A 140,989-nucleotide genomic window follows, 5' to 3' on the forward strand; every position below is an offset into this window, starting at 1 on the left:
TTGTCTCCATTGTTTTAGTTTCATTTCTCCTCTAGCATACAAATAAGAAGGTGATTATGATGCTTTGAATTTGACACGAACGAAAAAAATGTCTGTTACACCAGCCAGACTTTTTATTTTACTTTTGTTTGCCTTCAATGGATCTACTGAAGCGAAATTGTCGTCGTCCACATTTGATGTCGTATTTTCTTTTTTTTCAAAATAAGAAAAAAAATCGCTTGGAGCAAACTTTCATCTGTAAATGATTGGTTCTGTCTCCACTTTGAAAGTGTGTTCAGACGCCTTTGGGTGAAAGTCTAAAAACGACACACAAAAACAAATGGCAAGACTTCACATGAGTCTGAAAGTGTACACTGTGTCTGTGCGGGCACGACAACAGCTCAGTCGTTGTTTTTGCTCGACTCGTGGTCGCTCTGATCGTCGGTGAAGCACACGTCCACCTCACTGTCATTGTCGCTCTTTTGCTCCGCGTCCTCAAACAGGCCGCCCGGCTTGTCCTCCAGCTTCTTGACCGTCTGTCCGGGGTGTCTGGACTTGACGTGCCGCTCCAGATCCCGTCTCCGCACCAGCACCTTTCCGCAGAAGTCGCACCTGTACGGCGTGTTTCCCTCTGCGTGGAGCCGGATGTGTTTGTTTAGATTACTGGGGTCTCCGAAGGGCCTGAAGCACACCTTGCACTTGAGCGGCTTGTAACCTGTGTGAGTCCTCATGTGGATTTTCAGGCCGTATTTCCGCGAGTACAGCTTGCCACAGTACAGACACAGGTGCCCCTTTTTGGGTTTACCGGACCCGCTGTTGCTGGTGCTTCCGGCGGGCATGGAGTCCAAACGCGTCCGGTTCTTCTCCGCAGCGATCTCAGACAGCTGTTGCGTGTGCATGGCGATCTCCCGGTCAATGTTTGTGATTGAGCCCAGGTCCTGGCTGAGCGAGGGCGCGCCAAAGTAGGACATGGACTCTGGGTATTTGAGGAGGTTGCTGAAGTGGAATTTCAAAGGGTAGTAGGGTGAGCTATACAAAAGCTCCCCGTTGTAGACAGTGAAGGGCATCAGCGGGATATTACAGTCTCCACTGTAAGTCTTAACACCGTCAAAGTGAGGGAGAGATAACCTTTCAAAATGGAGTCCAGGGGGCATTTGGGGGTAACGGGACGGAGACAGACCGGAGTGCATCCGGCTCTCTACGTGCTTAAAAGCCGAGGTTTCCTCCATGTGAGACAGCAGCGGGAAACCCCGGATAGCGTTTGTGCACGGTACCATCGGAGATGTGGAGTCCATGATCGCAGGTGGGCACTTCGGAGGGTGACTCCCTCCCCCGTTTAGGCCCTCGCCTAAGTGGCGGATCGGTTTCATGTTCCCGATGAGTTTGCTGAACCCGAGGCCGCTCTGCTTCCCACTGGATTCCTCCCTGGAAGCGTCCGTGCCCGGGACTTTGGTGACGCCGGTGGGTTTGAAGGCAGAGCGCACGCCCGGATGGAAGCCCATGTTGCACAGCACCGAGGATGTGGTGCCCAAACCGAAGAGGTGTCCCTGATTTCTGGCTGAGGGAACGCTCATGTCTAGAGCCCTGTCCTGCTCCTCTGAGCTGTTTTTCTTTAACAGTCCGGTTTTGTTTAGAAAAGGGGAGGAGGACACCGGCCGCCTGCCAGATTCTGAGATGGAGGAGGTACTGTGACCGCTCCTTGGTGAGGTAGAGGTGTTGGGGATGTCTCCAGATTTTGGTGACCTGTTGAAGGTCTCCGTGCCTCTGACCTGCTCGCTGCTCACAAACCCCCGCCCGTTGCTCAGAGCGCAGTGGAAGTGGACGTGGGCCTTAAGTGTGTTTGGGTATTTGAATATTCTCCAGCAGTACCAGCAGATGTAACGCTCCTCACCTGCAGAGACATGGTGAAATGAATAATGAGATTAACGTGTATCGTTAAATCACACGTCACAACGTCGAGATTTATTTTATTTCTTTGCGTAAAAGTCATTGCGTAAAACTCAACTAACAGGTTTAGTAACCTGTAGAAAAAAGATCTGTGAGCGCCTTCATAGAGCTTCATAGACCTCCCAACACACACACACACACACACAGTTCAAACACGAGCCAGTGAGATGAACAGACTTTCTTTTGAAATAAAATACAAAACTTTTCAGTATTTTCAGCGAATGATAACCGATAAACGGTCCATTTTAAAACATTGCATTATGGAACTGATGCCTCTATGGAAATGATTTTTTTCTCAGCCACTGCTGTGCATCACCGTGAAGTTACTGTCAGGTACAACAGACCAGATCCCGTCTATAATATCTGGTGCCAAATGGTAACAGACACAGGGAGCCATCTTAACGACCCCCAGACGAGCACTCTGAGGATAATATAGATGTAATGATTTTGTAATCCTCATACAGGCCATTGTTTCTGATCACCATCAAATGGGCAAACGCCCTGCCCAATCTGGCGCTCCGAAGCCAATGCATTGAGTGCGGCCTTTTCCCTCTCTGTGCTCTTTCCCGTGGAAGTGACAGCAGCTGTTGCTTGAAATCGCAAGTCCCCGGAAACAATGGCGCCGGCCCATCTGTTGACGCCTAATAATGGGAGAGAGCGTATGTCCAGGAGAGCGCGCGGTGTGTTGGGCCGGAGAATCAGGGCAATATACACCCCACATAAAAGTTAGCATTCATTAGGCCACAATACCTTAACGCACCCACCTAATTCACCGTGAAGCACTTGTTTTCTAATTATTTGCTTTTGAATACATGAATATTAATGACATGGTGACATTCGTTAACCTCCATCTCGCGAGTGAATCGTCAGCCTCTTCTTCTGCGCTCGTCGAGTCGATTTCTGCTTTTAATTGCTGTTTTGTTCTATGATTCAAGCACCGCAATTATTTTGTCGCAATGTTTTTGCCTCCGCTGATGTCGTATCAAGCTTTGCCGTTTTGTTTGCACAAATTAGTTAAGAGGCCCTTCCAGTTCGGATAAATATCTATAATCCAAAACATTGTCCATTGAGGGATTTGATTTCTTTTTTCACAAAATATCTGTTGATAATTCTGCCCTTTAATCGGATTAGTGTCTGCTGAGCTGCTGTTTTACCAAGATTAGATATTAATCCCCAAGCGCAAACCCTGAATTATTATGACTAATCCAAACAAATGGCTTAAAAGTAAAAAACACAGACTGATGACAAACGAGTAATCCCATTAGATAATATTTCAATTGATATTGAGGTTGAGCTTCCTGCATTAACTGAGCTCTATGTTTCTTTTTTGCCAATTTGACTCATTTCATCTTGATACTTTCCTTTTTTTTTTGTGAGCTGCTGCACAATGATCTGTCTCATCCGTACACAGCAGCTCGTTGAAGACGGCACTTTCAATCAATCTAATTCAAGTAAATTCCTTCGTCCTTTTGCTTGAAAAAATAAGCACATTTGATTTTATTAACGAAAATACTGTATTTTCCTCAGTGGATAAAATAATGACTTTAAAAAAAAGATGTGGCTGAGGTGGGAAAAACGACATTCGTTGGATTTCTATTTCTGGGCAAAAAAAGAACTTATTAGCAGTCGTTTGTGATGGGTCCTTCCACATGTCAGGCTTTCAGTGCGCTCTGTAAAGCTATTTGTTGCATCACATGGAAAGAAAATAATCTGAGTATATCATCAGAAGTGAGGAGAGAAAAGCAGTCCCCGATAAAAACAACAATAATAATAATAATTATTATTATGCTATCAATCGAAATCTAATGAAACTTCACATCATTTACCCCACCATTGTTTCTCCCACGTGCGTTAAAAGACAAACTCTCCCCCTTTTACTATGATTAGCAGTTTGATTTACCTTTCTCGTCGTGCGTGGGAGTGGCCGTGGTCGGGATGTCGTACCACTGGGCCAGAGCGTTGGAGTACCAGACGCTGAGCTCCTCTCCAGCGGGGATTTCTCTCAGCACGCGGTAGAAAATCTCCAATTGGAAAAAGGAGGGGGAAAAATACGTCAACGGAAATGTCCAAGTAAAAATGAAAGAATAATTTCATATCGACATCAAAGTGTGATGTAACTGGGGTGAAAATTCACCTGTCCGCCCGGTAAGTCCGACACAGCCTCTAAATTTTGCTCTTGGCTGTTCCTTGCAGCGCGGATGAATCCGATCCAGTCTGGCACGAGACAGCCGGACTCGTCCACGAACTCCCCACGTACCAAGCGGATCTGATCCAGAAAGGAAACGTGATCATGAGAGACCTGAGCACTAAAGGCCCGACGGACAAACGAACACACGCACACAGAGTGAGCCTAAATGAAAGACGCAACCAGCACAACTGGCTGACCGCCGAGCTCAAAGCAACTTTAGATTTAAGCCTCCTTTTATGCAGAGTATCATTTGAATATATTTATTCGTTTAATTATATTTTGTTTAACTATTATACCAATAACGCTCCCCACATGACTGCCTGTTTGAAGCGGAGGTGTTGCGGCCGCCGCATGACCGCAGCGCGCTTAACGCGTCCTTATCCGCTCTGCTGATAAAGATAATGGCACACGGGTCTAATTGAGTTGATATGGGAAACGAATTTGAGGAGTGTCAGAGCGTTTCTAAACTGTTCGAGGACATTAAAGCTCGAAGCGTGACATTTGACACAGAGATTGCACCTGATGATCCCCCCGCAGCCCGGGGCCACGCATTTAGACGCATCAATCACAACCGCTGACAGCTTCTGCAACAACAGGCTGCACATCCGCAAATTGTTCACTTTTTTCCTGTAAAAAGAAAATGTTTACTAGTTGAATTTGACTTTATAATGATTGTTAATCAAAATTTCTTGTATGAATGAATTAATTTTTGAACCTTTGCCACCCCGAGGTTCACACATTCACCACAACCTTGCAGTTAAACCGAAAAAAAGTGGCCAAATTACACGGATTCTGTTTGTTTTTATCACTTTTCCTGCTGTCAATATTTTTCCGTGGCCCCTGGGCCGAGGCCCAGATTTCACAAGCATCTTTCTGTGGCCGGATTACATTAACATTAAACGGCTCATCGGGATAACAGGGCCGCCGGGCAGGGAAATGTGAGGTGGCTGGGGCGCGCAGTCCCACGCAGCGGACTTGGGTTGCCCATTAGGCCGGTTAAGTAGAAGCACAGACTGACAAGTCGGCCACTAATAGAGCTCAATTATTTCTAACCTGACAGGCCAAACCAATTAATTACTCTGTACCCAATGACGTTTGACAGTTTAGTTTCCAAAAACTCAAATCGAACCTCTTTTTGTTGTTAGAAATCTTGCTTTTTTCATTTCTATTTACATATTAAAATGACATATTTTAACATGAAAAATACATTTTGATTTAGAAAACTTTATGAAATAAAGCGAAAAAAAATCCATGAAATGATGACATTCCTAATAAATGCATGCTATCTCGTTAATAATTAAGCAGGTTATTAACTTGAAACAAACCCTTAACTTCTCTAATAAAACAGTCTTTTACAGCCATAACTTAAAGAAAAAGTTTTTTCCACCCCCTCCTTCTTCAATATTTCAAGCTTACCTTTTTCTTAGGTCCAACTTCCTTACGGTCCGACACGTACTTCCCCAGTTTGAAGATGCCAGGTACCGGTCCTATCCTGAGTCCGGCCGGGATGCTGCAGTCCGCAAACACACTGACGGTGGTGGACGCCCGGGTGGCTTGCATGGCGTGGGGTGAGATCAGAACCATGAAGCCTGATGGAAACCGATGGTGAGTGATCGTACAGGGAAGGAGGAAGAGGAGGAGAAAGAAGATAGGAGAAGAGGATGAGGACAAGCCGATATCCGCCCTCAAAGTGACGCGGCGGTGTTATGCTCTCCGGCTTTTGTAGTGATGGAGAAGGGTAAGGGTAAGGTAGACCCCCCCCCCCCCCCCCCCCCCACACACACACACACACACACACACACACACACACCACCACCACCACACCCCCTTCCACACACACACACACCGACCTCTATCTGAGGATGCAAGTGTGTGAGTGTGTGGGGGGGGGCGCGCTCCTGAGTTCGGAGCAGCAGTGAGGTGTGTGTGTTTGTGTGTGTGTTGGTGAGTGTGAGAGAGTTGGGCTCTCCCAGCAGCTGTGCAGAGAGGGAAAACGGGCCGGCCTGGTCACATGGAGACTTTCCCTCACTCCGCCGCATAATGAATTGCTCGAAAACGGTCAAGAGACACAAAGGGCCAGGCGACCTTCCCATCCCCGAAATCCAATTTGTCAAGGCCAGAGAAAAGAGAGTGCGGAATCAAAGGTCCAGAGCAGCCATTAATCCTCAGCATGTGGCTTTGTCCTCTAGACAGTTCCGATATTTTAACTGACAAATCCACTGTATAATTTCTCCATAAATCCTCACCCCTCTCCATTCTTCCCTTTCAAGGCAGGTTTTTGAAAATCAGCGGCTACTTTAAATCTACTTGGCCGGCATTCTCAAGGCTCTGCGTACTTCAAAGGGCTTCGCTCTGCCTCCTCCTTTTTGTCCTTAGATTAACAAAAGGAGCAGGAAAGTTTAGAGGACTTGTTAACTTCTATTGACTCTCGGCGTGTGCCGGGTTGAGATCAGGCAGGTACTGAAAAGGGAGAACCACCAGCAGGAGGAGAGACACGACGCGAAAATAACATCTTCCCAAAGTGTGCGCACGCACGCACACACGCGCACACTTGTGGTTTTCTTGTCCCGTCTTGCAATACTTTAACAGTTTTATTCTGCAGTGTTATTGTAGAAAGACACTCAAACACCAGGCTGATGAGGCTGATCTGTAATTGTATAATTCGGCCTCAGCATGAATTAAAATCATCTAACTCATGATTGTGTTTTAAAATTCGTCCTTAAAAATGTCCACTTTTTTTTTCATAATAAACACTAATATGAGGCAGGTGACATGAGCTTATAATGAAATGTCAGTACAATGCGGCTGCTTTAAGTCTCTGGTCAAATTACGCAATGTTATTCATCCGCTCATTATTAGGGTTTCTGACTTTAATGGCTCGATTGACTGATTTAGTTGGTTGAATGATCGATTGGTTTTGCAATTAGCCTAAAAAATAGAGAGACACCCCCCCCCCCCCCCCCCCCCCCCCCCCACATACACACACACACATACACACACAATAATCAGCCTAAACAGCATGGCTGCTCTGCGAAAACGCATGTAACTTAAAAAGTTTGCTCATGAAGGCAGCTCCGCATGCTGGTGATCATCTTCTGACTGACGGTATGTCAACTTTTCCTTTACAGTGAAATTATTTAACCCCTGTTTAACCCATAAAATAGTGATATAAAGATTTCATGGAATAATACCACCAGTCATTGGCAGAAGTCGTTCCAATTGGCTTAAGAATAAAAAAAAAAAGATCTTGGATTTGTGCCAACAGGGCAACTGTTAAACCCTTCAGATAGCGTTCAGATACCAGATTCTACTGACAGCAGAGCCTCCAAAATCTACACATCTTAAAAGTGTGAATACATTAAATAAGTGTATGGCGCAGCAGTTTGTCTTGTGGTTACTGCCGTGATGAGTCTGAGCAGGAGCAGAAAGGACGAACAAGAACCTGTGGGCGATCAGTCCAGACCGTGACCATGTTGACCCCTGACCCTTCCACCGTGACCTCTCACTTATTTTCTCTGATTCTGAATGAGAAGCATGCATCGTAGCTTAAGTTGTAAACAACAATCTCCTGGAAAGGATGGCTTGGGTACATAAAAATAGGAGAGGATGGTTTTGTGGGTCAAGTGGTAGTTTTCTTAAAAATGGATCGTGAATAACTGAGCCTAAAGAAAAACCTAAAGCGAACAAACCCACCGTTTAAATCAGATAAATGCATTGATTCTTATAAGATGATTTGAAATTATCCAAATGAAAAAAAAACTGAAGACATCAACTGGAGGGCTATGCTACACATTAACGTCCCTCTGTGTCTCTTTTCTCCTCGCCGCGCTCTCTCAAACAGTCCAAACGACACGCGAACAATCTCATCAATAGAGCGCAATGTTTGCGCCCGGCTGCGCGAGGGGCTATTTATTAACGCCTCGCCATTCGCGACTGGTTCCCATCCCACACACCCCAGCGCGATACTTTCAAGTCCCCGCGATTCTTCACAGTGAAACGAATTATTCTTGGAGGGGGCGGGGGGTAGAAGAAAAAAAGAGAGGCGAGGACGTTTCCTTTCTGTTTGCGGAGAAGTTACTGTGCGCACTGAAGGCCCAAAGTCCAGTCAAAAGGCTCGGTTATCAGACTAAAGGTAGTGTTGGGAGCAAATGGGATGGAAAATTAAATGAATTTAAATGGCCTGACTGCGGCGAAATTGTTCATCCGCATCCCTTTTCTTTTTTTTAAGAGTGAGAAAAAAATACATTAATTACGTGGTTGGATCTTTATTCTGGAACAATATTGTGGAGTCAATCAACAGCATTCCGCCAGCGCGCTTTTCTTGAAATGAACTCCATCTCTTTAATGAACTTAAATAACGACCTGAGAAGAATCGGAGCTTGCAAGGAGGAAGACGTTTTTATGGGGAGTTCTACCGGCTCTTGCCAGCTTCCTTTTGGGGGATTTTAAATGTCTAAACGATGGGGCTCTCTGATTTAACTGGTTGGCCATTAATGAGCCATGAATATAGAGGAACAACCTGTCTGCGAAGCAATGCGGTAAATACAGGGAGCAATGCCCCACCAGGGATCCCCATTCATGGTCCTTGACATGGGCTATACTTCAGGGGTGCCAAAGGTTCACCGCCACCTCTCCTGGTTTGGTTTCAATGGCCTACCATTTAGGACCCCTCTGAGTTCAGAAGAAAACGCATTTTTTATGTCGACCCATAAACTTTCTTTTGGTCTATTCAGGGAAGCCAGATCATTGTCCCAGTTAGCAATGAGGCCTTTTTCGCACAGATTCCCACGTTGCAAAGAAAAATGAAATGGTGTTTGTCTGAATCCATTTATTCCCCCTCATGTAAGTCCACATCGAGCTCTCACATTTATCCGGTCACACTTCTTTTCAATCTATATAAAAAAAGGAGAAAACCTAAATCGTGGAGCTTTTTGTTGTCCGGTCTGAAGGAATCAAAGCTTATCCCCTTCAGACCTGTCTGCTCTTTAAAAGACGAAAGACAAAAGAAGGAGGAAGGGGGGGAGAGCTTCTTTTGCCCCCTTTGTCTTTTTCTTTTTTGCTTGTTTGTTTGTTTTCCCAGATGAAAAACCACAACCGTTCATATGTGAGGTGTTTCACTTTCTCAGAAACCTTGGGGAAAGAAGCAAGCTGCACCATGACCAGCTGCCTGGATGCGGGTGGGACATTAGCAGCGAGTTTGAATAGTAATTATGCTTGTATGGGACTCCCACCAGATGACATGATTGGGGTTTTAAGCCAGACTAATATTCAAAATCGCATTAGAGAGAAGCCGAATAAACGGCACTTGATTCAGCGCTGTTCATGCGTGATTTCATTCAGAATGCCTTCTCCCCTCTCCCCCCGAAATGTGGGCTGCACCGTTTTGGTATTCAAAGCCTCAACAAAGTTTTCTGCGCCGGGCTTTTTCAGGCCACATTTTTCCTCACTTAAACTCGCCTCCTCTCGCATGAGGAGACGCGGATAAAGGCGTGTGAAGTTGGCGTGAATTGATATGTTTCGGTGTACCTTATAAATTCATACCTTTTCTCACTCGAGCGCCTCAGAAAGAAAGTGTCACTCAGGTCGATTCTCTCTGCTGTCCGACGCATTTAGCAGGAGATCTATTTGAGTATTTGAGGAGTTAATTCCTAGGCAAATGTATGCAGACAGGGCTCCGAGTGAATGGAGCAGCGTGTCAGCCGACCCTAATTGGGATTTAGCCACCCAAAGCATGTGCACAAAGTGACAGAAAAATCGCAGGTTTCAAAGAAAGTCGCAACTTTTGCCCTTTTTGGTGGTTATTCTCTCGACTCAGACTAAAACGGCGTTTTTTTGTCTTTTTTTTTCTCACAGGATGAAGGTTACTGACCTAGTTAGAAACGTGGGCTGTTTCTGCAAACCTAAATTGTGAGCAATGGCAAAGAGCACGTTCTAAGACATGCAGCTTTGACTTCCCTGCGTGGTTGAATATGATGAGAATTTATTTTAGCCGATGCCGTGGGTATTCCTGTTGTAACAGCCAGCCCATGTGTGTTTCATTATCTCTCCTTTAATTAGCTTTTGTAAGATAATAAAGACAAAATCCGTCGCATTGCACTGATGACGGTCGTATGAAAAGGAACATGTTTTTTGTTGTTGTTGTTTTTTTAATCATTTGCGGTGCCTGTTTTCAAGTTGTGTCCCGTTTGAAAATCTGAAAATTTTTATTTTTAAGAGTACATTTTCCTGCATCGGTGTTTGTGTCAGTGAACGCAGCTTTATGTAGGAAGTAAAGAGGAAGTCGCTTTTCTCGGGCTAATTTTAAGACCACAGTGTCCTTTTCGACAGCGCCAGTTTTAATACGAAGCACCATGGAGAGCTCCGCGTTCCACACACACACACGCACACACATCCCTACACACACGCACAGACTCTTTTGTCCGTTAATTATATAGCTAATTACATAACAGAGAAGTGGAATTCGACACCCCTGAACTTAAACCTGAAAGTAGATTCTTATTTACTCATCCTTCGGGTCGGCTGTAGTGTAACAATCCGCTGCCCCCCAAATTTAATCTAAAACCACGATCATCCCGCGGCCCTTCATTATATCTGAGACTGACAGTTCTGGGTTCAAACTAATTGTGTACTCAGGGTTCGGCTGGGATTATGTTGTGGAAATAATGCCCGAAAGAATTATTGATTACTTTAAAATTAAGTCTAGGCATAACAATCTGACAATTTCACAATGTTTACATACTGATGTAAGACATGCGAGTTGGATTTGAATTTCTTGTTTTCCTATTTTTTCCTTAATTTTGCTTTTCTATTGTTACTTGATGTGACGCTTATTTGAATAGGATGATTTCATAGCAGTTTAAAGATTTTTGAAATAGTGGTTTAAAGCAGCGGGCATTAAAGTAGATAAACATGAATAAAAATAGGAAGGCTCAGAGTTCCAATTAAGTTCCATTTTTTTATATATATAAAAGTTATTGTGGAATAAAAAATCAGGTTTTCCCTTTTTTGTTCATGTGTCCATTTATAATAACAAAAGCACTGTAATCTTTTTTGTAATAGTACTAGTCCTGCTTCCAAGGCTTGGCGCGTTGCATTTTCCAACACTCTGCCCCGAGCAGGACACTAAGTGTGTTTGGCATCTGCAGACTAGATCCAATCCTTCCCAATCAGCAGCAGAAGAAAAAGGTGTAGATGTGGATGGAATGAGGACATGAAACGGCTGTAAGCCGTCACTTTGTTGCAGTACGGTATTTGACTGATTGATTCCTCTGCCCCTTAGGAAGTGCCAGGGCGAATGCTTTGACCCTCAGGTGTCTCTGGCTCTGTCTCTCTGTTTAGCTGTTTGCTCACCACTCCCTCTCTTTTTTCACTTGTTTTTAGGCCAAAGGAACATCTCTTTCAGCTTGACAAAAATATACTTTCATCACCATGAAAATAGGATTGAATAGCATTCTCTGTCATCAAACAAAACCCCACAGAAAGACATAAACTGAAAGAAAAGGTAGTTGAATGCTGATAGCTTTATTTGTGGCAAATAGAAAAAAGGGTATGGGGGGGGGGGGGGGGGGGGGGGGGCACACAAAAGTTTAAAGAGCATATTGAGTGTTTCTACTGAGTCATCCTTAAACCTTATGATTTGAAGGTTTCAGTCTGTAGCAAAGGGTCATATGTGGTCTTCTTGTCCAGACCAAAGGGCAAAGGTCAGTGCCCGTGATCCAGGGTTTGGTCAGTGCAAAGCTGAGAGGGGCGTGGAGGTTTAGGGGAAAGAGGAAGTCACACAGGAATTCATGTTGCTCATTCGGCGTCAGAGTCATCTGCAGCACCAGTGATGGTGTAGGTCTGTTCTTGGTGGTCCATTTCCAGCACATCATCCTCATTTTTAACTGTTCTGTAGAAAAAGAAATAGAGAGAGCTTAACTGACCAAGCAAAGTATGTTTGCCCTCATTCTAACTCTGTTACAGAGCAGGTAACACTGTCTGGCCCTTTAAGACTGAGGCACTCTCTAAAAATGGGCATGGGTACACTCATATGTTGTATCAGGTTGTAATGGGTTGAGTCAGTGCTTCTTAATCAAAGTCAGGTTTAGCTATACCTTCTAAGTTTGTGTAAGACAGTTAAAACAAGCTCTGTTTTAAAGCATGGAAAGATACCTTATGGTACCTTTACCTAATGAGCACTGTCCTTCTCTCCGTCAGCTCCACAGCCTGCTCTGTATAGGCTTCAAGGTTGCTGTCATATCCATCCGATCCATATCCAATCCTGGCACCACCCATACCACCCTTCCCTTCACCATTCTTCCCTGCTCCACCTGGGCCTGACAGAGTAACACCTGAATCATCTCCACCTGCACCCTGAGTTCCCGCACTGCCTCTGATTCCAACCCCCATTCCAGTAGGGCCCATTCCATGGACCTTACTTCCATCTCCAGCTAAACCTTCACCAACCCCATAACCCTTCCCTTCATCAACACCACCATTTCCTCTACTAAACCCATTGCCAGTGCTACCCATGCCACTTGATATACCTGTGGTGTCAGTACCTGTGCCCATTCCAACACCATTTACACCGCTGTAACCTATGCTTCCAGAGCTGATTCCCAAGTTTCCCACACCACCAGCACCAGTTCCTAAACTACCAGTACTCATACTCAAACCTCCAGGCCCAGAGCCTGAACCTCCAGGACCAGTACTTGAAGCTCCAGCAGCAGCCCCAACACCTCCAGCACCCACTTTTCCAACACCAGTACTAGGACCAACCCTTCCAGAACCCAAAGTACCTGCACCAACACCATTCATCACTCCAGCACTTACTCCCCCACTGGCATCACCAGTGCCCACACCCCCAGTTCTTGATCCAACACCTACACCCCCAGCACCCAATTCATGACTACCATTTATCCCCACCCTACCTACGCTACCACCAAGACCATTCCTGTCAGTGATACCTTCAGTACCTATTCTATCACCTAAGCCCCCAATGCCAGGACCTGCTCCCATGCCTCCTGTAACTGTGTCCCCACTAATTCCTACACCACCCCCCATGCCTCCAACACCTCCCCCATTAGCTCCCATCAGTCTGCTACCCATTCCACCCACACCGCCCATGCTTCCTCCACTGAGGCTCACCCCAGCACCAATGGCGCTCATGCTACAGCTGGTAAGAGACAAGGTTTGCATCATGCCAGAAAGCCGCAGATCTTCCCCCTCAATCAATTTTCTGTGGAGAGAAACAACAAATTTATTATTACATTACAGTTCATTCAAAAATATGGCAAAATTCTCGTTGTCGTTCATCTACCTGTAAGTTGTGATCTCAATCTCCAAAGCCATCTTGATGTTCAGAAGTTCCTGGTACTCACGCAGGTGCAGTGCAATTTTCTCCTTGGTGGATTTCAGCTCAAGCTGCAGGGACTCAATCCGAGCCTATTAGGTCATGAAACAGATGTGTTACTGTGGTAGTCTTCTATCTGCCTTTAGGAAACTGAAATGCATTCATGACTGACTTTGGTGTGAGCAGGTGTGCATCCTGAGACAACATGAGCTAACATTTACCTGCAGCTCTTCTAGTTCCTTCCTGTACTTTTCTTGCATCTCTCGAATCTGGGCTTCTAGAGCTTCATTTCTGGTCCTCAGGGAGTCCAAGTCACGTTCTTTACTTTGGATCTGGTGGTATTTTAGCACGATTATAAACACCCATAGTTAATAAAAAAAATGTATCATTTACATATCCCAATTTGGATACTCACATCCTTTTTGGCACCCGCTAGTTCCTCTCTAAAGCTTCGAACTTTATCAACATGCCGTGACGTCTTTTTGGTTATATCTTCAAACTTATTTTTATACCACGAATCCATTTCCTAAAGATTAAAGATATGAAATTGTTAAAGACATCAATCTGACAAACACAGAGGAGTTCACTGTTTACCTTCACTTTCTGCCAGTTTTATTATGTATTATTGTTTTTACCTGAAGATTTTTGGCCGCAATGTCATCATACTGATTTTGGATTTGTTTCAAAGAAGCACTCAGGTCAGGGAGAGTGAATGCACTCTGAGCTGAGACGTGAGCTGCATAGATTTGTTTCATGAGTTCGTCAATTTCCTACAAAAGGAGAGATATTCAGAAATCATCCAAATCAAATGTGAACACATAATTCCAACACTAACATGTCATCCACCTGCTGATGGATCCGTTTCAAGAACTCAATTTCAACTTCCAGCTGCTCCAGCTTCTTCTCCAAGACAATGCGTGAGGAGGTGGCTTTGTCGACATCCTGAAAAACACAAAAATGTTTAGTCCATTTAAGCCTGTCAAATTATTAATTTGGTTTTGATAATGATAATATAAGATGGCACTCACTGGACGGAAGGCTTCAATATCTAACTCAGCCTTCTTTCTCAGCTCCACTGCCTCTTGGTATTTTATTTTGATTGCCTCCAGTTGAGCAGCTGTGGACTCCTTAGCAGCCAGGGAAATGTCCTGAAAACCAGGAAACCAGAAGTAATATCCTTGTCTCTTAGATTTGAAGGTGAGCACAAAGATGTGTGGAAAATGTAAATCAGGCCCTTTTGCATTTCAGTTTCATTCCTCTGTGTGTGACCAAGTGTGTGTGTGTGCCTGAAAATGCATTATCAAATCATCTGTTCATAAAACATAGCTGATGACAGCTGTACTCCACAACACCTAAACACACTGAGGCACCTCTCCATTTGCCTGCCAGAGATGAGCCTGTTACCAGGTTAAAAAACCCTGAAAACACCAAGTTGACGTCTTGTATCCTAGCTTGGAAAGATCTTCCATGATTCAGTGAGGTGTAAAACATCATACCCTGCTGGGTGTCTGAAATGTAAAAAAAAAAAAGAAAAGAAAGAAAGAAAGAGGAGAGATGCAACTGGGGGAATTCTGCCTCACCCGCTGAACTCTCATCTGGTCAGCAATCTTTTTCAGCTCCTTCAGCTGTTCCTCATAAAGCAGACGCAGACCTGATGGCTTCTCAAATCGGTTCTGGTAGGCCTGAATCTCCGCTTCAAGTAGCTTGTTCTGCTGCTCAAGTGATCGAACCTGTCAGCACACAAAGATATTGCTTGAACAGAACACCACAATGTTCTTCCCTTGCATGAGTTCATAAAGACGAGAGTATGGCCTATAATACCGGAGAAGTTGTTTTTTAGCTCCTTGTGATGGTTTATTTTGCAGTGTCGACAATGTTTTACCTTGTCAATGTAAACAGCCAGTCTGTCATTGAGGACAACCATCTCCTGCCTTTCGTTTGTGCGGGTGCTGAGAAATTCCTGGTTCTCAGCTGCAGCTACATCCAGGTCTATGGCAGGTTCTCCATTAGGTCCAACACATACCATGGCTCCTGAATTCATACTGGGAAAATATTCCAATACACATCAACCCACTAACCAATGCGAGATGCACATCCAGTGAAAACGTTACTCTAAAACGACTTGAAATAGAACCTGTAGAGAAAGAACTTTCTCTCAAATAAGAAAATCCTAATTCAACTATGGTATTCTCACACACTTACCCAACTCCAGGCATGCGAGACCTGCGTGCAGCAGAGACGTTCCTTCGTCCCACTGTGTCCACGCACATGCTGCTGGCTCTACCGGAGTAGCCGACGGAGGCATTACGGGTCTCTCTCCTTGTAGGGGATGGGCTGGACACCCTGACCTGGTACGTTGAGCTGCTGCTGTCCTCAAAGTGACGGCGATAGGATGAAATCCTCTCCGGGCTGCGACTCATTTCAGCTGTGTCTGTGCGTTCTCTGGTTGTCTTAAGGGAAAATCTTAGGCTGGGCCTGTTTGTGCTTAACAACAATTTACTGCTTCCTCGCTGCGCTCTTTTGCACTACCTATTTATCAACCCAGTCTCAGGTTTTATACCCTGTATTGCCAGCTATGCTTCTGCTCTGTACAAGACCGCCCAGCACATGAGCCAACACCTGTGGAATCTTGAACCTCTTCACTAAAGCAGGCTGCTTAAATATCTATCAGCAGCTTGTGAGGAGCAGAGCTGGGCTGGGAAAGTGGCTGATAGCATCAGTGTCTCCTCAGAATACAGATTGTAATCATACATCAGTCTTGCTTTTACCAGGTGTTCCAGTGTATACACCATTTCAGTGTTTAGCACTGGACAAGCAGGCATTCAGGGAGGCAGGACACAGTCAGTCGCAGCTGCCAGTAGGTGCAGCTCTGATGTGATCTGCTCTGATGGGACGAGGGACTTTAATTGAATGCTGAGCAGAAGCTAGAGGGTGACCTGATAAGGCTGCGGCCGCAGTAGAGCCATAAATTAGTACTTATTAGTCTGGTCTGTTTTCAACATATTAAAACTGGACTGTGCAGAAAAAAGAAAATGGAATTAACTGCCTCAGAGGGGGGAGAAAAGGAGGTAGATGAAAAGGAAGGGGGATAATTGTCTGGAGTTTACGGATGACATGGCACAGTGATAAGAAGCCACATAATAGTGGTAAGGCTGTTACAGACAATTCTCCATTTACATCCAACAGTCACCAGGCCAGGGGTCAGAAAGCAGCATTTCACTGTAAATATTAAACCACAGCAATATTTACCCTTTTCTAAGAGCTGAACTCACGTTTCATAAATGTATGCAAAACCAGAGAATATCACCAAAAGATAAGATCAAATCTGTTCAAAAAGTCTCATGATACAAATTCGAGCATGAGTAAAATGTGAAATTCTGCTTGTAACATTCCTCTGTAGTTATTGTTCCCTGTAAATACCTGTCTTGATGGATTAAGTGAGCAGATATTCCTTTCCATTGACCTCACATCTTGCAGCAACATGGGACTTTTGGGAAGAGATGGAATCTTTCAATCATGTGGACAGTCATCTCTCTACTAAGCAGCTCTTTTTCATTTTGCAGCTAAATAATCTTGCACATCATTATGATACTTGCTATTCTGGTATAATTACAAGGGCTTGGTTTAACTGCTGAAAGCCCGGTCTCATACATTTCATTAACCTCTCTCCCATTGGCTACATTTTTTATTTAAATGTTTTCCATGTGTTTTCTTCGAGAAAGAGGCCGTAACATAAGCCTGTCATTTTACAGTTGTTTTTTTTTACTGTATACTTTCTTTATAAATTGATAAAAAGGAAATTATTAATTAGATTACAAAATACGCTTTAACATGCTTACAGGTCTGTGACAAATTTAACTTATACAGTCATTGTAATGTGTGGTGTTAATTGTAAAATATTCACTATTTTTTCATGCATTTTTTTCAAATATACATTTTTTAATCTAACAAATTAAATTGTTGCTGCAATTAGTGACGGTTTTCAGCATAAAAAGGTACTGGTTCTATTTGTATGGGTCAGGAATTAGAAAGATTACAGTAAGGTAATCGTGAAAAATACTTATTCTAAAGTTTTGTATAGCTTCATAATCGTATCATAAAGGTGTCCGAAAAAGAAATGACATTTGTGTCATTTTGAAATTTTCAATGTTACTTTGAAAGTAACTTTGAAAGTGGATTAATTAGTTAATCAATTAGTTGATAAAATGTTGTAAGATTAAATGTAAGGCTTGTTAAAAAGAAACACTGTATAAAAGTTAACATTAGATATGAGGTCATGGGTTAGATAACACAGAGCTTCCCCCTCACAGACATGAGCATCAATAATTTGTGTACTAAATCATCACAGATGTGACTTGGTGCACACTCATTAGTGTCATGTTCCTCGTTACGGTTGCTGCTGCGGAAGAAGGCATGTTGCACCATAAGTGAAGTTATGTGCTTGGCTTGCACTATGCCTTGAAGGCGGCATGTTTGCATGAGCTATATTGCTATTGCATTTTAAGATTTGGCGCACATGTGCAGCAATAAGAGCATATGTCGTCTCTGTCATTACCATATCGCTATCCAGAGCTCAAAATGTTGTTGTTGTTTTTTTTTCTATGAAGCTGAGGTATGTTCCTTCTCACTGGCTGTGAAATGAACAATAGATTGCTGTTCTTTAAGTCATCACACTTGTTGGCACATTCATCAATTTTGTAATTTGACATACTGTACATATTTAACTTTATGATCTATCATACTATTGTCTGGTAAAATTACATGTCAAAACTGATATTATACCTGACACGTACCTCAGTTGACAATAGGTCACGGCAAGTATAAACCTGATCATGTTTTTAAAAGTGAATTTCTTATTTGTTGTATCTCATCTTTTTGTCATTATTCATCAAATACGTAGCAATTTCATAGTTATGATATGTGCAAAAGCTCACATGTACAATAAAAAATACTTTTTATCAATTTGTATTAGGTTATGAGGCCATTGCTAAATTTTATTGGTGCTTGTGGAATGACAGAGAGAAGTCACAGTAATACTAACAGTGCGTCTGCTTTTGCAGTTGAATATACGTGAATGAAAGCCTTCCATTGCCTACTGGGAAAACAGTGTTTAACATGAGCAGAAATAGCATCATTACATCTGAGACAGATTATTTACTCATTTATCTGAAAGGTCACTTAGAGGTCAGTTTTCGCTCACTGTCAGTGACTCAGAACCAACAAGTTGCCTCTAAGTTTTGGGATAAACTGGGGTCATCGATAAGAATCTGAACCCAACAGGACTGACTGTCGTTTGATAAGTCTCTGGACTTTCAGCTCGAGCTGTAAAAACCCAAGTTAAAGAGGTAACGAGGTCCACGGTCCAGGTCAACATACTGTAGTGGAGGCATTCTTCTCTTGTTGAAAGCAAACGCATTCATTATCACAGATGATGAAGGAACCTGTTAATATTCCCTGGAGGCTCAGTGGCAAATTCATACTGAGACACAGTAGCTATTAGACATGGCCCTTCAACACAGTAGATCATCTTAGTTACAGCAGCTGTCACCTCAGTAAGCCTCTACATGGCTATTTATATCTGACATTGATCAAATGAATGTCCTCTCAGGTCATTTTTACTCGACCTTTCCAACAAATAGTAGAAAAAAAAAGAAATGGAAACATTTTTGTTAATGAAAACAATAACTTTATTCAATTATTATGGCAACAACTACGCTGACTGTTGAGCGACCTGATATTTACAAAACAGTAGCTGCTAAAGTGGGTCACATCATGCAGTGGGAAACTTGTGGACTCATAAGCATTCACATTAATGCGTTTACCTGCATAGACAGGCTTTTTACCCGAGATTAGGTAATGTAAAAAAAAAAAGGAAAAGATGTAACTATACAGAGTGATATACAGGTGATAAATTAAAGGAAACAGTGAGGAGATCTGATCCCTGCGTAATGATTTAGAGGCATTTGCCACGCATGGTTTTGGTTCACAGCTTTTTTTAAGCCAGTTTCTATGTTGTGGTGAAACACTTCTCACATGATGAGCGTGGTCTTTTACAACGACAATAGATGGATTTCCATTCAGTAGCAAAGTGAATTTGAAGCAAATGTTTGAAACGTTACTTCTCAGAAAATGAGCATCATTTCCATTCATTACCTGGTGTGAAGTGAAAAAACTAGACTAGTTAGTGTCATCGGCAGGTTGAGGTGTAGCCTATGTAGTGGAAGTTATCTCTAACCAACAGGGAAACTATGAGGGGGAAAAAAAGCACAAAAATCAGACCACCAAAAAAAAAAAGGAATTATTTTTCAGCTGCATATGTTATTTATGGTATAAACCACCTCAGGTAAGAGTCGAGCAGGTTTGTGAAAAATTTCACAAAAAATTAATTTTTCCATCAACCTTTAGAAAAGGTTGTAAAAAGGTGTCAAAAAGTATTTATGGATCAGACAAACGCCCCCATCAGCAGGGCACAAGGGCTCACTGAATGTTTGAGTGTGAAAATTAGGTGAACCGTACACTGTGGCCAACGTAACTCGATCTAAACCTGGTTGAACATACAACCACTGTGTAAAAAAAGGGAATTAGGTTTGGAAGGATGTTCCATCCCTTCTTCAGCACTGAAGCTGTTCGTACAGCATGCGATGGCCCAGCACCTTAGAAACAAGCTATGCTGTTTTCCCCTTTAATTTGTCCCATGTCTGTATATATAAAATATATCTTCTCTGTTCCAAAGTCCTTGGATCACTTCTGTTGTTCATGTTTCACCCAGTCTTGCCATCCACCAGAGTAATGCTGAGCGCTGAAATGAAGGGGAAAAAAGGAACGAAAATCAATTGAATGTTGCTTAAACAAAGGCACCTCTTTGAGATTAAAATATCTGTGTTCTAGAACTTCAAAATATCTTTACGTTTGATTTTACTGCCAAAGTATCAAAACATTTTAAATATAGCTTTCAAATGCTGAGAAGCTATATTCTTCCCTTTCCAGTTAAATATGGGTGATGATATGTCCTCTTTCCAAAGAGCAATATAATGAGGCATTATGCAACAAACCGGCAATGAGCTCAGGTTGGTAAAACTATAAATGCTGTCTCATGTGGAAGGACAAAGTAACCTTTATTCAGAATGAAAAATAATTAACTTCAACAAGACACAGGTTGAGAAAGAAACTCGTAAGACCGCAATTAATGCGAGATTAGTAAATGAGCGATTTGTAGACCTTGTGATGAGATCAGAATCGGGTCTCACTCTTTAAATCCCAGCGAGGTGGCTGTATCGAGTGCGGTCTTGCTCCTGACTCCCGCCAGACAAGTGAACACAATGTTATCTGTCTGCTGGGGCATATCACCACCGTACTTCTCTCTGAAGTCCTCCGGACTCAGCTGGAGGGCAGTGTTCACCTGTCCCACTGTACACAAAAAGCGATAGAGACAGGTCTAGTGTTAAAAATGTGCATTAGACAAACACCTCAATGGGTTTGGAGGTTTGAGGATCTGTTGTTAGCAGCACCAAGGTATTGTTGCAACGATCAGTCTTTAAGATCATCTAAAGAATGTTAACCATGAAGGAAGTTAGGAAGCATGTCCTCCAGCATACCATTCACAAAGGTGAATGTAATGAATATGACAATTATGAAATATTTGCAGTTTTAGAGAAACTGCTCCAGGCAACGAAAAACACACTTGCTAATCACCAACATCAAGTATACCGGTGTGACAGTATGTTGTTTAGAATTACCAACCCAACTAGTGTATATTGGGTTGACAGAACAGCACTCACAGGGCACGTTAATTGAGTCCGGGATGAAGCCGTACTCCCTGAGTTCCCAGGGCTCACGGACGTCTATAACTATGGCTTTCCGGTCAGCTAGGACCTGCTTCAGCTGCTCATAACTCACATCTGTGGAGGCTGGTTCTGAGCTGAACCTGCGGAGCTGCAACTCTGTACCTGCAAAAAAAAAATTTTTTTTTAATTTAAAAAACAGCCTATGACTTAATAACAACTAACAACATGGCAGCGAGTCACTTCACGTGACACTCACTTTTGCAACCTTGCTGAGTGTTGACAAAGCAGGACACATAGCTTCGTCCTCCCGGGTTATAAGCCCCGGCTGGAACGGAACTTTTCCATAAAAGTCGTGGGACAACACCAGCAAACCTCCAGCACTTTCTGAGCGCCATAAGTGCTTAGCTAAATTCTAGAAAATACGTTTTATACTCAGAACAATTACCAATTACGTAGTACTACACGACGTACTATGACTTCTCAATCACAAAGCTTAAAAAATCCGTCTGCGCGTGCGCATTAGTACGGGTCCTCTAAAGGACAAAAATAATCAAACTGTAAACGAATTAAGTACTATTTAAAATGTCAGTTATCATGACAGATACCAAGTTGATTCATGTAAATACGACGAAGCTCTAATTATGTTTTTTAAAAAATGATAATAATAAAATCAATAAAATACAAATGTGATGCTTTTCTAGGTCACGGGAAAGGCGGAAAAGTGCTTATGGACGTCTAACCATATGTACTAAACTTAGAATAAATTGGTTTTCACAGGTGTATGCGTTGCACATAAACATCAGGCTACCACTTACTTCCCTGCCCACTACATCACCAAATTTCTCATAGGGTATAATAACATAGGCAGTCGTTCTTCAATATGCTGTCAAAACCACACCATATATGTTGATCAATAAAACGAGTTTGACATGCAATAACGGCACACATCTTGACGCAGTTTTTTTATATTAAAAAGTTGGCCCAACTCTGGTGTTTAAAGTTTGTGTTTATAAAAAGGAAGAACACATTTATTATTTCACGTCTTTTATTTTTTCGATAAATTTTTTTTACACAGGAAAATCTTTTGGATGCCTATCATGCTGTGAGACTGTCGCTCAAATATTTTCAATTGCAAGTGAATGCAGCATTCGGCCAAGCTGAGCTGCCGTAGTGCGTTACATGTTGACTACTGGTGCTAGTCAAGGCTTCTCACAGCTTGCCTAAATTGTATTAAGTCGAAGGCAAATAAAAAAGACATTGAAATAACTTATTTATGGTCGTCGTTACCGTGTACGTCGAAATGTCGTAGTATCTCTCTGCTTTGTAGGATAACACTTGCCTGTTAATGTTTGTATATATTGTGAGAAGCTAATGTAGCTAGCCTGTTTGTTAGCCAGGAAGAGTTGGCATCTCACTGTTGGCTTTGAATCAGCTAACACAAACAGCACAGGAGCCAACTTAAAGAGGTGAGTTCACACTACATTTTTGAGCAATCTAAACAAGGAAAAGATCTGTTCATCATTGAAACTGCAATAATAAACGACACGAAATCTGTATTCTAAAGATAACCTCTACTGTTGTGACCGTTTAGGCCTCCTAGCAGTGTCCCTGCTTTGTGATGTACAGTTTTTCTATTGTGCAGTATCATCTTTTATCCAACTGGCTTTTCTCATTCACATAGTATTCACTCGTAAATGGTTTAGAAAAAAGTATTTTGACATGGGTTAAAAGGCTTTGAGCTCTAAGTACGCTAAGTAGCTCTGTGTGAAAATGGCTCAAATTAAGACTCCTCTAACAGGACAAAACTATTTAAAGCCGTTACGTCAATTCAATTGACCACATCTGGCACTTGGCCATTATTTGATCGGGTTTTTCAATAGCTCACGACTTGAATGAGAAGTATAGGGCCCCGCCTAAACAGCAAAAAGTAAACATTGTAGTTGTACAGTATGGTTTTTTGCACGGTATGTTGAGCCTAAAGTCAGAGCTTATAATGTCGACAACGTGGCCATCTTTTAACTTGACTAAATCACCATGGTGAACTTGTCAAGACTTTGCACAGAGTTTCTTTTTACATAGGCAGTAAAAGGTGGCAGTCTTTTTAAACGATTCCTTTCCTGATGATCTGCCAGATTACCAAATCCAATGAGCACATCATTTAAATTCCTGACATTGAAACTAGTGCTTGTTGCGAAAGTGCTTGTCATTTGATTGATGTTGAATAAACATCAGATTTTCAACCATAACAATGAATAGATGATTCAGCCATCATCCAAAAAGTCAGTGTGTTTGCAGCATGTTGATTATAGCACGTCCTTACAGTGGAGGTTGTGTAATGTTGGCATTTCAGTCATCAGATGGAACAACAATACAATGTGGATTAAATTACATCTTTTAAATGATGGATTTTTACGTTTAGCTAAAAAAACAAACAGAAAAAACTTTTGACTATCATTTAAAGCTTGAACGATGGTAATGATTGAAAAACGAACCTCCCCGTGTTGAGTATTACTTTAATTGTTGATGGATTTCACGGTCTCTACATGAGTTATCTTTGTTTGATGTATTATATTTCCAAAAATGTGTGGTTTTGCAAACTCATTGGCATTACTGACGTCATGATCCCATAACACTGGCTGCACAATGGTTTCCTGTTGTTTTTGTTTCTGTTTAATTGGAAGTTCTGTTACTATTTAGTTAGGCTTATTTTTTTTATTGTGAATGTAAATACTCTGTAAAATGTTTAGGAGACATTAAACTCATTGGCGCTCATCGAGACTCATTTGAAATCCATTCTCACATTTTGCAAAGATAGTTTGGAAAAAAAAAAAATTTGGTACTGTACAAACGCTTGTGAAGTACATTGTAGGTGAGTTTCATTGGTGAAACCATAATGGCATTCAGGGACTTGTCATGCAACCAGAGTTATGTTGATAACTGAGCTCGCCTGAAGAAAAACCTTTGCTTGTCCTCTGCTGCCCCTTTCAGAGCTCCAGATGCGGCTAAAAGACCCCTTTTCTTTGAAAGCCGCCGATATGACCAAGCGGACTAATAAACCGAGGAAACCTCGAGATGAGGAGTCATCAGATGAAGTCAGTGGTAAGTTTACACCGTACATGATACTCGACTAAGCAAGAAAAATTGTGCGAGTCTCAATAATGTTGAGTCCTGCACAATATTTTGGGTACAGAGCGGGATTAATACCTTATCTATGCTCAAAAAGGAAGCAACTGGAGGTGACTAATTTAATATAAATGGGTTGGCTCACACCATCCACCATCATCCAGAAATGAAAAGAAGTTGAACTATTTAAAAGTCCATTTACTGACCATGTATATTCCTCCAGTTTACCCAGATCTCATCTCAATTCTGAAAGGGCAGACAATGGGAAATAAGAAAGATAAAAGAATATAAAAAGCATAACCTATTTCATCTCAGAAGACCTACGCCCAAAGCTTTATTATTCCGACAGTTGAGCCAAAGTACAATATGTTGTCTTGCCTTTTTTTTCCTTTTTTCTTTTAACAGAGAACGTTATATCTCAGCTTCACAGAGTCTTAAAAGTTGTAGCTTGAAAAAGAATAAAGGTATTCAGCCGCTGCTCATTTATCAGAAGTATACCGTACGTGTGTATATTAAACTGTGTTATGCTCCTTCTATTATAACTTATTTTTTTAGATGTAGTTTCTGTATAATGGTGCAGAAATGAAAGTGTGTAAACACACATGTTACTGTATCTCTTTTTCTATATCTGTTTTTTTTTTATTTAACTTTATTGTTACAAAGTTGTGCCAAGAACTGTGATTTGTTGAAAGAAAAAATTTAGATTTAGATTTATCTGTGTACAGTTTTAGTTTTGCCAGGATTCTGGGATATAAAACGCAACTGCCGCCCTTAGCCTGCTCGTTTGATTTATCTTGCTGCATTTGTCTTGTAATCAATTAAAATTGTGACCCGAACAATCCCAATTATATCATGCGATATCTTAGGACTCACAGCCCTTATATTTATGGTGAGTGTGTTTTCAGTTAAAATGTTTTTCAATTTGATAAAAGTAATTGACCAAAATTTAGAAACCCAACGATTGGCAGTCACACAATCAGACACATGATTGGTCGGGAGATTTGATTGACTGGAGCCTCTACTGCAGCCTTAGAAAAAGTTGAACAATTCTCAACTTGCCACAGAAAGCTATGCTAGCAAAGCGAAGCAACGTACCCAGAATTCAGTTCAACAACGCAGGAAATCCCCCCTGAAATGCATACGTGTGAGTCTGGCCTCAGAAACGCAGCGCAGCCTTTGTTGTATTTTTCTGGCAGTTTCGCAAATGCTTGGAAGTGTTTTAATTTGTCCTGCTAGGTAGAAGCATTTGTCTCGCACTTTACCTTTGGGTGCATATTTGGTCTTTTAAAGTGATTTGTAATGATTGGTGCAATACACGTTGCCTTTTAATCAGGACTGACATGCCAGCATGTGAATAAAGCAGTGGACCTGAGCTCAGTGAAGAAGTCGGTCCTCTCAAGTGTGTGGTTGGTTTGCTCCGACTGCCTGAGGGAGAGGACGATGATCGACGGCGAGCCAGCGGCATCCAGCGACATCCTGGTGTGCCTCAAGTGTGGTTTTCAAGTAAGATTTTTTTCTGTTGTTAACTGGGGCTTATGTTACACACAGCATGGACTGGGGCTGATGACCACCTTCTAAATATATTAATTTGACTTTTTAAAATGAGTAACAGAGATACAGAATAATCAATTAGAAAGTCGTTCTGATTTTGTAATGTGTTTGTAAATAGTTATTCACTCCACATTTCATTATTTCTTATCAATACAATATATCTTAAGAGTCTGTGACATGAAAATAAGTCAACTAGATGTTATTTGGCTTTATTAAAGTGGTATAGTGCCACACACTTAAAGCATATATAGACACATGATCAGTGGGCCTGAATGGGTTTTTAATGTCTGCAAAAGAGCATTTTCAACTGAAGATGCTTAAATGAACTGTCTTACAGGGCTGTAACCAGTCAGGGATCCAACACGCTGTCAAGCATCAGCAGGCTTTCCATTCAGAGTCACACTGCATCACTATCAGCCTGAGCACGTGGAAGGCTTGGTGAGAAAGCCTGTGAAACTGTGAAACTCTCATTTAAAAAAAAAAAAAAAAAAAAAAAAAAAAAAAAAAAGGGGTCGTTGAGATTCTGTCAGAGTGTGAGCTCACATAAAAACAAGTACCAGGAGTTTTCTATGTATATCATTTTATGTCATTTTTGGCCATTTATTTCTAATACGTGGTTTTTCATATCATTATGTTCATTTTCCACTTCAGCCAAATAATTCTGTTTGTGCAGTCATTTTCAGCATTCGATTCTTTTTGTCTGCTTATTGCTTACAGTGAGTGAAAGCCTGCCTGATCTCTGACTGTCTCTCATTGTAACAGGTGTTTTGAGTGTAACGAGGAGCTCTCTACTCACTGCAACAAGAAGGCTCTGGCTCAGACCCTCGATTTTCTACAAAAGCACTCTGCCAAGGCAACATCAGGTGAGGTACAACTCAGTGGTGCACTGCTAATGTTGAGTTAGGTTGTGATTAGAGAGAGCATCCGTCCTTAGTGCAATTTCACCAATGCTAAAATCAGCTCAGTTCACCGTTCATCATCCCACGTCTTGCATGTGTGTTAATACTGTATAAATCCCTATAATAATTACATTGGTTGATTAAAATTAATATAATTAATTAATATACATATAGCATAAACTTGGGCTGAAGTTCACTTTTTGCCAGAAGCTAACAGCGCAATTTCTCCCCCTAGTGGTGGTGTTTACCTCTTGTTCAGGAGCGTTTCTCCTCACCTTCTGCAGGTCACAGAATAGGATTTAACAGTAAAAGAAAGCCCACATATTTCCTTTTTCTTACCATGGCAGTTGTGAATTTCTGAATTTTAGTTTGAAGTGAGTTTGATTGATCACAGCAGGTGATTATCATATTGATACAGAGGCAGCCAGGCTTTCCATTTTTCTTTTCACTTCACTCAGGCCACCTGAGCCCTCCTCGCCTAGTTAGTCAGCCATAGAAACCCCCCTTAATCCTCTCTGTACTTACACAAACATACATGCACATTCTGTTCTTGCCGTTGCCTCCCCTGCTGTGAGCTGGCATGCTGAGGGATCTCCTAACAGATTGTAGCTGATCAGGGTGGTGGGCATCATCTCTTTTAGTCTCACTGGCCGTCTCAGCATAGTCCTCTGCCCGGTGCCCAGTGGCCAGAGGCCAGTCGGCCAGGCCCAGTCAAGCTGGTCCCTCATCTCTGCCATGGCTGCAAAGTTGCAGGACGGTCTCTGCTGCAATCCCCCACCCTCACCCCTACCTTGCACATCGCATGACTGCACAATTAGAGGAATTAAGCGCTTGAGTGACGCTTCCCGCCTGGGTTCCCTAAAGAACGAGAGCAGCTGCGTGGGGTCCAGCCGCTGCTCTATAGCTCTTTGTCTCTCCATCGTTATCTGTTTCTGTCCCTCGCATCTTCTGTTGAGTTGCTGTATGTCTCACCACCTCTGGGCCTGTGTGCTGCACTTGTGGGAGCCAGGGTCCTCAACAAGTCAGAGCAACTGGATCCTAACAGCTGGAGTGCTCTGACTCTCAGTGGACATACACATGCAGAGAAAGGCATGATGCAGAATGTTAAAAATAACTTTTAAATCAAGCATATAGCCCATTTCCTCCATTCACTCCAGTCTGTGCTATACAAATGGCTTTTACAAATAGTTTTAGGCTCCAGCCCCTGTGCGGTTTGCAGTACTCCGCTCCACTCAAACGCACAAGTATTTAGAAATTATGTTGACAGTTGAAACATAACGACATGACGAGTAGTTGGCATGAGTTCTCTGCTTCTGTGTCTGTGGAGGAGCTGTGTAGCGTGGTGTCAGGCAGTGATCCACTGTTGATGGGGACTGATCTTCTATGACTGCCTCCAGTTGTTTTTTTTACATCTTTTCCTCTTTAAATTACCTGCCACCTTTCCTGCACTCAGTTGTTCCACACCGGTCGGCCAAATGGATATAGAGGCAGTCTACCATTGTTGCAGCAGAGGAGATGGTTGTTGCCTGTTGAGGAGCTTGTGAAATTGCATTTCAGTGCGAAGGCCAGTTTTTTTTTCACAAAGCTGCTGTTGTGCTGTGTTTTTCCTGTAGACCTTAAGCACAAAGGAGCAAGGACTTATTTATTTATCTTTCCTGAATCTATAATAATTTTATACAACAACAGCTCAGGGAAGAAAGAAAGTCGATTAGCTGTGCTCTCTCACCATCAAGGCCTTCAGCTCAAGTGCCGGAGTCCCAGTAAAAAGCGAACTGACCTCAAGGAGCCAGGCTCCGGCTTGTAACACAGCTGGAGAGTCTTTGTGGAGCAAATTAAAATGTTGATGCTGAAAAGACACCAAGCCTTCTTTCTCATTGAAATCTGACAATTCTTTCTTGTTTTATATCTGTTATTGTTATCTCTATAACTGTGTTGTTTTGATATGCGCGTTATCATAATATTTATGTAACTCAAATTCTCTTTTTTCTACATCATTTGTAAAATAAGAAAATATTATCTAATGTCATACTATAGCTGTATTTGTAATTTCGACCACCAGCGTTCAGGTGTAATTAATTATGAACAGCGGAAAAAAAAACCAAGTTTATCAACGATCATTATCCACTTCTGAGAACCGTTAATTCATCACGTGTTTGCAGGATGATTGTTGACATTCTGTTTGTAGCCTGGCTGTGTGTCTGATGAGGCATAGGCTCAGTTTCCTGAAAGGGGAGCTTCCATTTACTTGTTATTCTATTGAACGCTGAAGGCAAAGGATTAATGCATATGTATCTACCTGCTTCCCCCGGCCCTGGCTCTTAGTTTTGGAAACAACAGTCTTTAGTAACTGTCAGTTTTGCTTCCCCAAGTCAGTAGCCAGATACTAGTCCCCTGGCGGGCTTTCATGGAAGTAATCAAGAGGGATTCTGTCTTTAATACCACCACCGCACATAAAAGTAGGGCAAATAGTGGGTAGCAAAATCTGTTTGCTTATGTGTGTGTGTGTCTGTAAGTAACATGTCAGTGCGTTCTCTTGGCCTCAGATGGCAAGCAAACAAGCTTTTTATGCCCTGCAGTCACAACAAATTAATAAGACATTTGGTGTTGCCTGTCCTTCCTCTTGACTGCCTGCTCTGCATGAAGTGAGCTGGCCTTGGCCCTCCACATTGCTGCACTGTAAGTTAACATGGATGCATGGATGAAGCCCTCTGGCCATACAATTTGACAGCCTCTCAAGCCAACTGTGAACCACATTAAAAAAAAATCTTCTGCAGAGCCTTGTTGTCGTCTCTGTTATTTAAGATTAATTCTCCACATCAGGTGGCTGTTAGACTGAAAATGCCTTTGTGGCCAGTCGGGTGCACGAAGCAGCAGATGTTGGTGTAAAATAAACTTGAATTTGATTTGTTTGTTGAATTATGTCATGAGATAGAATCTTCTCATACTAAGTCTGGTGTTGGTCTCGCTTCGGCTTAATGAAAAGTCAAAACAAAGCGGTGCGGGGATGACAGAGCAGCCCTTTTTTTGAGAAACCCCACCTTAGTACTATTCCCTGTAAAAGTATTCCAGGACCTTGTTTTTCTGTGCGTCTCTTGTGTGAAAAAGAGCAGGGAGTGCAGGAGGGGTGTTGGTGTAGATGCGTGCATGTGGACTGAGCTCGAGCACCTCGGTGTGTTCCTCTGCCCTGGGGAGAGGCTCCACAGTGTCACTGCTGCCCATACTCGGTGGCTGAACAAGGAGGGCCAGGTGGTGGTGCCGAGTGCAACACAGTCAAGCGTGGACACAGCGCATGCTGACTTTTGCCTTTGCTAACTGCTGCAGGGAGAGGAAAAATCTGCTTTTCCATATGCTTGTGCTCGTTGCAACCCTCCCCTACACCCCTGCTCCCCCACACTACCCTCCTCTGCCCCCCGCCTCCCTCCAGTCTCAACCAGATGGCTCCCTGAACATTGTTTACCTTGGGTGACGGCCCCAGATGCAGAGTGTGTCCATCGGCATTCCCATTCCGCCAGTTTAGTTTCCTCATTCCGCTGCACTCTCTTAGCTCAAGTGCTAGTCGCAGCTTTTAAACTCAAGTTGCATCAAGTCTGTGGATGTTGTGTTCCCGCTCCCAAACACCCCAACAAGTTTGCATTCTCATTTACGCTCTCTCAGTTCCTCTTTTGCTCACTCTTCCACACTTTCGTAGATATGACTCTTCACACCTTTCTGGTTTCACACAAAATCCCCAAATACTCTGTTTGTTTTTCCTAAATGGGGCTGCACCATTTACCCCTCTCCGCTTATTTTCCATCCATTGAGTGTATTGACATATGGGAGCTCCCTTATGGCTGCATATCAGAGATGAAAATGAGCCTCCAGATGTTGCCTGCACAGAGGGCCAGATGCATTGAGCACCACTGGGTGTGGAGCGCCTCAACAACATGCCGTCCCGAAAAGCTGAACCTCACCCCTGTCGCCTTGATCCCTGACCATTCCTATCCATGAAAGCAATGCAAAGTTGTAGCAGTTTGTTGGTGCGGTGAGCAAGGTAATGGGATGCCCGCTGCTCTGGGTGTATGTGATGGCACATGGGTTGTGGGGTTTTTTTCTTCTAAAATCTGTTAAAAAGAAATTTTGCCCTTTTTGACTCTTTTTAGTGCAAGATGATTTAATGTAAAATGTAAATTGTCAGGTCACGAGTGAAATGTCCAAGGTTCACGTTCCAGCTGCTGTGACCAGGGTACTTGTGTTAATGTCCTTGGCTTTGAGGGAAAAAAAGCAGTGGGCTCACCAATCACTGTAGGCTGAAAAGCTTTTTCAGTGAGCGTGCACAAGAATTGGTTCTATAAATTGAATGTGTGCGAAGGCAAGGCCATTTGTGTGCAGAGGAGACGAACTGATTTTTTTTTTTTTTTTTCGTTGTTTGGGCATAAGCAGGTCAGGCTGGTGACCTCGCTGCCAGCCTGCTCTCTCAACTGGCTTGTATGAGTAAAGTTTTCATGGACCAAAATCCTTTTGTGTTTCCCAGCATTTCTTTGATTCTCCTACAGCCCGTAGCTCTTAAACAAGGCAAGAATTTGACTTTTTGTACTGCCTTTTTTTTTTAATCAGCTTTTTTCTATGGTGTAGAGCACTCATCAAATTCCTAATAGAATATGCTTTTTTTTTTTTTTTGATTAACATGAAAATTCTTTGACAGAACTTTCTGGGTTTTTTTTTTTTTTCAATGTCACGGTAAAGTATCCAGTGTTGTGGCCCTCCATATCTGTGTAGCCATAACTGTGGCCCTGACAGATTGACTGCTGATGAAAAGATTTCACTTCCTGATGTAAACATGGAAGCTGTTTAAAGTACAATGAAAATGTCAAATGTCAACAACAGTTCACTCTTTTTACTCTGAACTATTGATCCCTGATCATAACAGAAGAACTTTTTTCCTATAGCAGCAGGTTTAATGGCTGAACTTTGCAGAAAAGCAAAGTACGCTGGCGGCTGGGATTCAGGCTACATAGGTGGTTCGCTAATCTTAGGACTGACCATCCTCCACTTCAACCACTGACAAAAAAAACCTGCCTCGTGAGAAATTGCCCTTACATCGGCAGCTGCCTAAAAAAGTTAAAAATCCATCGTGGCAGAGGACATCTTTTCCATGCTTGATCTGCTCCAATATAACAAGTCAAGTTCAGCTCGAGCATACGTTACCACGGCAAAAAGGCAAATATAGTTTTATTCCCATGTCTCTTCATGATGAATTCCATTTTGCATCCAGTGTAGAAATGCTATCTGAAATGTTTATGAAGCACTTTAGACATCAATGCCAGTTTGTTTTTGATTGGCAAAAACGTGATCGACGTGTGCCAGAGAGCGTTGGAGGAAATTGAAAAGTCTCCCTGCTAACAATACAAAATTAAATGAATTTAGAATATTTTTTCAGTCGATATCATTCAAATTGTACTATTTGGCTATTTATTCAAGCCACCCATGTGTCTGTAAAAGAGTATTTAGCTCATGCTAAAGCGGTTGGTGTGTTCTTATGTCAGTCACTTTTCAGTTTTATTCCAAATGTGATAAAACCAACATTGTTTTTCCACTCACTCATACAGCACATCATGAGTGAGATCACTCCCACATGTTGTGCACTTAATATTATTGTTGAGCCATTGTGGTGTTAACTTTCTTGTTAACTGCTGGCAGGCCATCAGCTCCCACAGCTACAGCACCTACTCTAGTCTCTGCCCCACAGTGTGCCACTGTTCGACATGACCATCTGTGTCTTAGTGTCTGTTGAAGGTTAGTTTTCATTGGTGATCGGGAGGAACAGCTGGCTCTGAAGAGCCATCTCTCCCACCCCAGCCCCCACTCCGCCCTCACTAACCAGCAGAAACTTCAACAGCTGTCATCTGCTTTCCCAAATGACCCAGCTCTCCTTCCAGCTGCCATCCCTGCACTCTTCTCCCAGCCCCAGTCTCCTTTCAAGGCTAAATCCTTTTAAAAAAAAAAAAAACAAACAATTTTTTTTGTTGTCTCTCTCTATCACAATTAAAAGGAGCAGAATTTTTTCCAGCTGCAAAGCTGACTTCCACTCTCGACCTCAGACCAGCCACCATCCCAGCTGCTGCTTCAAACTGGACTTCAGTCTTGTTGTAAAATTTCAAATCAGAAATGGAACCTTTCAGAACCATCTATGCATCACAACACTATAAAGTGACTGTAATTTATAGGCCTGTAATCTTTCTTTGGAAATGCATATCTACTCATTTGTTTTTGTGTGTTCTAGCAGCATCTCCCAAGACCATAAAGCTGCGAGAGGAACCATCAGATTACGCTGGCCCTCCCAGAGGAAAAAGTCCAGGCATCCATAGCACTTTGGTTCCCGTCAAGGGAATAACTAACCTAGGAAATACATGCTTTTTCAATGCTGTTATGCAGGTTGGTATTGATATTTCCTCTAAAATGCCTAAGAATGTCAGTATTTGATACCTAAAAAGTTTGATCTAACTCTTGACTAAGAGATGCGATTGTGTAATGTTCAGTAAACTAAGAATTTAAAGAACAGGGCCCCAACATACTGCTAACCAGCGTTTTTTAGTGTGCATTACGAGATGTGGTGTGCTTCTGTTATGGGGATCATTAGTTATGAAAAAGGGGTTGTATTGTTAAAAGCTTAGAAATACAATGTCATAAATCTAAAGGCATGATTGCACGGACAAATGGATTTCTCACCATAAACAACCTGCTCGCAAGTTATGGCTTTTTACTCCTGATTTAGCATAATGAATCACAGGGATTTCTGTGCTGACGGGACAAATATGTATATCCTTCGAATGTATAAACTCTCATCAAGTGCCTCCTCTTATGTATCTGGCCTCTTGTAAACCAGAATGCTGTCCTACAATGAGTGAGTGCAAACAGGTCGTGTGTGCCGTATATTCAGTGCAGCAGGACATGTTGTGGTGGCTTGGACACATTCACCTGCATAAATACGAGTGGCCCTCAGTTGGTGCAGAGCCTGTTGACAACACAGCGCTGCCATAAAGCCTCCTCAGTCTTTCTGTGGTCATGTCATGGTGACTGCAAACTGACATACCTCCTCAACAATGAAGCTGTTTTTTTCTGCCATTTTGTTAATCACCCTCAGGGTCTTCCTCGTTGATTGAAATTCGAGTGAGCGCGCTTTACATGCTTTTCCCTGCCTCTCCCTGTCCGTTTGTATTGTCTCCTTGAAAATTGCAATCTTTTGGGTGAAAACACATAATTGTCAGAGGATGAACTATGTCTGCATTCACAATGCCGGCTCCATTGTGTGTTTTCCATAGCAACAGTCTTTATCGCTGGGATGTGACAAAACAAACACCTCTTGAAAGGGAAGGGAAAGATGCTTCTCTAACATGCTGCTTCAGGCCAACTCTCCTCTATTTTTGAAACTCGTAGATCATTCGTTGTTTTGAAAGCCTCTCAGAATGATGAGCTTGCCACAAGTTCCTAAATCCTGCTAAAATGGGCGTACGCAGGAATTTAAATTGACCGTTTTAAACGGCCACAAGCAGAGCACCCATTTATTTTTCTATCTTTAAAAGATCACATCTTTTTTTTTTTTTTTTTTACTGATGAATTTAAAGATCTCTGTGTGTGATCACTATTTAACTGATCAACATGTAGATTGGTTAAACAGAATAGTCGTATGTTGCCCGTACAGAACCTGTCCCAGACACACATGCTCATTGACCTCGTCCATGAAGTGAAGGAGAAAGGTTACAAGCTGAAGATCAGTCCATCCGTCGAGGCAAATCTGGTAGGCTGTCCTCTGCAGTTTATCTCTATTATCAGAATGTCTTTCATTTTTTTAGATAATCCTTCTTTTTCTGTTTTTTAATATATTGTATTTTATGTTAGAAATTGAGGAATGATCACATGTTATATCAGATTAGAGTGACAGTATGTTTTATTCCAGTCTTCTGAACAAATAACAAGCGGACACATTAGCTCTGATTGTTTTTCTATATCTCTTTGACGCACTATACAAGCTATGCCTGGGTTCTGCTTCTTTGTGTCGTTAATCCCACAGAATCACATCTGTAACTTCACTTCTGCACAGCGCTCACTTAGATTTTTTTTTTATCAATTTCCATTCCAGAGTCCTCTTACAGTTGTGCTGCCTGGTCCAGAGCCTCTGACTGCGGCCATGTTCCTCTTCCTGCAGAGCATGAAAGAACCAGGGAAAGGCCCTATCAATCCAAAAATCCTCTTCAACCAGCTCTGCCAAAAGTAAGGTCTGGCCCTGCGTGCCAGCAGCTACTTCTTCTTTGACCCCATCACTCGGTTCGCTCTTCTCAGTGCCCACGTGTGTGAGAACTAGATGAGAAATGAAGAGTGAAACAAAGTGAAGTGTGCTGTTGTAGTTGGATCCAATGAGAAGTAACAAAGTGACGCTGATGAACTTTAAATATTTTTGCTTCCATTATTAATTCTATAGTTGCCATTTGACTAAGGAAGTTTGAGCAGCCAATTATTTTACCCATTTGTGTAATTACTAGTATAAAATCCCCCATGATGACAGACGAGCTTCAGAGCTCAAGTTTCAGGGCTCTGGCAGATATTTGGTCTCAGGGTCAGTGAAGTCATCAGACTCAGCTGTAATTGTTAGTATTGCAGTTCTCTGTCAGCACCCCAGCAGTTTACAACTCAAGAGGCCCAGCTTTCACCTGCTTTCATCCTTTTCCTGCAGCGGTGAACACAATTAACCAGCCAGACCCAGGTAAAACCTGGCCGTAGCCAAGTGCCTTTCATACACTCCAAGCCCAACATACACAAAACCATCTGAAGTCACTGTACCTTATCAAATATCCAGCAGCAGCAGCCAGCTTTTTTTGCAGGGCTTCTGCTACTTGCCACACTGCTGTGCCACCTGTGTCGTATGTGATCCAGATCAAGGTCGAGCAGAATGTGTGGCTGGCAGACACACAGCTTTTTTTGTCAAGTGAGGATTTTTCTTGTTATTGTTCCCTTTTATGAACCGGATGAGTACTCAGTTGGCTGACATCTTGTTTTGGCATGGTATTCTGTTGTTTGGGTCCTCCCTGGTTGTGTGCACGAGGCGAATCTTGCCCTGTTTAGTAGTGCAGGTGGGTGACCAGGGCATTTAATGTTGCATGGCTGGACGCATCTCTGGTGCGGCTTTGACAGTTATTCTGGTACCTCGCTGCCATCAGCCAGGCCTCTATGTGTGTTTTTGTGTTTCTGAGTGTGTGTATGTAGACTGCCACCTCACCTGGCACCACCTCAGCCTGCAGCACACATGCAGGCAATTGTTCATTCAAACGTCAAGCATTGCCCACACCTTCATGCACTCATACACGTCTGATTTAAAACAGGGTCAATCTATTCCACTTACATGCTTTTGAATAGAGAGATAGGATTTCAAGCCCCAGCAACCATTAATCATATTCCACACTTATATTTAAAGGAGCAGTGTGTAATAATTATGGTGATTTCTTAACAGAAACAGAATGTAATACATATAACTATGTTGTTAGTGCAATATAGTCACACTATGAAGCGAGTCCCTCTATTACGTTTTTATTACTTTAGATTTCACCTTTTTATTTACATATATCACATATATGATATATGTCATTCAAATGGTTATTGGTCATGGTCATGATCATGGTCATGGTCATTTAAAGTATCCTGGCTTGGTCACACTTCTGCAGCGCACCACCTCGTCACAGGGGTTCCCCAAGGTTAAGTACTGGGACCTCTTCTTTTTGCGATATACACCACCTCACTGGGACAGATCATCCAATCACATGGCTTCTCATACCAGTGTTATGCTGATGATACCCAGCTCTATCTGTCATTCCCACCTGACGACCACACGGTCTTAGCACGAATGTCAGAATGTCATTCTCTGACGTATCAACATGGATGAAAGCCCATCACCTCCAACTTAACCTCCCAAAAACTGAACTGCTGGTCTTCCCAGCCAAACCATCCATACACCACAGCATCTGCATCCAAACTGAATTCCAATCTCTTGCTCCATCAAAGGTAGCTAGAAACTTGGGTGTCATGATTGATGACCAACTAACCTTCAAAGATCACGTCTCTTGCTCGTTCATGCCACTTTGCATTGCTAAACATAAGAAAAATCAGACCATACCTAACCCAACATGCCACCCAGCTCCTGGTGCAGGCCATGGTCATCTCCCGCCTTGAATACTGCAAGGCTCTCCTAACTGGTCTCCCAGCCTGTACTATGAAACCTCTGCAGATGGTCCAGAACGCGGCGGCGCGTCTGGTCCTTGATCAGCCTAAAAGAACACACGTCAGCCCTCTGTTCATTGAACTCCACAGCCTACCCTTAGGCTGCATCAAATTCAAGTCACTGATGTTAGTCTACAAAGTGTTTAATGGAACAGCTCACATCTACTTGAATGTGCTTGCAAAGGCTTATGTCACAACTCGGTCCCTCCGTTCGTCCCAGGATTGTCGTCTAGCAGTGCCTACACCACGCATAAGACAATACAAACTCTTTTCATGTGTCGTTCCACGATGGTGGAATGACCTACCGAGCGCTACCAGAACAGGGGCGTCCCTGTCTATCTTCAAGAAGCTCTTGAAAACCCAGCTCTTCAGAGAGCATCTCCTATCCTAGCACTTACCTTGTCCTTCCCTAGCCGTCTCTGCACTTTATCTTCCTGTACTTTCCTCTATGCCTGCACTCTGTCACCTCTGACAGTCTGACTAGTGGGTTCCTTCTATGTAGTTTATTGTTATCTTTTCATATTGCTTGTTATAGCTTCATTTATGTTTATGTTTATGTATTTAGCAGACGCTTTTATCCAAAGCGACTTACAAATGAAGATTTAACAAGCTATAAAGCACTTTGTAGGCTAACATCAGTGACTTGAATTTGATGCGGGCGGCTAAGGGTAGCCAGTGGAGTTCAATGAACAGAGGGGTGACGTGTGCTCTTTTAGGCTGATTGAAGACCAGACGCGCCGCCTCGTTCTGGATCATCTGCAGAGGTTTCACAGCACAGGCTGGGAGACCAGTTAGGAGAGCGTTGCAGTAGTCAAGGCGGAAGATGACCATGGCCTGCACCAGGAGCTGGGTGGCATGTTGGGTCAGGTATGGTCTGATCTTTCTTATGTTTAGTAATGCAAAGTGGCATGAACGAGCAACCGAGGTAACATGATCTTTGAAGGTTAGTTGGTCATCAATCATGACACCCAAGTTTCTAGCAACCTTTGATGGAGCAAGAGATAGGGATTCGGTTTGGATGCAGATGCTGTGTTGTATGGATGGTTTGGCTGGAAAGACAAGCAGTTCAGTTTTTGGGAGGTTAAGTTGGAGATGATGGGCTTTCATCCATGCTGATATGTCAGAGAGACAGTCTGAGATTCGTGCTGAGACCTTGTGGTCATCAGGTGGGAATGACAGATAGAGCTGGGTATCATCAGCATAACATTGGTATGAGAAGCCATGTGATCGGATGATCTGTCCCAGTGAGTTGGTGTATATGGCAAAGAGAAGAGGTCCCAGAACTGAGCCTTGGGGGACCCCTGTGGCAAGGTGGTGCGCTGCAGAAGTGTGACCAAGCCAGGATACTTTGAAGGACCGACCAGTGAGGTACGATTCAAACCAGGAGTGTGCTCTCCCTGTGATGCCCATGCTTGAGAGCATGGACAAAAGAATATTGTGGTTGACAGTGTCAAATGCAGCCGATAAGTCTTAGCTGTCACTCTGGCTTCTTTTAAGGCTTCTGTCACAGCTAACAGAGCCGTCTCGGTGAAGTGTCCACTTTTAAACCCAGATTGGTTTGGGTCAAGGAGGTTGTTATGAGAGAGGTAATCGTTGACCTGCTTAAAGACCGCCCTTTCAATGATTTTAGACAGAAACGGGAGGAGAGAGACCGGCCGATAATTCTCCACATGAGTTGGAGGGAGGGAAGGTTTCTTGAGCAGCGGTGTAACCTGAGCTTGTTTGAAAGTGGTAGGAAATGTGCCCGATGTCAGTGAAGCATTAATCACATGCGTGACTGCTGCAGTTACAGTAGGAGCAATGGATTGGAGAAGATTAGTAGGAACGGGGTCCAGCGGGCATGTAGTAGGATGGCTACATGTGAGAAGTTTAGACACACTGCTCTGAGTCAGAGGGGTAAATGAGGAAAATGATGCAGTAGGACTTCTGCATGCAGATTTTGTGGTAACAGGTTTGGTAAACTGTTTGCTTATAGCTGCCACTTTGTCAGTAAAAAATGAGGCGAAGGTGTCTGCTGTTAGACTGGTAGCAGGTGGCGGAGGCGGAGGATTAAGTAGAGTTTTGAAGGTGGAAAAAAGTTTCCGGGTGTCAGTAGTACTATGAATCTTGTTGATGTAGAAAGACTTTTTTGCATCAGTGACACTGGATGCGAATCATGACAGTAGTAAGTCGCTTTGGATAAAAGCGTCTGCTAAATGCATAAACATAAACGTATACAGGTCCGCTCTACACAAACCTTACCCGGAAGGACACCACTTCGCCATAATGATTACAGTGGCCTAGAAGGGACAAAGGGTGACGCGAGCACTGATTAAACGTTTGTTATGCACCAAAACTACTAAGTAGCTTTGTTAGCTGGACAGAAATTACTCTGTGTTATGTTACAGCTGATTTCAATCAAAATGTAACGTGATACTAAGAGGCTTTGAAGATAATGTCAGCGAGATACAATGTGTTGCCTGCTAATGCTATCCCTCTATCAGCCTAAATACAAACAGCCTTTAGCCTTACATAGCTCATATTAGCTTTTATTACTAGAATACCAGTTATCTTTTCACAGAATATCTGACCATATGTAACATCTATTTATAATTATTTTCTCTAAAAGTAACCTCAGAACTTGAGAAGGTGGTTTCACTCGATGGAGAAGACATTGTGACACATTTGAGTGATGGATGTGTTGGGTAGTGTGCGCTGCATGCAGCGTCAGGCCACTAGTTTGTCCGAAGCTGGAGTGTTGCGTTCAATGCACAATCGGAAATGACAGAATCTGAGGAACAGCAGATAATTACACAATGCTCCTTTAACATTAAATGTACTCAGGGCCTGAAGTTAGAGTTTTGTATATAAATACAGAAAAGGCAAAATTTCAGGTAAATTGGGATTCATTCACAAATTATTTTTAGTCTTTAAATAGTGAAAAATTAAACATATCAATTTTATTCTTGCCAGATGGTTTCAGATCAGAAGATTCCAGTGATCACAGTTTTCTTTGCATGTCAAATATTAAATGAAACCGTTTCTTGTGTCTTGTCAAAAAAAGGTTGGTGGATATTGAATTCAATGCCAGCCAAAACATATTTAGTTAGTATAGCAGTGTGGTCACTGCTGTGTTGCAGCTGCTTTTCACAACACTCTCCAACTCTTTGGGAGCTAATTCTCTATTCTCGGATAGAAAGGGTGTATGGACCTCGACTTTTAAGAATTTTGCATTTATTTTAACAATATGCCAAATCATTTCGAGGTGTGCCAGGTCCGGACTGACCAGAGCCCATTTTGTCAGAATAAATGTGCAGAGGCGGATGCTCCTTGAAGCAGCCAGCCCGGGTTCGAGTCCCGGCCTGTGGCCCTTTGCTGCTTGGCCCCTCTGTCTGACCCCTGTTCCTATCAAGCTACTTGCAATTCAGATACAAGAACCAGTAAAAATCCTTAAAAAGATTTTTTTTTTAAATGTAGTTCCAGAATGTGTTTGAGCATTGTGTTGTTAGATAAGCAAGCCTTCCCTGAAAAAGCCAAAATATCCCCAATATCCAAATATCATCACGTATCAGGTTTTGAACTTTTGAACAGATCATCCTTTTCCTGCTCACCCTCTTTAGCAAAAATCCTTGCATTTCTGTTTGCATGTCTATGATTTAGAAAAGATGATTTGGAGCTTTTGATGCCCCTGACTGACACTTTGTCTCAGTTTGGGAGTTCTGGCCCGGAGAGGGCAGCAGTCTCTCTCATTCTTCATATGTTTTGTTGTTGCATGTTACAATTCTAAGTTACATTTGTGGATGTAGAATGAACTGTGCTCACTAACAGTTGCTTTCTGTAGGGATGCAGAGATGGATCAGCCTAACATTAGTATCTGCTCAGCTTATTGACTGCAATCAGTCCAGCCGCAAATAATGTATCATTAACTGATGGCAGTGACTGAAACTGTAGAGATTTATTTGCCTTTAAACTTTGTGGGGCACAAAGAACAAATGTTGGACCATGTAAGCATTGAAAAATCATTGAGTTGGTCGTGATTTAATAAGCTAAAAAGTCTCTAAAAACTTTTTTTACAGAAGTGGGTTTTTTTTTCTGTGAAAGGTTATGTTGAAGGTTTTGTGATGAACTTGTATTGATTGACATGATGGCGCCACAATATTGTGCATTTCCATTCTGCCAAGATTGCTGCCTTTCAGTGTTGGCTTTTGCCTTTGTCGCTCACACAAAGAAATATCTCTGGATCTTCTGAAAAAATTCCATGATATGTTCCATAGGGGATAAAATCTCACTGACTCCTCGCCATCTTATCCAATATTTAGCATGATGCTTCACCCAATGTTTCGTTCAAGAATTCCCCAACTTGCTTCAGTCTTCCTGTGGCAACGTGTGGGAAAAATGCTGCAGACATCAAATCAGGTTAGCACTCTTTTTGGTTGCATTTTGCCAAAAAATGTTGAGGGTTTTTTTCTTACTGTGAGAGCTCACTTTATTATCAGGTACTGATTTGCATGGAAGTTGTGGGACGAGCCTTCCCTCTAACATCCACAAAGTGCACGTAGTTCTAGTAGCGTTCATGTTTTTCCATTAAGACTCTTACACAAAGCACCTCGTCTACCTTCTGTCAGGTCTTGCGATTTGAAATCAAAAGGCTAAGGTCAAGAACGGCTCCCATTTACTGGGGCATATTTTTCTGTTGTAGTGACCTTTTTGACAGCAGCACCGTTTGAATGCTGCCTTCCTCACTTGCTGCTGCGAGCTCTTGTCACTCAAAGAGCGTTGGGTCTGCCCTTGACCTGAGAGACTGACATCTCTTTACCGATTCTCTCTGACTGTCTTTTCCAGAAGGTTTGGGTTGACGAGCAGGTTAATAAGGCTCTCTGGCTCCAATTGAGGACCGTTGGAGTGTTTATATGTAAAGCTGGAGCCCTGTGTGAGTGTGTGCATGTTTGTGCACGCGTTCACTTGCATTTGACCTCACCAGCTGAGTACCCTACAGTCAGCCTCCTCATCCTCCTGCCAGTGGAAGGGCTCTCGTGTGCTCGGACCAGTGCCAAGCTGTGTGTGTCGGATGGTCAGCACCACACTCTATATCTGGTGCCAGGCAGGGTCCCAGCTTGTAACCAGTATACTACAAAGCTAGTCAGCAGCTGAACTGCAGTTAGTGGCAAGACAGGGAAAAATAGCATTTAATAGTTAAAAATTCATGTATATATCTATGTCGCTCTGGGTACTTGGAATCTGAGGAAGTGTTATGAGTTAGCATTTACTCATTATTCTTACTGTATCACGGTGCACGCTATACATTTCCAGTACGTAAGCAGGAGAAAAAAGCCAAATACAGGTTTTCATCTGCACCTGTTTCTTACAAACACTGATTGAAGGCATTTGCAGGCAGCCACTGGACACGGCTTTGTATTTAAAACATGAAAACTACGAGGATCTCTTCTCTAACCATCTACTGTGCATAAATGTCCACAAACCTACATCTCTTAAGATTAGTTAAGAAACGAGCCTTGTGACAAGCTTTTCATCCCTAATAGAAATAGCAGAGGACAACAATGCATTTAATGTTTATGTGTTTATGTTTATGCATTTAGCAGACGCTTTATCCAAAGCGACTTACAGATAAGCAGATAGAGTAAGGGGGTCTTGCCTAAGGACCCCTACTGGAGACAGTACCTTTCATGCAGGGGATTTGAACCCAGATCTCCCATATGAAAGGTGGCAATCATACCACTACACTATCCAGCCATACACACACATACACATACACTCTTAAAAAGAAGCAGATAAGCAGACAAATATTGGCTTGTTCATATATTTCTAATTCTAAGTGCCAGTAAGAACTTTAACTCCTTAGAAAAGGATGGTGATTACTTCTCTATGTGCAGCCTCTGAGAATTGAAACCTGTTAAACACAAGTTTAATGGAAAAAGAACCTGACTGTGTTTTATAAAGTGGTTTGTTGCTTGTTACACTCTCAGTTTGGTCCAGATGATACTTTGTTGAAGGCCAATATCATTGTTAGCTCTCAGTTAGATTTAGCTGATGAATAGCACAAAACCTTTCAACAGTTTGAAGATATTGTAGACAGATATGTAGACAAATATTTTCGGATGCCTGTTGTCTGTTTCAAAATGCGGTCCTTGCAAAAAAGAAAGGATGTCTTCGTACAGCTTTCAAGTTTTATGCATCAGAGCATGGTAAAAATCTTCATCTGGTCCTAACAAAGTTTTAAAATGAGATAAATACGACCTCAGATAAACAGCATATGACATATTACACCATGGAATCATTTATTTAACAAAAAATAAACCAAAATGCAGGAGCAGAGTGTGGAAAACTAAGTACAAGGAGCCAGCTGCTGCTATTAAAATACACTTGATTAATTCATCATCAGCAAGTGTGAGCCCCACTATAAAAGCAGTTTGGCAGTTTGCTGGTCTGGGCCATTCAGTCGTATGTTAACACAATGCCAAGGAGGAAAGACACCAGCTTTTAGAGACGCATATATTGCTGCACATTAACCTGGGAAGGGTCACAAGGCCATTTCCAAACTATCTTGGTTTCACAGTGGGTCTACAGTGAGATTATTCACAAGTGGAAAACATTCAATGCATTTTCTAATCTTCCCCAAAGTGGACATTGCAGCAAGGTTAATCCTAAGATTGAGCAGTACAATGCTCAAGGAAGCTGCCAAAAACCCAAGAGCTTCATCTCAGACTCCTCAGGCCTCAGTTAGCAAGTTAAGTGTTCAAGTTCATGACAGGGCAATTAGGAAAGGACCGCACTAGTAAGGTTGTTTGGAAGGGTTGCCAGGAGCCTCATCTCTCTAAAAAGAACACGGAGGCATGGCTTAGGTTAGCAAAACTGCTTCTGAACAAACAAGAAGACTTCTGGAACAATGTCTTTTGGACAGACGATATCAATGTAAGTGTAAGTGAAATGATACACAGCACCATGTTTGGTGAAAACGCTGACTCCCAACCAATCAGTTCTCAGGGAAAATGAGAGAAAAAGACATCAGTGCATGTACAGTGATTGTCTCCACTTGTCAAAAACGGACTATGCTGTTTCACCCAGAAGATTCTTCACGTCAGCAGAAAAGAGTACTCAACCTAAAACAGAGACCAGTTACTCTAAAACCTGTTTCTGTTCACTTTTAAAGATGTGAGACTACCATTATTATTATTTTTTTTAATTGAAATCACTACTAAACTACATATAATTTACTTACCATTTTCATCCAAAGTAAGTGTGTAGCTCTCAAACTCACCACATTGCATCAAAATATGTCTGTATCTTCACATTCTCATCCACACCCACTTTATAAAATGCTTTAAAACTTAACTAATTACAATCACCCAACAATTTTTGCTTGAATGATGTGGCAGTGATATTGATCAGATTAATTCCCACGTTCCCACTGTTGGCATTATTTTTCCCTCCTTCCTGTTTGACTGCAGCAGCTGTGTTACTTTTCAACCTGTTAGAAATGTCATAGAAGCACAGCTCTACCACTGATCTCTATTGTTAGGGTTAGTTAATCCAGAGTATCGAATGGTACCATGGATATGCTTTAGACAGGTTTGTTTTAAACTTTAAACATTTTATAGTTCACTGAGTCACATGTATGTATATATATCTATATATATATATATATATATAGATATATATATATATATATAGATATATATACATACATATATGTGTGTATATATGATTTTTTGTTAGGCCTGACACTGACATCTCATGACAGTAAAGGATTATTGAATTATGTGAAGTGTGTGCGGGTGCTCATACATGTATGTTTTGGTTTTTTTCTTGGGGGGGGGGGCTTGCGTGGCCTTGTGTCTGGTACTAACTCATCCGGCTATTAATTGTGTTAGCACCGCAGCTGTTTGCATCGGCCAGATTGAGAGCAGCGCTACAGGGCCCTTCTGCTTCTCTCCACTGGGATGAGCTTCCAGACCTCCTCCTTTCCACTGATTCCAACCATCGTTCCCATTTTCTCTTTAGCTGCCTTTATTTTCTTCTTTTCACTCATTTATTCATTCTCTGATGTGCCTATATTTGTCCCTCTTTTTTTAAAATCTGTTTTTCGTAATTCGACAGGCTACTTAGTGGACCAAGGCTTTCTTTTCTCCCAGCCCTCTCCCTATGTGCCTGCACAAAAGACAGAGATCATGTTGATATGTAAGGGTGTGAGGATGACTCTGGGCTCCTCCAGACATACTGGTTATAATCTGTGTTGCAGGCAGGTGGTCAGCTATTTCTCCCCCAGCCATAGGAAAACATGTCAGAGCATCTCAAACTGAGGTAGTTTTAAGTGAATTATTCCCATAAGGAGATTTATAAATGATATTACTGTCACTACCCACTGTGAGCAGGTTGTGCGTATACTTGGATTATGAAAACACCATATTTATTGCTACATTGTGTCTGAGAATCAGTGACCATCGTATTCCGAACATATTTGACTCCAGTATGACAGGAAATCGTACTACACAGACCTGAAGGATTAACAAAGATCCTCCTCAGCAGTTAGAGAAGGTAACCCACCGCCACAGTCCCGCTGCCCTACAAACATTTTTAACGTCTGTGTGATGACTTCTTGAACCAGTATATGTAAATCTGACCAACCAGTCCTTTAGTTATGTAGCTGGCTTGACCCAACAGGTTGCGATGGCTTAAGCCTTGGCTACCCATCTGCCCCTGGCATCTGTCCACACATCTGCTTTACCGGGGATGGCCAGAAGAAGGACAGCCTCCTCTCTAACCGCTCTGGCATTAATGACCATGGTGGAGACTCACCTTGCATTACTCAACATAAAGTCCAAGTTTACATATATGTTGGGACACATGGACGATCAGTGTCTCTGCTCATGTTTTCTCTCGTGGCTCTATGATGTCAAATATGTAAGCTTGTTCTACATTGCTGTTACAATAGATCTGTTTCTGAAAGTCTGTTATTTAACGCATATTGGCAGAATAACCTTGCACCTACCAAATGACACATACCCCACAAACATCCATTTTGACTTAATTTGTTTGTTTGTTTGTTTTTGTGGCAAAATGTGTACTATTGTTGCATGATTGTTTGTTCACTTGGCACCAGTAGAGCTGGATGACTTCATACTGTACACCTTTATGTAATCTTAAACCGATTATATTTGCTAAAGTATTTAATCTTCCTTTGTTTAGTCTATAACATGTAATTGTTCGCTCCACTGGTTTTCTTCACCTGTGACTGTAACAGAGATGTCTCGGCAGTAAAAGGGGTGGAAGAACTAGAGATGTCGCCAGCTAGGAGTTTAGTAATAATGCAATGGAAAGTCGGGAAAAGGCCTTGACAGAGGAAAGTTGTAGATTTCTCTTTTGTTCACATTTCTCTCTTAATTTTTGCTGTTTTTTGTGTGGTGGGATTCTTCTAGACTTGTTTAGTTGTCTTGTTTTTGTCTGCGAACAATGGCGTATTTTTCTTTATGCTACAGATTCCATTCATGTTATTTGTCTGTTCTCCTATCCTTCGCTTTCTCTTCACAAGTTTTTGTTCGTCTTAACTCTAAGTTTTTGTTCTCTTGCAGAGCTCCACGCTTCAAAGGCTACCAACAGCAAGACAGTCAAGAGCTTCTGCACTACTTACTGGACTCCATACGAGTAGAGGAAACTAAAGTAAGTCTGCACACATCATATACAGTCCATGCTTTTTTAGGATTTCATTATTGTTCGATTCCTTTTCTTTCTACTAGTTCAGAGCACATTTATCGGAGGATCTTTAGTAGTGTTTGTGGTAACTTCAGCTCAAATTTTAAGCATTTAGCATTTTAACTACACCCGGGCGGGAGAGTCCTTTCAAAATACATGCAACATAATGCAACACTGACCACCTAGTGGGTGCATAGCATAAGCTTAACTTAATAATGTTCACATCACAACACTTCTCCCCCTTTAAATTCCAACATTTCCCAAAATGTAAATTAACTAGGAGAAACCAACAGTGGTGTTTTTAGCTGACGTACACCCAAAACTTAAACCACTGTCACTGAGGCACAAACACCTGTAAAACATGACAGCTTTAACATTCAGTCCCACTTGACCTGTTTAATCAAACATTCAGTCTGTCTGGAGGTTTGCGAGTGCGCTGTGACCTTCGCACTAACCCCGGTGACCCAGCACTCACTGCTGGTGTTTTTGGTGGCTCTGGTATAGGGCAACTGAGAGGGGTCTGGGTGTCAGTGTGACAGTGTTCATCCCCTCTGGAAGACCCAGAAACCTCTGCCTGTCTCTCTGTCTCCTGTGGACCCACCTCCGCAGTTGTTGGTCTCACCACTGGAAATTCAGTGGCACTGTCTGTCTTCAAACCTGTATCATGCCGCAGGCATACATGATCCTGATGTCTGTGGAACGTACTTCCATCAGTCAGCTGGACAACATAGGAGAGTGGCCACCTACGCTTGAGAATAATCCCAGGTAGCCACTTCTGGTTGCTATTGCTGCTGAAGTTCCTCATATAGACACAGTCATCTGGTTTCAAGTGTCTCTCACGTGCATGTTGATCATGACTTTCTTTCTGTTTTTCCTGCTTTTCCTCCACTTTTGCCGTCATGTCTGGACGCAGCAGGCCCAGTCTCGATTTAGGCCTATGCCCCATCAGCATCTCTGCTGGAGTGCGTCCGGTTGTAGTTTGTGGCGTGAGGCAGTATTTAAACAGGAAACGTGAAAGTGCTGAGCGAATCTCCTGTCATCCGCTTCAGGCCCTGCGTCACTGTCTGAACAGCCCGCTCTGCTAACCCATTTGAGGCTGGGTGGAAAGGAGCTGTCCGTATGTGCTGAATGCCATTCTGCTGCATGAACTCACTGAACAGCTCGCTGGTGAATGTCAGGCCATTATCAGAGACCAGTTTGTCAGGCAAACCGTGGACTGCAAACACTTGCCTGAGTTTATCAATGGTTGTGGGAGCTGTGATGTGATTTAGAATGTGCATCCACCATTATAAGAAACATTTGCCCCATAAAAGGACCAGCAAAGTCCACATGCAGCCTAGACCAGGGGCGGTCTGGCCACTACCATCGGTGCAAGGGAGAAGGTTGAGGCATGTTCTGATTGGTTTGACACTGTGTGCACAATTTCACCTTGTTCTCCAGATCTTGATCCAGTCTCGGCCACCAGACATAGGATCTTGCAAGGCTTTTCATCCGAGATGCACCTGGATGAGTCTCATGCAATTCTTCCATAATCTGTTTTCGGCCTGGGGGAGGCACGATGATCCTCGCTCCCCAGAAGATGCAGCCATCCTGCAGACTCAGTTCTGTTTTGCGTTTAGCATAAGGCCTCAACTCCTCTCCTTCTACCACACTGGGCCAGCCCTGTAAAAGAAAAGTTTTGACTTGGGACATATGTAACAGTAGATGTTTCAGGTAATGGTGGCTGACTCAGTGCATCGGCGTTTCCATTATCCTTACCCGCTCTGTACACTATAGTGTACTGGTAGGCTGACAGTGTGAGTGCCCAGCGCTGTATCCTGGCTGACGCTAGCGGCGGGATGCACTTGGTTTCACTGAACAGGCTCATGAGTGGTTTATGGTCCGTATAGATTTTAAATGCACGACCATAGAGGTACTGATGAAAGCGCTTAACAGCAAAAACGATGGCTAGGCCCTCCTTATCCAGCTGTGAATATCCCTTCTCTGCTGCTGTCAGCGTACGTGAAACAAAACCGACTGGCTTCTCTAACCCATCTTCCAATATCATGTGAAAGGACTGCCCCAACGCCATATGGTGAAGCGTCACATGAAAGAGTTATCTCCTTATCTGGGTCATAGTGGACTAGGAGCGTCGCTGAATGGAGGAGCTTTTTTACTTCCTTAAAAGCTCCCTCCTGCTCCTCACACCACTGCCACTTAGTGTCGTTGTGAAGCAGCTTGTACAGTGGGGCCACAACCTTTGAGAGGTCGGGCAGGAATTTGCCATAATAATTCACCATGCCCAAAAATGATCTAAGTTCAGTGACACGCTTGGGGCCTCCTTAATAGCTCTCACTTTATCTTCCACTGGACTGAGCCCCTCAGCTGTGATCTTGTGTCCCAGGTAGGTCACACTTGGTGCTAGGAACACACATTTGTTGCACTTTAATCGCAGCCCTGCATCTGAGAACCTCTTCAGCACCTTTTCCAAGTTAGCCAGATGCTCTGCCTCCGTGGCTCCTGTGATCAAAATATCGTTCAGGTAGACTGCTACATGTGGAATCCCCTGCAACAGAGTGTCCATTGTTCTCTGGAAAATGGTGGGACTGGATGCCACTCCAAACACCAGGCGATTATACTTGAATAATCCCTTGTGTGTATTGACTGTAACATACTCTTTTGAATCCTCATCAAGCAGCAGCTGTTGGTACGCCTGGCTCATGTCAAGCTTTGTGAATAGCTTCCCTCCTGCCAGGATTGCAAACAGGTCATCTATGCGTGGCAACGGATACTCCTCCAGCTTGGAGACCTGATTCACTGTGAGCTTATAGTCTCCGCATATGCGTGCAGTTTTGTCCTCTTTCAACACTGGAACAATAGGCGCCGCCCACCTTGAAAACTGGACTGGCTCGATGATACCCAGCTTCTGCAAACGCTCTAGCTCTTCCTCAACTTTGCCCTTCATTGCATAGGGCACTGTTCTGGGCTTGAAAAACCGAGGCGTGGCGTCAGGGTCGACATGGAGCTTTACTGTCATGTCCTTCAGTGTGCCCAGTTCATCCTTGAACACCTCACTGTACTGCTTCAGAATATCCTCTGTTGTGTGCACATACTTTATGTCATGCCAGTTGAGTCAGATTTTCCGAAGCCAATCACGGCCCAAAAGACTGGGCCCTCTGCCTTTAGCTACCACCAACCTGGCTTTTGCCTTTTTACCCTCTGCTGAAATGTCCACAAAGATCACCCCTAAGTGAGGAATGGGCTGCCCTGTGTAGGTCCTGAGTCTGAGCTTGGATTGTCTGAGAGAAGGCTGGTTAGACCCCCATGTTCTCCTGTATGTCTCCTCACTGATGACGGATGCAGTAGCTCCTCCATTTCCTTTCTGAATGTCTTTGGCATTATTAGCAGCCATCTCCATACGGTGGGAAATCTCTAGGGCTTTCTTGAAAGTCAGTGGTGGGGTTTCTCCCAGCAAGCGGCGCTGTATAGCATCATTATTTATGCCGCACACCAGTCTGTCACGGAGCATATCATCTAACACTGTCCCGAAATCACAATGCTCTGACAGCTGCCGTAACTCGGCTACGAAGTTGGCTACAGACTGACCTTGCTTCCTGAAATGGCTGTGAAACTTGAATCGTTGGACTATCACAGAAGGTTTTGGATTATGGTGGTTCGCCACGAGACTGACCAGTTCATCATATGGAATATCTCCTGGTTTCCGCGGTGTGGCCAAGTTCCTTATCAGCTTAAGTCTTAAGTCTTTGCTCCACACGCTCTCAGGAGAATAGAGCGCTTTTTAGCCTCCGTAATATCATTAGCAGAGAAAAAGTGTCCCAACCTTTCCTCATACTCCGTCCAGTCCTCGTTTCAGTTCCGTATGTAGCCATTCGAGCGTGAGGCTCCCGGTCCCCACGCAGTCATCTGCAGCCGCCGAAACTGTGCCTGCCGTCGCTGCACTCCGTCGCTGCACTGCACCCCTGCAACGGATCGTGTCTCCCCTCCAGTGTTGTCTCGTGCTCGGTTCACTCGTACCAGCCGCCTAACCAGCTAACTAGCAGTCCTTAGCCTAGCTCAGCTAAAAACACGACAAAACGGAGACGACACGTCCAAAAAAAAAAGTTTATCCTCGTCGCCAAAAATATGTGGTAACTTCAGCTCAAAGAACCACTCGACAACATCTTGGCCGTAGTTCAACTTTATATAAAGACGGCAAAATATACATTCCATATATCTGGTCTGTAGGCCTTTTTCTGTCGGTCAGAGGTCAAGCATTTTAATTACACCCGGGTGGGAGAGTCCTTTCAAAATACATGCAACATAATGCAACACTGACCCCCTAGTGGGTGCATAGCATAAGATTAACTTAATAATGTTCACATCACAACAGTGTTCTTTTCAGGTTTTTGTGTTATATTCTTGAATACGGTCAAACAGCAATGATGGTACACTGAGATATTTCTCATCACTGCTAATACTTGAACTGTATTGCTGTTCGATTAATTATTTTGTTGATTGTAGTAGTAAGAGCGGAATTATGAAGCACATGCATGTAGAATGCAGTGTTGCCTTGGAAAGCCATTCATGTGAGAACATGATGACGGCTTTTTTTGTCACTGGCATTTATTATTAGCCTTATCAACCATTCACTTATACATTGCTGAAATTCTTCTTTGGACATTGGCAACTTTTTCAGTCCAGTCCTTGTACCTGACTATTTTCAGAGAAATTTGTTGTTTGCTTGTTAAACCACATAATACTGACCTGTCAATCATCCAAGGACAAAAAAGGCACCTAGCTCAAGGTACGAACCAGTGTTTCGTCTGCAGGTAAGACAGCTTGGCAAAGAACCAGTTTTAAATGCCATATGTGGCACCTTGTTTTGGTCGGATCTATGGAAATGCTAAAAACACAGCACAGTCTGATCCTAGGAGCTTGAATAAGGGCAACTGGACTTCTTCTTGGATCTTGAAGATGTTTCACCTCTCATCTGAAAGGCTTCTTCAGTGTTAAACTACAGGGTGGGGAGTATCAGCTTATAAGCTGAGATGGGTCATTCACACTAAGTGTATCAGTGATGGAAAAGAGGCTAAGCACCAGTAACTGGTCAACCACGTTGTTGCTTGGTGTAGGAACAACCTTGAATATGAACAAGACAAAGGAAATGATTGTGGATGTTAGGAGCGCCAGTAATAAGCCAAACACTATTTCTATTCTTGGACAAAAGGTGAAGGTATCGGAGTGCTACACCTGGATAACAGACTGAACTGGAAACACAACACTGAGGCTATCTACACGAAAGGACAGAGCAGGCTACATCTCAAGGAAGCTTAAGTCCAAGGACCCAAGATATTGCAACAAGTGCGATCAGCTTTGCATTCATGTGTCAGAGTCAGTGAAACTGATAAGGGAGGCTGACTCTGTGCTAGTGACTGCTCTGGGGTCCCCGGAACTAATGATAAAAAGAAGAACATCGCAAAATCTCAATATAATGGAAAATGCTGCACATTGTCAACTTAACATGGTGATCAAATAACAAAGTCTGTTCAGTCAGAGGCTTCTTCAGCTTCCATGCAACAAAGAATGGTGTTCAGGACAGGAGGTCGTTCTTTTACAATGACATCACTTTTTACAATGACTAATAATTGTTGTTGTTTTTTCTTTTCTTTTTGGGGGTTATAAAAGTATTATTCTGATAGAGGACAAAAGTGTCAGGCTTAAAATGAAACTTTAAGATGAAATTCTCAGAAATTCATCAAGAAGCCATCCTTAGGGGAAGAAAAGAGGCCGAAGTATGCCATATGACACGAGAAGTGGACTGAAAATCAGTGGCAACAGGTCTCATGGAGGGATGAATCCTCCCCAGATCCCGGACCCCAGCATCTTTGAAGCAGTGTGGGATCATCTTGACAGAGAACGGAACAAAAGGCAGCCAACACCCGAAGAAGAGCTTTGGGATGTTCTTCAAGGAGTCTGGAGAGCTATTCCTGAAATCTACTTTAATAAATGGCAGAAAGCTTGTCTAAGAGGGTTCAGGCTGTGTTGAAGAAAAAAGGAGCTCATGTTGACTTTCAAGCCTGGTAGAAATATACAAACTCTTTCTTTGCCTTATGTACTGTATCTCCCTTTAGGTTTGCTCATATCAATAACTCACTGCACTTAGTTCTTGTTTTCCTTTCAATATATAGAAAAAATGAGAGGGGACTCCAAATGTTTTGCGGTAGTCTTTGAAGTTACTAATAAATCAGTAGTTATAAAGTTCTAAATACTTTGATAGTTGCTTTCGTTAAGTAAGATTTTCAGTAATGTATTTGTGGGTTGCTGTTTGCCCTTATGTAACCCAACAAAATCTTTCTTATTGGTTCCCCAGTTTTCACGGCATACGCACACACACACACACACACACACAAAGCCCTCCACAGGGTAATTAGGAGACCCTGCTGCAGCTCTTTGGAGGGCCCACCAGTGACTGTATGAACCAAGGAGGAGAAGTTAGCGGGTGTGTTTAGTGGTCAGCCTCAGGCCCAGGAGGGGCCACAGGCTGGGCTCCCCTGCTTCTATTCAAACTTGTGAACACGAACAGTTGTGCCACTTAGGGACTTGCAAGTGGCACGACCGACATTATTGTGTGGTCTTGGGAAACCCACAGCTGCTGAATGAGCTCCAGGGTCGTTCCATTGTGCTCGAGGGTCGCGCACAGACCTCTTCTACACACACACACACACACAGACATACAATCAGTCTCCCAATCCAATCAAGGAGGTAAAGAGGGAGGGGGCATGGCCTCCTCCATCCATTCACTCAGAAACTCATTTTTACAGCAGCGATACAGTGGGTTTTAACCTTACAATGTTGAAAATATTTTTTTATCAACCCGTATGGGTTTGATACCTAACATATAAATTAGAGAAGGTCATCGAAGTATTTTTTTTTTTTTTGTCAAAACAAGAAAAACATTAAGCACAAATCACTTTCTAAACCAACAGTAATTAATTCACTTCTGGAATAAATCAGTTTATCGCCAAGATGTTTATCAAGTGAAACATTACTTCAAAACAGATCACATATTAGCAACTTTCATGCGTGTGTGTCATTGAGAGACTGGTTTTTTTTTTTTTTTTTGTGTGTGTGTGTCACTAACCTTTTAGAGGCCCTAAGTGTTTGTGTTGATTAGCCATTAGTATCAGAGCTCTGAATATGCTAATTTGAGCCCAGTCAGTTATCACCAATTAGCTGAGACGGTAGGTATTTCTCTCTCAGGGCATGGACTGGCCTTCTTTGACTTGTCTTCATTTTAGTTTCTATGCCTCAGCACTTGCACTTGCACCGGCAGCCCTCCTCACGCCCCTAACACCCCCTCCCTGCAGCCCATTCTGTGTGGGACAGTGCACGCTGTTATGGTTGGGAGAGAAAGGGAGCATGGGGGTTACTGGTAATTAATTAGTAGGCGAGCCACAGCCTGGTTTGACTTTACTGCCTGAGTGGGATGCAGACTGGCCAGGATGGGATTAACAGGGCTTTTTGACCTAAATAGCCAGTCCAGTGCGTGGGTCCCGGGACAGGGGGGGCTGAACAGTCTCAACGCAGACACAGACCACGGCCAATTATCTATTGATTGGTACTTTACTGTGGCTGTTCCTCTTCACAGCTCTGTCACCAACACACTCACTGACCACGTCATCTTCAATAAGACAGCCTCGTGCAATACGTGTACACACACACACACACACACAGAAATGTGCACAGTTCATTAAGAGATTTACATGTTAACAATTTTAGACAAGGACAATAATTATTTTTTGCACTAACGATGCTTATAATGGGCATACCTGTCAAACCCGGCTGCAGGCTAGATTGTGATATATCACTAATGGGTGTCATTACGTAAAGTCAAGAAAAAACTGGGACGCATACAGGAGAAGCCATGCAGTTTAATTTGTTTTAGTCTTATAAATAATGGGAATTCGTTGATGTCACTGTGTTTTGTGTCTTTTGTTTGCAGAGGGTGAAAGGGGCTATTTTAAAGGCTTTCAACAATCCCACAGAGAAAACAGCAGATGAGGAGACCAAACGCCAAGTTAAAGGTTCATCTGAACACAGCATATGACAGATGTCTAAGATCAATACTCCCACCTTGTGGCAGTCAGTGGAACTACAGCTATTGAATGCGCAGAGGAAGGCTAAATATAGAGGAAGAAAACTGTGCACTTTAATAGATGAACCTTGTAGCTGCACTTAAGAAATTAATTTTTATTATCAGGGAACTCATTTATTTACTAATTATTGAGTCTATCCTAATATAACTGACTACATTTGGTCAGTGACATTGGTTGTCTGCATTTCTTGGAAAAGCATTTGTGAGCGGTGTAGCTTTGAAACATTTCAGCTGAGCTTATTGATAATGTTATGAGCATGTTATGAGTTCAATGTCGTTGAATTGAAAACTATGTCTCTTTTTATCCATTGCTTTTCTTCTCATCAGCGTACGGAAAAGAAGGTGTGAAGATGAACTTTGTCGACCGCATCTTTGTCGGCGAGCTTACCAACACAATCATGTGCGAAGAGTGTGAGCACGTAAGTGATTGTGGGTGAACTAAACAGAGGGATGAGAGTACGTGAAAGTGAACCAATCAAGTGTATTTCAGTGTGCTGTGCTGTGTTCTCTGTAAATACAGCGCGTCACAGTCGACACTTCCTTCAACCAGCTAATTCAGGCAGAAGCTGCTTTTGAATAAACATGTCAAGATAACCTTTCCCATCTCCATTGTTGTGTTTTATTACTTTAAATGAATGCTAGAGGAGGTTCAGTACAGCGCCATACAATTTCCAGCAGTACTGGCATTCCTCTTTGCCCTCTTAATTTTTTTTTCATTGACATGAAGTGAAGACAACTAAGATTAAGTCACCGCTTCCGACACACTAGGAACATTTCCCACTGCAATAGCTGCAACCAAATCACGTTCATGTGTTAAGGAAAAAACAAACAAAAACCTTTCAAGGACCAGCTCAAACACCAACTGCCGGCATTTACACGAAGAGCTCAGGATGGTTAAGAAAGCAAATGCCACTGCAAAGTAAAATAATTCCCTTCAGGAATTCACCAGGTGTGGAGCTGCAGAGGCCAACGCTGACAAACAGCAGCCTCTCTTTTCAGACGTGTTTAAAAGATCTGCAGCAGAATTTGATTTAACTTGGTTGTGAATATGTTTTGACATCATCTCTCTTTCAGATCTCGACAGTAAAGGAAGCCTTCATAGACATCTCATTACCCATCATAGAGGAGCGGGTGAGATGCTTTGAAAGTCTCATCACTGTGAATGATGTATAAGATGTTGATAACTTAGTGACTAAAAAAGTACCAGCGAGTTTTAAACGTTTGTGTTGTACCTTTTTTTTTTCACGTCTAATGGTTTTCGGGAGATAAAGTCAGTCATTATTTGGCTAAAGGTTTTCTAAATCCAAACGTTTTGTCTTTGGTCCTGCTCTCAGATGTCAAAACCGTCTAACCCCGGCCGGCTGGGGAAGGGCAGCCGGGAGCAGGACACCCATGCGGCCCACACTGAACAAGTCCTTTCTGTCTCGCACTCTGCCAACAAAAACACCAGGAAGCTTAGCGGACAGGTGAGCCGTATACATGAACTGCTCTGGCACTGGACTCACTGGGCGTCCTGATTGATAAGAACATAGTTGTCTGACTCTTATTATTCACTCCTCTCACAAATCAGTTATTTTTATTGAGCAGAATTTTCTATTATGAGCAATATTTTTTTCCCTCTTTGTCTGAAAAGAGGGTCACACTTTGTGAAGAGAAGTTTACAAAATACTTGGACCAAATGTTGAATAAAGACTTGCTACTTATTGACTATAAACTGAAGTTCTCTGCTGCCAAATTAAATGCCTTTATTTGCATGATTTAAGATGAAACTTACTGCTAACAGATCAATGAACGTGTCAACTCAGTTCAGTTACAACCCAAAACCAGGAAAGGCCTGCAACACCTTCCATAAACAAAGTAAATCCTTTATCACTTACTACACTGTTTCTGTCACTTTATCACTGTCACTTTGGCATTAAAGCTGCCAAGTGCAGAAAAATGGGAGGTGTTATTTTTGTCCCATTTGTCCAGTAAACAAGTCTTAAGGTGTGGAACAGCACGGAGTTGCTGTTTTTGTCCCACCTCAGAGCCTGGCTTTTGGGCTTGTTGCTGTCTTAATGCTCCTTTTTTATCTTCGACCTGGAGCACACAGTGCCCATTTCTTCCAAACTAGTTCTGGTACACTGATTGGTCCCAGACGCCCTCAGACGAGGTTGACATTAGACTTCTGTTTTGCACAGTTAATTTTAAGTGGCATGTTGTTCTGTATTGTAGTGTTCCATCTGCTTTTGATGAATGATCACTTATGCAGTGTAGAGGAAGAAAGATACAAATACAAATCCCTTCCAGTCCTTCTCTGAGGAACATTGCTTTAAAAACATATTGGTGATTTTTTTTTCTCACACATTTGTTGACAAACTGGAGATCCTCTGCCCATCTGCTATTGATGCTGCTTTTGTCACAAATCACGATTAAATGTTGATGTCGCTTGTTTGAAATAACATTTGCTTTTACCTCCCTGTATCAAATGGCTCCCATAACAACTTTTTTAAATGTTTTGCAAGCTTGAAATTCAAAAATTGATGTTTATTAATAAATCGAAATATGTTGAGAAAAAACTTGAACTATCTTGTTGTTCATGAAAGAGAAGTTCAAATAAATGTAGGTAGGAGTCACTGTTTTTCCTTTCTGTCCCAACCTCTTCTGGCATGGGGTTGAACATCTAAACTCTTTTATAAGGAGTTATACAAGTCATAGCTTATTTCATGTGCAGGATATTTTTACTGCAGTGCGGTGAACAGCATCTTCAATCCAGTTTCAGATTTCAGCTGTTTTTACAAAAGTCAGCTTGCAAAAGTCCAAAATGCTGATTTTAAATCGTTGCGATCGTCACAGAACCTTTATTTTCAAGTTTAGTCATTACTGAGATTAGTCATATGTTAAGGTTAGTCTTAACGGACAGAAACTTGTAAAACTGAAAGGACCTGTTTTAATTTCGTCTCCCATAGAAACAGCTGAGCAGGAGGTCTTCCAGCTCTGTTGAGGAGAAGGGAGCAGGCTGTGGAGCAGAGCGACCAGAGGAGGAAGGGGTAGGAGGAGGATCCGCTCGGGGTGTCTCAGTCTGTAAGATGGCGGCTGCTGGCAGCCTGTCAGACGGCAGTGAAAGAGACTCCTGTGCTCAGGACAGCAGTAATGACGCTGACAGCGAGGCCTCCGAGAGCGAGTGGGCCCCACGCACCTCCAGCCACAGCCACGGACACATGTCCACGCCGTCGTCCGCCTCCACCCTCACTCCATCCCCTACGCCCGTTTCTTCCTCTTCTCCCTCGTCGTCATCCTCCACCAGGCAGTGTGGCGCTGTGGAGCAGCTCGTTACTGCAGTTTCTAAAGTCAGCCTCACCGCCGGAGACGCCCCTGCGTCCGCTCACTGTTCCCCAGAGGAGCAGGCAGACGCTCACACCAGAGATAACCTCCATCACCAACACCGCCAGGGGGCCTTCCAGGCTCTGTCCTACAGCTACACCCCCAGCTCCAAAGAGTGCTCCATCCAGTCCTGCCTCCACCAGTTCACCTCCGTGGAGCTGCTGATGGGCAACAACAAGCTGCTCTGTGAGAACTGCACCGAACGCAGGCAGAAGCAGCTGCGCAAGAGCAGCTCCGCAGGTAAAAACAGAGTTACCCCCAAGGTCTGTGCAGCGTCTTGTCTCCTTGGAATGGATTGATATGTTGCACTTTTATTACAAGATTCCTAATTATTCACAATTATGGTTCATCTTATTAACAGATTTGCCACGTGAATGTGTGCTCAGAATGTTCCAAACACCCGACATGGCTGCACAGAGTTTGGCTGCATACACAGCTGCCCTCTCACTCCCTGAGGCCCACTGAGAGACATGTTTCTGCATTTGGGCCGTACAATACTCTAATAAGCAGTTGTTGATGATTCTGTGTCTTTGTAAAGGACTCAAACCATCATTTTTTTACCCGTAAATGTGGGACTTTTTTTTTTTTTGTCAAGGTGAACCAAATTTATCGTGAAGTTGACATTTCACTGTCTTGTGTTGTTTGTGTAGATAAGAAGGTGGAAAAGATTTACACCAGTGCTAGGAAGCAGATGCTCATATCCTTGCTGCCTTCTGTCATCACGTTGCATCTGAAACGCTTCCACCAGGTAGGCAGGCGCACGCTTCCTGATTGAGCAACCTCCATTTCATAAAATATTCAGCAGTGGTTTTATTTCAATATGTTTCCTAATTAGTTCCAGTATGTGGTGGTGCTTGAATGCTGTTTGTACTCTGGTTCTGTGTTTTATTTGACTTTTGGGGGGGTTTGTGTGTGTGTGCATGCATTAAGGCAGGAATGAACCTACGGAAGGTGAATCGCCATGTTGACTTTCCTCTGATCCTTGATCTGGCTCCATTCTGCTCTGCATCCTGCAAGGTATCACACTGACCCTTCTGCTGCTGCCAAATCACAAAATAAATCAAAAAGTCAGCCTAAAATGAAGAAGTACTTGATTTACCTCACATTTAGTGAATCCATTCTGTGTCAGAGTTTGCTTTTTTTTTTAGTTTTCTGTAAAAAGGCCTTCTCCACGTGCACTGAGACGTGGCAAATGTCCTTGGTTGGTTCTAGTCTTTTCCACCAGTCTCCTTGTCTTTAGTCGCATTTGCCTTCATTCTTATCTTTTTTCCCCTTGTTTTTCTCAGAACCTGGCAGCCGGTGAGCGTGTCCTGTACAGCCTTTATGGGATTGTCGAACACAGTGGCTCGATGCGCGGGGGCCACTATACCGCTTATGTTAAAGTGCGTGCGCCCCAGAGGAAGTCAGAGCAGCACCACAAGAACCTGTCAGGTCAGGGGTCAGCTCTTTTAAGATGGTTTCTTTTGTGTGTGTGTCTGCGTTTGTGTGAGGTTCATGAAAGAGGTGAACGTTTGTGCAGCAAAGACTCTAACCTTGAAGACTTAATGAATAGAGGTCTTTGTATTTTATAGAGCCATGTTGGGTTTTTTTTCCTCTTTTTTTTTTTTTCTTCTTCTCCTTTTTGCAAGGAGACTGTCCAGATTCACAGAATAATGCTGAAAGGATGCAAAAAAAAATCAAGAAAGCAGTTGTCCTTGATGCTAACAAGCTAATGTATGACTTGACACCTCACAGTTGGGCTCCATGGTTAGTTTTGACACAGGTCTATGCACGTTGTAATGACTGCTGACAGGAGGGTTCAGTCGTCATATTTACTATTAAAGTTTGTCTTGCTTTACTTGAAAATGATTAACTAAATGTTAAGTCTGAATTAGTATAAAAGGGATTATTTCAATTGGTTTGATTTGAATTTTCTCAATTTTGCCATTTATTTATCAACCGTTGATGAATATTAGCAAGACTTTTCAGGTAAAAAAAGAAAATATACGGTCTTTCATTATGGATAAAATGATGTGGTCCAGGTTTTAAAATGAGATAAATACTCTTCACACAATCTCATTATTCATTTAACAAAAATTAAGTCAAAATGCCGAAGCAGTGTGTGGAAAACTCTGTACAATCCATGATTCAGCTGCTTGGAAACTTCTTTGGCAGCAATATCTTGTAATGATTGTCTGTTGATTGTTGTGGAGGAGTTTTGGTCCTCTCTTCTATACAACATCGCTTCAGTAAATTTAAATATCTGGGCATTCATTTACACACATCTTTCTCTAGCCACCCCCACACACACACATTTCAACTGCTTTGAGGTGTGGAGTTTCACTGGATCAGTGCTACGCCTTCACTTTTTTCTTTTTCAGACATTCTGTTGTAGATTTGCTGCTGTGTTTTGGATCATTGTCTTATTGCATGATCCAGTTTGGGCCAAGCTTCAGCTGTCAGACAGATGCGCTCAAATTTGACTCTTTGAGTTCATGGTTGACTTATTAAGCTAATGTTGCATAGCACTAGAAAAAAAAGAATATTTCCTTAGTCCAACCTAAACCGGACTTTTAAAATGTATGTAAACCTCTTCAAAATTGTACAAAGATGGTGTGTCAGCGGTTCGAATCACTCCTGCATGTGTATGCTCAGATATATTCAAATGGACCTCTCTGCTCATGCTCCAAAAGTCCATCTTTAAGTAAAATAATGTTTTTACACCAAATGACGATGCTTTAATGTAAGCATCGTCATTTATATCAATACAGTCAAACTCCCCATGAAGCTGCTCTCATTCACATATTTTTCTGTTCTAATGTGAGATGGCTAACCAGCTTTAGAAATAGTGATTAAAAATCAGCCCATTAAGCCTACATTTCAGCTCTGAGTCTCTTAAAGCGTTTCCAGGCTGTCACTCTGCTCTAATAAAATAAAAATGTATAACGGCTCTCATCTGTCAAAATCACTGTTAAAGTAACTGAAGGACTAAGTCTATGCAGTGAATGCACGTTGGTACAAGGACAGTGGGCCTGTTAAATCGCCAACTGGAGCTGGAACTGTAGCTCAACTCAACTGTGCATGAAACCGTGGTGACTGGCTGCCAAACAAGCCCAAATCATCACCCCACCACCGCCGTGCTGCTGTGAGGCGTTTGTGCTGATACGCTGTTTGGTTTTTCTCAAACAGATGTCTCCTCATTGGTCTCGTCCGTTCAAAGGAAGACCTAAAAGACCTGCTTTTACGAGTCTTGTTCATTAGTTTAGAAACCACTTTGCAAACCTTGAGCCTTGTTACACGTGGATATTTTTATATCCGCAAATGTTTCTTTGTTTTTGAGCCTGTCGTCCACATGCAAATGCAGTTTTGGGCACTGAGACCTAACTTTTTAGAGAAATGCTTCCAGAGTAAAGAAATGGACTGGGAAACTGGGGTTCTTGGCTTGAAACTTCCGATCGTACATGGTAACTCCTTGGTCTGATTGAGGTCTGAAGGTTGTTTAAATGACATTGTAACATGCCAGCTGGATACTGCCGGCGCTAACCGCTGCTAGCCACTTTTCACATGTTTGCACATAAATGTACTTTATATGCTACGTTGAAGAACCGAGGCATCCGAATGCAACATAATCCAACACAGAACCAGCCATCGATGTCGCCAGTTTATAACCAAACCCAACTGGACCTCCAGATGGTTCAACAGATTTCGGGAGGTGTACTTCGCCCTGATCTTTTTAGAGAGGAGAATCTGGCAGCTCTTCCAAACAAGTCACACTTGTTGACTTTTTTTTCCTCTAATTGTCCGTCCTGAACATTCACATTAAACTGGTCACTGAGGCCCGTGGATGATATTGACGCTGTGTTTATGTTTCTAGGTGCAAGAGAAGCCAGCAGCAGCTCCCACGGCCAGTGGGTGTACATCAGTGATACCACTGTTCAGACGGTACCAGAGTCAAGGGTACTCGGCTCTCAGGCATACCTGCTCTTCTACGAAGAAATGCTGTAATGTGACCAGTAAAAGTGTTTTTTTCCTACATGTCTGTTTTCTTCTTCTTGGTTTTGGTAAAGACCCTCCAGCTTGTCTCACTGTATCTGTGAGTAGGTGCAGGCAAGAAAAAGGGAAATACTTCACTGCTTACTTGCCTAATATAAGTTGGCACCTCCAAATATTGTGAATGTGTAAGGACAAAAAAAAAAAGGATATTTTTTATTTTGGTTTATTGTCCAGGTTTTCATTCATGTTTCCTAAAACTGCTGACTGTGAATGCAGGTCAGGAGAAAAGTGTGTTATTGAATCTTAGCTGTTCAATATTTGTAATTGATCTTCGTCGCGATCACATGCCTGAGATTTAAACTGCATGACAGAGTTTGCTACAATAATTAACTAGAAAGGAGCGGCGTTATCGCATGCTGAGCCACTATCAGCACTGATTTGATGAAGTCAGTTGTTTCTGTGCGGGAGTGTGTGTGGGCATGTGCGAGAGAATAATAGACAGGTGAATGTAGCTCAAAGGTGCTACGTTTATCAGTTCGACCTATCACAGTCATGATCGTCATGTTTTCTTTCTGATCGCCTCCGGTTCGACAGCTGGCGAGAAATGCCGCGTTTCCATGTTTGTTTGTTTTTTCAAACGTTTAAGGTTGGTCCGGCAAACCGCTAATATTTCCATCGTGCTGCCCCCCTCTGCTGTGTTTTAATGGCATCCGTTTGCTGGTGTCCATTGGCCAGATAGTACTCGAATACATTTTCATGACAGTGACGGCCCTCGTATCACCGCTTAGCTGCGCTGTATTAAATCAGACCTTGTAGTTCGGCTGCATTGTGCGGCTTCGTGAAGATCGGCCTCTTACAGAAAAACTGAAATAGTGAGAGAGAACTTAATGCAGATGTTTGTCCCTTAAAAGCTAAAATATCTGTGTGAAGATAGAGAATTACTTTTTGTATCTGTACATTGGAGAATCCTACTAATATCACCAATGGCTACATTTATATTGAACAATAACTCTTGATTTATATGAACGTGAATGCAATCAGGAGCAGCTACCACAGCAAACAGTGGTTTACATCAAAGTACTGACTGAAACTGCTGCACATGGCACCTTTTAAGAGCAGCACAGCAGTGATTTTACTCCCCTCTTCTTTTTTCTTCTTTTTTTTTATTTACATCAGAATGTATAAATGTAAGACTTTTACTCAAACGCATTTGCCAAAGACAAGTTTTGCAACTGCGAGTCCGAGCAGAGTTCCCTCTATGCAGAGTTCCTGTTACAGGCTCTCTCTCGGTCATCAGAATGCTTGTTGGCTGTTGCCGCACAAACAGACTTAGATGATGTTTATCAAATCAACAAAGCACCGCGTCTGCCTTCTTTGTAAGCGCACAGAGAAATCCATGAAGATGTTCCACAAAGAGTAAACACCACAACATATCTTTTATTTCCCAAAGCTTACGGTTAGATTGAGAGAGAAAAGGAAAATATTTAATATATGAAAGAATAAGCTTAAAGGCTTTGAGTCTGATAAGAAGAACATATTTGCTAAAATGTGCATGGGCTAATGTACCAATGAATGTATTGTCTGTTTCAGAAAGATTCATTTCAAGTGAGCTGTTGGTCTTTTTCTATGGAAAAATTTTGCATCAGTCTCTTGATTTTTGATTTTTGATTTTTTTCTCCTCACCCATTATGCATTTGCCAAACAGTGGAAGGAGGTGGATTCAACTTCTTTTCATTTTCTTCTTTTTATTTTATTCTATTTTAATCAAGGATGAATTCAGTGCCTCTGCGGCAGGTTTAGGAACCCTGTTTATGTTGAGAAGACAACATGGTGAGTGTGATGTAAAGAGGCTTATGTGAGCTTTATTTATGTACAGTATTACAGACTGTAAGCAAATCCAATATGGAGTAACTGTATATACTAGACACAATACAATCTTCAGGTGCTTCGGGCGTGAAAGACTTGTGTTAGCAGGAATTGAAAGTGAAATTCTGTTATGCACTAACAATCATTTGGAATTGGTATGAAACATGGTGTATCAAAATAAATCAGATTTCTGAACTCTAAAGGACTGGTTTGTTTTTGTCTTTTGCCTCTCGTGCAGCAGTGTTCATCAAAGAGGGATCACAATAGATTTTATGTTTCCCATCTTTGGAATTGATGTCACTCCGTTTTTACTCCAAGCGAGACGGCGTCGACCATCTCTCTCTCGGCCGTCACTGTGGATCCGGCGGTGCCATATTCAAGCCATCTTCGCCTGTTATCAGCCCTGACGGGTGCAAAGCAGCACTGCTTCAGAACATGTCGCAGGCTGGTGAAGAGGAGGTGGGTGTGGAATCAGGAAAAGGGCAACGTCGAAAAGCATCGCCTCGCACGTCCTCTCGCTCCCATACGCTGTGACATCCCCGTCATGCAGCTGCAATGTTTGAACCGGTTGTCAAGCAGCCACCAACAAAAAGAGCAAATCCTTCCTGAAATGTATTTCTCTATTTTTAAAGGGGGCACGAGGGCTTTTGGCTTGAGGACATGCTGCTGAGGCGTCTGATGTGATTTAATCTCACTTAATGAAAGGCACCCTTCCCCCTCTGTGAGACACTTGTAAGAAACTAATAAGGTGCTATGTGACTGCTCCTTTACCAGCAGTGGAGGTTAAATTTTCCTCTTCACCATGCAAGCTGCTGTCACTGTCAGCCTCACCTCGCGCCACACACACTCGACACGTTTTCTCATGCAAACATCGACACGCTCAGACTGCACATGCCTCAGGCTGTGCTCCTCTGAGCGCACACAAATCAACACTACACTTCCACACCAACACAGCACATGACAGCGCGGAACGACACCTGCACAGAAGCTTGTATTAAAACAGGGTATTTGCACAAATGTATTTCAGAGATGTTTTTAAAGAATGGTGGCACTCCACTGCATGTCAGCCACTTTAAGTATAGATGCATTTCTATGTTCATAAAAAGCAACTTAGAATAGAAAAATACTTTATTCATCCCCTAGTGGGGGAAATTCAGAAATGTTGCATGCATCAGTTTGTCATTTCTTACTCGAAAGGGTTTGTCCTCTAGTGCCCCAGTGGTTTCAAATTAACATTGTCTGGAATAATTTATGGTGTAATCTAATCATTTGCAATTCAAATCGCTAAAGAAACTAAAAACCTAACCCTTCAACCTCTGACTGAGCACGCTCAAAATGAAGAGTCCAATCAGTCAGCAATTGAAAATTTGCCAGAAAAAGTTGAGGTAAAACTAAAGAGATACTTCCAAAATCAAGCTTTGAAAACAAAAAAAGATGTCCACTGCCACTTCTATGACGGATCAGACAGCGGCAGGGACTTTACATAACATCCACCCTCATGGGTCCACACAAGAGAAGAAAAGAACTTCTTTAATCCTTATATTCTCTTCACGGTGCAGTTTGTGTAACACTACTGCCGTTCTGCACTGAGGAGGATTACTACTGAAAAAATAGATAGTGTTGATAGCTATACCAACTATTAAGTTCTTACCATAGGTCATGTATCCCCAACTAAACTGTCTGCTCTTTATCTTACATCAGAGAAAATACCCGACCATTCAACACAAAACTGATGTAATTACTGTGGAGTGATGCGATTTATACTCATTTGCTTTAAGCGATACTGCACAGAAATTATCTCTGTTGTTACTCACTAACACTTGGACAAAGCCCAAGTTAACACCTGAAATTTTCATATTTATCTGACCAGCTGTCAGTAATGCACAAGAATGTGATCATTTTTTACTGGTTGATCTCTAGTTTCATGGGCAAATAATGAAATAATGTAGCATGCAGTGGGATAAACCTGGGACCATCTGGCAAAAAAAATTCTAATTTAACTTGTTTTAATGTTTCGATACATAGTTCTGGTGGGTGTCCCGGTCCTCCTTTTAATCTAATCCTGAAAGCTTGTAGGAAACATAAAACTACCAAAGGCATTTTAATGTAACTTTTTATGAAATCATAATGAAGAAAAACAAAAAAAAAAAAGTTGTGGGGAATTGTGTTTCAGAAAAAAAGAAAAGAGTTTCATTTTGTGTCATCTTCAGACAGAAAGCCGCAGCAGACGTTTTTCTGCAACCAGCTGAGGGAGCAGCTGAATCCATTCATCTCAGTGCCTGGAACTGCTAAATAAGTGGAGGAAGGAAATCAGCGCTTGAACTCATCACAACCAATGTACCATTTACCTACAGTATGAATGGACCTGATGTGACTGTGACTCAGAGTTCCTACCGACAGCAGATTCTGGTTCTGGATTGAGCTTTGGTTGCCGGCTGATGGTGGTGTCGGCAGGAGGATCAGAAGAGGGAATCAGAGGAGCAGAGTCAGATTCCTGGTTGAGCAGCGGCTCATCTTCCTCATACAGGTCAATGTTGGCAGGAGAATCATCAGAGGAGGTGAGAGGAGTAGGAAAAGGAGTAAGATCAGCAGACTCTGTTTCTCCCTCTAGTTTGGTGTGCTCCTCCTTCACACATTGAAGGCAGATATTGGCTTCTGCACCACCTGCTGGGTCAGTTCTAATGTTCATGTTTGCAGACTCTTTTGTCTGTGTCTGAAATAGCTCACAGATTTCTTCTGCTGCAACATCAGCGACAGTGTTCAGCATCTCCGCGGCACAGCAGCTGATCAGCTTCGCCCGGTCGTCTTCAGGGTAAAGCTCTCTCACCTTTTCCTGGACAGACAGGATCATGTTACATCTGGTGGAGCGGGTGAAGGTGACCTGAGGGAGCATGGTGGACAGAGCAGCCGAGACCCGGTCCTCTACAGCTTTAGTGACACTAACAGCCATTTTGCTGAGCTGCTTGGAGGGCATGCTGAAAAAAGCGCAGGAAGTAGGCGACCAGAAGCCGTGCAGGACTCTCGGAACCACTTCCATCACTACATCCCGTGGGCCGAGCAGTTTGGGGCTGGGGGCCTCCCGCTGCTTCTCTCTCAAGCTCTTGGCAAACTTCTCAGCCTGACTGATGATCTTCGTGTGTCTGAAGATCGCAGTAATTCACAGCTTATTTTGAATTATTCACGACACCACACACACCTCAACACACCCTTCAGCTGGTGAGAACAGTGAATCAGACATAACTCACTGAAGATGAGGAAGCACGGATTCTGGTGAGTTGAGCAGTCTTCTGGCCTCAAACTCAATATCCCTCATTTTCATGCTGGTGTTCACCTCCCACACCTGAAACAAAGGCCACATGTGATTACCAGCCTGGACATATCAACGAGGGAAACTCCCGTCTTCTGTTGTAGTTGCTCAGGACTGAGGTCTTACCAGCTTGAGAAGGGGTCTGGCATCAGTGTTGTCAAAGTCATCCAGCTGAAACTCCCAGATTCTTCAAACAGGCAGAGAACACAAGCTTCATCATTACTGCTCCCCTCTTCCTCATTACACACAAAGTTAAGTAGTGCCAGTCTGTGTGTGTGTGTGTCAGTAACTCACTTCACTCTCAGTGAGTGTTTGCACTGCTCCACCAGCATCTCAGTCATGTCATCAGCAGTCATCTCAGAGAAAAGCTGCTTTTCTTCCTGAAGCCTCAAAAGTTCAGTCAGCAGCACAATCTGACCAACAAACCAGAGACCACATCTTCATGAGATATGAACTCCTGTTGTCTTTTCCAGTGACCATGAAACTACAGTGGCTCTTACCTGAGACTTATAAGAGCCGGTGTGCCAGCAGGTCTGCATAGTCTGCTCATATATGGGCGTGTTAAACAACACCTGTGAAGTAAATATGAGAATGTTACTTATGAGTTTGTTATTTAAAGTTTGAGGGGTGCAGATGTTCAGTCTTACTCCAGTGATAAAAACCTCTAACATACCCTTATGGCTCTGTAGGTCCCATCAATGAACTCCATGGTTATTTAGTTGCTGTAGATTTCAATACATAAGAGGTTTAACTGTCAAAGCAACACTGTAAGTCATAGACTCAAGAGTACTCAAACACAGTTGGTCCTCAAGACACAAAAGAACAGAGTGTGTTCAGATTGAAGAGTGAGAGAGGTCTACAGAGAGAATCTCCTTGTGAGCTCACAACTGTCAATGTTCTAGAACTCTCAATGTCACCTTCTGTAATTGCTCAAAGAACAAAAAAAATCTGTGAATGCTCTCCCGCTGATTTCAATGTATGTTCATAACACAAAACATGGTTATAACATTATATTTAGTTGATAGTGAAGACTTTTTTTTTGTTCAGTCTAACATGTATGGACAGGCAGATTTCAGATTTGAAATCCATTCCACATTGCATATAAACACAAAGAATACACATCAACTCTGCAGTCCAGCTCCAATATAATACGCTAATTTTACTGGAGCAAGGAATATATTTTAGCATTTAAACATGTTTTTGTAGACTAGTGGAAATCAGTAAGAGTTGTAGGGTTACTAAACACCACGCACGTCACCTTCGGCTATAACTATGTCAATGAAAAGCAGTAGTCTCTTTGCTATGCCTGACCTTCACTGGGAAGGATAATAACACATCCAAATTCTTAGTAAATAGTGGCATCGCCAAACTGGCAAAATGGCCAGCTGTATCCCAAAGAGTCCCGGATTAACTTTTTGTTTTTGTCAATATTACATGGGATGAAATGTTTTTAAATTAAGTTAAAATTGAATGAAAAAATACTTTATTTATGCCCAAAGGAAATCATGTAGTTGCAGTAATTTATAACATTTGTGTCATTAAAGTAATCATGATAAGCTTTCATTATAAATATTGATTGCTGCTGGCATGAAGGACCTCGTGCATCTTTCCTTTTTGCATCGGAGTGGAAGAAGCCTCAAACTGATCACACTCTGGTGTTTCAACACGATGTTATGAAGAGGATGGTCAGTGTTGTTCTTTACATCAACCAGCGTGAGCAGCATTCTTCTTTTAATGATCAGCTCCAGGGTCTCCAGAGCAGTTCCCAGCACAGAGCTGACCTTCTTTACCAGTTTCTTAGGTTTCTTTGAGTCTCTGGCTCTGCAGCTGCTGCCCCAACAGATCGCTGCAAAGCAGATTGCATTCATCACCACAGACTTAAAGAAGATATTCAACATTTTGGTGCAGACACTGAAGAACCATAGCTTTCTGAAGAAGTAAAGTCTGTTATGTCCCTTCTTGTAGACAGCAAATGCAACAATCTGCTGCACAAGTTGGTTGATTGGTGTTGCATTTCCAGTCCAGTCCGTTATCCAGGTAGACTCCCTGGTGTTCCTCAACCACCTCCACCGCTTCACCTAGGATGGTGACATTATTTAGCTTACTCCTGGTCCTGCTAAAATCTACAATCATCTCTTTTTTATTGTTGTTTGTGTTTAAGATGAGGTGATTGCTCTCACACCATGCTACAAAGTGATTGACCAGTCCCCTGCACTCGGCCTCTTGTCCATCACTGATACACCCGACAACTGCGGAGTCATCAGAGTATTTCTGTAGGTGACAGGACTCTGAGTTGTACTGGAAGTCTGAGATGTACAGAGTGTGAAAAAATGCTGAGAGTACAGTCCACTGTGGTGCTCCTGTGCTGCTGACCACCTCACACACACAAGTCTTCAGTCTCACACACTGTGGCCTGTTTGTCAAGTAGTCAATAATCCAGGTGGTTGTGGGGGCATCAAGCTGTATTTTCTGCAGCCTTTTACATAACAGTGCAGGCTGTATTGTGTCAGAAGCAGTGGAGAAATCAAAGAACAGGATCCTCACCATGCTGCCTGCTTTTTCCAGATGAGAGTGGGCTCACTGAAGCAGGTAGATGATGGCATCTTCAACACCAACCCCAGGATGATAAGCACACTGTAGTGGGTCCTGAGAGGTTTTCACTTGTTTATTAAGGTGAGCCAATAACAGTCTTTCCAGGACTTTAACTACCGTATATGTTATATAGGGCAACTGTTCTGTAGTCACTGAGGGCAGATGAATGCACCTGTATTTTTTTTCCAACTCATGATTTGCAACAAAAAGCACATTATAAATTAAAATAGTAAGAGTAAAAAAAAAGTCAATGCTTGCTTGAGCACACTTTAAACAATGTTGGTCTAAATGAAAGATCAAATCAAAGCAGAAAGAGAAGAAATTTGTACACTTTTTAATAATGTGCATTTGATTATTTTTAATGCCTAGCCTCTCAGTAATTGCATTATGAGGGTTTCTTTGGAAAACTAATGCAGAAAGAGTATCATGAAAATACAGGCCCCAAAGTAGAAACTCAAGGCAGCAAAATGGAAAACAATGCCATGACTGACTTTGAAAACTGAGAATACTCTCCAGAAGCACTTGTGATGTCCAGTTAGAATAACTAGCTTTGGACCCATATTCATTTGAAAAAGAAAGCACACCCTCTTTCAGTTCTAAGGTTAAATGTATCATGGCAAAGCAAAAATCATCTAGTCCTTACTAAGTCTTAAAATATGGTAAATGCAATGTCTGTTGAACAACAAAACAGTTTTTAAACCTTGTATTTTATTGTTGAACAAAAATTAAGCCAAAATTCAGAAGCCCTATGATTCAACAGCTTGTAGAACCAGCACTGACTTCATGGAATTATTTGCCGTCTGATGTTATAAGCTTCTTCATTCATTCTGTGATAGATTTGCTGGTGCTCTTGAGATTATTGTCCAGTAGTGTGAGCAAGTTTCTGCCTTGGGGTAGATGGTTTAACAAGTGCTGCACAGAGGAGTCTGTGGCTGACACAATTACTGCAAGGTGCTCAGATCATGTTGCTGCACAATTCTAAATCATTAACCCTCCGTTTGACAGTTGGTATGAGGTGTTTAGGCAGATATGTGATACGTGTTTGGTTTTCGTAGTATTGAAAGGGGTCTTGCTTTTTTTCCACACAGAAGATACTCTATTGTTTTTATATAGCAGTTAGTCCATTGAATCAATGGCATGACTAATTTTAACACTCCTAAATTGCTCAGTGTCTTTTTGTTCAGTCTCACCAGTCTCATCAGCATTTGCCTCCGCAGGTGCTGCCTTTATTGGGCAGAAGATATTGAAAATATTTCTGTATTTCTATTTCATGACCTTGCAACTAGGTCTATTTTCCTTCAAGGGCAGCGTTTCTAAATGTGAACGTTCATAAAAACTGAATGGCGATATTCCCAACAGCCTGTGAAGGCAGCAGAGCTTCACTTCACACTTCCTTCGAGCAGCTCTCCATTGCAGCCATTTTGATTTGGAACCGCAGCGCCGGAGAAAAACTGACTGGAAAAGGTGAGAGTTGTGTGACTTGAATCGCAGCGTAGGTTCTCATTTCAGCCACACTTTTCAATTTGTGGGCTTTTTAAACGCAAATGCACATTTGTGCGGTCACATAGATTACCTTACTACTACCTACAAGCCTTTAAGGTGTAGCTTACCTAGCTTAGCTTACGTTAGCTTGAGCGAGCTTTATTAGCTCGCAAACTCATGACTCGAAGCAGTCTCAAAGGATGGTATTTCAACGACCCGGGATTTATTTCAGTGCCATACTTAAATATGGCGTGACACCCAGTATTAGATAGCGTATTTAGTCACCATTACCAATTGAAGTTGTTTCCATTTAGCTGGAGTCGCTAACATTCACCGCATTGGTGAGTCGGCTGTAACGTTAGCGCTTTTATCAAAACTGAAGCTGGCCATCACTCTAGTGTAATTCTATAGCGCACAGTCTGCAGCACCTAATGTAAAGTCATCTAAAAATAAACATTGCCTATCCGGATTTTACAGGTGTTATTAAGAAGAGGGGTGATGTGGGACCAGGGTGGACAGCCTTGGCCGCAGTGGCCTCTCAGCCAGCAGCAGTGGATGCAGTCTTTTCAACACCAGCATGATCCAGGTCAGTGAGTGATGACACACACGCCGTCAAAGCGTTTACGTTCAAAAGAACGAGGTTTTCACTGCTCAAGCAGGACTGACTGGAAACACTTAAAATGTGCATTTAAAATATGTGCGTGTCTTGATTTGTGTAGGTCAAGTGGACTGGGCAGCTCTTGCACAGGCATGGATAGCCCAAAAGGAGTCGACGGGAGCACAACAGCACAATGTTCAGCCCAATGGCCAAGACATCCCAGGCCTTGAACCTGTCGGACAGAGTAACCATGGAGCGTTCCAGGGTGACCCAGCATTTGGCAGAATGTGGCAGCCAGGTACACAGTAGCTGCATTTGGATTGCAGGAACTTTCTTAAGAGGCTTTTGGTGTCTCCTTCTCCATTTCTAAGAAGAACCAAGGTCTAAAAGTATTATCAGAGGGACGGACAGTCACCAGAGCAAAGCCACAAGTTAGGAAAAAAAACACTCTGCATCTCAATGGTTAAATTCTAAATAACAAATTAAGACGCATACCTCAGTCCATCTCTGTAGGGAAAGAGAGATTGCTGATTTATTTATTTTTTTTCGACTAAAGTTGAAGCACATTTCATTGGTCGACGGTGGACAAATGTTCCTCTGTTGTACATTAGATTGCAGTTAAAAGATAAACGACAATGGTCTAGGCAATTTGTTCAATTCCTGAAAAAGAAAGTCTGAAGTACTGAGTATTCCTGGTCAAAATTAGTCTAGTTTTCCCCATTCTTTACTCTATTCATTTCCCTCTTATTCTTAGTTTTTGGCACAAGAAATTATATTGAAATAATTCTCTACTGATCTATTTATTAAATACAAGAGAACGGTGCAGTATTTCTTCCAAGAAACATCTTAAGCTTAAGGATAATTAAGCTGATATGCAGCAAAAAAACAAAAAAAAACAAACCTTAAACGGATAAGGTGGCAGATGACATATGGGCACGCAGCAGGCAGAGTATAAATTACATTTGGGTTCAAATTGTTGCCTTTATCAAGTTGCACTTTAAGTTCTTGTGCCGCAGTAAATAAAAGCTCCTCGCTGACTTTACATTTAGAGGCCCTGAGTAACAGCGCATAGGTCAGGTTTCAGTGCTGCATCACAGAGTCTCTGGTTTACAAATTCCAAATTAATGGACCTTGTTTTTCACACTTATAAAAAAAAAAAAATCCCACCTTTTTGGCCCTGTGTGGTTTCTCATGACCTTTCAGACCTGTGTGGTTTTGACCCTATTTGCCACATTTTGAGTATTTGTTTTTCAGACAAACTCCATGTCAGGCAATCTTGAGAAATAAAAATGTCTTTTGTGGCTGCTTCAGAGGTGTTTATGTTCCGCTGGTGTTTGTGGTTCTTAACAGAGTGGGGAATGCACGGTCAGCCCCCTCCTCCTCCACCACCCCCAGACCAGGCCTGGATCCCTCCAGGGTCAGGACCAATGGATGTGGTGAACCCCAGCGAGGACAGCAACAGCCAGGACAGTGTGGAGTTCAACTCTGAAGCCCACCACGGGGTTTACCCCCAGAACAGCCATGGGTATGGGGCACAGCCCGACAGCTACGCCATGGCCCCCATGGCCATGAACCAGTTTGACTATCAGGTATGCAGATGCTACAGTAGAAAATGTTGAAGCTTTTTGGTTTTAGTGTGACAGCCAAGTAACAGAAGAAGAAGCAGTCCACAGACACTGTGCCGGATCCCTGCATCTAGGTGTATCAGTCATTTTCTTTCTTGTGGCTGTGCAGAGGAAAGTTTTGGCTTGTTGAGGGCTCAGCATGGTTTGGCTTTTTATTTTTCTTTCTTTTACTTAAGCAGCTATTTTATTATTTAGATTTTAGTTTTTTTAACCCAGACTATCTAATCCAGTCAGAAGTGAGCGATACACATCTGCTAACATGTTTGAGACAGCAATCCACAATTAGTTTCCAGGAAAGGAGAGCCCTCTGTGGTTGTAACCACCTTTAATTTTCACTTTGTGCTGTCTCCTCACAGCATGGAGCTGCTTCGTCCTTCGCCCCCACTCCCTCGGGCTTTCACTCTCCGTACTGGCAGGGTCCTCCTCAGAACCGGCGAGATGCCCGACCTCCTGCGTTTAGAGACCGGCCCAGATCCCCCATACAGCTCCCTGTCAAACCGGAGGCCCCGGCAACCTTAGGTGAGTCAAGATATCTGCTGAAAAGACATTGGATTCATAAAAGACGTTGAAGACTTTTGTCTGGAACATTTTCTTTTTGGTTTTATTTAATTTCTACCTATTTAATGATATGTCCAAAAATGTCCATTTTTGGAACTCTGAAAAGTTTTAATCAGTGAATTCAGTCATGCATTTTCTGTGGTTTATTTGAGTCTATAAATTCAAATCTTTCCATCTTTAGGAGTTACTGATTGATGTAGAAGTAAATTTAATGCTCTCCCTGCTGGTTTTCTATTATAAATTAGAGGCTCACAGATTACTGGACTTCTTTGGATTGATCCAGATTTTTAAGTTTGAAAAATTCTGACATTGAATTATTGGTAGATATTCTGGAATGGAGTGATTTGAGGCCTGTCAACATCATTTCAGTACTATAGAAATCAGTCATTCTTGGTTGCAGTATTAGCACTTTAGGTGTGAAAACCATGTCATAGAGGACTTTATATTGTTATATTTTACATTAATTTTGCACATTAGAAGTTGTATCTTACAAGTTTGAAATGATTTATTAGTAGTGCTTGTTTTGGACTTATTTTTATACCCTGTTCAGTTTTTGTGTTGCTCCTTGAGGTTTTATATTTCTTGCTGTCGCTGTGCAGCTAAAGTTTCAAACGTAAATTCCATTGACCCCAGAAAAGTGTTAAAGTGCCTGCGTCTGCTTACAATATACACACGGCGTTCCCATCATACCACAAACACAGGCTCCTCATTGTTGGTCCCTCCTTGTCTTACCTGAGCTCGCCCTGCAGTCCTTCTGTCTGCATTAGGAACTTAAGTTGCTTCTCTGTTTTTAAAAAACATTTTATGGACCCCCTCAGCCTTTGAACACGAAAACTTATTGTGCCAGAGTGATAACTAAAACAGCTAAATGATGAATAAACTCTCACAAATACAGTCACGTGAATCATTTTTACCCCATACAAACCAGCTCACAGGTTTTTAACCTGGGACTGCGTGGGATTAGCAGGGGTTGAGAAAGACTCTAATAGAAAGGTGCACAGTTGTGTGCTATATCGCTCCAGTGGTATTTGTTAAAGAATCAGTTTTGGGAACTTGTTTTGTTGCTGTGCTCTCTCTGTCATCAGGAAGATGAAATGGATAAATAAACAGCTGGAGTTGTTGTAAATATGACTTTAAAAGCTCATAAATGACATGCATCTTACAGAATTTGATCCATAGATCCTTTATTGAACATCATTTCAGACGCTGTAAAGAGACGCACCCTACCAGCATGGATCCGAGAGGGTCTTGAAAAGATGGACCGGGAGAAGCAGAAGAAGCTGGAGCGAGAGCGGATGGAAAAGGAGCGCGCCGAAATGACAAAAGACGACGGCAAAGAGCACGAGCCCTACGAGGAAGGGGAGGGGCCGCGTGTGCCCCGCAAGAGTAAATTTGTAAGCAGCTCATCTGTGGACTTTGATACAGAATGTTTTTTTTTTCATTTGTGTCCGTAGCAGTGATATTCTCTACGGATGCGCTGTCTGCTGTTCTGTTGATTGAAACGTTGCATCCTCCTTTGTTTGGATCAGGACAGCGACGACGAGGGAAATGATGAGAATGAGGAAGAAGAAAAGATCACCGTTAAAAGAGAATTTTCTGTCCAGACCCCATCACCTCCTGCAGAGGATAGTGAACCTGAAATAACGGAGGAGTTAAAGGAAGAGCTGCTGGTCAGTTCGAGCACACTGTCCACATCCAGAGAGTGACCGTTTCTCAGCTCAGGCAACTGAAATGCTCAGATGTGCGTGTTCTGTTTTTCCTTTTCAGATGGGCATCACAAAAACTCTTCTGACAGAGATCCTTCTCGCGGTCACGAATGAAGAGATTCTGCACGTGGCCCGAGAGACTCACAGGAAAGCCACACGAGGTCTGCTCTTGTTTTTCCAGTTCATGCATCTTCTACTGTTAAAGTCTGGAGAGAATCTGTTATGTACACCATAGCCTATTTGAAGTACTCACTTATGCCCTGTAAAGAAGGGCGATTGAGCAGCAAATGTGGGAGAGTTTCTGATATGCACGTTCAACCATTCTCTGCTAATGCATCAGAGAGAGAGAGCAGAGGAATATTTTTCACAAACAGTATTTGGAAACTTGCTCATCATGGTATTGAAGGACCTGCTGAATGGCTGCTTTACTGACTAAAGTTTCAGCACTGACTGGCCAGCACTCACCGATAGATACTAGTGACTTCCTCCATTGAAGTGACTGCATTAGTACAGATTGGTTCTTTCCCTCCTTTCCGACTGTTTGACTTGGATTGTGTGACAGAATTTGTTTGTTAACCCTCTCTCTTTTCTCCATTTTTGTTTTCATTTATTTATTTATTTTTTTCTCTTGTTACCAAAGGCAGCTCTTGTGAATAGTGCTTTATCTGTGACACCCCCCACCCCCCCACCCCCTCCTCTCTAGCAACTCTCTTGCCTTTGAGACAATGGCAGTATGTGTTTTAACATGTTGTTCCTGTTGTTGATGTGAATCAAAGCTCCTGCAAAACAGCTGGCACAGTCAAGTGCACTGGCTTCTCTGACTGGTCTCAGTGAGTATCCCTTTTTCTGTCACTGGGGGGGGGATATTGTTAATTCGTAGTGCGGTATTAGCAGGAACAAGGGGAAAAACTTGCACAAGACATTACACTTAATGCATTACCTAAGTTATTACATAAGTTAAGGCAAATATGATTTGCTTTTTAGTTTAGCACAAGCATGCTTTTTATTCCAAAGTTTTTACATCGGTACATCTGTTTAAGACCTATATGTATACTCTTTGCTTGAAGAGGTTTATGAGCCATAAATACAGTTATATAGGAGTAAGTGCCTTTCATTGGGACCTTGAGTTGGGATTGAATGGTTTCATAATTGGAACCTGATTGTGAGAAAGGATCTCGCTCCTTTCCAACTCTCAACAACCCGGGGGCTCTGTTGTGGCAGGCGGGCTTGGTGACTATGGGTCAGATGAAAGCGACGACGAGGATGGCCGCAGCGCCCGAGGATCTGAATCCTCTGACACAGATGAGGAAGAGTTGCGCCACCGCATCCGGGAAAAGCAGGACGCCTTCCGCCGCAAAGAGCGCGAAGTGCAGCAGCTGCAAGAGAAAATAGCACAAGAGGCTCTGTTAGCACGCGGTAAGACTATTAACCCACCACATCAGTTTGAAACATAACTTTGCTTAAGTTAAAGCTGCTTACAACTCCATCTTATAACATAATTTAAGGTGAAAGTCAGTATGAGTATGAAAAATGTTTAGTGTCTTTGTTGTCTTAACAGCACCTGCTTATTTTCAATTCTTGTCTTTGTGTTTTTACAGAGGAGATGGCGAAGGAGAGATTGAGCAGAGAAAGGGGGGAATATGATGAGGGTCAGTTAGAAAATCCACACAAACAGGAACTAAAAGAAAGGGAGCCAGAGCCCCTGGTAGACAGACGGAGGTCCCGCAGCGAGAGGGAGGGCAGTGAGGGCAAGCAGTCAGGCAGAGGGAAGGAGCGGTCAGGGCGGGGCAGCAGCGAGTCCCCAGCCAACGGTCACAGCAGCAGCTCCCGCTCCTCCTCCAGCCGCAGCAGCTCCCGCTCATCTTCCTCGTCGTCCTCCTCCTCACAGTCTTCTCGTAGTTCTTCTCGGTCGTCCTCCCCGCGGAGGAAGAGGAGGCGTAGCCGCTCTTCTTCCCACAAGGCCCGTCGGCGCAGTCGCAGCCACAGCACCCACAGGCATCGTAGTGAACGTAGTGAGAAGGGCAGGGACAGGAGGAGGAGCAGCACAGAGCGATCGGGCCGCAACAAGAAAGACCGCAGTGATTCCAGGGAGCGCAGGAGTTGCAGGAGTAGATCCCGATCCAGAGAGCGAGATAGAGGCAGGGCCAGAGCCCGAGACAGCCGCAGTCACAGCAGAGACAGAGGGAGGGACAAGGAGAGGAAACGGAGCCGGGAGCGCAGGGACAGCAGTCACAGTCGTAGCAGCAAACACAAACAGAAGGCTTCCAGCAAAGACAGAGACAGAAGGAGAGAAAGGAGTCGAAGCCACGACAAAGACAAGAAAAAGAAGGATAAGGATAGAGAAAAAGAGGCGGATAAAAAGAAAGAAAAGCCTAAGGCCAAAGAGAAGGAAAAGGGAAGCTCTCTAGCTACAGAAGAGAATGGCAAATCAAAGAAAAGGAAAGAGAGTGACTTTTGCACAGACTCCCAGAGTGACAAGCGGTCTCGACAGGATAGCAAGGCCAGCAGGAAGGGCTCCAGCAAAGCTAGCAAGAGGCGCTCAGACTCTGACTCTAGTAGATCCCCCACACCTGAAGTTAGCAAGGAAAAGAAATCTAAGAAATCCAAACGTAGTCGCTCACGGTCTACGGAAAAATCTCACAAGTCTGGTAAGAAGGCAAGCCGCAAACACAAGTCTAAGTCGCGATCAAGGTAGTATTCGTTTTTTTTCTCTTTTTACTTGCTGTATGTTCAGTGTATGTCTCATTGTTATTTCTATTTTCAGTAACAAAAAATGTTGAGTGAATGTCATGAAACTGTGCTCAGTTGTGCAATGTATGACGGAATAAAGGGTTTTACTCCCTTCTGATGGTTTTATCTGTCAAATGAATCATGAATGAGTTTCTGACAGTGTAGAAGGTGCCATTGCTGCCTCAGTATAGCTCAGGCTTCTGTTTCTTAGCACATTGCTAAAATGTTAAACTGCTTCATATACAAAGTAGGACAGTAGGAGATGATGTCTAAGTGATTCTGAGGAACTTATCTGTGGCTTTGCACTGTGTTCTGCAGGGTAGATTTGCTTCTGTAGAATCACAGCACAGTATTTTCTTTATGCTGGCAGTGTTGAGGAGGGGAGGGAAGGAGGGGGTGTGTTGATTTGTTTGAATTTTGTAGACTGTGCTTAGTAGTATAAGTGCATTATTAATGTTGTACCCACGCCTCTCTTTCAGGTCAGCATCTCCCTCCCGTCGTAGCAGACGCTGAGAAGCACAGTTAACATCCGGATCTGTGCACTGTACCATTTTAAATTCCATGAGTTGAGCAGGCTTGTCTCATTATAGAGGCAGTTGTGTAGGTGAACACCCCCTCGTACGTTTTACATTGTAAATATGTTCTTATTTGAAGGTGTGATTGCAGAATGAGACATTTTAAATGGTAGGAGCTTTCATTATGCAAAGTATAATCACACTAAAAAAAAAAAAAAAAAAGAAGCTGAGGTTGTATCATTTTAAAACTTGACAGGATTAACTTTTTTTTTTTCCTCCCACACATGTATGTATGTAAGATGTATAATAAAACTGTTTGTTCCTTGTTTTTGCCTCGCTGTCTGTTTGATCTTAGATTAACTCCATAATAATTCACATAAGACTGAGACCTCTCCCTTTTGCTCTGTGGGTTCATGAGGAAGCCCAGAATCCATAAAACATCTGCAGGGTTGTTTCAGGAAGATGACATTTTTAGCCTGGATTGCCTTCTTTATCTGTCCCATGGGCAACCGACTCCCTTTTCCCTCCTCATTCAACACTACCAGCTGAGAGCACCACATTAGTTTTGTTTTTGGAAAGGATACGATCCTGTTCCCATAGAAATGTGGCTCTTCACATCAGATCTTTACACATCCAAAAATGTGCTTAATAACAGAAAACTTAGCAGATCAGTAATGTTATTCCAAATCTCAGTTGATTTCTTTCTTTGGGTGTTTGTATGACGACATCCATGACAGAACCCCTGAGGGGGGGGTATGGATGCTTGACTGTCGTGAAGTTGAGGTTTGACAGATCCGCTGTTACACGTCATGGGATACGAGTTTTGGACATTGGTTCTATTTGTGGTGGCTTTTTGAAAAGAGCGTGACAAAGCAAGATTTGGGGAGATGCCTTATAGGGTTGAAAGCTTGCACTGCATCTGCTGTTAAAGCACACGTTTTGCTGCCTCAGTTGGAAGCTGCAGCAAAAAGGCAAACGAAATGAACAGAACAGGTTTCCAGCCTTCAACTCATCCATCTATTTGTCAGGTGGACCAGCAAAGGAGTGCTCTTAAAAAAAAAAAGACAATCAACTGAACTGATATCAATGGGTGGTCAAGACAAACCGGATGCTCTAAAAAATATTAAACAGAAGGAACCGAAGAAATCACAAGATTGTGGAAGAAGTGGACAATTCTGACGAATGGAGATCTGCAAGTCTAAGAAAATCCAGAAGATGGCAGCAAAGCTACAAACACTGGTGCGCATAAAACTCACAGCCTAGGAAGAAGAAGAGCATAGAACGAAAGAAGAAGACGAAGCTGTACAGCACTTATGACATGTACTCAAACAAGTGGGGACGCTTCATGTTTGGACTGTACAACCTCAAACCGACCTCTGTGTGCAGCGCGGTCCGCAGGGCCGCGGGCCGCAGCGGCTTCAGCCGGACTGCGGTGTGCGAGCAGCGGACACTGTGGCTGCAGGGGGCCGCCCGGGTGGAGACGGAGCGGCGTCACAGCGGGTAGTTAGCAGAACCAGTCTCTGACCCCGCGTTGGGCGGCATTTCTATCCGAAATGGTCTTTTACTGTGTGGGGAAGTAAAGCGAGGGTTTGAAATGTCAAAGTAGCCAAATCGTCAAAACGCTACAACCAGCTGACAGAAGTTGGTTGTTTAAAAAGGGCCTCAAAAAATAGGTGGGGGTCGTCAGTGAAGCACTTCAGGTACATTGTTACCAAAAATCAAATCAAAACGATCAGGTGTAATTTTGGCAACTGTAGATTTCAGGAGCTGCATTAGAACCAAATCTGAATATTATGACCTCGATTACAGCTGAATGTTTCACTTAACAGCGTTCCTTTGGGCTAATATATCAGGAACTGAATGTAAAGCAATGGACTGTAAGTTAGATATCTGCCTAAAAGTCTTCCTAAGTGCTGTAAGCAGTAGTAATTCTTCCTTTCTGCTCTGTTATGTTTGTTTTAAGGAGCTTTTTTGCTCAATTCCCCATCCAAAAGGATTATTTTTATGAATAAACCCTTTTACTTAATCGGGATCTGAGATTCTCCAGTCTTAGCCACTACAAGAAGCAGTTGAGACCAGTAAATAGACACAACAAAATGGACACGCGCACAAAGAGGATCGAATTTACACATCATATGAAACCAACAAGAAGGACATCAAAACTAAAAAAACAAAGAAAGATTAACAGGAAAGACCTGCAATATCTGGGAGTTTCTCCCACATACAGTATGTGGTCCTTTAAAAACCAAAAGCAGCTTCTCCAGGTTTCGTTTTAACTCGGGGACCCAATGCAAACCTGTTCCTAACCACCGGAGATGCCTCCAACCACGTACAGCTTTATAAACCAAAGGCGGTAAAATCAACTCTTTGGTGGACAGGAAGCCAGTGCAGTGACTTTATCCAGAGCATGTAGGCATACGTGTAAATGACTTCACCGTAGTCCAGCACAGACTTAAAGGTGGCAGCAACAAGCCTTTCTCTCACCTCAAAAGACAGAAACGGACTGTTTCTGTACAAATGTTGTGCAACAGACTTTACATTTTACATGTGTAAATGTGCAGCTTCATCATCTGTAAATTGTCCTCTCATGGCTGACTGTTTACACTCTAATATCTTGTGTTTCCATGCAGCTCTCGGTCAGTCTCCCAAACCACAGTGGACCCTGCCGAAGTGAGGAGGTTCCAGTCACTGGCCACCAAGTGGTGGGATGAACAGGGAGAGTTTGCTGCTCTTCATGCCTTGAATGACCTGAGGGTGCCGTTCGTACGGTGTGTGTTTGCATAGCATGTGAAGCTCAGCGATCACCTTTGGCTCACTCTCAGTGTTTTGAACTGATTTGCAGCCCACAGATAGACATCTGTCCTTGTGGTATTTACAATAAAGTCTGCATCATTGCATTGAAGGAACTAAAATCGAAGGTGACATGGTTGCTCCAAACATCAGCATATTTCCAGTCCCAAGAGTACATATGTGCACGCTCTGGGGGGCTGGCTGAGGCTGTTTTGATGGATTAGATCTGTTGTGGGGAAGCATGCCGATACTCTCCTTCCCCCTCCGTGGTCTTACTGGGGGTGGGGGTGGGGGGGTGGGGGGGGGGGGGTGCTGATGTGTGTGTAGGGTGACAGTGTGACACATCTGCCAGTGTACATCTGAGTGTAGCTGATGTGCCTGCTCAGGTTCTTCCTTCAGGGCACGTCACCATGAGAACGGCAGCACCACAGCCTCATTGCTGATGGACCTTTTCAGTTAAATTACTTTGGTGTTTTATTGCCTCTTATTATTTCAGTTTGCTTTCAGTCTGTTTAGACTGGTGTTTGAATTGAATGCAATTTAAATCAGACTTTTGATTTGGCCTGATACTTCTGTCCAAGATGAACATCAGTATTTCAAGCTTAAGTTAGCTTCACTTTTACAGTTTGCATATCTCAGACAACAACATGCTGTACTTCTAATTTTGCCCTCATGCTGTAGTGGTTCTAATTTTCTATTGGCCAAATGTGATTTCATATGAAAGTTTTTATTTTTTTTCCTACATTGATGTATCAAGTCCTAATTTTATCAGCTGCAATAGTGCTGTCAATACTGACACTGGATGATGACTGGGGTGATGGGTGGGCATTGCACACACACAGTGGTGAGATGCTTCGGTGACATTTAGGAGGTAGTTCCTGTACGTGGATGCCTGAGCGCTCTCGGACCCCAGCAGAGTTTAATGAGGATGATACATACACATGAATTGGCCTGTTTTTCATGTTTTGTGCCTGGGGCAGAAAGCTGTCAGACAGCCTGTGAGGAAAGGAGGGAAGGTATGGAGGAAGGAAGGAACGGAGGACAATCTGGGGTTGTTAGGTGGGTGACTTCAGTTGCTCAGGGTGATACAGAGGATGCTGCAAAAGTGGATATAAGCTTTAATAAGGTTAAGAATGTTATATACTGCTGCTGTGCTTTTTGTTTTACGTTGGAGAGCGTTTAAAAATTGAAAGAGCGCATTTTGAATTTGACATTTTTGTGGGCTTTTCTGCTTTTACAGGGACAATCTGTTGAATGTGCACAGAGCACGTCACCCCGGGAAACCGCTCGCAGAACTAAGAATCCTGGATGTGGGCTGTGGTGGAGGCCTGCTCACAGAGGTATGTGTGTGTGCTTAAGAGCACTGAATTAAATGTTTTATAATATCTGTGCCCTTTGAGCTTCACATTGGGACTCTGCTGTAAATGTGTGCGCTGGGTGCTTTAGTGTCAGCCTTTACACACAATAATAAAAACAACCCTTCTGTGTCATCATTCGTTTCTCTTCGTGATTTGACTGGTCTCAGTGTGGAGGATCAGGCAGTCGGTCTTTTACAGTTGTTTATCTGCTTGTTATTGTTGATAGCCGGGCAGCTTTTATGTGAACTGAGGACATACCAGCTGTGTTGTGTGATCTGGGAAGACAAAGTCAGGTCCTGTTTTTAGGTGCTCCATCACGCAGATTGTTGTACTGAGACACAAACATAAAAAATGCCCTGTTAGGATTGCAAATGTTTCTGTGTGTCTGGGTGTCTTGTCGCTGTAAATCCTCTCATAAGAACGGAGCAGCTGTAGGATGATGGATGTCAGCCCCTGGGAGAGAAAGAGCAGTTCCCCACAGCAGGCTTGTGTTTTGTCTTTGACCAGAAGGGGGCAGTGTAGCTCACAGCCAAACACTTTAATTAACTGGATAACTGGATATCTGGATATGACATAACAGTCAGTGACATTTTTTTCATTTTCTGATTCATATTTCTACTCAGACGCAGTCACCAATGAATATCTGATGACCCCCTTAGATCTATCTGGTGTCTTAGTTTATGAAACTGCACAGAAAGGTTAAACCATCTCCTGCTCCAGCTACTCTCCAGTTACACGGTGAGCTTATTTAAGGCATTAATAGTAGCTGTCTAATGTTAACCTAGACATTGCTTCAACATCTGTTCAACTACTACACAGCTGTTTGTATCGGACACAAGTTGTTTTAAATAAAAGGGTGTATCCAATTCTGTCGTCTGAAAAATGGCGAGTGACAGCTGTCCACAGCAGTGGAACGAGCTGATGTCAACTCTGTTTGTGGTAGAAAACAGTGGAAATATGGCATTTCTGTCAGTTTCCCCCAGCTGTTTTCAAACAAGTAAATAACTGATGTTACACATGTTAACGGTCCAATCATGATCACGATCATCTTGAATAACTGCGCTTACAGTTTTTAGGTTTTTATGCCTTTTCAAAATATGGAATTATCTTTAGGAGTCTGATCTAAAACAGGGTTTCACAGAGCATAGTAGCAAAGCACAGACGTGGTGTGGAAATGGGATGATTCAGTATGATCGGAGTTCTTGCTTCACCTGTGTGCTCAGAACAGAGGATTTACAAATTGAACCACAGTTTGTCACAAACACACAGCAACTGTTTGGTCTGTGAAGGTGGAAAGTGTAGCATGATGGAGGTCAGAGCCTGTCTGCACAAATTGATGGCTCATAGTTAGTTTCCTAGAATGTAATCGGTTATTTAAAAACAACAAACTGAATGCAGTCTGTTACATGTGTTACACAAACCTGAGATGCTCATATATAAGCCCCCCTTTTACCCCTGCTCATCTTTCCCCAGCCGCTGGGCCGCCTGGGAGCCAACGTCTTGGGTATAGATCCAGTAGAGGACAGCATTGGCACCGCCCATCTGCATTCATCACATGACCCGGACCTTGTTGACCGTGTGCTCTTCAGAGCGTGCACCCTGGAGCAGCTCTCAGGTGAAGGGGAGGGAGAGCAGGAGGAGCAGGGAGCGGCCCAGTTTGATGCTGTTGTGGCTTCTGAGGTTGTGGAACATCTAGCTGACCTGGAAACGTTCGCTCTCTGCTGCAGCAACGTGCTTAAGGTGTGTGTGTATGTGTGTGTGCCCACATGTTTTTCACTCCCTTGACTGTTTGCTCAGCTCAGATACTTCTGCATGAATACAGCATCTGTGTTAGAGTGTTCACCTGAGCACCTCTTAACACACACTTGGTGACTTTGTTGTCTTTGCATCTGCGGTGCGTCTCTGGGAGAAGGCTCGTGTAGTTTTCCAGTGCACTTGAGTGAAGTGCTGCGGCCAGAGGATCATAATCTCCTGGATCAGTGGGCCAAAGGAGTTGAGAGGAAAAAACAAGAGACATTTGGACTTTTTTCTTTCTGACCCAAATTCTCAAACGTGTGCTGCTTCAGGAAACATATGCAGGAATATTCAATGCACTTTCTTCTAATGTTAAAATTTTTACACTGTGATCTCTTCTTCACACTCCACTTCTGTTGAAACCGTTAATCTAACCTCAGGCTGGACCTTGAGGTTTGACACTCTTACTTCCTGTTCTTCCCAAATTCTGTCCATTAAAAGCTGCAAAACCATTCTATATATTATACCCTCCTCACTAAGAAAGCAGTATCCCTTACCTGCAGCAGTGTCGTAAAACATCTTTTCTGAAGCGTTATAATCCATTAAAGCCCACACCGTGGCTCTGTCTGTCTTGACTAAACCTTTCCATTTCTCTCTGTGTGCAGCCAGGCGGCTCACTCTTCATCACCACTATAAATAAAACCAACCTGTCATACGCGCTGGCTGTCGTTGTTGCCGAGAGGCTGCTGCGTATCGTCCCCAACGGGACACACGACTGGGAGAAGTTCATCAGCCCAGTGGAGCTGGAGCGCCTCCTTGAGTCCCGTAAGTCTCTCTGATTTCCACTTTAAAGAAGGATCGCACCAAGCATGCTTTGCTCTCCCTATAAGATGTTACTTGTCACGTGTGTTTGATGATGAAAAAAAATGGCACAAAGGCTTCTTTTTTTTTTTTTTGTTTCACTGGAAGCTATAATGATGATGATGATTATTCAATATTTTTCTGTACATTGAACTTCCAGCAGTTTCTTCCCAGTCTTCCAAAAGTCGAGACATTATGGCCTACAAAAAAAACAAAAGTTTATCTCTTGTGTTCTTTGTCAGACGGTTTCTCAGTGCAGTCTGTCCAAGGAATGCTGTACAACCCGATGTCTGGAGCCTGGAGCTGGACGAACAGTACTAGCATCAACTATGCCCTCCACGCGGTGAAACTGAGTGACGTGACCGAGGACAGCGACGCCCACTTGGAGGACCATGCTGCAGCCGCACACAGCTGAGCCACAAGAGAGGCACTTCAGAAAAACAAAATGATTCCCATGCCTGGATGGAGCTCCGACGTCGTCGGCCGGCTGCGCTGCAGCACATGAGACTGAGTTTGTTCAAGGGAAGAGGCAAACAGCCCTCAGATTGAGTGAGACAGTTGTTGTGCCACACTCACATTAAGATTTCTCTGTGCTTAGTTTAATAAATGTTGAGTGTTTAATAAATGCCACATGTCAGACTTTATTCAACTGTGTCACTCAGTAGTGCAGTGATGTAATCACACACCCTATAGACTGCTCTTCCGCTTGGTTTAGAGCTTGATATTTTGCAATCTGTATAATCTCTTTTATCATAGCATGCAGCAGTGGATAAACCTAATTTCTTTGGCCTCGGGAACCAGCAAACCTTGGTTTTATGATTTCCAGATTTAGAAGCTAAAGCCTGTGCGAGTTGTGACCACACAGAGAAGGGGGCAGTCACTTCCTCTGGGATTATAATGGTGGAAGTATTATATAATACAAATCTCTCCCAGTGGCAGAAAATAATCCAAGCTTTTCCAACGTTCTTTAAAGAGACCATTATTCCATCTCCGTTAATAATTACAATTAACTGTGTAAGATTAACGGCGATCCTCAGTGAGTTCTGTTGGTGTATGATTCAGAAACGTTTCTCACTGTCCTTTTTGTGACTTTTTCCACTCGGGTTCAGCTGTGACTGAAAACAAGAGCGGGTGCTGTGACGCGCGCTCCTTGGAAACGCGGGACTGCGCGGCTAATTTGTCTGTAGCCATGGCTCCGTCGGCGGCTTTGGCATACACCACTGACCGAGAGAATAAGCGTTGCTACATCATTAGTTCATCAAGTTCGTCTCTGACGGAGTCTCCGCCAGTGTCCCGAACACCGACAGCAGGTGGGAGACGGCAGCCAGGAGCTTACCGGCAACACAGCGGCTCCGACGGTGATGTAACTAAGCTACAGGATCCTCTTTCCTCGAAGTTGTCTTCATCCACTCCTCGGCATGCACGACAAACCGACCGACAACTCACCTGCTGCCGGATTTAGTCGTCAACATGACGGTCCTCTTGCACCTTCGAACTTGTTCCAGAGTAAGTAGATAGTTTTATCCACTTTTAGTCACTTAACTCCTAAATAAAACTCCAGTTAACGGCAGACTACATCCTGTCAGGTGACGCGTCGCTTGAAGACTTGAAGTTCTCCGCGTTGCTGTAAATCTTTTTGAAATGCTTCCGCCAACATGATAACTTGACGTAATCAGTTAGTTGTTATTAAATCTGTAAAAGTGGTCGAATAAACCAGCGGGGGGGGGGGTGTGTGGTATCTACTTACTCTGTTTCTTGACTGGTCTTTGCTACACGTATATGTTTAACCCTTAAGGAAGTAAATGTTAGTTAATGAAACAAAAATGTCAGTTAAGAGAAGAAAATATAGCACTTTGTAACTTTTTACAGAGCTTTTAGTAATTCATATCCCCTGTTTTCGGCTGACTACTTTGTGGTCAGGAATGAGTACGGTGTTGGGCGCTCTTCCACAACCATTCAATTCTATTCATCATACCAAAGTAGCCACTGAAGCTGGATGTTTTCACCCACTGGAATACACATGAAGGCAACCTCTGCAAAAAAGGTTTTGGTGGCAGATACAAACAACTGCTCTGTAGAAATAATTAGAAAAGTAGTTTTGAGTAGTCCGATTGTTGATCAAATGTTTAACAGAAACCGCTTTGTGCATGATTACACTCGTCTTAGGTAATTTTTTATCTAATAATACCAACTACTCTTTGGGTTTCCACTTCGAAAATGCATTTCCCAGTAGATATTCTGTGTTTTATACAGTAATTAACTTGATATTTTTGATTTGGTCACATGGAATGAGCAGTGGTGAGATACCACTGTCTGCTGCCTCTTGAATGAATCATCTTTTTGTGCAAGACATTTAAAACGGACAAAATATTGGAGAATGTAATTGCCAGATTGATGTTTGATGTAGTTTGAGCCCTAACAACAATAACTTGGAAGTCACTGTAAAATTTGATGGTCAGAGCCATGAAAGAAAGGCTCGTGTGTTTGTAAAGTGTGAGTACCCGACAGTTAGTGTCTCAGTAGTTAATTTACTTTGTTAGGAGTGTAATTTATTTTAGTTTTTTTTTACATAAAAGCTACTTAAAAGTACATATTAATAGTAAATAAGAACCATGAAATAGTTTGATAATGTGAAGTCACAAAGCAACGTTAGACTAAATTACAATTATTTTGAAAATTCAAACAGGAAGTTACGGTGTTGCGTTGGCAAGTTATTTGATTATGCTTTCTAGAACCTGCAAAGGAAGGCCAGCTGGGTGCTGAGCATCTTCCTGGTGAGGAGGAGGTGCAATGTTTACACTCTGCAGTTTTCTGGATAAGTAGCCATTAGCCTCAGCACCGCCATGCCGTAAGTTGCCCGCCGGGCGTTTCAATGAATCCGAACGGGGACCGCAGCAGGGAGGAAGCGGGGTGGTTGTAACCGAAGGTGGTAGGATGCACTGGGCTGCTGGCTTCGCCTCCTCGCGGCCGTGTGTGGTTGAACTTGGGCGGAATCACACCCTTCCGCTCGGCCTGTGCAGCCCCGAGCAGCAGCAGTCTTTGTATGGCTACATCATCGCCTTTCCTTTACAGGACTACGGGGGCATCATGTCGGCTCTGGGCTCGGACTCCTGGTGGAAAAAGACCCTGTACATCACCGGGGGGGCCCTGCTGGCTGCTGCAGCCTACCTACTGCACGAGCTGCTCGCCATCAGGTAGGAAAGCAGAGGCAATACGCCTTGACTGTTATTTATTTATTATGTATCCCTCAATGCCTAATTTCTAATCGCACCTGCTGACGGTGACTGATCGGACGTCATTTCAGTGGGCTCTGATAACGCCACAGACGGATCCTGGATTGTGGGGCTAGTTTCTCTGGAGATCTCGCGTTGATCGATGAGTTTTCAGTGCTTGTTTTCCTCCTTCCAAGGACACGACAGTCAGAGGAGGAAATAAATTAAAAAAAAAAAGAAGGAAAGCAATGAGTCACACGTTCGCTCTCGTGCCAGCCTCGTCGGCACCTGAGCGTGTGTGAACGAAGCGCTCCTGGGCGCTGGAGAGCCTGTTCGACCGTGTAATAAAATCTGTAGTGAATACATGCAAAAGCTGCTTAGAAAAACAAAACAAACAAAAAAAAGATTTGCAGCTGTATGCTCTATGTTATCAAAGAGGATGAATGAGATGCGATAAGTCCCCGCACATGGAAAAGTGAATTACACGCGTCTATTGTCAGAGTAAAAGAATGCCCGCCTGTCAGTGGAGGGATTATTTTTGAGGCCAGGCCTGTGCCGGGGAGTAAGTACATCCTGTTACAGTGGCCTCATATTTTCTGCTTTCACTGCCCCTCCCCTCTCCTCCTCCACTCTAAGCCGTGTAACCTTGCATTCGGTGCTCGAGCGCTGCTGCTGAATCACGTGCAGGCTGCTGAGGCTGGACCCGCAGCCTGCCGGCGTCATCTGCTCTTGCCATGTGATGCGTCGTTGGCCCTTACAGCGCAGCCGCCTTAAGTGGGCAGCTTCCACTGTTCCCCTCAGTGAGACACTTAATCTTCTGAGAGCATTTGAAATGGTCCTTCGGGGCGAGTCTGAATGGATGAGATGCAGAAGGGACATCACACATAATGACACCCCAACCCAACCAACCTAACCAACCTGCAAATTTCACTAAACTGTGGAATGGTTTCAGCACCATATGAGTATGGACAGCGACTCGTAAGAGCTAGACATTTTTCAGCACCACAAAACAGTGAAACAAAACTCTTGAGTGTGTAGACCAGGGGTCGGGAAGCTTTTTGACTAAGAGAGCCATGAAAGCAAAAAATTTGGAAATTTATTTCAATGAGAGCCATATAATATATTTTAGTAGCTCTTGGCACGCTTTCTTTCCGCTGCCTCCTGCCGGGTATTTTGATGCAAAGGTAGCATGGCGCGTGTCGAAGTGCCGTTTCATCGATGTAATTTTGTCATTGCAAATTAGACACACCGCAGAATTTGCTCTCTCCACAAAGGCGAATTCTTCAGTCCACTCGGCCTGAAATGTACGATATTCGTCATCTTTTTTTCTTTTCGCCATCTTCTTCGTGGAAGGGTTAGCTTTGAGCTAATGACCGAGCAGACTGATTCAAAAGGGGGCGTTTACCTGTTTTACGCCGCAACGGCCAACGTAGTCCAGTATCATCCAATTAAAATAATGGACAATTGCTCCTGCAGCCCTGAACAGGACATGAGCAGTGAAAAATCAATGGATGGATTAAAACAAGTGAGAATATTTAGTTTTATCTGCGAGCCAGATGCAATCATCAAAAGAGCCACACCTGGCTCGTGAGCCATAGGTTCCCGACCCCTGGTGTAGACTGTGATGTGGTAAAGAACAGAAGGGCATCTTTTAATGAGCATTAACGATGATATGAAACCAATCCTCTGTGTAAACAAAAACCTTTCATAGCTAATCTACTTCAGCATCTGTTCTGTCCAAATTGGATTTGGCATCCTACAAACACTACGACCATATGTGTACAGTGAGCATGACAATGATAAGAAGAAGAAGAATTGCAAGTGCACCTCATCTCCTTGAATTAATTCATATACAACCATGAACACTTAATCTTTGACTCAGACTGTGCTTGGAGTTTCATGAGCTGTTTCAAGTGTTGCCAGTACACCAAAATAAGGAAACATGTCACATTTGTTGAGCTATAATGACACAAGTTTCGTCCTTTGCAGATATGACAAACCGATGTAGACACTGTGCCAACTACGTCACCTCGTAGGCAGAGTTACAGCAAAAAAGGCCTCCTGATTTCAAGATTAAGTGGACAGAATTTCTGGGATAAAATAATGTCCAGTGATAAGTAGAGCAGCTGTTGCAAGGATACTGTACAGTTACATTAAGTCATTCAAACATAAAACGCATTGGCAAGTGATAAAAGACATGCTAAACAGACACCGAGAGAGAGAGCGTGTCCGGCTGGAAGATTATGTCTAACATCTGATGAGAAACGGATTTGACATAAGAAAGTGGCAGCCAGAAGTTTGGAGACATCTGCTAATTTGAAATGAATGGGGGGAAAATGTGTTCAAACTTCAGACTTCTGCTGTACAGTCATGTGGAAAAGAAAGGACAGAAAATACCGCTGTTCGTTAACTAAATGAATAAATATTCCCTGGTCCTGTGTGAAGAACTAAGTGAATGAACTAACCATCACACCTCCACCCCACCACTGTGCTTGACAGTTGATATGAGAAGCTGGTGGTCTGGGTGGAGTTTTCACTGAAAGTGGTGTTGTTAATTATGGTCAAACATCTCCACTTTGCAAACCTAAGCCGAGCTGCTGTGTTCTTTTCAGAAAGAGGAGGCTATCTCCTGGCAGCCCTTCCAAACAAGTCAAGTCAGTTAAGTCTTTTCATAATTGAACTTGCATGACCTTTAACATGCTAATTGAGACCCTTGTATATAAAAGGACATGCCCAGCATGAATATACGTGTGAATAAGAAACACATTAAAAAGTGTTTTGTAGGACCTAAAAATGGTGAGAGGACTCTATTAAGTGTGAACAATGTGACTGTGGAATAGCCTCTCTAACATTACCACTGATGTCTTTCCTCCTTGGCATTGTGTTCGACCCACCTACATGCTCCAGACCAGCAAACTGCCAAGACTTCAGCTTTTACAGAGGTGCTCACACATATGATGATCAGTTAAATCGAGTGCTTTTGATCAGCAGCACCTGGCTGCTACTTGTCTCCTTCACTCCCGTGTAAGCAGTAAGCACATGTTGTGTTCATGTTCTGCATGTTGCTTTGGTTTTTATTGAACAAATAACGACACAGTGTAATATTTCATGAGCTGTTGTTCATCTGAGGCTGTCTTTGCTTAGTTGTAAGATCTTGTATGGGTCAAAAAACCTTACAAATGAAAGGATGTACTTTATTTTTCACATGACTCTATATAAAAATGGTCTTCTTCCTTAAATTCGTATCACTGTTTAAGCAGGGTTTTTAACAGGCCCCATATACGTGTGAGAGAAATGTTCTAAGATGCCTGAATGGATGTGTGGTTTGACCAGGACCACAGGGGTGAAAATCACACACAATTCTCTGCCTTTTTATTCCCTTTTGTTATATTTTCTCCTTCTTAACTGAGTGCATACTAGTTTATCATTAGGCCCTTTACGACTGCGGGTGAAAAGTACCGTTAGGTCTTTATGTTTACTCGTGATGACTCATTTACTCGATAAATCCAAATCCACCAGAAGCTTTTTCTACTACTCCACTTATGCAGTGGAGCAATGTTAGCGGTAGTTTCTAGTCAGTAAAACCACATTTCTCGGGTTGTTCTTGAGACTTAAATCCAACAGAATTTTATCTGGTGAACGCAGAGCAAAGCGTCAGTGTATGATCCATGTGATTTAATGAAATCACACAACAGCCTTTTTATTTGCTGAACATGGCACACAGACAGTTTAGAGCTCAACTATTACTACAAAATGCAACTAATTTGTTCAGAGATGATAAAACAATCATGTTACTGCAATTTCTTTTCCTTTTCTTTTATAAGAGCTTGTTGGTGGGTAATTGTGTAAAAATACTAGAGCTCAGGGATGCAGGGACTTGCTGCTGTGTCACCTCACTATAATAAACTCCAAGTATGACCGGTTACTCACAAGAAGGTTTTGATAAACGCTGAATGGTATTTATCTCACAGTACCAACTGACCCAGAAAACCACCAGGAACACCAATCACTCCTGGCCAGACTGATTCACTGTCCAGCTTTTTCAGGAAAGATCATGGCTGCTGTCCTTTAAGGTGGCAAAACTCCACAAAAGCAGATATTGCTCAAACATTTGCCAGTTTATTTAAGCTTAGGCTGAAGTAATAGTTGGATTATTATTAAAAATGTGTTTTTCTCTGTTTGTGCTTCCTGTAGGAAGGAGCAGGAGCTGGACTCTAAAGATGCCATCATCCTCCATCAGTTCTCCAGACCAAAGAATGGCGTGCCCAGCCTCTCCCCCTTCTGCCTCAAAATAGAGACGTATCTGCGCATGGTGGATCTGCCTTACCAGGTGACTAGTTTGCTGTAGTTTTTGTGCAGAAGTCGTGTCTACTGGTGACGCTTGAGTTTCTTTGGTTGGTATTTTGTGTCATTAGACATTGATGTTCCGGTTTTCTGCCAGAAATATGAAACAGTTCTTCGTTAAAAACAGTAGATTTGAAAAATACATATTTTATGTTGGATAAACTCTGGAATTACGTCTGCTATCTAAGGCACAGTGTGCTTCGTTGCAGTTCATGGCTGTTAAAGTAATAAGATCACATCAAAGCAAAGCTCAGCTTTGCATCCTTCTATACTAGACACGCAGGATTCAATGATCATGCTTTGCGTTCCGCACAGATTTACAAATACTGTTTTTCACAAATGAGCACCAGAGAATTTGTGGATAATGTGTGGAGAATCGGGGAGGATGCAGTTTAAAGCGGGAGAGTCTCTGTTTGAGAGGAGGTCTCACTCTTCTAAAAAACTCCTCATTTGCACGATTAAGCAGAAAGTTCTGCAGGAATGTGAAAACGAGACAGGGAAATGTGAAAAGAAAACATGGAAATAAACAGGCTTTATTTTTGGGCCCTGGGACATAGATAATTCTATAGATTAAGTAAATTAGAAAAATCTAAATCAAATTAAAAGACTTCAGGTGATTAAAAAATAATTTGGAGGGATTGAGTAGATCGATGTGATGTAAAGGAAATAATACAGAAATAAGTAGCAAATCAACAAAGAAATAATCTAAATATATTCCAATGAAAATATAAATGAAATTGAGTGGCAAAGTAAATAAATAGCCACATTAATTACATCTTAAATTAGTTAAGTTTAAGATTAAAGCAGAAAAATGTGTCTGTTTTACATTCTATTCAATAATGTTTCCATTTGATTTTAGCAGCATTTATCATCATATAAACTTATTCATTTGGCCATTTATATACTTTTGTATTTATTTGGGATTATGGCAGCTTCAGTTCTCCTCACTGCTGCTTTACAGGAATCTTTATCTCATTTCAAAGATCCTCGAGTAGATTAAGGGCTACGCTTTGACTTGGCCATTCTAGAACATTTGAATATTTACCTTTTTAAAGGGGCTCTTTCTAAAAAAAAAAACATAAAAAATTCAACTACAGCTATCAACAGAATTGGGGAAAAAAAAAAAAAACAATACTGATGACGTGTTATAAGAAAACTCCCTTCATAATCTGTAGGTGAGATGTAGAAAGTTTTTCTGGAATACCGCTTTGTGCTACTAGATGGGACATGTGTCACCGCGATGTCTAGTCTGCGCTGGAGCCAACAGAAGCAGAGGAAACGGTAGCGGGCAAACAAACTGCAGGCTAACGAATGTCAGTGAAAACTTCCGGCAAACATTGCACTCGCCTCCCCTCCGCCTGCAAATAAATTGTTCAGCTGCAAATATGTGAAATGACAGAGAAAGAACCAAAACAAAAGTAAATATTGGTGTTGCTTTTCTTCAGTGGATAATGCTTTTGGGCGGTAAAGGACAGATATCTGAATTTACAACTTTTCCTCTGGACTGGAAAGTAGAACGCTTGTGTTTTTAACATCATGGAGGCAACTGTCCGCTGTATTTTTTCTTCCACGTTGCCATCTTGCTGCATAATAAACACACAATTCAGGATGGAGCCTCCTCTGTTTGGTGTGTGTACTTCTACCATCTGAATGTGACTTTTGCATTGAAGAGCACCATCAAACATTCATCTAACAGATGAACAGTCAAAATTGGTCTTCTAGTTATAAACATCTCTGTTGTGATGTTGGAAACTTCTTCTGGGTTACCTGGAGCTGTCATTGGAAGAGAGGCAGGGACAAGCACGGATAGGTCGCCAGTCCGTCACAGAGGTGCAGTTTGACGTTTAGGGTTTAAGTCAAGTACATGTACTGTTGTGTTTAGAGTAAGCCATTAATATCTTGCATGCCGTTGGTCGTCTTTCTTGTTACAAGTGCACCTTGTTACGATGTGTTTCTGCATTAGTTCAAAAGGGATAAACTCACCTCTGCCTCATAACCACCCAAGTTTCTCTCTTACACCTCAAAAGGTTGAGAAGGGGGTTCTTCAGTTGGCTGCAGTCTACAGCTTCACAGCTAGATGTCACTTAATCCTATACGCCAAGCCTGTTGAATTGGGTTTAAAGAACTTCTAAATGTGAAAATAAGAATGAAATGTTTCCATCTTTATGTTCACACACGTTCAAAATGTAAATATGTGCATACATACATAATATGTTTATGTTTATGCATTTAGCAGACGCTTTTATCCAAAGCGACTTACAAATGAAGATATAACAAGCTATATAAAAAGCTAACAATAAACTACATAGAAGGAACCCACTAGTCTGACTCTGTCAGAGGTGACAGAGTAGAGGTAGAGTGCAGGCATAGAAGGAAGTGCCTATCTTCAAGAGTTTCTTGAAGATAGACAGGGACGCCCCTTTTCTGGTTGCGCTCGGTAGGTCATTCCAACATCGTGGGACGACACATGAAAAGAGTTTGGATTGTCTTAGTGTAGGTGTAGGCACTGCTAGACGACAATCCTGCGACCAACGGAGGGACTGAGTTGTGACATAAGCCTTTGCAAGAGCATTCAAGTAGATGGGAGCCGTTCCATTAAGCACTTTGTAGACTAACATCAGTGACTTGAATTTGATGCGGGCGGCTAAGAGTAGCTAGTGGAGCTCAATGAACAGAGGGGTGACATGTGCTCTTTTAGGCTGATCGAAGACCAGACTCGCCGCTGCGTTCTGGACCATCTGCAGAGGTTTCATAGTACAGGCTGGGAGACCAGTAAGGAGAGCATTGCAGTAGTCAAGGCGGGAGATGACCATGGCCTGCACCAGGAGCTGGGTGGCATGTTGGGTTAGGTATGGTCTGATTTTTCTTATGTTTAGCAATGCAAAGCGGCGTGAACGAGCAACAGAGATAACGTGATCTTTGAAGGTTAGTTGGTCATCAATCATGACACCCAAGTTTCTAGCAACCTTTGATGGAGCAAGAGATCGGGATTCAGTTTGGATGCAGATGCTGTGGTGTATGGATGGTTTGGCTGGGAAGACAAGCAGTTCAGTTTTTGGGAGGTTAAGTTGGAGATGATGGGCTTTCATCCATGTTGATATGTCAGAGAGACAGTCTGAGATTCGTGCTGAGACCGTGTGGTCGTCAGGTGGGAATGACAGATAGAGCTGGGTATCATCAGCATAACATTGGTATGAGAAGCCATGTGTTACAATTCAGGTAAAACTATACAAATGTTCCCAGAATCTCTTACTGCTAAATGACCTGCAAGAGGCTTGAAAATAAACTAGTATTTCCCTTCCTCTTCATGTTGATTTTCTGGAATTCTTTTAGATAATCTACATACTCTGACTTTTAGTTGGTGGTATGACTTAAGACCCAGAACAACTGGACAACAACAGGGGGAAATTGTTAATTCAATATAGTGTGATCTCACATGAACCTCCCTCCCTCTGCAGAACTACTTTGATGGGAGGCTGTCACCACAGGGGAAGATGCCGTGGATCGAGTACAACCACGAGCAGGTGTCTGGGTCAGAGTTCATCGTGGACTTCCTGGAGGAGAAGCTGGGGGTCAACTTGAACAAGAACCTCACCCCTCAGGAAAGAGCCGTGTCACGAGCCGTCACCAAAATGGTTGAAGATCACCTCTACTGGTAAGTTTAAGTGGTAACACTTAAACTGTTCCACAACTTACAGCCGTGTCTGTGGAAGGCTTTTTTCAGAAATAGATTTGCAGGTGCTGCAAATGACTTGAAACAGTTGTTAAGCAACTTTTCAATGATTTTGAAGGGAGAATGAAGGGCTGTTCCATTATAACTAGATGTAGTTTATGAAAGATTCTATGTTTTTATTTATATTGTTTGACAAATTCTAATAACCAAACAATGTCAGAAGCCTGAAAAAAAGATCAACCTGAATTTAATTCAACACGGTATAGAAATGGCACACGGAGAACAAAATAATCCATTATATTTTGGTTCCGATCCAGATCACTTTTTTCATAACCGTATTATAGGTGCGCGGGTATCGTCATCGGCCTCGGTGGCGGATTTGCTCTCTGAGTGCCCTTCCAGCTTTATTTAAGCATTATATATAATGCCTTCCAGCATTAACTGGGCTGACTCTGGCCTCCCTAACCCTGCTGTGCTTTCCGCCATCCTTCGCAGTGGTGAGTCACTCCTGTGCCACTGGGGCAGACATGCACTGCTGCTGCTGCTAGGAAATAATTTTCACCACTCCTCACTAACAGAGAGAGTGTTTTCCATTACCTAAAAGCCCTATCCATCTTCCACCACCCATCCCCTCAGCATACACTGATCTAACCTTGGCTGATCCCGTGCCATGTGGCCTACTGTCCTCTGTTTAATTAGACTCACTCTGAAGGAAATTCTTGTCTTACTCCTAAATTGTTAAGAAGATGATAAAGAGCATGTGACATATCATAGTTTTATATGTGTATTATGTGAGATGCAAACAGGGAATTTCATAAGCAGCAGAGGTCACTGATGTAACTCCCATTCTCCCATCCTTGCTGCCACGATTAGACCCACATATAGACTTGTTTGCTGAATTATTTATGTCAGAGAAGGGCAGTGTGGCAGCTTGTTGCTGTGGAGAGACACAGGCAAGCAGCAGCACTAAGATCCAATTGTATCACAAACACAGAGTCATCCTGTTGAGCTGAGGTGTGAAGCTTTCTGTCGAAACAGTTTAAGTTTAGTGTTTTTGACAACGTTCAATAAAGAATATTCCTTTTCAAAGTATATGATATTAACAATAGTTTCTTCTCAAGCTACCCTTTTGAAAAATATTACATTGACTGTCAATCCAAGGAAAGATGATTTTGCAGCTCTGCTAGCATTTAAGCTGTTTTAGCTCATTTTTAGCTAAACGAGGCTAATAAGTGACGCTTCTTACCACAAACACTATCCTCATCCCAACGCTGTCAGCACAGTTCATCAGGAAACAGATAGACAAAGTTAGTTACTGGAAAGAAAAGTCAAATAATATGACTATTGGACACAAATAGAGCTTCAAATGAAAACTAATGCCAGATACTGGTGTGCTAGCTCACAGCTACCACATCATTTTGTATGCGCTTGTTTGTTCAACTGCTTCAAATTTAAAATTACAGAAGCTATTTTTCGCTTTATAAAATTCTTTATTAATTAGGTAAATTTCTAAAAAATGCATAAATAGTTATTTTAATGTTTACATGTTACATTTATCTGGGTATAAAAGCAGCCACTGCGGCATCTCTTGTTTGTTTGTGGACTACTGTTTTGAGGTCTTACGTTTGCCATTTGTTTTGAACTAGTTCGGTTCTTTGGAACCAGAGGCGACATACACACAATGGATCTGACTGAGAGTCCATGGAGCAGCACGTTACTCAAAGTGGTCACACTTTTGGAAATGTATCATTTTAAGTCTTCATACAAACTGAAAAGGTGATTTACATAGAAATTCAGACCGATAGAGTTGTTGCTATGGGGAAAAATAAATATGGGGGGTCTTTTTTGGTGTTATTTGTTTTGTTTTTCTGGGCTGCAAATGTGTTTGTTTGGACATTTTTACATATGGCAGTCTAGAGATGGACTGGCGTTTTAAGCCAGCTTAAAGAGGCCATATTTGTTACTGTAGTTTTTTTTTTTTTTAAACTACTTTTGCATTGGCTCAGTATTGAGCCCCCGAGATTGTTGCTGGAAACCACAACTACTGTTTGTTATTTTCATCATTGTAGCACTGATATTACAGAGCATGTCTGTTTTGCGTCATTGTGTGCCTTTTGAGATTGTTTTAGAGTCAAACATCACTTAGCTTTTCAGCTGTTGACTCGGGCCACTTTCACCTGAAAGAAGTGTGGCTATGTTAATGTCCAAAACATCCTACATTGATTCATTAAAATGTCACTGTCTGTTAGTTTTATCTTCACTACAGTACACATCTCACAGGGATGAATTTGGTACAGTGAATATGAATTTCACTCTTAGCTTCTGGCTCTGTGTTGGGACTCTGCTTTTTCTTCTTCTAACCTGGACACAAAGCACGGTCTGTCTTCTTGGGATATCAGTTAGTATAACAGGCAGTGTGTCGCCAGTGGACAGTAACCACTGTGTAATGTATGCCAGATGCTTTAATTCAGCTTCTGTCGAGTTACCATTAGTGTACAGTGAACAAAAGGACCGCAGGCTGAACACTGGGCCCTGTTAACAGTCCTACCGCAGCTCATAGGCTGCTGGGAGATGCATCTGGCTTTCAGGCTCTCAGATGAGCTGAGTTTGTTTCTGTGTGAGGGAGCATGAGAAACTGCAGTGGTGACAGGGTGTCACAGCTCAATCCTGTGTAACAGGAGGCTGTCTACACACAGAGAGCGTCAACATATGTCAGACATAAATCAATTTACTAAATATCATGTTATTTTGCTCATTACTGACAAGTCTTAAAAACAGTTGTTCTTTGTAGGTTTTATTTATGCAAACCTGTAATAGTCACAAACAAGGAGATGCAGATAATTAACAGCTGATTTGCAAAGGGGGATTGTGAGACTAAGATTTGCTCGTTTGCATGGAAGACCTGATGAACCACTTTGTTGAGACTAATTTCTACTTGACATGAAAATAGCTTATGGACCTACTTAGGTTTTCTTTTTATTTACCCCAAAGGAAGAGGGGTCCATAAGGAGGACTGTCCAAAGCAGCTTGAAGAGGATGTTTTTAATCCATTACTGTAGTGGAATTTTACCTTATCATCTTTTCTCCTCTCGCCTCATTCTTCATGAGAGTCGGGGACTAACTAACAGCATTTACTCGTGTGCAGAACAAGAAGAACTCAATTTGAGGTGCTGAATATGTGATGTGTCCTGGTCGTGAGTGGAGAGCAGTGCGAGTGATGGATGGGCGGTGGAATGGAAGCAGTGGTACACTTTTATTGATTACAATGAGGTTAATTGTCGGTAGACATAAAGCTTTGTTTGGTAATAGGAAGCAGTGGCTGAACCCCTAATAAAACAGATTGTTGACACAACTCTACATCAGTCATTACATATTGGACTGATGAAGAGTGGATTTTTTTGTCCGGTCACAGCAAAGCGCTTGATTATTTGTGTCTCATACCTTAGTGCTATGCAATGTAGACTTCACCCAAGAAAGATACTTAAAGGAATATTTCTGTCTTGTCTTTGATAACAACAAAAATTAAATTCACGATTCAAGGTCTGAATCCTTGGAAAACTGCTTTAAGCTGTTCGGTATATCATCTGCCTTCAGAAGACTGCCCGTCAGATCGTGTTGTGTTAAAAGCTTTGTGGCGAACTGAAAAGCAAATAGGAACTTTATGGGTTTTTTAAATAAACAAAATGTTTTATTGTTTTGTTTCTTATTTAGATTTAAATAACTTACACTAACATGTATGACTTACTTCAAAGTGAAATTTTGGATATTGCAGTCACTGGTTGTTGCCTTTTTTCAGTCCCACCAATGTAATGTCAACAAGTAGTTGTATACATGGTGTCTCCTCTCAGGACAATAGCCTACTGTCAGTGGGTGGACAACCTGGAGGAAACCCAGAAGCTGCTGGCGATGAGCGGGCCTCTGAGCGACACACTGAAGTGGCTGCTGAGCCACCTGAACGGCAGCATGGTGCGCAGGGAGATGTACGGCCATGGCATCGGACGCTTCTCCAAGGAGGAGGTCTACACACTGATGGAGAAGGACATGAGGACGCTGGCCACTCTGTTGGGTAGGTAGACAACAGCATATGTTCAGACCTTTTCCAAAATCAGAATTAGATATCAGTTACAGCCTAAAATATCAAGTAAGGTTCAGGAAGTATTAATGCTGATGTGAGAAAGAAAGGGAGAGATGTGTCTCTTATCTACTGTATGATGTCTGTTTCAGGTCAGTTTGTTCTCAGATTTATAAGCAGACCATCGGGATAACAGTACAATTCTTAGACCGGATAATATGGCCAAGTATTTATGATTAGTGCATCCTAACTTTCGTACAGTAGGAATGTGTTCCTAACAAACAGCAAACCAAAGATTATTTTGTGCATTTGATCGTAATTTATGCCAGTACAAAACATCATTGCCCTTCTGCTTAGCTTTTGAGGTACTGACATTAATGAAAATGCATTAAAGATCTGGATGACAGCCAAAGGGTGTTCAAATGGAAACAAACCATCAGGTGGAGTACAGAAAAGAGCTTTGTATTGATCTGTTGCTATCATTTTAATAAATGGCCACTTGTGGTAAAATGGAAAGTTATTCCCAGAGTAAAGTCATCAATACTCTCTCCAACCATATGGCTTATGTTTTTATTGTCTGCTACACACACGTGTTTTCAGGTTTTCATCTGAAATCTGTTGTTGTTGCTGCTGTTGCACCGTTGAAATTATGGTATTTTGTGCAGTAGCTCCACAGATTTAAAAAGATACAGACAATTTTATTTAGAAGTTATGTTAATTAATGTGGAAAGATGGACAATAACTTCCCACATACAACAGTACATACTGGAGTGACCTGAGTAAAAAACTAGCAACATCTCTCTCCTGAAAACTACATTTTCCTGCACTTGGCAAGAAAGCGAGTGAGCAAGCTAACATATGAGCTAAAATAGCTAGCCAAATGTAATTAACACATTGTTTACACAGGATAGTTAATGAATAAACAACAGATGGAATTACCTAAATAAATTGGACCAACAGGTGAGATGCACGTAATTAGCCCAAAATAATGGTTTAATTGATTGAAATGAAAAGCTAAGAGAAAGAGAGAAGTTACTAGATGATGATTAACGAAATGAGCTAAAAGTGGGTAGAAACAGAGTGAAAGTAATGCACAAGTAATGTGAATACTGCCAGCGTTGGAAAAACCACCCTCTTCCACTCCAAGAGGTTGTGGTCTTGTGAAATGAGCAAAATTCACTGAAATTCAAGAGGATGAGTGGAAGTATTGATAAAAGAGCAATCGAGTTCATCTAAAACAGCCATGGAAAGTCAATCTATAAAAGATTGGTAAGTTTATGGTTACTAACTTATAATGTCTGTTTTTTTTTTTCTATTTAGACACAAATTCTTTCTTTGACGTTGCTTTGAAATTTTCTCTGCGTGTGTTTGTCCTCTTGTCATGTAGGAGATAAAAAATACTTTATGGGCTCGAAGATGTCAACGTTAGATGCAACTGTGTTTGGGCACCTCGCTCAGGCTATGTGGACTCTACCAGGGACACGACCGGAGCAACTCATCAAAGGTCAGCACCTGTGCACGACTCGCACATAAGTGACTAACTATAAAATGTTCCAGGGATAAACACTAAACATTGCATCATTATGCTGTTGGTATGATGTGAGCTGTAAGGTACTTGTAGTATATAGTCACACCCTATATGTGTCTCTCTATATATACACCCTGAGCTTACAGTAGCCCCCATGTGTGTTTATTTTTAAAAAAAATTCACATTTGCAGCTGAGCTTTCCTTTAAAGTAAACTTTATTGACGTTAAGTATTGTCTGAAAATATGAAAACACTAATTCTGATGGAAACAAATGCAAGTCAGCTTAAAGTTCAGTTTTACAGACTCTTAAAAAGCCACCTTAGGCTTTGATCATAGCGCTATAATCACAGCATCCTAAAGGTGGCTCGATCAGTTTAAATGCATCCACAGAGCCATTTGTTGGCTAAATGGTTTGAACCCTTTGGTCGAGCTCATCCCAAACCAGTTCTTTGGGTTTGGGGTCAGTTCTGAAAGTAGGTTTTTCCATAGCCTATAGATGTGCTTGGGATCATTGTCTTGCTGCAGGACAAAGTTGAGACCTATCAAACAAGTTTTTCAAGATATAGCACGACTTTGCAGCAGTGAGTTATATTCATGTTGGTCCAAGACCACCAAATCTGCTTCCTGCGAAGCTTGCTCAAATGATTACTGATGCCCACTGGGGTTTTCACACGCATGAAGAATCCTGCTCTCATCTATCTAGTTACCATTTTATTTTTCCCCACTAGATGGCAGTGATGTTCTACAGCATTGCTTTGATAGCTCCATCCACAGTTAAAAGGGGGAACACTTAAGTCTTTTATCTTCTCAGAGAGTAATAGCAAAGTCAAAGGAGAGGATTCTTCGTTTCAATGCATATTTTCTTATAGAACAGTATCAGACTCGCTTTGCTGTTAAGCACATGTGATACTTCCTGCTTCCTGTTTTTAGTTGTAGCTCCTACATGTGAACCTGCTGTGGCTGATGTCTCCACAGGAGAGCTAATCAACCTGGCCATGTTCTGTGAGCGGATACGGCGAAGGTTCTGGCCTGAGTGGTTTGTGGAGGTGGAGGATCTTTATTACGACGGGGACAGTGAGAGCAGCAGCAGTAGCTCCCCTGCAGGTCTGCTGGACTTTGGTCTCTTCTCCCGGACTGACACTCTGGACGACAGTGACGGGAGCTGCCACTCAGCTGGACGCTCGCACACACCTTCTGCCAACTCCGACCACTCGCTCTTTGACTCAGATGTGGGCACGGGGTCTGAGAATGACATTTTGCTTAAAGAGGAGTTGATGCCAGACCTAGAGGTTTGACTTGTGACTGGCTGACAGATTAAGACTGACAGGAGACTGGAATAGTCTACGCCACAGGCTGCTGTGTGGATTTGCTTATTAAATCTGGCTGGAATATCCTGCCCAGACAACAGCTCACACATCTGGAGAAACTGTTCCAGCTCTTCCACCTCCAAGGCTCAGCTTGTTACAACTTCCTGACAGACAGACAGACAGGGTGTTTATATGCAGGGGACACAAACTGAGCCTCCTAATATTACACACTATTGTGCGGTTTGTCCCCTTCTGCATCGCCAGAACTGTCCTCACGGCAGTTCCTTTTTGCCTTATTTGTCTTGTTCTCAGATTCAGAAGTTGCCGTGAGGTTAATACAAAGTAAACGTCTGATCTCATGAAAAGTGCAGCAAAGAAGAAAGAGTGTTGCTGACGAGACAGGTGGCACTTCACTTGCTATGAAATGATGCAACTAATCACCACTCTGCCATGTGTCATAACGCATAAACCCATTCAAACAGGTGGCGATTGATCATGTGGTTAAAAAGGAACAGCTGCTCTGTCTGCTGTTTAACATCCGTGTGCTGAATAGTAAGCACAGATGACATTGAGTGCCAGTTCATGTCCTACATTGATCCTTGTGTCATTTCCTTTCTGTATGTGAGGAGAATCTTTATCAAAAAGTGGTGTATGACTGTCAGACTCCTCCCAGATCCACATGAAGGTCCATTGAATGGAGAGCAGGAAGAAAAGGGAAAGATGAGCAGATCTGCGCCTTTCTTTTACCAGCTATAATCTTTATGTTCTCCTCTGTGAACAATTAGATGCTTGGAGTTCGTTATCTTTGAGTGTTGAGTTTTTCAGAATTCATTTCATCACCCATGTGGTGCTATTGCAAAGCTGTTGTTTTTATATTTGACCACTAGATGGAGGTAGCGGTCAGCATGATGTCCTTCCCCGTTCTGTCACATGAAGCGTACCCCAGCAGGAGGACGTGCGCTCCATTTAATACACGCCACAGATTTCTTCTTTATTCCCGCTGTATTTCGCATTCATAGGTGTCAGAGAGCATTAAGGTGTTATTTGCACGCGCATGCAGACTTGCATTTTGCAGCTGGGTGCAGCAACAGGTCAGCCTTGCTCAGAATATTTTTATTAGAGCAAAACTGCTCTGCAACACTTTTTGTTGTTATGTAATAAATGATCAGTGCCATTTGATTTTCTTTCAATATAAATGCATGTGTCAAATATGTGTGTATATATATTTTTTTTGTGTCTTTTTTTTTCTTGTTAATCTTTGCTTTTCTTTATTTTTATTACTCTCAGAGAGAGATGTTATTTTGCACTAGTGGAAATTTATTTTCACCTTGTTTCAGGAAAGACACACAGAATAAGCCAAAAGAGAGGGAAACACAGATGTAACGCAGAACAGTAAGTGTTCTCATAATGAGAACGCTGCGAGGGGACTGAGCTGCTTATGTTGGATGGCTGTCTGTGAATGTTTCTGGGCGTGAATGTCATTCATAAGGCAGTCGATGAAAAGGTCTTCATGGACTGAGTCAGAATGCTTAATCAAAAGGAGCTGAATACAGCTAGATGGAAAGTATTGAGAGGAAACGTGGACCAACGTGTTTGGGAACCTGTCACGCTTTGCTTGGTGGAAGTGCTCGGAACTGAAATTTGGTGGCTGTAAAAATGATTATGGGACATGTAGAGTAGATGTGACTTTAGTTGCATAGATGGGTCACGCCAGTTACAAGAAATATTTAAACATCGAGTGGAATCTTGTGATTTTTTTTTTTGTTGTTTTTTTTTGTTTGTTTCTAGGATTTCTACTTCTCAACACGATAGAGGGGAATTTAGAAGAAAATATAAAATTGTCTAATTCCTGCTGCAGCATAAAGAATATGTTGACAATGGATAGAAAGTAGAAAAATGAAAACTGTTGACAGAGGAGCTGTCCCAAAAATCTAATTTCAACAAAAAAAACACCAACCATCGAAAATGATTCCAATGTATTCCAACGAAAAATAAATAAATTTCAGAGCAATATCAGGGAAAAGCGAGTAAACAAATACGTTAATTCTTCATTTTAGATGGATCACACACACAAGACATGCTTATTTAGGACATTTTAGCCGTAGCTTGAGTACCAGATAAAAGATGGTTCTGGTATAGAACTAACTGGATATGTTTTTTCTAGAAAGATGACCTATAGCTGCCTTTTCTAGTGTTTTCATATTAAGGATAACCATGTGTATAATATGACGGATGTCACTCATAGCGATGAGGCCGCAGTGAGCTTTACAGTTGCTCTCAGCTGACCTTTCTGTTTTGGTTCAGTTTTACTGCTCTCGTCAGCATTATTCTCAGCAGCAGCAGCTCTTTTGGTAAAATTAAAAACCCTCTGGACACTTAACTGCTCAGCAACAAATGACACAGATGAAGCCAGCGACTGGCTCGTGAACTAAACCAGTAAAGCGTTTAGCAACTAAACATTTCCGGCAGGAGTTGGAGGAAATACTGGCCTTTAGTTGATCTGCAACGACATGTGGCAGTGACGAGTTAACTGTTTGTTCTGGTGTCTCTGACTGGTCAGAAAATGGCAACATTGAATATTGATTCAAATTCATTTCACCTCCATTGTGCTGAGTCAAAACTTGTAATCTAAAAACCTGGACAAAACAGACAAACTAAACAGTCTGCATGTGTGTGTACCGTCTGAGGTAACTGAGTAGATCAAAGGGGGCGAGGAAAACTTTTCAAAGACCTAAAGCCAGAATCTGTGAGTTACTGTGGTGACCGAAGGTCAGAGTCTGGTCCAAACACTTGGATTCAGTGGATAGAATGTTCTTCCATCATGTTGTCCTGTCCATGTTGGTCACAACCCGACCCGACCCGTCCCGGCCTGAGCGGTCTGCTCACCAGTCGCCTCATCTGGTACAGGCACCACCATGCAGTGTGGACATCATTAATCAAGCCATAACACAACTAGATGTCTTGTTATTGGAACCATGTCATAGCATTACTGCTGCTGTCATGTAAATATTGTGTGACAAAGTGTACCATACTGTGCGTAGAGCTGACTGACTGATCAAACTACCTATGGCCAAGCAGCCATAAAAAGTGAAGCATCTGGAGGATTTAAATAAAGATTAGCTGTGACAATTTTGAACACGTTTGTTTTGAGTTCATCTGCATCCTTCTGAGACGTTTTGGGTTTGTAAAGAAGTGCTGATGTCGTGATGGGGCTTTATTGAGACGCATTGCAGGATTTTATTGCCATTTGACTATTTTATGTGTATTGTTGTGCGTTTTCAATCAGGCTAACAAGCCACAATCATTGAGGTGCAGAGGGGGCTGATTAAGAGTCTGCCAGATGCTGGAAACAAGAAAGCAGCAGAAGAAAGGAGGTGGAAGGAGACTACTTGGGAGGGAGACAAAAAAGTAGGGGCAAAGAGGAAAGTTACCGAGAGCAAAATAAGGAACGAGGGATGATTAAGAGGAGCAGGTGTTAGAGAGGAGAAAAGGGGTGAATAGGCCAGGACTGGGAATGGAGGGAGTCACTCAGGAGTCACTGGGGAAGAAAAAAGGAAAAAATGTGAATAGAAGGGAAGGCGTAGAATGAAGAGAGAGAAAGAAGTTGCGTTGGAGAGGACAGAAGTAGAGGGGATGAGGCGGCTGGGCTAGGGGCCCGAGGAGGAGAAGCTAGGGCCACGGTTCAGGAACCAAGCTCCCAGGGGACTGAGCAGGTGCAGGCTGCAAGCGAAGCCTTTGGGCCTGAAGGGGCTGCCAGAGCTTAAAACAATCTGCACAGCTCCTTTTTTTAATTTGGCCCTGCGAACAACCCACCCTTCTCTCCGACTGTCTCTCCCTCTCGCTATGCTTAACAGATCAGCGATCCACAAAGAGGGGTAAACACACACAGAGCAAAATTAAAATCCGAACTCCCCTGGCACGGCAAAACAAATTAGAGCAAACAAATTACAGAGAGTCAACACACAAACAGTGGAGCATCTGTGGCTCTCTGGACTGTGGTGGCTACCTCCCGCACCACCAACCTATTACACATGTTCACACCAAGCTCACACACAAATGCGTTCCTTTCAAATTACTGTCGGCCTTTTAAACAATCTTCCGTATGGGGTCATTTTGGGCAGGTCTTTGTGTTTTGCATGTTTTGAAGCAGCTGCAGACTTGATGATCTATTGTGTCAGACATAAGTAGATGTACACTACTACAGTCTCAGTAAGCTGTATTAAGTGTAACACACATGCTCTCTCCGTAGTCCTGTCGCTCAGAAAGTTTAAACTTTTAGTTTAAACTTAATACATTTAGATGGTGCGCCCACAATTCAGTTAGCGCGACGTAAAATGTTGCCTGGCTCTGTCAAGAGAACAAAATGCAGATTTTTCTCCAATTCTACCTGCAAAGCTAACACACTTCTGAGTGTGTTTTATGCTACTTTGTAAATATTATTATGTCAACATGGTAACAGTAATATTTATCTGTGTATGTTATTCAGATGCATTCGATGTATTACTGAATTTCTTTCTGTGTTTGAGCTCAGTTAGTCTTGGCTGGCCCTCTCCCTCGGCCCCGTGGCCCTCTGGCAGTGGCCGTGTCCTGTCCATCTGCCTCCTACTGCCTGGGTCTGGTGGGACAGGGGCCATGGAAGACCACCACCCCCACACACCCATCTTAAACCTCCCCTGCACCGAACACCACCACCAGCCCCCAGGCCAGCTGCTCAGGCCCCTGATTCTGCCCAGCGCTGCCAGGTGGGCCCCAGGACATGCAGTTGGACCCCTCCACGAATACACGCGCACACTGCTCACAACAGCAACACATATGCTCAGTAAGCCTCTTTACAAATGGAAGCGCTGCAGCACACATGCTTACATGGGTGGCCCAAATAAAATAAGATATCCTCACACACACACACACACACACACACACACACACACACACACACACACACACACACACACACACACACACACACCACATTCACATGTGCCAGATCTTTCACACCGAGCCTTTGTAGGCTCAGGTGTGTCCCACAGCTCCCTATAACTGTCTGAGTTCACAGGGTGAAACACCAACAGGTGGCGCTGTTATCTTTACTAATTACTGCTTTATGTATTCATTGGCACGTGGAAGCTTCCAGATGACTTTGGCCAGCCTCCTCATTCACAAACTAAAAGCCAAAGTGTATTTGAGAGTGTGTGACCATGTGCTTTCCATATCGCTTTCCTCTGTGCTGAGGGGAAGAAGCCAGAACCTGCTTCTTTTTTTTTTCAAAGTATACTTTTACCGTTTTTATTTTCTAATTTTCTATACTGAAACAAAAACAAATGATGCTATACTAGATGTTTCAGTGATAGTATGATTACGTCCACAAGTGCCAGCAGTCCCGCCAGGATGCTTAAGAATCTCACAAGCCTCTGACTCATCAATAAACTTACAGGTAAATATCATACATGAACACAAACTGCATGATAAAATCTTCTTTGATTCTGTGTACATTCTGTGACTTGGTCCAAAACGGTGCAACCTTAAAATATCTCAAAGAAAGCCACACAGTCTGACAGTCTGATTTACAAAGATCCAAAATCCGCGCAGAAGTGCTCATAACATCAAGGGTCAACCATTGCGGTCTACCTTTGACAGCATTAACTGGTCTGGTTTGTTCTTAATAACAACTGCCCGTTGTTTAAAAGGTTTGAGGCTCTTAGACTCAGTAACTAATTAATGTATGACTTTCAAGTTTTAAATGGATTGGCTCATTTGTACTTCTGCTGTAAACTCCCTTTACTGTGCTCGATCGTGACCTTTAAATATATGGTTTTTGCCAAACGTACTATTCTTCTCTCAAATTCCCAATGCAATGGAGTCTAACATCCATTTTAGTTTTAAATCCCTTTTAATTTCTTTCTGATATCCCACCAGCCTGTCTTTTAGAGGTTGAGCTCATAGGCACACGCTGTTTCCGTTCTAAAGCTTTGCGGCCTACGATTTACAATGCGATGAAGCCAACCACCACATGATGCTCACCACTGATGAGTGTTAGATTCCTTCATTAATGATATGTATCTTCCACTTGCAGGAATCTGGAAATGTAGAAGACAGGACGCAACACAATCTTAAACATGCCAAAATTCCCTTGGTAATGAGAAGCTGAAGGTTCAACATCGGGGTCTGTCACCTGCATTTTCAGTTTTAGGAGCGCTTGCAGTAAGAAAATGACAAAAGCAAGAAAAAGGGAACTAGCAAAGGCAACAATGTTTATGCATTTGGCAGATGCTTTTTTCCAAAGTGACTTGCACTCATATCCCAGGTAGTGTAAGGGAGTCTTGCCTAAGGACTCCTACTGGAGGTAGTACCTTTCATGCAGGTGGGTAAGTCAGGATTTGAGCCCCAGTCACCCACATGAAAGGTGGCAATCTTACCACTACACTAGCATATGAACAAATATGATATGGAAATGGTAAAAGCAAAAGAATGGAAAAGTGGAAAAGAATAAGGAAAAAAGTTCAAAATGAATATTTCCACATTGATCTATTTTTTCATTATTTCTCTATTTGTAGATTTATTTTATTTCCACATGTATTCTTTAGTAATTCCTCAATAATTTGCCCATATTTACAGACTAATTAAAAAATATATTTTTATTCCATAACCAGCAGCCACCACTTGCTTCGAATCAAATTATATTAATTGATGCTCTGTAAGTGTGAGCACCTCAAAAGCCTTCTTTGGAAGGGTTACAGGAGAAAGCCTCTTCTCTTTAAAGAGAACATGGCAGCACAGTTTAGGATGGCAAAGTTACATCTGAACAAACATAAAGACTTGTGGACAATGACCCCAAGCACACCCAAAGAATCCCAATGAATCGAGCCGTTGCAAGGACCCAGTCAAAGTCCAGGTCTACCCGATTGAAATGTTGTGGTGGAACCTTAAGAGAGCTGTGCAGAAATTAATGAAAACAAGCCTCAATGAACAGAAGCAACTTTGCAAAGAAGAGTGGGCCAAAGTTTATCCACAACAATGTCAGACTGATGACATCACACAGAAAACTATTACTTCAAGTTATTGCTGCTGAATTATGGGGTGTACTTAGTTCTTTCACACACTGCTTCCACATTTATGCTTTATTCTTGTTACATAAATAATGATACATGGTGAAACGTCTCATGTGCTGTTGTTCACCTGAGGTTGTATTTACCTCAACTTAGCAGCTCTGGCAAGCACCAAAGACCTGAAAGTGAATTTCTTTTTCACATGTCTGTGTGTAACTGAGATATTTTATTCAAATATATTGAGCTGGCAACATGGATTATGTTCACAGGCAATGTTCGAAAGATGCATTTAATTCATCAACTTTCACCAGAAGGCATTTGGGGCAAACGGTGGCATGACATGCCAGAAACTTCAACTGTAAAGTCATTCTCCAGAAAATGTTTGGGCATTAAAAAGCTAAAAAGTTTAAATGAAGATTTATGGACAGTGTTTTTCTATGTTAAACCAGGTCGCAGTGTTTCCACAAACTGAACAAATCCTTCCAAAGAGTCACTTTAAGTTATTGCTGTTCACCAGGACTGGTTGATTTGGAAATTGTTAGAGATTAGTCAACATGCTTTTGATTTTCAAAATGTCGTTCTTTCCGTACCTTCTCATACTGTTGGAAAAACTTATTTATGTTTTCTGTCGTTTGACTTATTCCTTTCCCAGAAGAATCTGGTTCTTGTGCCGTTACAGTCTTTCCGTTTTACTTTTGAGAACAATTGCATTCTATGGCTAAAGGTAATGTAAGGAGAGCGCTCAGAGTGAACCCATATTGTAAGGCTGCAGCTCTAAAATCAAAATAGGGAGCTGAAAGTAACTAAAGCTCCATAGAGCTGAGGGGAAAGCAGGCTACAATGGTTCTTTGTGGGTTCATCAAGTGTACAACATTGTAAAATAATTTCTCAGGCTGAATCCTGTTATCATATTAACACTCTTGGCTGTACCTTTATTGTAATTGTTTTGTTTACTTTCTCTAATCTCAGCTGATTCCTGAGCTGTGGAACACTGAAAACTTTTCCTTCACTTTTCCTGACCCTCAGAAAAAGACTGCGTCGGTGTGCCTCCTGATATTGTGGTGTATTGTACCACAGAGACAGAGACACCGTCATGGACCAGACCCTATCATAGCTCCCCTTCTGTCAACTCATTATCTGTCTCCCCTTGCACCTCTCCCTTTCTCCCCTTTCCCTCCCGTGCCCTCCTCTGGATGCTATCTCCAGCCGCTTATGCCCTAATACCCCAATTGTTGTGCTCTAAAAACAATAATTAGCAATCCCAAATGAGACTGAGCAGTGTATTTACCAGCTTTCTTCAGATGTGTTTTTCCTTGCACCCCCCCCCCCCCCCTCCTCTTTTTTTTATCTCCCGCTCCCTCTTTTTCATAAGAGCAGAGTGAGGCAGAGTGAGGCTGAGTGGGGATTCGGGGAGGTGTTGGCAAAGCCTCTTTAAACTCTGGTATTATGGAGGATTATTTTGTGCTGAGATCCTGGCTTGCGAGTCTGTTTTTTTCTCTTCCCTTCCATTCTCTTCCCGGTTGTGGCAGACACGCTAGGTAAACAGTTTGTGTCACACTTGATTGCGTTTGAGAAATTAAAAAACAGGAATCACAATAGACCCGGGCTGGGGGATGAGGACTGGGAGGGAGACACTGACACCATAAGACCTCGGCTCTTTGGGGACCTCTAGTATGCGATGCGGCAGAGTGGCGTTCACAGCCACAACAATACAAGCTCTCGTCCTTCAGAGAAAAACACCTCGCTCCCGGTGTCTGAGTCTATCTGCACAGGGCCATCTGCTCTCTGAGTTTCTCTTCTTCCTCCTCCTTGACTCCTGTCAGTGCGTTTCAATCTGGCTCAGTTGCTCAAGACATCACAAGCACAAACACACTGTCAGGCTGGATTGTGCGAGTGTGTATGTGCTCAGCAGAGATATTCCCCTTGTGATTCACATACAGTTTGTGTTTATAAGCACAAGGTGTGCAACATCTGTCTGTCACCATTGCAGAAGTTAAATGACTTTAACAGTCATTTGCAGTTGACTCTGAGTATGCTCAACTGAGGACAAATAATCTGTCTGTGTTGAAAAGTAGACCCATAAAGTGTCGTGAAAACAGGTGGGAACGGAGTGAACAACATATTGCTGTGGTGAGGCTGAGGCCAACGCAGTTAGGGTGCAGCCCTATAGAGGGCAGTGTGTTACTGTAAAAGACTGACACCGAATCTCATTATTTCCCAGACATCAGAAAACACAAAGGTGTAAAACTGTGCTGGGCAAGTGTTTTTTTTTTGTTTGTTTGTTTGTGCACTCATGAGCTAATCAAATGTTTTACAGAACAGAGTTCTGAGGGTCTAATAGAATAGGTTTATGTGAATTATGTTCAAAATACACATTATGTACATTGCTTCTACACTTCTTGTCTGTCTTTACTGTTGTACGTTGTGTCTCTTTATGCTCCCTCACCTGATTGATCAGCTGATTGGTCCAGAATGGCTGAGTGCTTGTGCCAGTCCAGACACTTGGAGGGAATTATGTAAAAGTAAATATTCAACAGTTTCTTCTGTGGGTGAGAGGACACTTTCTTTGAAAAGGACTTTGGACTTTGTAACTATTCTGGACTTTTACATGCACAACAAGAGTACACTGTCCATCTGAACCAATCCAGCGCTTCACAATATTAATGAAAATGGTCCTAATCTGCACCACAATTGAATAGATTCTTCTTTTGCCCGTCCTCCAACTCTCCACCATATTTCACGAAACTCAGCTTGGTAGTTTTAGAGTAAGGGTCATTAAAATCGAGTGACAATGATCACACGTACCTTACCCTCAGCTTTTAGCAAAAGAAAAAAAAAACTGTATAACACACTGAAGGAAAAGGAAAACCCCAAATAGCTTGTTGAAGAATGCAGTTAGTCAAATTTAAAGTATAAAACTTTAAGAATATTTGTAAATTCCATCTAAATTCTGAAAACTGTACACCTACAGTAGCCTTTCTTAAAACAAAGCTACGACTAAAGCTAAAAGCTAGCTGCAACCACTCCGAACCACTTACTCTAAAATGTAATTAGAAACTAAGATGAGAAATTGTGAATATGTGTCATGTATTGATATACATCGACTGTAACTCTAAAGTTTTTACCCCTGCCAGATACTAAACTTGTTAGTATTAATGTTTCATGTACGCAAATGCTAAACAATTCTGGGTAGTGCACAAAACCTGGTTATCAAATGCAATGAGTTGACAGGTGACCTGCTTGTGGAAACTGATTATCATCATCTGTCTCCACCTCCCGATAAGTTTGAACAACACCATAGTGGAGGAATACTGTTCGACTCCAGTAACAATTACCCCACTCACATTACGCTGAGTAAAACTTTTCCTTCACTTTAAGACTAAAGCAAATGATATCTGCCCAAAAACTGTAAGTCCTCTATTCTTGATTAAGCCACTGGATCGAATCTGGTCTGTTGCAATGTAAAACAACAAAACATTATGTCATAATCTTACAAAATGTAAAAACTTTGTGTCTATAACTGTCACAGGAGGCTGAAAGTGTATCAAAGTGTTTCAAAGTTTTATTTGTCTTCAGGAAAACTGTGCCCTAATTCATTTGCATTGCTATTTACTTCATGTTGAAGCATTTACTCGTGGCTGACCTAAACTACAGAACCTAGCTTAAAGCTGAACACGGGCACCAACCAATTCATCACCCTGGGCTTTCTCCGCTCTGTTTGTGTTCTCTCTGTGTCACAATCAATCATGTTTAATTCAATAGGCCTCACTTTGCTGAATCAAATCTGGAGTTTTGGATACGATTTTGTGTCTACTCATGCAGCACGCTTGCTTATGATTATTTGCATTTGACTATTTAGCAGGAGTAAACACGACACAGGTTCCACCCAAACTGTCACACTTCGCACTTCTGTCAGGAGACTAACCTGCACTGGTCTGCCTACAGCTTGCAGGCCTCCTCTAATATATAATCTGTTGTTATACTGTCACCGCTAGGAGAACAACCAACCCCGCAGAGACGCCTCCAAAATTCATTAATCTAATTTAATATGTCGTAATGCCCAAATGAGGCACTGGTATGGCTTTGCTGCAGGATAAGTGCAAAGTAAGGCTGGGTCCCACAAGAGTAGCATAAAGCCGACGTGTGCTAACGCTACTGCGCTTCATTACTCTCTTAATTACCTATTGTTTCTAACTAGTTGGTGGCGTTTTAATGAGAATCTACAGGCAGTTAAATGTAATCTAAATTTTCTAATCTACTGGTCCATTACCAAGGAGTCAAAATGTTATTGGTTTTGTGAGTAATCAGACTTTTAAATGGTGCTGATATCACTCCCCGAGGGCAAGGAGTGGGTTTCGACTGTGTAATTGAATTCTGTTTTTCTTTTTTTTCTCTTCCTCCTCCTTCATCCTCTTCTATTCTGGGAGCTGAGAGGAAGATTTTTCTGCTGTGCCTGGTCGCTTGGGTCAAGGAGCGTGTCTTTGGTTCCGGTTGGATCACAAGGTTTTTCCGCACATGGGTCACCATGGCGACCCTCAGGAAAAAAAGTGTGCATGTGTGTGCGTGTTTACGTGGAATGTATTCATTGTGTGCATGCATATCTCTCTGTTGTGTGTGTTTGTGCCCCCGTCAGCCGCAGTGTTCTGCTGCACTGTCACCTGCAGCTAGATAAGCCAAGGATTTATCACCCTCTGAATTGCCTTTGAGTGGTGGATAAAATGGCTCCAATATATTCTGGTATGAAAATGCTGCGAGGTTAATGAGAGCCAAATTCACAGAGGGCTAAATCTATTAGGTTTTCATGGACGGAATCAATCAACATGCACCACACCAGCTGATTTGTCATATTGAAGCATTGCCCGTTTGAATTCCAAAACACAATCCTCCTCACAGAATGATTCACTTTGATTTTGATTGCCTCTTCATCAACCAAATGACAGCTATGAACTAATTTTCTTTTCTATCATGTTATACACTTATTAGCTCTGGACATATGACTGATTTTCTCCTTTTAGAGCTACAGTTGCATTTTCCTCAGGTCTGTTCAATTAGAATGTTTTTACAGTCTGGGTGAATGAAATTACTTTGTTTTTGCTATTTTCATTTGAATGAAGGATGAACCTCTGTTTAACTCAGTTCTGAAGATATGTGTTCTGATACTTTTGTTGTTGACAGTACTTTTACATCCATCTTCTCATCACAATGGATCAACATTTAAAATCGTCAAGTTAAAGCAAGAGAAGTGGGATGATGTCATTGATGCGTGCCGCTGCATCCTCCTTTCCAGGAGCTCCTCATCCGTATACTCTGGCTCAAAACTGTAAGGACGTCCATCGTACTCAAAGTCATCATTCATATCGTCAAAATCTGATAAATATTCTGCAATGCTGCACAAAACCAGCAGTAGGAAATTCCGTGTGAAGATAGCCGACCGTCACAGAGGATGGAGTAAATAAGCTGTGCTGCAGCAGCTGGCGTTGATGACGTCATCCCACTAGACGCGTGTGTAGAAAGCTCCCAAATAAGCCCCCAATAGCCCCCGATAGCCCCCAATAACAACAACACGGCAGCCCTGAACTAACGGTGCAATAGTATCCGTTCATTCATTCAATCGTCTTAAAGTATTGGTGAAATAAAGACAGATAATGTCTTATTTAGAGGCTGTATTGTCTATGCCCCGTTCACCCAGTTATATGAATATATGCGGATCTCTAGTGATCTAAATAGCGTCCGAAGAATGCCGACTTTCACCAAAATGTTATCGATGAGTAGATGACTATATTTTATGCCAGAAATAGACGCTGTTGTCATTAGACCTATGAGTTACGAAAGTTTAAAAAGTTTTGGATTTTACTGAATCAGGGTATAGATTCCCTGAAGCTAACAAACTTATTTGACACACTTGGATGCTCTTTCAGCCTCCTGTGACAGTCATAGAGACAAGGCTATTATATTTAGTAAGTTTATGATATAATGTTTTGCATAGCAACAGACCAGCTTTAATCCAGTCTCTGAGAAAAAAACAAGAAGACAGACGTATGCAGAGTTAGCCTCATTGACGCTATTGGTAAGTAATAACCGATTAGCTATCTTGTTCTGTTGCATTTGCTTTGCTTGGCTCTGTTGGTAAAGTTTCTGACATACAGGTTTATAATCATGAAAACAATACGATCAATAGTCATTTCTCCCTCTGCTCTTTGTAGGCTGTAAAACAGAGGGGACTGAAGCTGATTGATTGTTGTAATAAAACTAATGAAACATGTTTATATATTACAAATATTTACACAGTGTTTTGTATCATGAGAAATGGAAAATGCACAAAATTACAACAGTATTACATTAATCCATGTTGTGTTATTCATCAGAGATAGAAATGGAAGATATAACCTTATCATCATCATCATCATCATCATCATCCGTACCTTACTGATGAAGTCTGAGTTAGCCACCTCGTTTCTGTTTCTGTATTTAATTGTCCTTGAGTTGGTGTTGAAGATGCCATCATCTATCTGCGTCAGCAAGCCTACTCTCATCTAAAAAAAGCAGGCCGCAAGGTGAGGATCATGTTCTTTAAGTTCTCCAGTGCTTTTAAATCAATTCAGCCTATTCTGTAATGTAAGAAGCTGCAGAAAATACGGGTAGGTACCTCCACAACCACCTGGATAACTGACTACCTCCCAGACAGACCACAGTTTGAGAGGTTGTGTGTCTGAGAAGGTGGTCAGCAGCTCAGGAGCACTACAGGGGGTTGTACTCTTGCAGTTTCTCTTCATATACAAGAGTCCTGTCATCTCCAGAAATTCCCAGATGACTGTGCAGTGGCTGGGTGTATCATTGATGGACAGGAGGCTGAGTACCGGGAGCTGTTCATACACTTTGTGGCATGCAGTGGAAACAATAACCCTTGAGCCAGAGCCTCAAAGAAACCTAACAAACTGATAAAGAAAGGCTGGCTCTGTGTCAAGAACTGCTATTCAGCCCCTGGAGCTGATTATAAAAAGAAGCATGCTGCATAAGTTAATGATCATAAAGAATAACACTGACCATCCTCTACAAGGAATTGTGTTGAAATAATGTGGTGTGAGCACTATGGGGTTTCTTCAACTAATATATAACACAGAGAGATACAGGAGGTAATTCCTGCCATCAACAATAACAGTATATCATGAAAGCTTAAAATGAAATAAATTAACAAAGTTTATTATTCTATTTTTATTTAATTTCTTATGATTGGATCAAAATCTTGGAAGTTTGCAGACTTTGCAGAAAATGTTCTTTGCTCCCTTGCAGTACATTATACTGTAATACATTACAATGTTACATGAAGGGAGTAGTCAAAGAGGAAAAAAAAGAAAATAAAAAAAAGCCTGCCAAATTCTCAAATGATGTTTTAAAGAAATGGTTTGACATGAAGGGAAAATTAACTAATAGGAGGCTACCACAAGCAGCCTGTTGACTTATCATAGTAAAGCACTTAGCTGCTTGATAATAAGCTTAGCCTATTGTAGCTCAAAGGAAAAAGCAACTAGCCTTGTTCTGTTTAAGGAAGGTACTGAGAAGGTACCAGACCTCAGACTGGGACAGGGGTGCAATCTTCTGACTAACGGTTATTAACTGTGCCTTCCAATGTTGCCTGGTTGACTTTGGTTTAGTTTGGCTAAAATGTGGGACAACGTGAGAGATGGAGATGAATAAAAGACAGGAAAAATTGCCTTTTTTCCCCCATCAAAACTCTCTAAAGACCCTCACACCAAGCTGTTCGTGCCAGAACTGGAAACAAAAAGTCAGGCAACACAAAGGAGAGGGTTGTCAGCATATCTGCAAAGCTGACAGACAGAGCGACACTGATCAGTGAGAATGAAGCCGAGAGAACTGGTGACAAAAGGTTGTATCCTCAAACAAAAAAGAGCAATAATTTGTACATTTTACACAAAGAATTAGTTTGCAAATCACAGGTTTCACTTTTGAATATTTTTAATGCTTCAATGAGGTTTATTTTCTCTCTTGTTTGACGTTTGCGTTTTGCTTGATGCGATTGGCACAAATCTAATTTCATACCCATTGACAGTGACACTGTTATTTTGCTAAATTAACCACATGCAAAATGTGTTTTTAGGCAGAAAAACTGAGATAAAAAAAAAACTCTTTCCAATATGAAGATTTTTAAAAACTCAGTGTAAGTATGTGTACAAGACAAACAGAGGTTTTGGCATCTCAGTCTACTTTGTGCGTTTCAGCTTCTGTTTTATATAACGAGCCGTAAAACCAAGAACTTCATCACTTTATCATTACTCTCCTTTTACTTCATCATTTGTTCACACAAACAAATTGCATTTATTTTCTAATCAGCTAACTAGCATCATTAATGTAGACATCACCACCTTCTGGCCTGGCATGATTATGTCAGGGTTTGTGGGGATTTCTGCATTTTTGTGTGGAAGGAGATATTATTTTTCAAAGTGTGAGAAGAATATCCAACTAAAAAGAATAATCCGAAGTAGTATGCTACAACATACTGTTTTGATACCAGGATGTTGTGAAGATTTTTATTTTGGTGTCTTGCTTGTTAGGAAACTCATTATTCTTTACCATGCTGATACGTGAGAGCTGATTTCCAGGAGTTCAAGTCTTTTCTGGGTTCCTTAGATCTCCCTTCAGTAGCTGTCTTCAGTCTACAGCAAGTGCTGCACTTGAAAACTGGACTTTATTCTCTATGAGCAGATACCATGACGCTCCTCAAGAGAAAATGTCTAATCATTGGAGATAGAATTAAAAGAAAAAAAAAAGAAAGACACATTTGTCTTGAGCGTCTCATACCTTTCTCTCATACCTTGCAGTGACTCAACTTTGGTGTTGAGTGCGTGTGTTTGTCTATAGCACTGGCGCAAAATGACCAGAGACAGGCGGCAACAGAAAAAGGCCCTGTCCCCCAACTAATGAGCAGCATTATTCAAATGGAGTCTTTGTTGTCTGTTCACTGTGCTGCTGTCAACTCTCTGATGTCACAGGCAGCATTGCTGGACATAATCCTCTTTTTTTATGATCTCAGTTTGTTGGCTTTTGAGATATGTTTGTGATAATATAGCACCATGCAACAATGTGAGGCTTTCTGCAGGTGATCATACTGTATAAAAGCGATTATGTAATTGATATTCCCCTAAAAACTAAACAAGGATGGATTCTGTTCTGCTGTATCCTCAGAGGAGTCACATGAAGGAATACAGAGGAATATTACCCCCTGTGCTACTGATACTTGGTGTCAGCCTAGGATCAAACAGTAGGTGGGCACTGAGCAAAAGGCACAAAAGAGACAGCAAACACAAAATGTCAACAAATAGAGAAATATCACCCAGTTTGTCTATCACTCAATGGAAACACAAAAAGAAAAAAAAAAGAGGGGAGAACCTTTCAAGGCCTACATCACCTCACAGGAGGAACAGCATTGAGCAGGAGGAAGAAAAAAGATAGGAGTCGAAAGAGAAAAATCTGCCCTTCTACAAAGAAGTAGGGGTTTGGGAGGGGGTGTTAGAGGAAGCTCTTCCGACCGAGCCCATCTCCAGCTGTCACAAATCATTTCTGCTCGGGAAGTGAGGGGAGCTGAAATGTCAAAATATTTGAATAAATTCCACAGAAGCCTGTTGAGAGAGGGGTGGTGCAGTGAGAGTGGTATTGTTGGTGCCAATGGGGTGGAGAGGGGATGACAGGGTTGGGGAATAAAATTGGAGGTTGTGGAGTCGGGGTGGGGTGGGGGTGGGGGCTTGCATGTGAAATAACCCTAACAGGCCTCAGGAGGAACATGTTCTAAATAGAAATCAAAGGTTTGACCAATGCAGTCTATTTTTGCTCATTATAGGCAATTTCCTCTCTTGTCTTAGGTTACTGATGATAACACAACAGATACACTTTACACTCTCACTGACTGTAATGCAGCACCGACTCTGACAGCGAGAGCTACATCACAGTTTGTACACATGTCATGAAATGAATACCTTATATTAACATGCAGGTCACACCTTCATGTCATACCATCTGCATATCGTATTTCTCTCTCCTCACCGACTAAAGTGATCTGTCATATTTACTGTTTCAGCATCTTATTATAGTGTCTTAAAAAATGTCCTTATGACTATTTCCCATTTATTTGATCGGCTTTTGTATTTATTCAGGACCTTTTTGCATTCCCTCATACTGAATATTCCATGTGTTTTTCTCTCATGAGCCCATTTATAATTAAACCAATGTTACACTGATATTATTCAGTTAATATATGATTCCCACATGTCTTTTTATATTCTGCCACATTTATTGTTGTATCTCAGATTAAATTGACAAAAGTGCCCTCAGGTAAAATTCAACTTTGTGTTTTGGAAGTGTTTTTTATATCACTGTAGAGCTATAACATAACAGATCTAGATCTGACACTCGTGATGATAGATATGACTAGTTTTAGAGCTTTGTGATTGTATTGTTTGTATTTTTGTGGGGAGGACCAGATTTCCAAAACCTAACAGTTTGCACTGATGTTTTAACTAGCCAGTACTAGTCACAGAAGCATTCCAGTTGCTTTTACATGAGAAAAAACATTAAGAGAAACTACACCTTTGGAAGCAAAAGTAGCTCAGCCACCTTTGCAACTCAGCTTGTGGAAACACTGGTTTACTATGTTATATGACTGTGGAAGAAACTCCTGGCCTGATCCAGAAATTTAACGGCTACACAATGAGTCATGTAGTCTGAAAATAATGTGGACATTTACTGGCTGGCAGAGGAAGTCAAAGGAAAATGAAAATGCATGCTAAAAATGTTGAAACCAAGATTTTTCCCCCCAGACTAGTCACAATGTTGAGGACTCCACAGCTTCAGTTTTGACCATTCTTTCTGAAAGTACAATACTGAGCTGTTTGAGTGCCTGTTCAAAAGACTGTCAAAAAGGGTCAAATTCCCTGAAGAAACCCCAAAAACAATTAAAATATAGAGTCATGTAATCACTACAACTCACTACTAATAATTGTAAGCATTTACAAGCATAAACTTTAAAATGACAAAAAGAGACTACAGACTTTGAGACTTTCACTTTTTCAATAGTGAAGGGGCCTCGGTGGGGTTGGCTGAGACCACAGGTCACCAGTGGTCTGGCGTCTGGTTCAAATCCTGCTCGTTACTAGTATCAGGATCATTAAAAAAGAGGGGATGACAGGGTTGGGGAATAAAATGTGCCCCCTCTTCGTGTCCTGGAGACACAAAGCTAGGGGGTTATAAACCAGAAAACTGTGACTGGCTAATGTAGGGCTGCACAGTGGTATGGTGGTTACCATCGCCTGGCACCTGGTTAAAAGCCAAACTGGAGCCTTCTGATTAATTGGTGTCTCTATATATTAAGGTTATGACATTTGTTCTGCACATATATGGTGAGTGTTTGCAGTGTTGTGCTTCTCACCAACAGGTCTGAACTGCAGCCATCATCTTCATGAGCTAATGTTTAATTTTGCCCAATTTCCCGCTGGCCTCCAATTAATATTCATCATGGTGAGGTGAAGAGTGAATTAAAGTTAGGTTATGGTGATAAAGGTCTGATGATGCTTGTTTGTTGAAAGTCCCTGAATGCATGTTCTCTATCAGCCTATGTGCATCTACTCTCTTTGTTCAGATAATCCCTGGGGTGCATTGGAAGTCGCCGGGTCAGTGTCTCCTCTGTTTGCCTCTGAGCTCACCAACACCGTATTTGATTAGGCCTCTAATCAGCCACTAAACACACAATAAAATGAGACAATCTGTATCTGTTTACTTCCCTCTCAACACGCTGACACACAAAGTCTGCATATTTGCATGTATAGTTGGGGGGGGAAAGTCATTTATCAGAGAGAAAGATCAAGGTCATGACTCCTCTTCACACTCGATTCCCTGAAACCAATTAAACTGTCAGTCGGTGAAGTTCAGTTGGAGGACACGGGGCAGAAACAATAGCAGATGACAGCTTCTCTCCGCTATCTTGGCTGGGCTTTCTTGCAGCAGTAATTATATTTGCAGATTGTGTCATTAAAACTAAAAAAGCCTCAGAAGTTCTGCAATCAGTTAAAATTCTAAAAAAAATTATTTTGTGACCAAAATAAATGCATTTGGCCTCAAAACACAACACATTTGTGTTTTGAGGCCAAATGCATTGTGACTACTAGACTCTGAAAAGGAGGTCTGACCTATGTTAGAACTGGAATGATTAGTGAAATATGGAGAAGATACAGAGCTGGAGAAGTGGGAAACTGATTCATGTCACGATCAAGCATAAATTAAAATGGATGCTGCTATGTTTTAGCTGAATAAAAGGGATCTGACACTTCAAAACCCTGCATCCGTGATGATGAGAGAATGCAGTAGTATATGGGGGAATATACTACATGGGGAACTTGCACAACCACTTTTAAAGGGGAACAACGTGTACAGGCGAATGAGCAACATGCTGCTATCCACACTGCATGTTTTTCAGAAAAATTTAGCCTTTTTCAGCAGGATAATACTCATCAATATTCTAAATTGATTTATTTCTGCAGCATTACTCTGTAGCATGCAAAACAGTCCGGACATTTCACCCACTCTCTTGAAGGAAAACATCAACTTCTCTCATGAAATCTGAAGTCATTGTGGTTTCACTGGCAAGGTTCACTCCATCTGTTCCGTGTGCTGGTGCTCATTTTAGGTGTCACAGATAGATATTTTTGTCAGCCGAATGTTCAACTTGAGGTTTCATTAGTTCATAGAGTTATGGATGACATCACAGACGCATGTGATGCAGCACAGAAGCAAACATAGGTGCAACACCTTGTAGAGGTCTCCCAGCACCTCATTTCAACGGCAGACCTTTTTGCATATTTAGACATGCATGTGTGTATCTATTTTAGAAATCCAAATGACAAGATAAGTCCTTGATACTTTTTTCCTGATTCTGAGAAAAAAAAATAAAATGGCATCAATTCTATAATTAAGATATGTTTTACAAAGCTAGAATGTTCAGCTGTTAAAGCAATAAGTTTTGCTTCATGTCTGCTTGTCCCCTTTAAAGCAAACATCCTCCAAGAGCGGTGATTCCTTATTTTTAATCAGGCGTTGTTTGCAAGTATGTACAACCACCTGGAAGCCATGTTTATGTTGACACTGAAAAGAGCCAGCACAGATCTGACGTTCCACTAATATAGCAAAACGGCCCACAATTAAATGATAAAGGTCTACACCTCCTTAGCATAGTCAAACTCTTAGAGAACAAAAACCTAGGACATTATCGTCTGACGCTTTGGAATAGAATGTCTCAGAAACAGTGTTTTTCTTCCTGAGGGTTAGCAACAGTGAAAGGCTGCCTATGACTGCCTGTATCTAAACAAAGATGAGCAGCCATGCCTGGATATTCTCACTGCCTCATGAGAGGTTTACCCGTACGGGCTGACCACGCTGCAGTTCAGAGAAAAGCCCAAATACACTGTTCTGTCCAAGCATTAACCAATTTTTCTGCTTCTATGCAAAAAAGGGGAAACAGCACCCGACTTGTAATTTAACTGGCTTCTGCCAGCTAGGGCAGAGGAGAGAGACAGACAGAAGGGGTATCAGTGCATGAATGTGCAAGTGTGTGGCACAGACATTCAAAATTTTGTATTGTATCTGTGTGTGAGCGTGCACGGCCATCCCCATTTGCATTTGTGTGTGCCTGGCCATGTGCATATGTATGTGTGGCACAGTGGACCAGAACAGAGCTCTGACAGTAGCAGGGCTGCTGCTCGCTGATGCTTGCCAGGAGGAGCTGACTGCAGCGTGCCCTGTCAATCACAGAGCATGCCCAGTAGCCCTCTATTCACATGATATGATCTTGTTAACTCTAAATCGGTCCGGAAACTGTTTATATATATTGTGTGCGTGCATGTGAGTGTGGTTTTGTCTTCTTCTCCAATGCGCCTCTGTGTTGTGGTCTTAGTTGCACGGACCCGTTTCAAACACAGATCAAACAAGACAGATGATGAAAAGCTGGTACAGGTTGTGCTAAAAAACATGTCATGCTGGGAGTCATCTGATTTTGTAGAGACGTGTCAAAGCAAAAGCAGATATAATGGACTCATATCAATGTAAAGCATGTCAGCATTCTGAGGAACAAGAGGAAAGTATCTTGCTTTGAGTTATAGACATTTTTTCTTCTAGATTCTACACGCATCTATTTTCATCTCTAAACATATCACTCAATGGTCTCTATGATATCCAAGTATTGTTGTCAATGAGAGAAGGAGACCAAGGGCTCTTATTCAGAGTTAATTATCTCCTATCATCACCCACAATGGATGTCTGCTAATGAGAGCTGGAGTTCTGATTGGTTGCCTGCAGCACTGCTGAGACTCTGGGCTCTTTTGGTTTTGATAATAGAGCCTTGATGCACGGCAGAGACAGAGTGTTCGGACAAGTCATTAATCTTTGCAAATACCTGGTAGAATATGACCACCATCGTACATACGATTTGTTAGGGTCTTAATTATCAGGATGGAGAGGGAGTGTGTCTCTGTGTGAGAGAAATAAATATGAATAACTTAATACCCCATATTTCATAGTATTACAGTGTTATATCACATTATTTATCATTTTTGCAGGATTCATGGGAGTTAGAATTTTGTCACATGTATTACTGATCATAATAAAATTTGTCCTACATAATCTCTCAACCTGAATATAAAATTTACAATTAGGTTTGCAAATGTGCTTATGTCAGGAAATGTAAGCTGTGCTTCAGTATTAAGCTCACCAGAATCCTATGTTAGATTTTCTCTTTTTTTTAAAAAAATCCTTTAAACTCTTAGTAAAATCCAGTTAAATGATGTTTCCTCTTTTGTCTTCATCCAGTAGTCAAAAACGAGTCACAGTAACAATCGTCTGCAGCTTTTTTTCAAAAATTAAATTCTCACATTTTGGAGAGCTTGAATTATCTTTGAAATAATTACCTACATGTAAACTTGTAAAGTTTAATCTGTTCAAATAGAAAAAGCTGAAGAAGAGAGAAAATGTTTTGTTTATATGTCCATCATCTGCCTGCTCCCATAGATTTTCAAAACATGTATAAAACCAAGTGTTCCTGGAACCTATTATCTATGTTAAACATTTATACAACAAATATATTCAATGTCATGTTAAACCAGGAAAATCAGAATGCTTTTTAAACTATTAACTCAACACAAATCACTTTGACATTTGTTTTTTTTTGTATTTATGTAGTTTTCATTGGACATGACATGCTTTCCACATTCGGACGGAAACGCAGCGCAGATTCCAAGCTTAAAGCCATACTCTGCTGTGGTGGCACAGTTGTGTCTCCACCACTTTCTGGTGGTCCTCCAGTCAACACATTGCAGGGTAAAACCATCTCTAGCACTGAACCCCTGGCCACCTCTGCCTCCCACAAAGGCTTGAAAAATATGCATTTTCATGTCGGGATGAAACAGAGGATTAGCCAGTGCTATGCTGAAGCCAGACCCTTTTCTACACTCCATTCATATATTTAATATTTGTGAAGATGTTCAATAACAATCCTCTGCGCTTTCCATCTATCAGGAACCGAGATGCATAAAGACACAAGACATGGTCTTGCCTACTTGTCAAAATAGCTGGCATTCCCAGAAGCTCATTTTATGGAAGAAAGAAAGGTAAGCATGATATTTATGTTCAAATTCAAGATATTTATATTTAATATTTAATGTCCAATACTTTGTTAAAGCACCTTTGGCAGCAATTACAGCCTCGAGTCTTCTTGGGTATGACACTAAAAGCTTCGCACACCTATTCTTGGGCAGTTCCCCCCACTCTTCATTGCAGAACCTCCCAAGCTTTGTCGGGTTGGATGGAGAGCGTCGGTGCGCAGCCATTTTCAGATCTCTCCACAGATGTTCAGGCTCAAGTCTGGGCTCTGGCTGGGCCACTCAAGGACATTCACAGAGTTGTCCCGAAGCCCCTCCTTTGTTATCTCGGCTGTGTGCTTATGTTCATTGTCCTATTGGAAGATGAACCTTCACCGCAGTCCAAGGTCCAGAGCGCTCCGAAGCAGGTTAAGGATGTTTCTGTACACTGCTGCATTCATTTTTCCCTCGACCCTGACAAGTTCCCCAGTTCCAGCTGCTGAAAAACATCCCCACAGCCACCACCATGCTTCACTGTAGGGATGGTATTAGCCAGGTGATGACCAGTGCCTGGTTTCCTTCAGACATTATGCTTAGCATTCAGGCCAAAGAGTTCAATCTTTGTTTCATCAGACCAGAGAACTTTATTTCTTGTGGTCTGACTCCTTCAGTTGCCTTTTGGCAAACTACAGATGGGCTTTCATGTGCCTTTTACTGAGGAGTGGATTCGCTGACTAGGGCCCTTGTACCTCGATTGCTCAGATCAGCTAGACAACCAGCTCTCGGAAGAATCCTGGTAGCTCCAAACTTCTTCCATTTACGGACGATGGCGGCCACTGTGCTCATTTGGACCTTTGATGCTGCAGAAATGTTTCTGTATTCTCCCCCACATCTGTGCCTCGATACAGTCCTGTCTCAAAGGTCTACAAACAATTCCTTGGACTTCATGGCTTGTTTGTGCTCTGACATGCACTGTCAATTATGGAACCTTATATAGACGGTTGTATGCCTTTCCAAATCATGTCCAATCAACTGAATTTACCACAGGTGGACTCCATTCAAGTTGTAGAAATATCTGAAGGATGACCAGTGGAAACAGGATGCTCTTGAGTTCAATTTTGAGTGTCATGTTAAATATGTCCATGTTAAACTTTCATTTTTTATTTTTACTAAATTTGCAAAAAAAAATTAGTGTGGGGTCTTATGTGTAGAATTTTGAGAGGAAATTTTGATTTAATTAATTTTGGAATAAGACATTTTGAATATATTTTGTAATATCTCAAAATATGTAAAAAGGGAAGTGCTGTGAATAGTTTCCAGCTGTTGTGTGAGACGTGTAAAGTGCCAAATTTCCCTCTGTGTCTCCAAAGAAATAATGATAATAAAAAAAAGAAAAAGATCACTGTGCTTCCACAGGTATCATGAATGGACTTTTGTGAAATATAAAGCCCAGTGTAAGCAGTTGCTTCTACAGCTAGTGAAAATGAGTTCTAAATTGACCCATGACCTAATTTGCTATTATGTTTTTATGTAAATATGTTCAATGTTACAAAGATTTCAGTGGAACTTTAAATTTTCATTATCAGCTCTTGAATGTTATTTATATTCCACACTAGCCATCAATTATGACATGTTGTAAAAGCAAAAGTAAAATCAAAATACTTTGCAATGTGTTTTTTTGACCAACCCAACACTTATGAGAGAAAAAAAAAACAATATACTGCCTCGTCATTCCCAATCTAAAAAACTACAATCCCCATAGCCCCTTGCGTTAAAAGAACGCTTGTTGGATGTTGGCAGATTGCTGATTGGTGATGATGCGTCATTTAAAATGCACAGTATCTGTCAATTTCGGGTGTCTGTTCCCTTTTTATTCACCGTTGTAAACGAAATAATTTATGTTTTGTTTGACAGGGTTCGTTAAAAAAAATTCGCATGCAATAGTTTATCTTCGAAATGTTAGGCCATAGCGACGGTGAAGGATATATAAGCAGTTTCGCAAAAAAGGAAAACTGTTTGCTTATCCTCGTAATACAGACTTTGCTAAAAAAAAAAAGCATTTGTTTTTATTTCATCATCGCCATTACTTGACAACACACAAATGACAGTTAATGTAATTACTCTACATTATGTGGTTTGTTTTTGTGTGCTCTTCACGAGTCGGTGCGTTGTCCGAGTGTTCCAGGAAGGCAGCACAACATAAACGACAGGAATATTGTTTGCGGGCTCTAATATCCGGATAACTCAAAGGAAAGACGGGGATTGCGCCTCATGAATGGATTTTGTCGATCTACGTTTTCCGTAAATTTAATTTATGTTCCTTTCTCTTCATTGTTTGGATTTGCAGAGCTACCCAGCAGAAGCTAACTGTTTATGTTTTGACAGCTCAGCTAGTCTGTAGGCTAGCTAGCAAACACCGGCTGTCTAACACCAGCTATTTAACATGAGCTAACACTCACTTACAGCATTAGTTGTGGGAGACAGCCCACCTTTCAGAGTGGATTGACTTTATTGATTGTAATTTTAGTGGTCTTACTGAGCTAAGATCTTCACGACAGGCACTTGAACGTGTACTGTTTGTTATGAACAAGTATTTAAAGGCAGTCAAGGTTGTAAGGTAATTTAACGAGCTTCAATTGCAATTTTCGCTAAACTTGATTTTACTTGGAGGGGCTTAAAGTAAGCTTTTATTAGTGTAGCTCTTTGGCTTTCTTTAAGCTGCTATAAAGCCGATATGCCGATTAAGTATGACAGTTGATATTTGCATAGCTATGTCAGTATGGGGTCACAAGTTAAACTTTAACTTTGTATCAACTGCTGATTTTAAAAAAAAAAAAAAAAACATTCATGTCAGGTCAGATCAGCTGTACTGCTGATGGGACTGTTGTGTTTAGTGAGTCAGATGTTGTCCCTTTATGCCTTACTAACTGACTGACATAGCTCGCTGTAGCCAGCAGCAGTACGTTCAAATTGAAGTTTCTGATATCCCGATCACTCTTTTTGTCAATCATACCCTGGAAACCATGAGCAGAACCTACTGTACAGTGGTTAGTGAAGGATTAAAAAGTGCCCAGGTTAGAGCTTTTTGCTGATTTTGGGGTTGTGGTCGGTGTGCTGGTAATGGTTTGTATCTATAATAAAGTGCAGTACCTTCACTGAAGACCACCGTAGTCCTGTTGAGACTTAAATGAATGTAGAATCACTCTGAATGTCTGTTGCATCATATTCGGGAGAGATGGGCATTTACAAGTGTCAGACGCTGTTGTTCTTGCTCTGATCAACAGCTTTGATTCGGTTGAAGTAAAAGTGTCGCTTCTATCAGTTGACCCTCAAGATGAGTGTTTTGGTTATTCTGACGTGCAGCTGCGACTGACTTTGTTGTTGAAATTGCTTTGGACTTTTTCAGTGTGCATTTTGATTAAAAAAGAAGTAAGAAATGCTGTTGTGTTATGTTAACCGTAATTTACTGCCTGCATGCTGTTAGGAACAAGACTGCTCCTTTGAAAACATGCACATCATGAACAAGCAGCAGTACTAGACTACCTTTTGAAAGTACTGCATTTATGGCACTGCATGTAGGCAAAACTTGTTCTTTTTAGATCTGGAGGTAATTCCATAGTTTGCAAAGCTTTTGCTCTTGCTCAGATAGAAATATGACCAGTTTGTTATACATGGGGTTCTGTATTCAAAATGATCTAGTTTATTTTAGGACTAAGCAAGAGTTGCAATGTGTGGTGTCTCAGACCTGCTGTCTTGGTGATTTCACTCTTGTATGTGTTTGTCTCTGCCTAACCCCACAGGTCATGCATGCAGTCGGCCTTCTAGCCTGCGCTTTGTACATCCCAAGCCCTTGAGACAATATGCCTCCAGTAGTTGGAGGCTCTTCCTCCCGCTAGCTTCTGTTTCTCCCCTCTGCCCCATCAGTCCCAGAGTTCCCTATGTTAACCCTCTTGAGCATGTTTTACTATATATGTCTGCGGCGGCGGTCCAGGAGTGGCACTCGAGGTGAGGCTCTGACCAGTCGTCGGGCCGTGGAATCTGGGCAGCGGGCGGTGCTACCAGTCAGTGTTGAAGTGGAGCAGTATGCCAAGGAGGTTCTGGACTTCAGCTCCCACTATGGCAGTGAAAACAGCATGTCATACACCATGTGGAACCTGGCTGGTGTACCCAATGTTTACCCCAGCTCAGGGGACTTCACCCAGACTGCTGTGTTCAGAGCTTACGGGACGTGGTGGGAACAGTGTGCCAGTGCTCCGCTGCCTTTTCGTCGCACCCCAAATCGCTTCCACAGCCAGGATTATATCGAGCTGGGCTTTGAGGAGCCTGTCTACCCTACAGCAGTGGAGGTGTTTGAGACCTATTACCCTGGAGCCATTGTCCAGATCCTGGCCTGCTCTCACAACCCCTTCTCTCAGAACCCGCCCGCTGATGTCAGGTAATAGTTTTCTATGGTAGATTTCAAGTTTACTAACACTCCAAAATGGTCCAATACCAGCATTAAGTAACTGTGAGTTTTTGAGTACAGGCCAAGTTCCTCAATTTTGGAATGAGCCCTGGCTATATTTCAGGCATTTCTGGAATAGTTTTTTAGCAGATTCCCTGTGAGAACATGATGCCAAACACAAGACGGTGCATTAATCACAGTTAAATAAGTTCAACATTCAGCTGTCAACTAAACAGATGTTGATTTAGCATCAATATGAAAGTATCAATAATGAGACTTTAAACATGTTACACAAAATGTAAAGATTTAACATTCTGTTATAATTTAGTAGAATGCCCTACCCTGTAAGTTCTTCATCAAAGAACAGTATGAACATCTGATCTATATCACTGCACAGTTCCAAAGCATAATATGCACAATAGCACAAATGAACTGCAGCGTGATCAGTGTTGGGCTCTGATCCAAGACATTTCTGCACAATCCACTTTCACTTGTCCAGGTGGGAAGTGTTGTGGTCGGGGGAACCCACCAAGGCGCTGACTCCCCAGGCGCGCCAGTTTTCCCCGAAAATCAAGCATATCAACTTCCCCACCAACCTGCTGCGCCTGGAGGTCAACAGCTCCCTGCTGGACTACTACACAGAGCTAGATGCCGTCATCCTGCGCGGGGTAAAAGAGATGCCCATGCTGGCCCTTTACAAGATGCCTCTTATCGACATAAGTGACCTGAGTGACAGTGAAGAGGAGCTGTCGGACATGGGAGGGCCTTTCAGGCAAAGCGGAGACGGCAAGCTCCAGAGGACAGGCAATGGCTACTTTGACAAACTGCCATATGAGGTGACTACAGAACGTGCACATTAAAGTAAAGCTGAAACTATTTGACTGTGACCAACCTAGAGTGCTATTAAACCTGCTTAATCCATATCTTCACCTGTCTTCATGTCTTTCAGCATTGATAGATGTGTGTATATATCCCATATTTACAGTCATGTGAAAAAGACAGTACAACCTCTGTGAATTCTCAAGTTTTGCATATCAGGAGGTGATGAAAAGAAAAAGGGTGGTTATATTGAACCATGTCATTACTTACTGAAGAAAGCCTAAGTGCTGAGGGATTGTGGAAAAGTACACCCTGTGATACGGTGGCTTGTACAAGCACTTTTAGCAGCAATAACTTCAGCTCTAACTGTTCTCTATGTGATGCTGTCAGTCTCACACATTGTTGTAGAGGAAGCTTGGCCCACAGAACATTGCTTTAGGTTTGCAGATATTTTGCAGATATTCTTTTATTCACAGCTTTCTTAAGGTCCTTCCACGGTATTTTAATTGGGTTGAGATCCGGACTTTGACTGGACTGTTTAACACTTTGATTTATTCCTTTTTTCAACCATTCTGTTATAATTTTGCTGTCCTGTTGCACAACTCAATTTCAGCCAAGCTTTAACTGTTGGACAGATGACCTCACAGTTGACTTCAGAATACTTTGGTATACAGAGGAGTTTATGGACGACTTAGTAACTGCAATGTGTTCAGGTCCTATGGCAGCAAAACAAGCCCAAATCACCATGCTTGACAGTTTGTATAAGGTGTTTGTGCTGATATGGTTTGGTTTTTGACTTATGTGCATTACTGCCAAACATCTCCACTCTGGTCTCGTCTGTCCAATGGACATAATTCCAGAAGTCTTGCAGTTTGTTCAGATGCTACTCTACAAACTTACGCCATGGAGCCACGTTCATTTCAGATAAAGGAAGCTTTGGAAACTGTTCCAAACAAGGCATTATTGTTCAGTCTTTTTCTAGTTGTTCAGTCATGAACTAACATTTAACATGCTAACTGAGGCCTGTAGAGTCTGAGATGTTGCTCTTGGGTTTTTTGCAGTTTCTCTGAGTCTGACCTTGGGGATACCCAACGGTAGAATGATGGACTCCAAAAGGTTTGGAAATGGCCTCATAACCCTCCCTTAATTGATGGGTAGCAACAATTGCTTCTCTCCAATCGTTACTGATGTCTTTCCTCCTTGACTTTGTGTTAACACACACCTAAATGCTCCAGACCAGCAAACTGACAACACTTCTGCTTCCATAGAGGTGCTCACACTTACTGGGGATCAGGTAAAAGTGCATTTGATTAGCAGCACCCAGTTGCTGCTTGCCCTCTTAATTCCAATCTAAGCAGTAAGGGTGGACTTTATTTCTGACACACTGCTTCTGTGTTTTTGTGTAGTTTAAAAAAAAAAAAAAAAAAAAAAAAGAAGATATTTGTTGTCTGAAGTTCCATTTATGCAGTTCCACGACCTCGTCAGGACCAGATGATTTCTTTATTTTTTTTTTCTTATGTCCTGATATGTAAAAACTTGTGTACTTCTTCTTCCTTTGACCATTTTCTGCATTCCGCACAAATACATTAACGTTGTGGCTTGGACGCGTTCTGACACTGTCCTGATCTCGTATGCACGGACATTTTCATGCTGTACGTATCATGTTATCTGAGGCGAGCTTCAAAACACCAGTGATGCTCCTGATATTTGTTCCCTTATGTTCCCTCCAAACCGCTGCCATTAACAGAAGTCTCCACAACCGCCCTGTGTTTGTCTCAGAAACACAATATGGCTATTATCTGTCTGTTGATACCGGTTTGAAAACAGCGTATTGTTAATTCACACGAGCACAGTCATTCTTTCTCTTTGAGAGGCACACGAACACCAAGCAAAACAAGTCAGCTCACCTCCCCACTGATCCTGCTCTCAGTGCTTTGTGTCGAAGATAACCACTAATAAGATCTGTCTGATAGAGGGGATCCAATTATTATTTTCTACTATGCTTAACTATTTTCTGTAGGCTACAAGGTGACACTACTTTTTTATTATGTTTTCCTTTTTGGTCTATTTTGGCTCTTTCTGCTTCCCCCCATCTTGTCTTACCCTTTCCTCTCTCCTCTCCTCTCCTGACCCCTCTCCCCATCTTCCGTCCACAGCTCATCCAGCTGATACTGAGTCACCTGACCCTGCCAGACCTCTGCCGTCTGGCCCAGAGCTGCAGGCTGCTGCACCAGCACTGCTGTGACCCGCTGCAGTACACCCAGCTGAGTCTGCAGCCCTACTGGGCCCGGCTGAGTGATGCTTCCCTGGGCCACCTGCAGAGCTGCTGCACCCTCCTTCAGAGGCTCAACCTGTCCTGGACCGGCAACCGCGGAGCTCTCACCCTGACAGGCTTCAGCAGGTTAGATTACCAGCAGGCCGGTGCTAGAAAAACAGTTAAATGTCCTTGGAAAAACAGTAAATAGTCACAAGTGCAAACTATTTTAAGGACTGTTGCCTCTGAAACAAGACAAATGGAATGAAACTTTGTGCAGTTTATCATAAAAATGAAATGAGAGCTCATTCAAAATTCAATTATGAAAGAAAGAACTGCTAACCAGGATGCTGCTGCTGTGAGGTTTATGCATTTATAATGCTCTGTCTCTCCGTCTCCCGCCTCAGTTTTCTGAAAGCCTGTGGTCTCAGCCTGGTCTGCCTGGAAATGTCTTGCTGTCACTTCCTGAACGAAGCCTGTCTGGAGGTCATCGCCCAGACTTGTCCCGCTCTGCAGGAGCTCAATCTGTCCTCCTGTGACCGCCTCCACCCACAGGCCTTCACACACATCTCCAAGCTCACACACCTCCGCAGGCTGGTGCTCTATCGAACCAAAATTGAGGTAGGTGTGCTCAGCTGTCAAAGCAGTCACCTATAGACTTGAATCTGTGTTATCTATATGTACAGCAAGCCCGTCTAGGTGAAAATCCTTTGACCTTTCAAAGCTTTTTGTTTGTATTTTCCTGGAATATTACTTTGATGCTGATACAGCTTCAGGGTGAGCAATATAATCTTCAGAGCTCAGGCATCCTATGTCCTTTAGGCTGGAAGTGTAGAGTTCCAACACTCATGATTCCTTTGATTAGTAAAACTATACTTCATGTCTTCCCAAAGCATGTTCATTTGCTGCGAACATCAGTGTGTAAAGGTGCACCAGAGTGCCACCAGGTTGTTTCATCTGCAGTAGCAATTGTTGTGGCTTTCCATTCGACTCTTCAGTCCAGTCTGGCCATAGAGAGTCTTCTCCTGCATGAGGAGACCAATAACCTGAATCAGAGTGAATGTTCCAGGAAGATATGTCCTTCAAAAATACACTCATCGCTCTTTTTTTTCTCCCCGCAATTTCATAAAGCACAAAATTGTTAGTCAGTCAACAAGCAGCATCCCTCTGTCAGCATGGTACCTACATGAGATGGGCAAAGATTACAGCTTGAACTGACCATTTAATTGGACCACTGTCCTTGTCCTAGTATACATGCAGGGGAGCAGAATCGAGTTATTAAACAAAGTATGTGGACTGTGTGAGAAAACTTTCAAGACATTCTGCTGCTTCAAACTTTGTCTTTGGGAGATCATTGTACATGCAAGTATAGCTGAATTCAATGCACATATGTTGTTACTTTTATTAGAGCAGAGCGGCAGTCTGGAAATGCTTTAAGGGACTGTAAGGTTGCATGTGTGGCCTCATTGGGCTGATTTTCAATCACATATTTTGAGGCCTTAAGCTGTTTAACAAAAGACATGGCAAAAGGTGTGAACGAGAGCAGCTTTATTGGGAATTAGGCTGGATTATTATACACTCCCAGTCTGCCGTTTTTACAAAAAATGCAAATGTGCGGAGCATCAAGCACATAGTTTTCTGGGTTAGAAATGCTTTTTTTTTTGCTTTTTGTATTTATTCTCAACACAAACCTTTGAGCAGTTTGACTGCTGTGCTGGGTGTTTGCTCCTGAAAATGTGTTTAGTTTGCACATTTTTCTGTGGGTATTCCTGACTTCCTTACACATTCCAAAAACATCCATGTTTGTGATTCTAAACTGACCATAGGTGTGTGTGTGTGTGTGGCCGTGCATGGTTGTTTGTCTCTCCTACACCTGTGATTGACTGGCAACCTGTCCAGGGTGCACCCAGCTCTATGGCAGCTGGGGTAGGTTCTGGCCCCGCTGCAGCCCTAAACAGAACGAATGCTTACAGTAAATGGGATGGAAGGATGAACTGAATGCGACCGAATTGGATTGATTTTGTGCCTTGAGATGACATTTGTCATAATTTGGCGCTATATAAATAAAATTTAATTGAATATTCTGTAATTCTGTTTGAAAGCTCCCTAAGGTGACTTATGTTGGGAATTGGAGCGATATAAATAAAGCTGAAATGTCTTATTTTGTCAAGGTGTCTCAAAAACTACTTTTGTCCCTGGTTGCAGTTTTTACTGGTAAACGTTTAGAAGGCTGCTCCATTGTGTCAAATAAAAGAATAAAAAGCAGCTTTTCTGATGATTCATGTTGTGAGCTGGCAAATGCTGCATATCTGTGGTCATCCTTTTAGAGGAACTGAGTCATCTCAGGGTCCGGAGGTTTTTAAGGACACAGTGCATGTGTCCAGGTTCAGACACGTCTGACGTGTAAAACCTCTCTGATATGTTTTGGTGTTGCACCTCAGCATTTCTGCAGAGTTTGTCATGTTTCAGAATGGCTGGCAATAGGTGGTGTAGAGTGTCTGCGGTGGAGCCAGTCAGCTTACTGCAGGTTGTTTACACCTGGACAGACAGAGCGAGCTGTGTGTCTGCTGAGGCCCCTGACGTCTCAGCTGTCATTACCCTGTCACTGCTATAATTAAATGAGTAGCTCGCCAGAGAGAGGCGTTTATAAAGGTGCCAGGATAAGTCACACACACACACACACACACACACACACACACACATACACACACACACAAGAGGCCTCCACTTTCATCTCTGACACTTTCTCCTGCCACTGAGGTACACGTGTTGGCAGTTGCAGCATTGAATTCCCATAACTCCATCATAGCTGGAGGACCACTGGAGAAGGTTCTGTCCGCTCTTTGTTTTCCTCCGTTAAGACGTGTAAAAATTATATCTTGCACATTATTAAATTCCCTTAAATGCTGAAAGTGTTCATTGAGTGTGCAGACAGCAGATCACTTTGAAGGAATGTCAGGCAGATGGCACGACCAGGCTTGTTACGGTTATTTAAACATATTGTTATTTTAATGTATGCACTTTTATAGTCAGGGTTTTGTAAGGGTGTAAACAGCAAGGGGCGGAGAAAGGCATCAACACTTCCTAAAAAAGTAGTGACAGGACCTTGTTTATCTTTGTGAAGCATCTCATGACTATGAGGGGCCTCGGCTTCCATGACTCACAAAAACAATGTCAAATTTTGGTTGGTGTCAACACGGAACAGTTTCAGAATCATGTTCACTATGGCTTCTTCTTTGATAGAGTTTCTATCTGCATTTGTGGATCCCTGTCTGTATTTACAGGCAGGGATTTCTGGAAGTGTTCCTGAGCCCATGCAGTGATTTCCATTAAAGACTCAGGCCTGTTTTAATGCAGTTGCTGCCTGAGGGCCTGAAAATCACGGACATCCAATTTCGATTTTTGGCCATGTCCCTGGCACACAGAGAATCTCCAGATTCTCAGAATATTTTGATGACATACTGTAGATGATATAATAGAATAAGTCTTTTCATGTTTAAAATGATTTTTTCTGAAATTGCGCCACAGATTTGCAGGTTGCTGAACTTTTACTGAACTATCTTTACTTCTGAGAGACTCTGCTTCGGTAAGGTGCTTTTCACAAAAAAACCCAAAAACAATATGACTGATCTGTTGCCAATTAACCAAATTCAATATGTTCCTCCAGCTGTTTCCTTTTCACACCACTTACTTTTCCAGCCCTACGTTGTTCCAGCTTTCTTTTGTATTGTTGCTACCATCAAATTCAAGATGAGCTCATATTTTTCCCGAAATAGTAAAATGCCTCATTTTCAACATTTGATGTTTTCGATGTTCTGGTGTTGAGTGGTGCACCAGTCACTATTCTCTTGAATTGAACATTATCCGTGTACAAAACTGGGTTTAGGGACACTTAAAGGGGAATTTTTAAACCTAGACCTTATTTCTGGCATGAAATACGTTTATCCACTCACCGAGAACAGTTTGGCAAAAGTCGGCGTCCTTCGGAAGATATTTAGATAACTCGCGATTGTGTATATCCATTTAAAGGGAAAGAGCAGGGCATAGAAAGTACAGCCTCTAAATATCTAAATAAGGCATTATCTGTCTTTATTTCACCAATACTTTAAGACAAATGAATGATCGAACATGTACTATAGCTCTGTTAGCTCATAGGTGCTGTTATGTGGCTACTTGCAGCTATAGGAGAGCTAACGGAGGGATTTCTACACAGGCACTCTACTGAAACCACTTCATCCACACGCCCCCTGGAGCACAGTTTATTTACTCCATGCTCTGTGACAGTCGGCTAACTTCAGACGGAGTTTGCTACTGTTAGTTTTGTGCAACATGGCAGGATATTTATCAAATTTTGACAATGTGAACGACGACTTTGAGTAAGTTGGACGTTCTTACCGGAGTGAATGAGTTGTGCTGCCGCCATGTGTGTGGATGAAGTGGTCCCAGTAGAGGTGTGTGTAGAATTCCCTCCGTTAGCTCTCCTATAGCAGCAAGTAGCCACATAACAGTAGCTATGTGCTAACAGAGCTATAGTACATGTTTGTTCATTCATTCAGCTTAAAGTATTGGTGAAATAAAGACAGATAATGCCTTATTTAGAGGCTGCATCATCTAGGCCCTGTTCACTCCGTTATATGGATCGTGAGTTATCTAATTATCTTCCGAAGGATGCCAACTTTCTCCAAACTGTTCTCGGTGAGTGGATAAACGTATTTAATGCCTGAAATAAGGTCCAGGTTTAAAAATACCGGAGTTCCCCTTTAAGTAAAGAAAGTATGATTAAATAATTGTACTTTCACTTTACTTTGTCTTTGTTCTCTTTACAGCAAACTGCCATCCTGAGCGTCCTTACCTTCTGCACAGAGCTGAGACACCTCAACCTGGGGAGCTGTGTGAGGGTGAGATTGGACTAAGAGTGTAACAAATGTAGTCTATAGATGGGTAGCCTTAAATAAAACCTCTGACAGTAATTATTGGTAATGTATACAAAGACACACAAAAGGTGAAGCACAGCGTTGTAACTACACAAGCTCCCGTGAATCTTGAAAGCAGCTTGTTCTAAAAGAATATACAGTACCAAGGCACAGCAAAAAGCTTAGGCCAATACTGATGCACTGGCTTGAATGCTGTCCTCTCTATTACTTCACATCATAGTTAGAGTGCAAAACCTTCACATATGTTTGGATTCCCAATTTAAAAAAAAAATAATAATAATAATAATAATAATAAGATGAAAATTTGCTTGTCTAGGCCAAAGTTTCCTCAACTTCTTCTTGTATGCCCCCTTAAGAAGTCCATGCACCCCATTATTTTTTCCATCAGTTATTTACGGTATCAGGGAAAGTATTTAAATTTTAGTGAGGTAATATTCCTGCCACATTATGTCAGAAAATTCTTGTTTCCCAACATAGATCTTGCTCATTAGGTTTTGTTTAATCTCATATATTTCCTTTTGGTTTCAGCATGCGCTGACATGGTTTCCATGGTTTCCACAACCCAGTTGGAACTTTGCAAATGCTTAGATGTATTCATATCACCTTTTAAGTCCGCTGTGAAGAAGCTTCCCATGCATGGAGAGGTCGTCTGTTTACAGTACATTGGGCAGATGATGGTGATTTTCCTGCCTAGTCTCTCTTCAAAACAACCGTCCATATTCTTTTTCTACTCCTGCTCTTCTTTTTCTCGTCGGTTTCGTCTCTTTTCTTATTTCCTCCTAATGGAGATTTATCCAGGTGAATGTAGCCGGCGCTCTCAGTCTCTGCTGTTACAGTTCAGACATTACATAAAATCTCAGATGGGACTTTTGTGTGTAAACTGAAAGGAAAACTCCACACAGTGTTTCTTACTTTATTATATTTGTATTAGTTTTTTTAAAGCTCCTTTTGTGGTTGGACAAAAAAGCCTCTTTCACCAACTGCTGGCTTCAATGGGAAAGGGTACAGTCGGCATCTAGTCCCTCATCAAATTATTCTGCAGTAGTTCATCCATTTATTAGCGCCACTAAATTTCAAGATGCGTTTAAGATATGTTTAATAATGCACGTGTACTCTCTGTCTCACACGGTGAGTGTGTAGATGGATTTGACACGTTTTAGTGGAGGAACTTGCCTTAAAAGAACCACATATAAACACTAATTTTGGGATTAGACGAAAATATAACTCGCCCACTCTTTTTAACACAATTACTCACTTAGTCACATCACTGCTTAATATTTGACACAGATATTGATATAACAATGAAAACGGATAGTAAAATTCAACATTTCTGTACAGTTTTCTCTTGTGCTCTCTGAAGTCATGACTGCCATCATCATCAGCAATGCATGAAGAAAGCATCTCTGAGCCAAAGCTTGAATATCCATGTAATGTTAACTCTGACAAATGTTCCCCAGCTAGTTTTTTCTTTGGCAAAAGTGTATGTGCTGGTTTTTTAACTGTTTGCTTTAATCTCTGGACAAAATGCTTTTCATCTATGGCCAACATTACTTGACACTAAGGAACAGCCTGACAGAGGATCCATTTTTAAGCAGTTGTTGACCCTCTAGAGATCCCCCGTGAAGCGTCACTGTAACTGCTGCACACATCAGTTAGAGTGACCTGTCTCTTCTTCAGATTGAAGACTATGACGTCGTGGCCAGTATGCTGGCCACTCGCTGTCGCTCACTCTGCTCTCTGGACTTGTGGCGCTGCAGAAACCTGACAGATCGAGGCCTGGCTGAGCTTGTCTCAGGCTGCAG

General features: G+C 42.2%; 8 protein-coding genes across 15 annotated transcripts in view; 5 read left to right on the plus strand and 3 right to left on the minus strand.

Moving 5' to 3' along the window:
- Positions 1-361: 361 nt before the first annotated feature.
- prdm13 (PR domain containing 13) lies at positions 362-5,698 on the minus strand. Its single transcript, XM_072393341.1, has 4 exons — positions 5,531-5,698; positions 4,061-4,192; positions 3,827-3,947; positions 362-1,870 (listed from the first exon to the last, which is right to left on the minus strand). The coding sequence occupies exons 1-4, from the start codon at positions 5,696-5,698 to the stop codon at positions 381-383; spliced, it is 1,911 nt and encodes a 636-aa protein (XP_072249442.1). The 3' UTR covers positions 362-380.
- Positions 5,699-11,619: 5,921 nt separating this feature from the next.
- On the minus strand, positions 11,620-15,960 carry LOC140315758 (desmin). 2 transcript variants are annotated; one of them, XM_072393342.1, is made up of 11 exons: positions 15,648-15,960; positions 15,328-15,487; positions 15,026-15,175; positions 14,474-14,593; positions 14,292-14,387; positions 14,081-14,215; positions 13,861-13,971; positions 13,667-13,777; positions 13,413-13,537; positions 12,282-13,331; positions 11,620-12,002 (listed from the first exon to the last, which is right to left on the minus strand). In XM_072393342.1, the coding sequence occupies exons 1-11, from the start codon at positions 15,863-15,865 to the stop codon at positions 11,909-11,911; spliced, it is 2,370 nt and encodes a 789-aa protein (XP_072249443.1). In that variant the 5' UTR covers positions 15,866-15,960; the 3' UTR covers positions 11,620-11,908. The 2 variants fall into 2 exon arrangements, with proteins under 2 accessions (XP_072249443.1, XP_072249444.1); XM_072393343.1 differs by having other exon boundaries at positions 11,913-12,002; positions 13,241-13,331.
- A 3,148-nt stretch (positions 15,961-19,108) lies between these two features.
- tstd3 (thiosulfate sulfurtransferase like domain containing 3) lies at positions 19,109-21,727 on the minus strand. 2 transcript variants are annotated; one of them, XM_072394820.1, is made up of 4 exons: positions 21,486-21,727; positions 21,224-21,391; positions 20,693-20,852; positions 19,109-20,244 (listed from the first exon to the last, which is right to left on the minus strand). In XM_072394820.1, exons 1-4 carry the CDS (start codon positions 21,622-21,624, stop codon positions 20,187-20,189), a joined length of 525 nt encoding a protein of 174 aa, XP_072250921.1. In that variant the 5' UTR covers positions 21,625-21,727; the 3' UTR covers positions 19,109-20,186. The 2 variants fall into 2 exon arrangements, with proteins under 2 accessions (XP_072250921.1, XP_072250922.1); XM_072394821.1 differs by having other exon boundaries at positions 20,664-20,852.
- Positions 21,728-22,365: 638 nt separating this feature from the next.
- usp45 (ubiquitin specific peptidase 45) lies at positions 22,366-64,264 on the plus strand. 3 transcript variants are annotated; one of them, XM_072394822.1, is made up of 18 exons: positions 22,366-22,695; positions 24,218-24,328; positions 25,686-25,855; positions 26,241-26,341; positions 26,666-26,766; positions 33,062-33,213; positions 34,481-34,576; positions 34,919-35,049; positions 46,614-46,701; positions 54,716-54,797; positions 55,196-55,287; positions 55,943-55,999; positions 56,203-56,334; positions 57,817-58,471; positions 58,882-58,979; positions 59,162-59,248; positions 59,518-59,662; positions 62,085-64,264. In XM_072394822.1, the coding sequence occupies exons 2-18, from the start codon at positions 24,226-24,228 to the stop codon at positions 62,213-62,215; spliced, it is 2,421 nt and encodes an 806-aa protein (XP_072250923.1). In that variant the 5' UTR covers positions 22,366-22,695; positions 24,218-24,225; the 3' UTR covers positions 62,216-64,264. The 3 variants fall into 3 exon arrangements, with proteins under 3 accessions (XP_072250923.1, XP_072250924.1, XP_072250925.1); XM_072394823.1 differs by having other exon boundaries at positions 33,065-33,213; XM_072394824.1 differs by lacking the exons at positions 58,882-58,979; positions 59,162-59,248; positions 59,518-59,662; positions 62,085-64,264 and adding an exon at positions 58,593-58,862.
- Positions 64,265-71,333: 7,069 nt separating this feature from the next.
- Positions 71,334-79,568, plus strand: pnisr (PNN-interacting serine/arginine-rich protein). 3 transcript variants are annotated; one of them, XM_072394825.1, is made up of 12 exons: positions 71,334-71,432; positions 71,928-72,036; positions 72,170-72,346; positions 73,399-73,637; positions 74,030-74,192; positions 75,435-75,625; positions 75,761-75,901; positions 75,999-76,098; positions 76,714-76,767; positions 77,159-77,353; positions 77,536-78,628; positions 79,147-79,568. In XM_072394825.1, the coding sequence occupies exons 2-12, from the start codon at positions 71,949-71,951 to the stop codon at positions 79,178-79,180; spliced, it is 2,475 nt and encodes an 824-aa protein (XP_072250926.1). In that variant the 5' UTR covers positions 71,334-71,432; positions 71,928-71,948; the 3' UTR covers positions 79,181-79,568. The 3 variants fall into 3 exon arrangements, with proteins under 3 accessions (XP_072250926.1, XP_072250928.1, XP_072250927.1); XM_072394826.1 differs by having other exon boundaries at positions 71,363-71,460; XM_072394827.1 differs by lacking the exons at positions 75,761-75,901; positions 75,999-76,098; positions 76,714-76,767; ... (1 more) ...; positions 77,536-78,628; positions 79,147-79,568 and having other exon boundaries at positions 73,399-73,573; positions 75,435-75,536.
- Positions 79,569-80,436: 868 nt separating this feature from the next.
- On the plus strand, positions 80,437-86,535 carry coq3 (coenzyme Q3 methyltransferase). The gene is made up of 6 exons (XM_072394828.1): positions 80,437-80,682; positions 81,813-81,950; positions 83,213-83,312; positions 84,804-85,070; positions 85,730-85,889; positions 86,168-86,535. The coding sequence occupies exons 1-6, from the start codon at positions 80,501-80,503 to the stop codon at positions 86,338-86,340; spliced, it is 1,020 nt and encodes a 339-aa protein (XP_072250929.1). The 5' UTR covers positions 80,437-80,500; the 3' UTR covers positions 86,341-86,535.
- A 614-nt stretch (positions 86,536-87,149) lies between these two features.
- On the plus strand, positions 87,150-107,197 carry faxcb (failed axon connections homolog, metaxin like GST domain containing b). Of its 2 annotated transcripts, XM_072394830.1 has the most exons (7): positions 87,150-87,431; positions 88,998-89,119; positions 93,332-93,467; positions 96,940-97,136; positions 101,003-101,220; positions 102,614-102,730; positions 103,730-107,197. In XM_072394830.1, the coding sequence occupies exons 1-7, from the start codon at positions 87,396-87,398 to the stop codon at positions 104,047-104,049; spliced, it is 1,146 nt and encodes a 381-aa protein (XP_072250931.1). In that variant the 5' UTR covers positions 87,150-87,395; the 3' UTR covers positions 104,050-107,197. The 2 variants fall into 2 exon arrangements, with proteins under 2 accessions (XP_072250931.1, XP_072250930.1); XM_072394829.1 differs by lacking the exon at positions 87,150-87,431 and having other exon boundaries at positions 88,669-89,119.
- Positions 107,198-128,520: 21,323 nt separating this feature from the next.
- Positions 128,521-140,989, plus strand: part of fbxl4 (F-box and leucine-rich repeat protein 4) — an 18,401-nt gene continuing 5,932 nt past the window's right edge. The window contains exons 1-7 of the mRNA XM_072394831.1: positions 128,521-129,037; positions 130,537-131,171; positions 131,680-132,016; positions 134,156-134,400; positions 134,661-134,874; positions 139,080-139,151; positions 140,865-140,989. Of these exons, the coding sequence (XP_072250932.1) occupies positions 130,675-131,171; positions 131,680-132,016; positions 134,156-134,400; positions 134,661-134,874; positions 139,080-139,151; positions 140,865-140,989 (1,490 nt within the window). The 5' untranslated portion in view covers positions 128,521-129,037; positions 130,537-130,674. The remainder of the gene's footprint in view (positions 129,038-130,536; positions 131,172-131,679; positions 132,017-134,155; positions 134,401-134,660; positions 134,875-139,079; positions 139,152-140,864) is intronic.

Source organism: Leuresthes tenuis, unplaced genomic scaffold (assembly GCF_036924035.1).
Source record: "Leuresthes tenuis unplaced genomic scaffold, fLeuTen1.0.hap1 SCAF_10, whole genome shotgun sequence".
Classification (NCBI taxonomy): domain Eukaryota; kingdom Metazoa; phylum Chordata; class Actinopteri; order Atheriniformes; family Atherinopsidae; genus Leuresthes; species Leuresthes tenuis.

Excerpts from the sequence above, each read along its gene's own strand:
- prdm13 (XM_072393341.1), bottom strand. The coding sequence starts at position 5,698 with ATGGTTCTGATCTCACCCCACGCCATGCAAGCCACCCGGGCGTCCACC. Across the intron at positions 4,193-5,530 it reads AAGTTGGACCTAAGAAAAAG|ATCCGCTTGGTACGTGGGGA; the intron begins GTAAGCTTGAAA and ends TTTCTGGATCAG. Across the intron at positions 1,871-3,826 it reads TCCCACGCACGACGAGAAAG|GTGAGGAGCGTTACATCTGC; the intron begins GTAAATCAAACT and ends ATGTCTCTGCAG.
- LOC140315758 (XM_072393342.1), bottom strand. The coding sequence starts at position 15,865 with ATGAGTCGCAGCCCGGAGAGGATTTCATCCTATCGCCGTCACTTTGAG. Across the intron at positions 15,176-15,327 it reads TGGCTGTTTACATTGACAAG|GTTCGATCACTTGAGCAGCA; the intron begins GTAAAACATTGT and ends GTGTGCTGACAG. Across the intron at positions 13,332-13,412 it reads ATTGAGATCACAACTTACAG|AAAATTGATTGAGGGGGAAG; the intron begins GTAGATGAACGA and ends TTCTCTCCACAG.
- tstd3 (XM_072394820.1), bottom strand. The coding sequence starts at position 21,624 with ATGGCGCTCAGAAAGTGCTGGAGGTTTGCTGGTGTTGTCCCACGACTT. Across the intron at positions 21,392-21,485 it reads CACTCAGCAAGGTTGCAAAA|GTACAGAGTTGCAGCTCCGC; the intron begins GTGAGTGTCACG and ends TTTTTTTTGCAG. Across the intron at positions 20,853-21,223 it reads GGACTCAATTAACGTGCCCT|TGGGACAGGTGAACACTGCC; the intron begins GTGAGTGCTGTT and ends TTTTGTGTACAG.
- usp45 (XM_072394822.1), top strand. The coding sequence starts at position 24,226 with ATGCGGCTAAAAGACCCCTTTTCTTTGAAAGCCGCCGATATGACCAAG. Across the intron at positions 35,050-46,613 it reads TTCAACCAGCTCTGCCAAAA|AGCTCCACGCTTCAAAGGCT; the intron begins GTAAGGTCTGGC and ends GTTCTCTTGCAG. Across the intron at positions 56,335-57,816 it reads CCAGGAAGCTTAGCGGACAG|AAACAGCTGAGCAGGAGGTC; the intron begins GTGAGCCGTATA and ends CGTCTCCCATAG.
- pnisr (XM_072394825.1), top strand. The coding sequence starts at position 71,949 with ATGTGGGACCAGGGTGGACAGCCTTGGCCGCAGTGGCCTCTCAGCCAG. Across the intron at positions 76,099-76,713 it reads TCACAGGAAAGCCACACGAG|CTCCTGCAAAACAGCTGGCA; the intron begins GTCTGCTCTTGT and ends TGTGAATCAAAG. Across the intron at positions 77,354-77,535 it reads AGAGGCTCTGTTAGCACGCG|AGGAGATGGCGAAGGAGAGA; the intron begins GTAAGACTATTA and ends GTGTTTTTACAG.
- coq3 (XM_072394828.1), top strand. The coding sequence starts at position 80,501 with ATGTACTCAAACAAGTGGGGACGCTTCATGTTTGGACTGTACAACCTC. Across the intron at positions 85,071-85,729 it reads GCTGCAGCAACGTGCTTAAG|CCAGGCGGCTCACTCTTCAT; the intron begins GTGTGTGTGTAT and ends CTCTGTGTGCAG. Across the intron at positions 85,890-86,167 it reads GGAGCGCCTCCTTGAGTCCC|ACGGTTTCTCAGTGCAGTCT; the intron begins GTAAGTCTCTCT and ends GTTCTTTGTCAG.
- faxcb (XM_072394829.1), top strand. The coding sequence starts at position 88,860 with ATGCACTGGGCTGCTGGCTTCGCCTCCTCGCGGCCGTGTGTGGTTGAA. Across the intron at positions 89,120-93,331 it reads CACGAGCTGCTCGCCATCAG|GAAGGAGCAGGAGCTGGACT; the intron begins GTAGGAAAGCAG and ends TGCTTCCTGTAG. Across the intron at positions 97,137-101,002 it reads GTTGAAGATCACCTCTACTG|GACAATAGCCTACTGTCAGT; the intron begins GTAAGTTTAAGT and ends GTCTCCTCTCAG.